Source organism: Leptonotus elevatus, chromosome 15 (assembly GCF_054856555.1).
Source record: "Leptonotus elevatus isolate MCC_2025b chromosome 15, RoL_Lele_1.0, whole genome shotgun sequence".
Taxonomy (NCBI): domain Eukaryota; kingdom Metazoa; phylum Chordata; class Actinopteri; order Syngnathiformes; family Syngnathidae; genus Leptonotus; species Leptonotus elevatus.
Genome location: NC_141253.1, coordinates 6,404,866 through 6,510,217, shown reverse-complemented (window position 1 = coordinate 6,510,217; position 105,352 = coordinate 6,404,866). Strand labels below are relative to the sequence as shown.

The 105,352-nt window shown below is 39.2% G+C and overlaps 2 protein-coding genes across 11 annotated transcripts; both read right to left on the bottom strand.

Annotated features, from left to right (window-relative positions):
• Positions 1-321: 321 nt before the first annotated feature.
• Positions 322-32,602, bottom strand: LOC147161781 (transmembrane protein 132D-like). Its single transcript, XM_086097297.1, has 10 exons — positions 32,313-32,602; positions 30,039-30,912; positions 22,986-23,132; positions 17,526-17,697; positions 12,051-12,194; positions 8,727-8,935; positions 7,696-7,870; positions 6,536-6,649; positions 6,256-6,447; positions 322-3,429 (listed from the first exon to the last, which is right to left on the bottom strand). The coding sequence occupies exons 1-10, from the start codon at positions 32,380-32,382 to the stop codon at positions 1,978-1,980; spliced, it is 3,549 nt and encodes a 1,182-aa protein (XP_085953423.1). The 5' UTR covers positions 32,383-32,602; the 3' UTR covers positions 322-1,977.
• An 8,815-nt stretch (positions 32,603-41,417) lies between these two features.
• On the bottom strand, positions 41,418-104,233 carry rimbp2a (RIMS binding protein 2a). 10 transcript variants are annotated; one of them, XM_086097165.1, is made up of 25 exons: positions 104,097-104,233; positions 102,842-102,985; positions 97,986-98,123; positions 76,494-76,583; positions 73,241-73,363; positions 69,084-69,170; positions 67,019-67,069; positions 65,638-65,842; positions 62,106-62,263; positions 61,909-61,994; positions 61,416-61,525; positions 58,655-59,455; positions 57,412-57,435; positions 56,630-56,781; positions 54,797-55,543; positions 53,873-54,028; positions 53,519-53,665; positions 51,866-51,968; positions 50,859-50,987; positions 48,916-49,079; positions 47,250-47,418; positions 47,073-47,173; positions 46,687-46,758; positions 45,830-45,994; positions 41,418-43,324 (listed from the first exon to the last, which is right to left on the bottom strand). In XM_086097165.1, exons 2-25 carry the CDS (start codon positions 102,980-102,982, stop codon positions 43,100-43,102), a joined length of 4,344 nt encoding a protein of 1,447 aa, XP_085953291.1. In that variant the 5' UTR covers positions 102,983-102,985; positions 104,097-104,233; the 3' UTR covers positions 41,418-43,099. The 10 variants fall into 10 exon arrangements, 9 of the variants coding, with proteins under 9 accessions (XP_085953291.1, XP_085953292.1, XP_085953295.1 ...); XM_086097166.1 differs by having other exon boundaries at positions 61,909-61,988; XM_086097169.1 differs by lacking the exon at positions 50,859-50,987.
• Positions 104,234-105,352: the final 1,119 nt, after the last annotated feature.

The following is a 105,352-nucleotide window of genomic DNA, read 5'->3' as shown; positions in this document are numbered from 1 at the left end:
GCGAATAAAAAGGGGTATCCATGGTTTAAGGTGTAAAAAGCCCTTGCGATGCAGCACCTCTAATTGTTTCCTTCAGTCTCCCTACGTCTACGTACAGCATTAAACCGGAGCGGATTTAATATTGGCAAAGTCCATTTCCCGCCGAATTATGACATCATCCTTAAATCCCATTCGATAGTAATTAAATAATCAAATCCGACTGATTCATCGCAGAGCCTTTAGCTGATAATCCAAATCATTCACGACGCGGCTTTCACGCGAATGACTCCACCAAAGCTTTTAAATCAATGACGGAATGAAATCAAATTTCACTTAAATAAATACTGTACACATATTTGTCATTTATTGGTAAGATCTCCTCGGAAGCATTTTTCTTTTTCAAAAATAATTGAGACGCTAGGTACAAAAGGCATCGTGATACATTTATAATGTACATATAAAATCTGTTGAATATGCATTATATTCTAGAGAAGAAGAAGAAGGTGAGACAATAACCATTACCTACGATATCATCGGCGCCGCCAGGGACAAAAACCGTGGGGGAATTATAAAATAAAAAAAAACCTTATCCCCAAACTAATTACAAAACTTGGCAAAGATTATATTTGCATCACATACTTTCATTAATCATAAATATTTGCTGCATGTCGCTGTGACAGATTGCTACAATTAACATAACAACTGTTGCATATTCTATGACCAATTGCAGAAGGTCCGCAGGCGTACTATAAAATCTAAAAACAAGGCTAAAAAATGATTATAAATGACTTACAAACAGTAATCTTACTAACAAACAGTGTGTTACAAAGTAGGAGAAAGATTCTGGGCTGTAAAATGTAGAATAAATCGCAGTTTTTGTATTTACAGACTCTCGTTAAAGGTGTATTCAAGGATCTTTTGTCGCCGCGTCTTCCGGGTGGATCATCTTAACGATTGCTTCTCTATCCCGTCAATCAATATGCCGTAACGGCGTCGTGCGTGCTCGTGCCTAGCTTCGCATGCGCACTTCGAGTGTTTGTAGCATGTAGCCGCTAAGCTTCGGATTCAGCCATTCATCGTTATAGCTCTGCCGATCTCACCGCATACTTTGAAAATGATAGCCGCAAAAAGACGTCTGTCTATGAAGTGAGGCCGGCTGCAGAGACTGATGAAGACGAAGATGAGCTTGCACGTTCCCGACACGTTCCGTTTCCCCCGGACAAACAGCAGAGCTAGTAGGGCGGTCTTCGGCATGCGCATTTAAAAAAAAAAAGTGACAAACGGACGTTTAACTTCTACTTTTTGAGAAGATCCTTGAATACACCTTTAAAGGGGTATAAGCAGTCATGGTTGTATTTAGTTTTAGATTTGAATGTCTATATGTGTGTTAGAATAAACGTGCATAAATTATCTCATATTTACTCTTAAAGTACTGCAAAGCATTTATGTAAAGCATGTATTCAGCGGGATGACCTTGTTTTGAATCATGTGAGTTGGAGTTATTTGTGAAGAGAGCAACGCTTCGTGGAATACTGTGCCTTACCACAAGATGGCCGCTAAAACACTTTGCGGGATGAGCTCTTGAACTTTTACTGCTGAAACCCTCAACACGTCTGTATTATTATCTCCAAAATGACTCATATCCGTGATGGTTGCTGCTGTGTCTCCCCCTTCCCTTTAGAACAGCAAACGCTATGTAACTAGTGAATACCCAATAAAAAGAGGAGTCCCGGTAAGTCTCGGAGCAGATAGGAGATTGTAACGGAGTACATCTCGGTCCGTTTCTCCTCGTGAGTAAAATAAATTTAAATCTCTTGCCTTCCTTCCTTCCTTCCTTGTCTATTGTTTGTTAAAGGTTCTAGGTTGACCGAACCTGACAATGTGCCCAGTGATTGACGAGCAACCAGTTCAGGGAGCATTCTGTCTCTCACCCAAAGTCAGCTGGGATAGGCTCTACACTAAACACTTCTGTGAATTTGGTCTGAACACCTCAAAAACTTACTGGGGCTCTCCAAGGGGTTTGACGACAGGCCATGGCATATCAGGTAGTGGCATTTGTGGCTCAGCAGAGGGCGCCTGCTGCTGTAGCTGCTGCTGCTGCTGCTGCTGCTGCTGCTGCTGCTGCTGGTTGATCCAGTTAAAGTCCGTGCCGTTCTTCTTCAGCGCAGCCAAGTGTTTGATGTCCAGCGTGGTGAAGGTGGTGAACTGGACCTGGTTCCTCTTACTGGTGGGTGAGTGGAGGGGCTCGTTGCGGTGAGGCTTGGCCAGCAAGGTGGCCGAACGGTTCGCCATGGGGTCGATGACTTTTCTGTGAAGCTGCTGCTGGGAGCCGGTTCTGCTGCGCCCCAGGGTGGCAGTTCTTTCGGGAATGCTGGCGATGGCAGGGCCCACGGCAGGCAGAGGGTTCTGGCCCTTGGCGTCGGAGGAACGACGAGTCAGCGTTGACACTTTGGCAGGGGCGCTCGAAGCTGCAGGTTGCGGATTGTTGCTCCCGAGCCATACCCAGTCATGTTTATGATCCTTCGGGTCCCCGCTAGGTGTCGGAGCCGCTTGTATAGGGGTCTTGTGATTACGAAAACAGAGTCTATATGAAGCACAGTTAAGTAAAAATCCTAAAATAGCTATACACAACACCGCCACTAAGGAATATATGCCAATTTCCAAGTCAGACATGGAGCGGAATGTACGTATTAGGTCACTCTCAATAACTTTTGGGGGTTTGGTTTTGGGAGGCTCTTGCTTTGGTGAAACATCCTCTTTAGGGACGTCTTTGTTTGGGGGTGAATTTGGATTTTCGAGCATGTTGCCAAAGCCTCTCTTCTGTCCTTCTTTATCCAAAACACCAGCTGTAATATCGGCAGGTCTGGCAGTGCTTGGGGAGATCTGTAGACTAGCAGTGGAAGTGGGAGTGACCATAAACTGAGGACTTTGTGTAGCCTTGCTGGTTGCCGAAGTCCAAGCAACACGTGACTGCACGGTTCTGGTTAACAGTGTGGTCATGGTGCTGGTTTCTGGTACTGTCCCAAAGATTGTTTTATCCACATCTGTGACTAAACGCTGCGATGTAACTGTTGTTTTGAGATCTCCTGCCATTTCTGAAGCTCCCCCATTATAATCACTATTTTTCTCATTACCAAGCCCGTCCTTTTCTCCAAAAGCTCGTCCGCCACCCTGGAAGTTCATCCGTAGGAGCCCTGTGCCGACCACCAGCTTGCTTTTCCTCTTCGACTTCTGGCATTCTTCGCAGATCCTCAGCTCCACTCTGACCAGCGCCCCTTGGCCCTGGGCTTCGCTTTGCGCCACCACAAACGTGGACTGCGGCGTGCGGCGAACAGTTCCCACAGCCTGGTTTGGGGTGGAGACTGTTAAGGAGTAGATACTGCGGTCGAAGATCGCCAGGGGAACGACAGCACCGTCGCTGAATTGGACCCAGCAACTGACGGCGGCTTCCTGGAAATAAGAAAGCAAGGTCAGAATACTCAGTCAAGACATGTGCATGCTCCAGGCCTTGTGACACACATGTTTTTGTCATACCAGAACTACAACTACTTCCTGCTTCTGTATCTAAGAATCATGGGAAATGTAGTCCTAGTATCCCAATGCTGCGGTTGTCAGATCCAACCTAAGATAAGTTTTTCTGGCGGCATATTTCCAGTGTAATAAGGTGGGACCAGTGTGACGTAAACGGTACAGCCAGCTTCCAATAGCGGCCGGGTTCGAGTAAAAAAGGTTCGATAATGGTGAGTGCATTGAATTTTTTAGCGCTGTTAGAATTAAATTATTCATATTAAATTAATAAATGTAATTAAATTAATTTAAGTAATTAATTAATTCATTTTATTATTATTATTATTATTTGCATTATTATTGAATAGTTCCTGATGACAATTTATAATTTTCAAAGAAATTGTAGCGTTTATTTTTGCTAATCTGATCACCCTACTGTATGTTTGACCCAAGTGATTTATAGTTCTACGTAAGATGTGTTTTTTTTTTAATGTAGAAGGAAACTTGGTTTATTGGAAATTTGCTTGCATAAGCCAAGCAAAGGTCTGAGCAGAGATTTGAACCCATAGCCTTTGACTGTGAGACAGGCATTGCCTCCGTATACTAAATAGCCAATCCTAAAGTCTCTCGGGAGTGCTATAGCCCCATAAAGATATGTAATTGTGCCAATGACAATACACCTGCTTCACAAAATCTACAGTAACAAGAGAGGAATCAGTCACTCTGATCGCATCAACACACAATGGCCTCTTTCCTGTAGCTCATATGAGCCACTAGGGAGACCCAGAAATAACCTATATTTTGGATTTGAATACATTACGAGTCGCCGTGAGCACGTCGTTAACAGCTCCCCATCGTAGACACGGTTGGCTGGTCGTCTGCGCCTGTGCGTTTGTAACAGTTTATTATCGACGCGGGCAGAGGGGAGAGGATAGCTCGGACCTGCCACAGAGCCGTCGCTCCTGCGGCTATAGACTGCCTAATTGCTGCCCACGACCGCATCACGAGCCCGTTTTGGCAACGGGCAAGCAGCCACGGCTCGATGTGCGAGTGAGCTTTTAAACAGAACAGCTGTGCGCGCCGTTGTCGTCCGCCGCCGCCATGCTGAGCATGCTCGCCGCGGATGAACGTCGTGACTGCCAACTTGCCGCGTTCACATTCCGACAGATGAAAGAAGAACATAAGTGATTTGACATCCCCCAAAGGACATCGTCACCACAGGCTACACGGCGGTGTTTTACGCTCAATTCTTGATTTTAGAGGACCTTAATAACAGTGTTGGAAAATGTGAATAATGCATGACAGGTTTACAGTAAAAGTGTTTGGAATGATACGTTCATAATTCTTCTGCCGTCTGTGCAGGAGCCCCGGCTGGAGACGACTTAAATGATTATAGCTATTACTGAAAATAGGGTCGTTTCTTTTCATTTTTGCATTTGACTTACGGACCTTGAAATGTTGGCAAAAGCTTTGCTATGACCTTCAGAGACCATAAAACTGCAGTGCCTTGGTCAAAAACTTCTGGTCTCAATGTGACTCCACAAGTTGATTGGTCCCACGCTGTCAATAGCTAGCACTTATTTATTTTATTTTTTTATTTTTATTTTTTTTTACAAGCAACACACTGAGGCGGAGGAGTATCATCTGGACTAGATTTTCTATCGTGATGGTGCAGTTGGAGCTTGTCCTTGTGACATTGGGCAAGAGGCTGGGTATACTCTGGAGTGGTCGCCCGCCAATATAGACAAACAACCGTTCACTCTCACATTCGCCCCTAAGGACAACTTAGTCTTCCATGCTACTCTCTTCTGGACCTCGTGAAATTCTCAATTTACTGATTGAATAATCCCAGTCATTAGTGTGACGGCCCAAGGCCATCATGCGGTTCAATCGATGACTAATTGAACCGTGTATTCAGTAGGGATGTAACTATAACGGTGATATCGTGCCACAATATCCTCCGTCGTTATGTCACAATATTAAAAGCAAAACATCCATTAAAAAGGTGAGGTTGTATTCATTTCTTGCAGTTCTAGCACCCCCTGGTGGTTACTTCATTAGTGCAGTTTAATTTTAAACAGGAACGTAGGTAACGTTTTTCAATATCTACTATTACTTTTGCCTTAGCCTTACTTAGCCAAGACAACAATTTGAGCTTTTTTCTTTTCTTTTTTTAAAATTTTATTTAATTGTATTTTTTTTTTTCCCAATATTGTGAGTTTTTACACATTGTCGGCTTTTTAATATCGCCAACCTTCCCACAATATGGCGATAATTATCGTATTGTGAGGTTCATATCGTGATATTTATCGTACCGTGATATTCGGATATCGTTACATCCCGAGTATTCAGTGGTAGGACATTTCTTTCGGTTCCAGGACCATGACAAAGTGCAACATGTCACGCATTAATTATTCAAATCAATTATTTGGACTTGCTTGCAAAGATGACATTGAATTTGATAGATTGAATAAAATAGGAATCCATCCACCCTTTAACTTTCTCTACAGTCCTCTTCAGGGTCACAGGCAAGCTAGGTGTACACCCTGGATTATTCACCTGTCAATCACAAAATGGACACATAGAAAGAGTCAACCACTCACACTTATGAGCGAGAACATGTTTTTGGGACTGCTGCTCAGAAAAGCCCGTGGACAGCCCACCCAAGCACGCAGAGAACATGCAAACTCCACACTGAAAGGTGCGAGCTGGGAATTCAAACTGAGATCAATTTTATGCTCCAAGCGTCAGAATTTTCCAGTTCCTTGCCTGTTTGAGCTGCGTGATTGTCTCGCGGGTAGTTGCCATGGCAACAATGGCGCTGTTGCTCCCTGGGCCGGGCTGCAGGGACAGCGAGAGTCCAGACACCAACTGTACCCCTAACTCCATCACGCTGACTTTATCATCCACCACTGAGACGGCCGTCTCGGCTAGGACTGACGAAGTGAGTGGGGAGAGCACCTGCGGAGAGTCGCATCTCATTAAATTTGTCTGAAGACATGACTGCAATGTATGTTATGGATTGGTTACATAAAGGCATGTGTCTTACTTGAACGGCAGTAGTGCCCACAGCTCGCCCCTGCAGCACCTCGCCATCCTGGATCCTGGCCACATCTGGGTCTACCACTTTTAGAGAGTAACGCACTAGATTGGTCACGTCCACCTATTGATCAAATCAGAGGAAAGATCCGAGATATTTAGAAAGCGTGTTTGGATCCTTTTTAAATGATATCACAGTTTCGCAGCAGGTTTAAGAAAGAAACAATGTGCAATCCAACCATTTACTGCTACGGATGAATATCTTCAAGTACATTTTTCAACAGGTAGGTGTGACACCCAGCTTGTCGTGAAATTCAAGTTTGTAAACCACCCTATTAATGACTAATTATTTGAATTGCTTTGTTAAGGTGCATTTGATGAGCGAAGTCAGAAAGTTGTATTAAGCGCCGACCAGTATTTTTATTTCATTTATTTTATTTTTAAAATGAGGCTCAAGACTGTCTTGAGCCTTCTTTTAAAATATATATATATATATTTATTTTATTTTATTTATTTTTCAAAAAGGAGGCTCAAGACTGTCTTAAGCCTCCTTTTAAACATATGTTTTTATTTTATTTTGTTTATTTTTAAAATGAGGCTCAAGACTGTGTTGAGCTTCCTTTTAAAATATATGTATATATATTTATTTTATTTATTTTCAAAAAGGAGGCTCAAGACTGTCTTCAGCCTCCTTTTAAAATATATATTTATTTTATTTTTAAAAGGAGGCTCAAGACTGTCTTCAGCCTCCTTTTAAACATATGTTTTTATTTTATTTTATTTATTTTTCAAATGAGGCTCAAGACTGTCTTGAGCCTCCTTTTCAAATATATGTATATATATTTATTTATTTATTTTTTTCAAAAAGGTGGCTCAAGACCGTCTTCAGCCTCCTTTTAAAAAATATATATTTTTTTTATTTATTTTTTTTTTTTAAAGGAGGCTAAAGACTGTCTTCAGCCTCCTTTTAAAAATGGTGGTTATATAATAGGTCATAAAAGATCCGCCAAAATGCTCCAGAATGGCTTGCAAATATTGGGAACTCAACAAATGCATGTGCCGTATCATTTTCAAAGATCCATTAATTATCATGATGCATCACTGCAATAGAGGAATAAACGACCACGATCTTATGTGGCAACTTCTCTACTAACAGGCCGACATCTTTACCTGCCAATCAGGACCCAGGAAATAATCAACAGGCTTCGCCCCAGTTAGCAAGTCTGGCAGCGCATCCGAGTCGGCCTCGAAGGGTGTAAGCACCCTGAGCGTGGAGTGCTGATACTGTAGCATGCAACCCCTGCCCTTCCGCATCTCCTCCTCCTCTTCGCTATTCCAGGCGGGTCTGAAACACACAAACAGTCGCACGCTAGCATCGGACAACATGCAAACTCCACACAAGAGGGCCTGAACCGAGATTCATACCCTAGAAATCACAAACAGTTTATACTTCACCATGCTGCGTAATAGCTCAAACTGAACCAAACACAGTTCAAAGTGGAAGGAAAAACATGAACTTCAGTCACACCTGCATCTGGCATGCAGAGATGGACCAAAAGCCAAAAACAGGTCTGGGCCATTTTTTTGGTCACTTCCCATATGCAAACTTTTCCATTTCTGACCTGGTTGTGCCTGCTGCAAACTATCGAGCGATTCAGGAAGTGAAAACTAACCAAAATATTCAATTCTTTACACTGTAGAAAGCAAACGGGTCATCAGACACCCGTCGTCATTCGTATTGAGTGAAAAATAATGACTATACTGTACAGCATTGGGCAAAAAAAAAAAAAAATCCACTAACCTCTATCTCCGGGGCATATGTACTTCCTACATCCTGACCACTAATGCACCGCACGCACATTTTTGTGACTACTTACGACAAGTAGACAGGAGATAAAACCATTATTAACTAAAAGGTCAGATCAATTTTACACATAGCTGATTTGTGCTAATTGTTTTTTTTAAATCGAATGAATACAAAGATTTAACTCTTCCTGCATTTAGTATTTTATCAAATATGTCATAATGGGAGTTACATATAGACAATAGAACAAGGTTAAGCACAGTAGCAAAAGTTCCCAAGCAAGAGAACACCCTGGAAGCAGACCGTTTGATCTGCATGACTCGCCATGACCATGAAAACGAAGCGAATCTTGATGAAGGAAATGGATGAAAGTCCCAATCTACAGAAATGATCTTACTTTCGGTTGCTGGTGGTAATGGGGACTCTCCAGCCCTTGATTTGGTTGAGCTCAGGGTCGGCCACGTCGATGCGCAGCGGCAGGCGGGGCATCCACACGCTCATCTCCAACTGCGCGCTCAGGAAACCGTAAGTGAAGGTGATCGTCACCCGGGTTTTGCCTCTTGACTCCTTGCCGGTGACGAACACGAAGTCGCAGCGCTCGGACACCTGCAGGAAAACAAACAGGAGGAAGCTAAAATCATGTTTTGAAGATATTTTGGACGGTTCCACTTTGGGAACAGTTTGGGGGAAGACCTTTCGTTGTTCCGGTTTACTGGATCACAGGTCCCTTTCATGCAACTGTTCTTCAGGATGAATGAGCAAATTTTTATTGAAGAGTAGTGAAGACCAACTTGCAATGGGAATCACAGAGTACCTTTCAATGATACAATGTTATGATAATATTTTACGAAGGATAACAATAGAATCACTGTCCAGTAATCCAGGGGCTGTTAGGTATAAAATGATTTTATTTATTTTATTTGTTTATTTTTATTAATTTTTATTAATTTTTATTATTTTTTATTAATTTTTATTAATTTTTATTAATTTTTATTAATTTTTATTAATTTTTATTAATATTTTCTATTATTTTTTATTAATTTTTATTAATTTTTATAAATGTTTATTATTTTTTATAAATTTGTATTAATTTTTATTTATTTATTTTTATTATTAAAAAAATCAGGCTGTTTTCCATGTGTGCAGTTCCAGCACCCTCTGGTGGTTAGTTTATGAGTGCAGTTTAATTTTAATTAGGCATGTTTTGGCTAAAACGTTTAAAATCATGCTAATCGCCAGATGAAGGGTAATGTAAATCCACAATTTGTCTCGATTCATAATGTGTGCGCGCATTAGCAAGTAAGTGCCGCATTAAGTGTTATTAGTGATTAATAGGTCATAGGGCAGGGTTATAAAAAAAATGTAATAATCAATATTGAATCGATTTCCTTTACAAGCCTGATATCGACTCATAAAACCATGAATCGTTTATTTTAATATCGCTTTTTCCCATAGTTTTAATTTGGAATTTAATGTGTGTGGAGTTTTTACCATGTCCTTGATATTTAGGAAGACTTGATGTGCCATAATTAATTAATATCGGATTGAAGTGAAGTGAATTGAATTTAATCGGGAAAAAAATTGAATTCAACTAAACTCTTGTGAATCAAAATCGAATCGATTGAGGAAATTAGAACTGACACCCAAGCCCTACCCGGCCATTTATGAACATAGAAGTAAATTTTCCGAGCAAATCTTTTTCAATGACCTTCTCCTTCCATTCATCCGGGGTCAAAAAGGTACGGACCTGTTCTCAAGTCGTAAAATCCAAGTGTCTGGTTTACCAAGTTATAGACACTGTAAAGATACAATGGTTTTTATTTGTTTGAACCGAAGGCACGCGCGTACTCCGTCTATCTCCATGTTGCTCTCTATAACGTAAGAAGTCACCGCGGAGTCTTGATTAAACTGTGACTGAATGTAAATCAGCTCTGTCTTACGACCGCACCTTTAGTGCCGTACTCTAGGTGGGAGCATTGCCGTGGCGGCCATTAAGCGCAATGAGGTGAGACACAGCAGTTGGTGTGTTTTATTTAAGATTGGAGGCCTATCTCCGCCGCCGCCGCCGCCGCCTCACTTATCTTAACAAACCAGTGGCTCCACAGAGGTAATTGGGAGAGCACTAGACTGGAGAATAGGGTGTAGCGCCAGAAGAGAGGGAAGATAAAAGAGGCAGGTGGAATAAAAATGCGAGGAAACGGCAGAGGGAGGAATGACTTTCGAGGTAAGTCAACTTGAATCCCGGTGGAAATGCTGTGGAAGGCTGCCCAGGAAACCTTTTCCCCAAACGTGTCAAATTACTAACGCCAAGGAAAGCTCTGGTGCTCGTCGGTATTTTCTGATTTCCAATTTATTGGCTTCTCCGAGAGGAAATAAAACACGTGACATGGCGCGCAGGCCCACAGACGGGGAGCGGCAACACGCTTTTTGCAAGTCTTGTACGATTCACCTTAAGCAATTGCCTGCCAGCGCTTTGCAAATTCTTCCCGGAATATTCGCTTTCCGCCTTACGTCAGCCTCGGGTTTCCATCGGAATAAAGTCAAGTCGAGAAAGTAAAACAATTTCAACTGCGACAATTTTGTATTGTAGTAGCTTGAATTCAGTTACAGTATGGACGGTATTGTTGCCTTTAGTAAGCCTCACTCATTTCATTGTATTTCACTGAGATCAAAAGGGCGCTAAAAAAATTTTTTTTTAAATATGATTATCATAAAAATAATAAAAATATGAAATATGATTTTCAAAAAATAAGTAAATATTTTTATGAGAGACATAAAAAAAAACTATATATTCCAATATATAATTTTTCTTAAAATTGCATGAAATCTAATTTCTAGTGCCGCAAGAGGGTGGCTGATACTGGTATTGATCACCATTGCGAGTACCGATACCTTAAAATATAATAAAATAAAATGAAATAAAGCCCCCTGCTTTTGTGCCCCCATTGTTGTATAGCCTATTACAGTAAATTTGATAGTCGGGATGGGTGAGTACTGGCACCAGGTATCGTATCGGGCCGGTACCTGTACCTGGCGTTATTTCAAGGTATCAATACCCACGACGGCGCCCTCTTGTGTCCGTTTTAGGATCACGAACTAGAAATTAGAATAGAAAATTTACATTAATTTCATGCAATTTTAAGGAAAAATTCTATATTGGGATATGGAGAAATTTGACGTATCCAAAGGACCAGCGATATCAGCCCTTGGTATCTGTATCGGTAACTACTCGAGTACTCGTACTCATATTGGTCTGAAAAAAAAGTGGTATTGAATGAACATCTCTATTCGATAGCTCGACTCTTTTGTTTGCCAAATAACGCTGACTGGATTATTATGAGCAGTATAGCCTTTAGAAAAAACAAAATAATAATCATTATGAACACGCTGACTTTCAGCAAAACGACAGCAAAAGAAGACCGTAAAGGTCCTCCTTTTTTCTGTCTCTCTCACTTTTTTTTTTCCTCTGCTTCTGCTGTCCTAGTAACATGGAGCCATTATATAAAGGTCAACCCACTGCGCTTATGGACCGAGGCCCGGGATGAGCACTCCATAATGCCTCGTGTGTAGGAGGTCCCTTTCGTGCATCGCCCATTAAGAGTGGAACGAGTTCTCGGTGAGTGTCATTTTTGTACTTGAAGTGAAGTCGGTTGAACATCTCAATATATCAAGTCCTAAAAATTTCTAGGACTCGTATTTTGTTTGTGAAAACGTTGCTTACCTTGAGCGCCTCTTTGTCAGTGGACCTGCAACTCGTTAGGCTGCTTACGTCGGTGACGGAGCCGTTGGCCTCCACAGCCAAAGTTTTCACTGGCACTTTCACCACTTTGCCTGTCAACACGGCAGTATTCAACATATCCGTGCTCTGAATGAGAAAAAAATAAATAAATAAATAAACAGGATGGAGAGCAGGTTAGGCATGTGGATTAGTATAATCATTTGATGAAAAAAGGCAGATTAATTACTGTACTGTGAATAATGCGAGCGCCTGAATGCACTGCATGAGATCAATAAAGCTACTTAACACAAGGTCAATCGCTTTTTTGCAAAAAACCTTCACTAACTTCCCGGCAACAGTTTCGTGGTAGCACAGAGGCCGCGGCAAGAGATAAAAGGTGAGGGCCGAGCGGTAATGAAGAGCTATGACTATCATCTCAAATGTTTCCCTCAATACACGGGGAGGGTGCATTGCGCAACCTTGGAAGGATGAGCAAACATCCTGCGTTGACATCTTTTAAATCAGAGCAAAGTAAAAAAAAAAAAAATCTGCATTCAGAATTGTGAAGAAGTAGCAGCGTATTGTCGTGCTCCTTAGATATGATTTGAATGAACGGGCCGCCGATGGGCAATATAAGATTTCACGGGTTTTGCGGCGACTCAAAATGAATCGCGGCTGCGCGATGTGGCAAATCATAGCCAATCAAAAATGCACGGAAGCGTTCACGGAAGCGGAGCTTATGCCACTAAGCTCTGGAAAACGCAAGGTAACTCAGATATTTTCAAAACAGGCTAAAAAGCAATAGAAATATTGTGTTTTGCAAGCGATACTTAACCATATTTGTAATTCCATATGTTACCCGTGGCATGAAATAGTCAAGCTTGTGGTAAAAATACACGCGAGTGTACGTACCACACCGGTTATATTTACTACTATAAACGCTCCAGAGTATAAAGTTGCACGAGGCCAAAAATACATAATTAGGTAGAAAACATAGATAAGTCGCATTTTTTTTTTGCGGGTAATTTATCTTACATACAACTTGACCAAAAAAAAGACATCTTGAAAGGCAAGTTATAACATTAATAAAATAAGAATATGCAGAATATGATTTTCTTTTGTGGGGCATTTGTGTTCAGTCGTTCTCAGTTTTCTTTGTAGGCTAACGTTTACCGTTTCAAGATTGAATTGTTAAGGAGTAGGAGATATCGGTGCGTAAGATTAGAGTGCCCTCTTGTGGGTGTCTGTGAAATTATATACCCCCGGTATATTTTTAAGTCGCAGGAACAGCCAACATATGAAAAAAAGTATGACTTACAGTTCTGGAAAATACGGTAAATTAATGTGAGTAAGCCCCGCCTTTCAATCCCGATGATATTGTCTTTTATTCCCGCGTCCTCTTTCTTTCACAACCTATGTCAAAGTCATGCGGTGCAACATATCGAATGAGGAGCCTCAGGAATGCGATACGGGCTCTCATAGTTCGCGTCGCAAAGAGTTAACCGTCATTTTTTTGCGATAGTCTGGTCCGAGTGGTGTTGGGAAAAAAGAAGCACGTGCACCTGATTACGAACCAGGTGTAAAATGTGGTGTTATCTGCAGATGCACTTTTTCAATGCCAATAATAAAACTTAAACCTGATTACATTTTTAATCTCCTGAACCTTGTGCCGCCTGAAGTGTATCAATGCTTATCAGCAGCTGCACCCTCTAAGTTGCCATCAAGAAAAGTCTGATCTGGCTTTATTTTCAAACTTTATAACCAAGTCCCTCAACTTGGATTTGCGGCTGCTTTCCAGTTAATAAGATCTCTGCCGTTTTAATTTATTTAAGACGCTACGTCTAAGACGCTAAGGCTGATCAGCATTTTTTATTTATCTATTTATCCCCCCCCCCCCCCCCCCCTTCTGTAGGCTGAAGTATCAGGCAGCGCTCGGCAGATGTTGCCCGCCTGCTTCACAATCTGAGCTCGGTCGGCTTGACAGCTGCTGACCGCAATTTCAAAAAAGACATGCTCTATTAGAGCCGGCGACGCTAACCCAAACATAAGCCAGAGTGGATCAGGGCGAGGACAAAAATCAGTAAAGCAACGTCAACTCTGCAGGCCACGTCACGTTTACAGACTACAATCTGTTGTCAACTCATTTGCATATGTTGTATTACATTTTCCACCATGTGCGCTTGGATCCCCGTTTCTTTAACTTTATCCCCTCGTTGTGTGTCAGGAAGACGAGCTCAGCAAAGAAACAAAAAAAAAACTTCCCACTCACCATCCTTATTTTCTTGCTGTCTTTGTTTGCATGGTAGCGATCCAAGTACCAAGACTGAGCCTGAGGTTCTGGTCCCTCCACTGCTTTAAATCCTCCGACTTTCCGACATGTGCACCCACTCACAGTAATTTCTTCTGAAAGGCACCCCCTTGACCATCTGTCTACTTTTTGAAAGCCTCTTCAGCTACCCTTTCATTTCCGCCGCAGCGCTACCTCTTTCCACCCACCTGAGCAATCCCTTCGTCTCCCCAGAGATAAAAAAAAAAAAAATCACTTCAACGCTCAAAGGCCTCAAGACCAAAACTAAAAAAACATATAGAGTTCTTTATTATTTGTTGTCCCATAGAAAAATGCTGCTCTGGAGTTTGTTGTATTTTTATTTTCATTTAGTATACTATTTTTCCGCGCAGCTATTTGCAAAATAGTCTGCAGATTCTACAGAGTGTCCAACAGGCTTTGAACGGACCACAGCAGCAAAACTGAGATGCAGAGTGGAACACTCTAATGTCCAAAGGTTTTGGAAGACACTGTAGGGCCCATTTAGATGCAGCCCAAAAGTTTGTTTTTGAAAATAATATGTGTAAGTGGTTAAGAAAATGGATGGATGGATGTTTTATGCATCCCCACTAGTCTACAGTATTTTGGTTAATGTTGCGTTAGTAGAATATGTGTTAAGTCCACCAGTTTTTTTACCAATATCAGAAGGCGGCCATTTTGCCACTTGCTGTCGACTGACGATGACATCAAAGTTGCTCAGGCAACGACCAACCACAGCTTACCTTGTTTTCTGAAGCTGAGCTGTGATTGGTCGTTGCTTAAGCCCTGAGCAACTTTGATGTCATCTTCAGTCGACAGCAAGTGGCAAAATGGCCGCCCCTTGAGATGGATAAAAACGGCTGGATTTTGCTTCATAACTCATATTCCGCAAATGTAATATTAACCATAATATCATATTTAGACTCGTGAGGTCACATATAACATTATTGTCAAGAAATATTTAAGGTTGACTTCTTCTTTAAACTTTCAGTAGACATAACATATAAAATATATATTTAGTACACTATTATTAAACATGCAATATTATTATATAATCCATGTTTTTCCATTCAAGTGAATTGACATCGCTTCCGAGGAAGAGAATAATGTCTCTGTTATTAGCCGCACGCTGAGAGAATTTATCTTTTGCTTTAAGTGCTTGATTTTGTAAGTGGCTCTCCACTGAGCGGCCAATAAACAATTGCATCGTTTTTTATCTATAAGTGCAAAACACCCCGTGTCTGATATTTTTTCAAAAACAAATTCTATCACACTCTGATTTCAGTTTAAATTGGAAAAACTAAAGAAAAGCAATCATCCAAGTGATCATTCAAGCCTTCTTAGCGAGAGGCTAATAAAAGACGCATTACATGCGCCGATAAAGCGCTAAGCTAATAAACATCACATGAGAGGTTATGGACGGCCCCCTCCCAGATTTGCTCATCTCTCCACGCCCTCTTACCTAAGCAGCTACATACATAGACCAATATCAAACCCCATATTCATTAGTAAGGTACTTGAGAAAATAGTATCAGTACCCCAAAAAAAAAGCTTCCTAAAAGAAAATGATATCCTGGAGGAATTTTAATCCAGTTCCAGAAAGAGCTCCTGTTAAAGTCATCGCCAAGGAACATGACAACTTTCATGGAGTTCCACAGGGCAGCTGTCTTGGTCCTGTATTATTCTCAATATACTGTACACGCACCAAAACGACACTGCAGCGATGAATTCCATGAATTTCACGCAAAAGAAGAAAAAGAAGAAATTCTATTCGCTGACACCAAAATCAAAAGAACAAAGCCATCCAGCAATATATGGGAAAGTTAGCCTCATTGATTAAATCCGAGGTGTTATTCATAAATAAGGCGATAAAGACATCGTCCTTCCACCTCACAGAACTAAAGTGGAACCACTTATAAATCAAAAAGATTCCGACAAATTAATAAATGCCTCCAAGCAAACTTGACTACTGCAGTGTACTTTTTATTAGCCTCCCCGAAAGTACCACTGAGCTAGCTAGCGCCCGAGCAGGTAAACGAGCAACATGGGAGCTAGCTAGGAGCATTTTATTATCGTTTCAATTTGTTTATTAAATCTGCAGTCCTTGTATAAAATGTGCGATCATTTTTTTTTAAAGTTTATTATTATCAGCAACATCATTATCATCATTATTATTATTATGTCAGAATTGTGCAATAATGGCTTTGGCCTTTTCCTGTCCATGTTTTTTTGTGATTTCAGTCGGTGTCCAAGCTACGGCCCGGTGGCCATTTGTGGCCCGCTATACATTTTTAAGCGCCTCGCTGGTTATACTAAAAACTTCTACTAATAAATGTGTTTTATATACTGTACAGTTTTTTCTAAATATAAAAATGTGAAATTTTAAGTTCATCTTCAAAATAGTCATGTTATGACGGATTGCTGCTATTTTGGATGTAGTGTAGAGACTGATGGGTAACAGGGTCTCGACTAACCCAAAATCTTTACACACAAAAATTATATATATATATATATATATATATATATATACATATGTATGATTTGCCTTATCGAAAGCTGTTCAATTAGCAGTTTTTTAAAAACAGATTTTGGTGTTCTTGATCAATTCAAGTAAAAAAAAAAAAAATCAAAGGGGCTTTTGCATCCTTCACTTTTCTGTTTGTGGCCCTTGGAAGAAAAAGTTTGGACACCCCTGTGTTAATTGCTATGAAAATTCCCATCATTCACTATTCGCCTTGCCCACCCCTGGATCTTTTATATTACTCATATTAAGTGGCAGCGATTGGCATACCTTGATGTAAATACAAAGCATTTCACGTAGCATATTTTAGCATTTAGAAATGCCGCCCTGTGCATTCCGGAAAGTACCGCCATCTCCATAGGAGCATATACTGGTAGTTAAACTCACGTTATGGACTCAGCTCGCTTGTAAAACTGGCTTCCAGGTACTGAAACTTTGTAGTATTGTATATTGAAACAGTAGTACAACGTAGCAAAGCTGTCTAACTGTATAACACCATCCGTTTTGCATTCAACCGCAATAGCCTCACAGGCTCCATATAACAAAAACAAGGGCGCGTGTGCCAGGCCTTTTTACGGCAATCCCACCTGAGACTTAAATGTACCGTGTAATGTGCCAGTGACTCACACAATGGCGTGTATTATCTTCTTACCATGACCAGAGGGGCCAGTCCCTCATAGTCTCGCTGGGTTGTGTAGATCCGCATCTGGCCGACATCCCTGACGTTCCCCGGCTGATCCAATCTCCAGAAGATGGTGTGAGTCTCAACCAGCTCTGAGACATCTTTTGGAACAAAGTCCAATTGGAGAACTTCAAGAAGACCTCTGTTGGAGAGACTCGTGTTCAAATTGATGCTATAGTGGGTGCATCTCAGTATTTCGGTGGTTTAGGACAAAAAAGTGAAACTCTTCTAATGGACATAGGTCAAGATTTTGTGATGTTAAAACATGAGATCAAGGTCAATCATTTCAACATTTTTTTCCACGTTGCTCATCATCAAAACCACCTATTACTGGATCCTTAGATATTATAGAAGGAATTATAAACAGTTCAAAAATAGCAGTCAGTGTTAACGCAAAACATTTAGGCTTTATGTCAAAAACAAAATAAGAAAGGAAAAAAAGACAGGTACAGCCTACTAGAATTAATCAGAACCATTTTGGTGGCAGCTGCTCCAATTTAACCTGAGCTTCATTGTGCTTGGCTTATTCTGCCATTATAAAAGAGTATGCACGCCTGTGCAACCACAATAATTCACTTGTTTCTTTTTCCGTTCCCGCTCAAAAACACGGTCAATTTAGTTGTACAGGTTGGAAGTTTTAAAAACAGCGAGGTCAAAAAATAACTCAAATTGGCTCAACAAGTGACCAAGCCATATTTTTGGATCAACTGAATAATCACTATATATATATATATTCATTTCAGTTTGTTACTAATCTGTAGTGTTTGTTGCTAAGAAAAGTTTTTGGAGCTTTTTGGAGTTTTTCCAAAAATGATCATAAATTGGGGCACGATAACCTTATGACCTTAGAAGAATGAGGGCATTGACACTGCTATCTTTGGATTCGGTAGAATAAATAATAACAACAACAAAAAACAAAATATTAGTTAGCTCCAAGCACAGCATCACACACACACACCTGAGACCTTTCTTCAGTCTTGTTTTCCTCGACATTTAAAATGCAAGTAAAAAGGTTCAAAAGAGATTTGAACGACTCTATTTACTGGGCTCAGAGACAAGAAAATATTGCAACTAAAAGAACTGCGAATGACAAAAACAAACTTATGAGCAAGCAAGAGTGCCATAAAAAATAAAAAATCCTACATTGGGGAGGGAGGTGAGCGCGAGGAGAGATGATTTAGTCAGCTGGTCTGGCCTCGGAAAAAGTAAGCATCTGGATGGAAATGTTTGAAACTGAAACGTAAGGTGACAAAAACTCTCTGCGTGGTCACAAATTGGGATTTTAGTTGCAACAAAGGACAACAAAAAAACAGTATTTAATGTTGCCACCAGCTCGTCACAAACTTATTTTGGGCCTCGGCAGCGGAATCCAAATCATCTACGCTCATTAGAATTCAAACACAAAGTGTGTGAGCGCTAAAAGTTTTCTGTCCAACTCCTCACTGAATTTCCCTCGCCTCTCCACAGTGAGCCACACTCCCTTCTTGTCAGCACATTATTTTCTTTTTGTCCAACGCCTGATCATTTTGCTTTTAGGAAGGCACGTGGATAGTGGTTAGCAAGCTTGTCCCACAGTTATGAAGTACAAGGGTTTGAATCTGAGCTCTGACCTTTCTTACCACATTACGTGAGTAGTCAGAGGTCAAGGCAAGCTCGATGCTACTTGCGCCGCACCAGCTAGCTAGCAACAAACTTCGGTCGGCTAGCGAGTGCGACACGAGTCGGTGATGATCGTCTTCATGGCTGTGAATACGATTCTGACAAGTATCACTAGTCACGAAGGGATGGCAAGGAAAGACGGAGAAGTAATGCTAATTGCTAAGCTAACCTAACAGTGGAAATAAGTGCCCGGATGATCGCGTAAACTTTTACAGAAGACTGGCTGAAACTGCGCCAAAGGGGAGAATTCCAACTTTGAACAGCAAAATACACAAGAAATGTTCTCAAAATCAGATTACAGTAGATCTTATCGTTTATTTAAATCAATTTAGCTTTGCTAATTATACGATAACAATCCATTCTGAAATACTACTGAGATTTATATTTGTTTGATATTGCACAACTGACAGTTTGTAGACAAGAAAATATAGTTTGCTGCTATACGTAATATAATTAAAACAGTTGACTCTATTAACTCATTCACTGCCATTGACGGCTATAGATGTCAAAAATTCATTTGAACTATTTCTATTAGTTTAACTTTTTTTTCCCACTTTTGTTAACAACAGTATGAAAACCTAGAAGAAAATTATTGTACATTTAGAACAGATATTTGTGATTAATCGTGAGTTAACTAACTAACTATTGTAAAGTCATGCAATTAATTACAATTACAAATTTTGATATTCGCCTGACGCCGCTAATTTTTATTAATCTTTTCTTAAAAAAGAAAAAAATATATTTAAAAAAATTTTTTAGGTTTTCATACTCTTAAAATGTTGAACTAATAGAAAAAGTTCAAATTAATTTTTGACGTTTATAGCCATCAATGGCGGTGAATGAGTTGAAAACAATTGTTCTTTCGCTATATTGTCCTATTTTTATTGTTTAATAAAACACTTGCCTCAGGTGTCTGGGATTAGTTTTTGATTTTTAATATATTTTTTTTTTTGAGTGTGTCATTTTAGAAACTGATGTTTGAGTTCCAAGGCAGATGAGGGTTTGATGGCCTTCACTGATTACAAACTGCGAACGGGATGCGCCCCAGCTGCTGATACGTTGTATGGCTAGTAGCTATTTGAAGGGGTATTGAAAAAAAAAGAGAAATGAATAAAGAGGCTGTGTTTTTTACGAAACATTTTTGAGAAAGCAGGGAGTGAACTGTCTTGCTATGATCCCATATCCTAAGTCTGGCATTTTTAAAGCATTGTATCAACGAATGTGCATTTTTTGATCAGGTGAGCTCTCAGAAAGACTGTGTGTCATCGGATCCACATTGCAGACAGCGTCTGAATGGATGTGGCAGAGATCAAAGGTCAAAAGCCGCAGAGCAACAGTCTTCTCGTCCTGTGCCTAAGAAAAACATGATGTTCAAATTCCTCAATGCCCAGTGACTGTGTATACGCCTCATTCTAGTGACTTCTCCCCTATGGCTGTTTTGCATCCAGAGGAAATCTAAATGCCTGCTCTGAACATTGCTGCCACAACAGCCGCCATGCTGGCCAGGACTGAACATTGACAACAGCTGCCGTCCTGCCTTTTGCTGGGGGTCTGGACTGAGAAAGTTGGTGGTCGGAATGAGATGTGATCCATTCAGTAAAATGCTACATAGTGATATGCAGGGCATTTTTAATGTGTTGAGTGGGGAACTGTGATCTATAGCAAGATATTTCAGAAAATTGAAAACGACATATGTAAATTTGAAATGAGGGATTGAGAAAATTTATTTCAATCTATAGCCTACTAAATTTGCATATATTTTTGGGAGAATCAGTTTTTGAATTGGTATAATGGGAATTTTATTAATATGTTATGATATGATATATTTTTATTTTCCCCGTGAGGAACTTTTTTGGACTTCGTCCAGCTGCAGCTATAGTATAAAATAAATAATAGAATAGAATGAGTAGTAACGAGTAAAAGACTAACTAAGAGTTTGATGGCTAAGTTTGATTTTTTTTTTTTTTTAACAGCACTGTGATTTATAAATCCCAGAAATATTTTGTGTGCTGTGTTTTTTATGAGCCACATTTGAACAGAGACATCGCTTGGATGGTTTGTCTATGTGGACCAGAAGCTTCTGGTAATTAAAACCTTTGCAAAGGAACTTCTTCAACAGAATCTCACCATTCAGTTAATTGAACACGCAAAGAGTACAATACTTAATATTGTCTTCTCTAACACTACCGTGCAAAAAAAAAAAAAAAAAATCACTGAAATGCAGTTTTATCATATTCTGTTTTTGCGCAGGGTAGATTAAAAGAAGGTAAACAGAAATTGAAATGGTTTCAGTATAGGGTCCTGCATAACAAAAAATGTGAAACATCAAAGAGGGGCAGAAGTCTTTTACATGAAAGCAGATGAAAAACACCACACACAAAAAGCAAAGTAAATATTGTACAAATACTCATGCAGACTATAAATAATTTAACGATATAATCACAAACCATACCCTATCAAACAAATAACTGAAGTAAAAACATTTTCTTTCTATATTCCAAAACTTGAGAAACACGAGTACGCTCTTGTCCTCATTAGGGTCCCTGTTGACAGGAGACTTGTCCGCAATTAATCTAACATACGCAAATTCCACACTCAGCCAAGATTCGAACCCCCAACCTCAGAACTGTCTGTGGGAACAGATGTACCAACTATTTTGGTCCCCATGCTTGCCCTTGTGCAAGATGTTAAAATATGAGTTCTATTCCTAACCAGCTTTTAACATCATTGCCAACGCGTTCTACAAAGATAACCCAAAACTGTAAATCCGCTGATGTTGATGGATGAGGTTAAACAAGTCAACATCTGTGACAGTTTTAGAACCACTCAAAGTGAAATATGTGTGACATGAAAGCTGTTGGTGGCATTCCACATTCATCACTAAAACCACATCATATGTTAAAAAGCTTTTTAACGTATTCGCTGCCAGCGACGACTATAGACGTCAAGCATCCATTTTAACTGGGCTGGCAGCGAATGAGCTTTTTGTAAGGTGAGATGTATTTTCCGAAATAATTGAAACGGAGTCAGGTCGATTTAGCTGCTTTGCTGAAACTGGCCGGACTGTCTGGTTTTGCCCCATTTTCCTGGAAATCCTTCTATTTGGGGGCGGGGATGTTAAACCGTCCGACATATCACTTCAGACTCAAGTGTGTGTGTGGGGGGGGGGGGGGGTGATGTGATGGGATGGGATGGGAGGGAGTGTTGTCCTGATGAGCCCAACACATGGGACACAACTTGGAAATATCTCTCCTTTCTAATCCTCCCCTTCTGAACGTGCAAGCGCTTAAGCCTGGATAACGGAGCCGTGATTATGGATGATTACAGATAAGTGGGTCGGGCCGGACGATGGGTGGTCGGTCGGCCGCTCGCTCGCTCGCTTGTTCGGTCTGCGTGGGCGGGAGGTTGCTGGGCAGAGATGCGCACTGTGACGCTTGCGACACTAATGTGAGCATATATTATGATGTAAATCGTCATTAAATGTAAAGCTAATGCAATTAGAGGCACTTCAGCAGCACGCCACTGTGAGGGTTATGGCGTAATCATGACGACGTCAATAATTGCCTGTCAACGTGTACATAATAAATGGTAAAGGGTCTCAAGGGGTGCAAAAACTGACGGCTGCAAAAAAAAACTGATAAGAATGTAGCGATCCGATTCCTTGTCGATTCTGTGTGTAAACGACTTTGCCCAAGGAGAAAATAATCAAACAGGTGTTTATCAAATCTGTTAGCTTTGTGTGTCAATGTAATCCAAATGTCGTGCGCTGACCTCTTCGCTGTGACCGCAACCTTTCTCTGGCAAACAACAATGACCGTGTTCGGGATGACGACTCTGCCGGGCTCTGCCTTGACGTCCCACAGCGTCGGGTCACTGGGCCGCACGGTGCTGAACGACAATCCCGGCTTGACTGTTGCCCTACAGTAAACACATAGACATGAAACATGGAATGGGAAAGTAGTTGTTTTCTCATCTTAAAGGCTGCAAATGTCAGCCTTGACATTTGATCAACATTTGGAGAATAAACAACACTGAATGCCTTCCTTCTGTCACGTCAAACTGGTGTTGTTATAATCAGAGGTGGGCATTCCATCAATATTGGCGGAAGGTCCGTCAATACATCAATGATGGGCGTCCATTTTGTTGACGAATGATGGGAAACTTCTAAATAAATTGACGAACTTAGCAATGATGGAAGTGGGTTTTTGTCTGTCAATGTAATCATCAATCCGTCAATGACGGAAGTCCCATTTCGTTGACGGAACATTGACTAATGCCGACTTCAAATGACGAAAACATTGACGGACGCTCCTTTTGCTGAGCAATCGGCGAATGACAGATTGACGGTTCGGCTTGAAATCTTGAAGGACTGACGATGATGGAAGTGCGTCCCCGACTGTTGACGATTGCCGAATGACGGACGTTCAAAATTCACTGACGCGCCCACCTCTGGTTATAATACGCACACTCTGGGTCCAAAGAAAATTATTTAAAAATCATAGAGTGGCATTAATGTCCGGATTTGTATCAGCATTTCCTAATTGCACTTCTGGCAGTCCACACAAGTCAAACCAGTAAAGCACCTTTGCATTCAAGACATGTCGGAATGCTCGTGTTCAAAGAAAAAACATTCCGTCGCCAGTTTTTCTTGAAACTGGCTGTTTTTGTCACCAACCTTTCTCTTCGTGGCAGGTTTTGAAAAAGTACGAATGTGTGACAATTCAGAATTACATTTCACAGAAAGCTATCATGAGCCTGAGCTATAATAGCCAATAAGTGATTTTAAAAAAAAATGGCGGTCACACTAACATTATACTTCAATGTCAAGTAGGGGGCTATATGTGGGCCGCAAATGGCCCCCAGGCAGCAAGTTTGAGAACCCTGGTATAAATTGTAGCCACGCTCATGACCCAATGTTAATTGTTAGCTGTTAGCTGCTAATTGGTTAAGTCATATTGTTGTTCAACATCACCACACGATAAAGCTGTAGGCTACGATTGTTTATGTCTTTCCACGCTTTTTGTGTAAACTCGTTGCTGTCACATTTTGTCAGATGGTTTTGCTGACCAACAATAATTTTATGAATATGCCACCGCTCCATGTCGTTGGTGCATGAAAGTTCATATGTTTGCCAAATTGATCCAAACAAGACTGAGCCGAGGTTTGACCGCAAACAGACCCAGATCACCTTCTCATGTAAATGTTGGATTTTGTCTGAGAAGCCCCGTTTTGTTGGAATCCCAAAACTAGTAACGTTTTCCAGACTGAGTTTATTTGTTTTTGAATTTTATTTAGATTGTGTGATGATACGTTTCTTTGTGAGATACCTCAGTTACTATTTAATTTATTTCATGATGGAATAGTTTTGAGGCCTGAGTGTGAGCAGTGAAATTCAACTCAGCTTTCAAACAATTAGTTTCTCGCAAACGGACAGTTAGGTTTTTTGTTTTTTTTCTCCAGCTTGATGTGGCGAGTAACCAACAAACAGATGATTTGCAAGCTGCGGGCAGACTGAGAATTAGCATTAATTAGCATTCATTTTTTGCTGGCCCCAGGAGAAGTAGGAGTTAATCACATTCAGGCACATGATGCAGCACCGACAACGCTTACGATGACGAATGTGAACGGAAGCAAGCGTCCCGGGAGGGTTCCAACAGACACCTGAGTTTATAGAGCAATCAAGCTTCTGTCTTGCTCTTACATCAGAACAGTCCTGATGCATTTTGGGAATACATCATTGCGCGGGCCATTGAGCCATATGCGCTGAAGTGATTTGGGAGACATGAAATGATTCCGACCCAAAGTTATAATGTGTGGAGTCGCGTGTCATTTTGTCTCCAAAAAAAAAGCCAATTTCCTCATGGCGAGGATCCAGGGAAGAGCTGGAAATGTTCCACAGGGAGTCGAGAGCAGCCCACTCAAGCTTCGGCACGTCTGTTTGAATTGTTTGGGGAAACATCGAGGCCAGCGAACAACTGTATAGTCTGTAATGTCTGTTTCCCAAACATTCTTTAATTCACAATCACTTTTTCTCTCGCTCTGTCAAACATTTATTAGCTGTCAGAAGAGGGTTTTTTTCGCTCCATCTTTTTGTAGCGGCCTGAGAGTGCACCATATTCTCATTTTCTAAAACAACAGACAACACTTGTGTTGGACTGAAATGAGAATTTTTGGGAACAGAAACAAATGAGTAGACTCAGTTCCACCAAGTAAAGGGAGGACATGTCTGCGTCATTGTTTTGTTTCTAAAGGAAAAAAAAATGGGCTCAGGTTGACCTCTTAATAATTGCCTGCTGTTAAACCTTTTTGGAATCAAGTCACATGCTGAGTTCCATTTGTTTTTGGGTCCATTTTGACTCAGCTCATATCACATGTTTATTTATTTATTTATTTATTTATGTATTTATTTATCTGAACTCAAATGCTTTTAACTGTCATTGATGTCCAAAATAAAATTTTAAAAATTTAACTCATTCACTACCATTGACGGCTATAGACGTAAAAAAAATTCATTTGAACAATTTTTATTAGTTTAACATTTTTTCCAACTGTTGTTTGATTATTAAAAATGAGGGCCGTATTTTTTCCCCGTAATTAATCGTATGATTTCGCTAGTTAACTCACAATTAATCACACATTTTATATATCTGTTCTAAATGTACAATATTTTGTTCTAGGTTTTCATACTCTTGTTAACAAAAGTGGGGAAAAAATGCTAAACTAATATAAATAGCTCAAATTAATTTTTGACATCTATAGCCGTCAATGGCAGTGAAGGGAGTTAAGCGTATGGATGCCATCCAACTGTTTTCTGCATTAGAGTTGTGGGTGAGCTGGAGCCTAACCCTTGGCCAGTTGCAGGTCCCATATAGAGAAACATAACATAACACATTTCTGCTCCTCTCCATCCCTTATCTTGCTGCCCCCGTCTCTTCAACCTCATGTTTTCTTGTTTTTCATCTAAGAAACCCAGGTTGCTAATTTAGCGAACTGCCGGGCATTTCAATCTGTCTCCATCTGTTAATCATTGCAATATTTCTTGTGTGTTTTTACATACTTGGCCAATACATCTGATGTTGTGTTGTTGTTTTTTTCAAAATTGGAATTTAATAAACTATCCACATTTGTAGCATTGTCCTCAAAATAAGAACAGCGACAAGCAAGTGTGCACTGTATAACCGACACGCATTCACGCACCAAAAAACGTACATCTTTTTTTTTTTACAATCAAACAGTCCCAAGCAGAACAATCAATTAGTAAAGCGGCTGGGTCAAGGTCACAGACAAACTATAGCAAGTAAGCAGTGAAATGGACGGACGTCCAAACGCTGACATTTCATCCCACGCCGGACGAGGGCTGACATCAATTTGTGGATCAATAGGCAGTGCAGCCACATGGGAAAAAGCTCTTGACAAATGGCAAGTATATACTGCATAAACTGCTTTAATCAAACACATCGAGCAGACAGATTACCAATACATTACATTTTACAAATGTGTAGTTGTTTTTTTTAATCAGCTGATCAATGTAAGGAAAATATCAAATTTTTTAATTGCCTTTTTAAATAAGTTTTTTGGGAGCGGTGACTCCGTATGTTTTGGTCATGAAAGTTTTGTCACGTCTCCAAAACTTCTCAAACTCTTTCACGAGTCACTTTTCTAATGTAATGCCCGAAGGAGTGTGTGTCCGGTGTGCAAGCCCTCACTGTTTTATGAGATTAAAATTATGACTTGGAGTCTGTTTGCCTGTTTGTCAACTGGAGCTCATAAAAAGTATGTTGAGGAAGTACTACTTTTTTCCCGCCAAGGTTTTTACCGGTGTGTATTCACTTTCATTTGAAATGTTTTATAATGACCCTTTGTCATGATTGGAATCTCCTTTTTCCACTCCAAATGAGTGTTTCGCTACTTTTATTGCACTGCAGCATCCAGCAGGAAGTAGCTCTAATTACGGTATGACGAAAACATGCCTACTAGCGTGAATGTGAAAATAAATATGAATTTAACTGTTAAATAGTTTTATTGTTATGATTCGCTATGACAACTGTCTGATTGACATACACATGACCCAAACGACTTGCTTTCTGACAAGACTAATAAAAAAAAATTAAAAAAATGGTATGCTGGACGAGACCTGCCTAAAAATGGGACAAAACAATGGGCTGGCGAAATTTGCCGGCATCGGGGGACACAAGGCTCAAAATGGGGACTACCCGTGTTATCGGGACAGTCCCGGTTAAATGCGACGTCTGGTCACCTAAGGTTTATACAAACATTGCATAAAACTTTTATATTATACTGTAGATCGCTAGGTTGGGTGATTTGGGGTCGCCATGCCTAGACGGAGCTTGTATGATTACTCGTACCAGTAAATTCTGTAAAACAAATTGGACTCTATTTAGAGTGGGACCAAATAGACTCAGTTTTAGACTAATATTTACACTTGGAAGAGAGTAAAATAAAGAATTGGGGGGGGGGGGGGGGGGGAAAGTCCCTCAAGGGTTGACGAACAAACTCACGACCTTCAGCTCCTGCGGTGTGATCGTATATTGCTTGTGTCAGCTGGAATCTTCGGAACTCCGAGACCAAAAATGATGTTGGTCATTGGTGTCTTGGCGATAAGCAAACAGTAGGAGGGGCATAGCTAAGGTGGTAGTGCGGCAGTTTCCCAAACTGAAGGTCGTGAGTTCGACTTTTATTTATTATTTTGTATATTATATTCTTTACTTTACTCTCTTCCAAGTGTAAATATTAGCCTATTCTAAAATCGAGTCTATTCGGTCCCGCTCTAAATCCAGTCAAATTTACTCTACAGAATTTACTGTGTAGCTAAATTCCACATGATTTCTTTCAAACCCATGCTAACAAAGTGATTGCTGTCCAATCAGGTGTCCAGTAGATAACGCATGCGCCTGATGTTAATATTTTAAAAAAAATTGACGTGCATACCCGTATTGTGCAATGCCTAACAGGTGGACATGAACATGCATGAATTCGCACATGTAGCACACACGCAGATGCACCCGCTTAATCCTCACAGCCGGCTCAAATCATCTCTACCCTTAAGGGTTAACCTCTTGATTCATTTTCAATCAGGGCCACAGATAATCTGGCCAAGTCCCGCTTGGAGGGGACTCAATCTTCAGCCAAAGACATGAAGTGGAGCAGGGATTTCTCCCAGGACCTATCAATCACTTTGCCAAGCTCCTCAGAGCGAGCCTTCACTCGGATTTAAGTGTGGAACTGTGGGCCAATCTCATTCTGGATGTGGCACTGGGTCAGACATACAAGGACTTGAAAGCACTGACCCGAACGGAGGAACTTCACTTGTACAGTCAATAAGTAGGATTTTCAGGAGGGGTGGGGGGGATTTCAGAATCCAAAGAAATAATCCAAATAGTCCTCAGCGGGGGAAAAAAAAAGGCAGATTTAGTTTGGGGGTTCAGCGTTCGTGTCATTTAATGACGGACGCTGAGCTGCATCAGGTCACTGGGTCAGTGTGTTTGTGCTGATGGTCAGTGGGACGGACACAAGTGCAGGTTTAACTTGGTTTCCATGGATTAATACACATATCTTCGCATGTCTTTCCATTTTCCCGCAGATTATGTTTGCGGCGCGATATCACGGATTAGATTATATATAGATACAGTTGAGCGAATAGAAAAGCCAGAAAAGCATGATGTGAAGCATTCTAATGAGAATTCCACAAGTCCACACAGTGATGTGCATCAGGAGGCAGCCGGGAGAATCTTGGAACAGATTGCACTTCTGGTGTTTTTTATTCTATATTACCTTCACTTTTACCCAAAGGATCAGGAAAGATGTTTGTTTTCGTGCTCCGTGAAACGAGATACATTATTCATGGGTTCAAATACCCAGAGAAATCGCTGGGATGTTGGCGGGATGTCGAGATATGAAAACCAGTGAATCATTTGCCAATTATGTCCCTGCTTATGGAAGAGCGCCCTCAAGAACTCTAACTGAGACGTTAGACAGGATCAAACATGTCAGTAATTTATGAAGGCGGTGCAACTGGCAGGCAGCGGCAGGCTTGGTGGCACTCGTGTCAAGCCCCATCAGCATTTAAATGCCTTAAGTAACCATTTAAATGCACGGAGTCCATCGCTCACGATGTTGCTCACAACGTCCCGCCGATTCAACATGAATTCTTTTCACATCGTATCGGGCTTGGAAAACACTACGGGACAAGTCCCTGTTGCCTAATTGTTTTTATTATTAGGTTATATAAGTCTCTTAGCGTTTTTTTTTTTTTTCACTGTTTTGTGCACACATCTAAAGAGTCGATTCAAAGAGTTGTAGGAAAGGCAGAGGTCAACTCTTACATCCTAAATCTTTATAGACGAAACTTTTCGCCAGATAATCTACAAGGCCAAGGTAAGAAGTGGTTTGGTAGCAGGCAGGCGACTTCCTGGTTGATTTTTGTGAGCTGTTACCAAATTCTACAATGACCGTTCTGGACTGGATCACAACCAGTATTTCATGTTCTTTCTCAGGGCATGTCCTTTTATGATCCCGAGGACTGACAGACAGAGAGGTGGGCATTCCGTCAGTCCGTCAAAACGGACGTACAGATTCTTGTCATTCGTGGGAAAAACAGACAGTCGTTACTTAAGTTAAGTTAGTTTGAGTTCTAACTATTCTTGGGTAAGTTCACCGTCGCGTTCTGGCCATACGCAACTGCAAAAAAATCGTCTCCATTTTGTCTCACCCATTTCTCTCGTACGCACGGTTCCAATTACCAATCGGATAAAGATGAGAGCAAGTTAGTTTTTTTAAAGAATGTGAATAAAATATCCTTCTTACCTAAGTGTGAAACTCTCCAAGGTTGAGGTACTTGCCAGGAAGACGTAAAAAGTCAGAACGTCATCAGACTTCAGGGGCTTGGAGGAAGTCTGGATGACCAAGCCCCCCCCAAATCTCAGACGAAAAAAGGTCACATTCCCAGGCGGAGTTTTAAGCAGGTTTACACTTCCTATCCTTCTCAAGGGTGTTCCCAACCCTTCCTGGACACCCGCCCGTCCAACTCCGACTCGTTGCAGGCTATCCTGTGGCGTACACTGTCCTGTCAGGTCCATCCGACTCTGAAAGTAGACCTCCACAAGATTGCCCTGAAGCCCCTTTGCGGCTTCTGTTCGCCCCGCCTCTTTGCTGGAGCCACCAGGTTGAGTCGACGAGCTGAACCAGGCTGGTTCGGGTTTCAGCTGCGCCACGCAGAACCTCTCTGGTGATACCAGGCATGCCCCACGGACTTCCCTCGTCCCCCAGAAGGCGTAAGCTGTCACACAATGAGCTCCATCCTCCGTCTTTTCCTGAGTTCCACCAACTTCACGAGGCATGTGGAAGAGGATCTTGACGACCGGGGATGAGGAGCGAACCTGCCGGCCTAAAATGACTGGCACGATCCTGCGCCCATTGAGGAGCAGCTCTGGAGGAACGGGCGCGTCCACACTGAGTGGCCCATATGAGGCATTAACAGCTGGCCGGAGTAAACCAGGACCTGGATCCGTGATGAGGAAAGTTTGTGTGTGAGCCTTCAGGCTGGAGTTCCCTTGTGGCGCAATACTGTCCTGTCTCAGAACCACATGATCGGCATTGAGGACCTGAAATCGGACTGCAGGATAAACCGGTAGTGGAATAGAAATCTTAGTGTCTTTTGGAATCTCCTGGCTCTCAACATCTGGAAGAAAAAGAGTAGAAAAGATACATTCATCGGACTTTGGTACAGGCAGCGTGGTTTTAGTTCCCATTTGACGTGACGGTGTAAACGTAAGAGTGAATGGTTGTCTGTCTCTATATGTGTCCAGTTTCGGGTGTAATCTGCCCCAAATCGGATGGGATAGGCTCCAGCTCACCTGGAGACTCTGAATTGGATAAGCAGAATACAAAATGGATGGAAAGAAGATTTTAACCAAAGGTGGGCAATTTAAAAAAAATTCCAGTCCATCATCGTCAGTCCGTCATTTTTTCAAGCCGAACCAAACTGTAATCGTCAGTCCATCATTTGTCAACAAAACGGGCGTCTAGTGACGGACTGAAAGGTCCGCAGATTCTAGACCCGGTTAATGACGATTCCACTGACAGATGAAAACCCTCTTCTGTCAGTGCTTAGTCCATCTTTTTTTTTTATGTTTCTTGTCATTTGTCAGAAAAACAGGTGTCCATCAGCGACGGACTGACGTAATGCCCACCTCTGATTTCAACAATGAACATTTTGGCAGAAAATAAGTCTTTAGTGAGGAGGCTGAAAAGGTGGAACTTTGTTGGAAATGGTGACTGCATGTGCGTGAAGTGGGTGTCGAAATGATGCAGGTGATTAGGTCATGCTGCTCATCTGAGACTAAAGCGCAATGACAATCCCTCATGTCGTCCCTGCATTGGAAAATGTGAAGAAAATAACACTCGAGATGGAAAAGTGAGACAAACAGGAAATGGAGTACTTAGAAAAAAGTAGAACCAGGAAATTAGATGAACCTTTGTCCTGAATGTGATGTTAAAAAAAAAATGGCACAACAACAAAAGTGATATGACAGCTCAGAAAGTAGAACCACTCTCATTTCAATAAGAACAAAAGATGTTCTCTTTTCAAGTCAGACTTCATTGAGGTAATGACTTTTTTTTCCTCTACTTAACATGACACCTCCTTGACTTTTGACATCAGATGAAGACCACTACTTCCTACTTGACTCGCCATGATTCTTTGAGCCATTTATTGACAGTGGTGGTTTTTGGGCATGGAACATGGCGAAGCGCCCAGCTTGGCATTCTTTCAAGGCGTCGAATTAACTTATGACAAATAAACGGCATCCTCCACTGGACAAGACTTTTCAAACCAGTACCTTGTGTCTCTTTACACAAACGCCGTGATGCCACTTCCAGTATTTGTGACGGCAAGAATGCACACAAATACAGAATAATAGTGGTGCCTTGACTTACAAATCGATTTTAGTCCGTGACTCTGCTTGAAAATCAAAACACTCTCAAATCATGTAAAATATCAATGAAAATGCCATTAATCCATCACAGCGCCACAAAAAAAAAAAAAGTATGGCAAATAGAATTCACATATAAATGACTTACCCTTTGTTACAGCAGTAAGCACGGCAATTGTCACCACTGGAGACATGAAACGGAAGAGAAAGTTAAGCATCTTGTCAAGACGAGAGAATCCTTGGTATCATGCAGTGATAAAAATAAATAAAAACAACTGAAAAACAGCGTTATGTATACTAGTAGTTTCCTTTCATAGTGACAAAAAAATCCAGAAAAATCATTCTCTTGTTGAATGGTGGGTTAAAAAAAAAAAGTACGGAAGAGAGAAGTGAAGTTGCCCGAGCCCGGCTGGCACGGCAGGACAGCACCAGGCACGACTATTCCCATGGCCGAAATCAGTAAACATGTGCAGTGTGTCAGATTAACGGCGGCCACGTGGGTGGAGGAAGAGCTGCGAGCAAATTAAATGCACACGAGGTCAAAGGGATCAGTGGTTTCTCTGTGAGTCACTTTAAATTTGATCTAACAAATGATGGACATGATTCCGCGCCAGGGGTTGAATTCACATTATACCATTATTGCTTTGACTCTTTTTTATTACTATGTTATTACATTCCTCACATATTATACAGTCATATAAAATTACAATGGCCCCCATTAGGGTGCTGTGATCCCCTAAGGAAGGCCTGACAATTACTATGCTTGAATTTTGACAATGGCTTTGACTCCTTTATTACTATTTTATTACTGTGTTATTACATTTCTCACATGTTACACAGTCATATAAAGCTGCACGGCCCTCAATAGGGTACTGTGCTGCCCTAAGGCCTGACAATTACTATGCTTGAAATTTGCCATCATAACAAATGTATTATATGCTATGAAATGACTACGACAAAGTACTGTAGTTATTTCGTCACCAACAAAACCACTTCCTCCATTCAGTCATTGTTACACGGGCATTTTTTTTATTTTTTTTCGCCAGATGTCATCCACAGATCCTCATGCTGCAGCGGCGTCGCAGGGGATCATGTCTGATGCTGCAGAACAGAGCAGATGGGCGCAGGTATAAGCTTAAGCCTCGATGATATGACGACACACATTTGGCAGCAATTGCAGATGAGAGAAAAATAATAGTTGGAAGTCATGTGACACTGTTTTCTTTAGATTCGTGTTCTGCAGAGTATCTTCTATACACTTCTTTTATACAAAATTATCAGGTCACCTGACCAAATTAAAATGGAAATAAATAAAAAAAGAGATACATTTTTAGGTTGTTTTTGGACCCGCGACTCAGCCTGGTTTAGAATCTCCCTTAAAAATCGTATCCCGGAGGTGCTGTAGACAGGTAAAATAACAGTACACATAGGCATATATGCTTTATCCTCTGAAAAGAACGACTGTGACTAATTGAGGAGCTGAGACCATCTCCTTGCACTGTTATAGCGTTGTGTTTTTATTATACTGCCCCCATGTGGCCAAGGTGTGCACACAGGAAGGAGCAATATAAAGTGCTGTAATAATAATAATAATAATAATGTGTGATCTGTCAGTTTTTTTTTTAATCGGTTAAGATGTAAAAAATAAATATATATATAATAATATTAATAAAAATTGTCAATCATTACATCTATGTGTTTAATCTGCCTTAATTAGAAACAAACAATTATCCAAAATGTACCGCTGGTCCAGTTTGCTTGCTCAAATTTCATAGTTCATTCCCACAGTCGAATGTTGTTGTTTTTTTTGTTTTTTTATGTGATAGCAACTGCTGCGCCAAGTCTAGCTTCCTGCACTTGCTAAAGGGACACTTTTATAACAAGGTGCCAGGAGCCCATGCAGACATTATTGGTAAATAAAGACTTCTTTGTCTCACTGCAGAGGTTGTCGGGGAATATATACAGTGTGTACCTTGGAGAAAACATTCCAAGGACTCCAAATTACTTCTAGTTTGAAACGTGAATGCAGTCTATAAAATGTTTGTTTACTGTGCTGTGCTTCTTCAGTTTATATAATGGAGGTTTTCTTTGAGAAGTGTCATTATCAAAAATCATGCTCAGCGTACTTTCAGTCATCACAACAGACTCTGAGTTATTTTTCACTTGTTGATTAGTCCTTGAAGGTGTTCAACTTAACAGTGCTGCCTTTCTCCATTGCAGTAGCTTACTTTTGATAGCTGGGTCTTCAGTGAGGACTAAATCCCTCTTAATACCATCACATCGAAATTAGAAAAAAACATCAATGCTGTACTAGGGGTCAACCCAATCATTTTCTTTACAATAATATGTTGTACGCAGCCCCACAAGTCCAAACACCAAATTCTGATTAATATTGCTTTTGTGGAAGATGTAGTTTTGCTATATTGATTTATGTTGACTTTTAGAACCCTCTAGTGTTGAAAAAGCCCATGTGAACGTTTGTGGGAATGTAGCTAAAAACGGTTAGCATCCGTTAGCATCTTATGCTAGCCGACCTGAGTTTTGCTAACTTAGCTAACTATGTTAGCGTACTTTTTTTGTGTGTTAACTACTTTAATTCAGAACGCATGTTTTATAATGTAATTCATGTTGTAAACAATGTATTTTTTTTAAAGCACTCTATGGTGTAATAATTTGTTTATAATAATAGTTTATGTCTTTACATTTTGGGACTGGTGAATGCTATTGTGGCTAGAAAACCAGATATTTCCAACACAGTACTAATGTACTGTATTTCTTTTTTCTTTTTTTTTGCTTATTCCAGTTTTACAAAACAGAAAGAAGCAATAAATTGACTCTCAAGGCCATAACAAAATATCGGGTCTGTTAACTGTCTGACTAGCTAGCTAGCTGCATTGTAAATGTGGGTCAGTGCTACAGGATAGCATGCCTTCTATGCTGGCCTTGACATCTTAAAACTGCTCAAGCCTGAAGCAGAGCAGACAGAGAAATGTCTATTTTAAAGAAAAAATGGGAAGCTATTTCTGTTGGCTCACTGTTTGACTGTGAGGTGAATAGCGCAATCAAAATCGACGCAATTGAGTACCTATGCCGATTTTAAATTCAAGTGCTGCAATGAAAACAAAGTTCACCTTTTTGTGCACGCGCTCTTTTTTTTTTTATTATTATTATTATTCTAGCATAATTTTCCCAAAATGCAGAATCTGCATAGTTGTTGCACCATTCATCATCAAACCAAAGATGAATACAGCAGGAGGAGCAAATTAGAAGACCAAAGCAAAACTAAAAGTTCAGCAGTATCAAAAGTTTTTTTTTCTTCCTGAACGACATTTACGATTAACTGTTTAGGAACTTTAGCGAACGAAGAAAGTTTGAAACTAAACAGCAGCCACAGTCTCCTTCTCTTCCCAAACTACATATTACAATTGTTTTTTACAAACGATTTTTTATATATTTTTTCTCTATACTGTCCGATGACATCCCAAATCAATTCCAGAGCAGAAGCCACAAGGGTCATGTTTAAAGAATCCTCTCTCTCACTGCACATCAACCTGACTTATTTATGTAAGCGGTCAAATTCACCTACAAAGGTTCCAATAAATCCACAGAGGAGTTTTTCACTTTCCCCGTCTGACACCTGCACAGTTCACAGACAGGTCACACTGTATGATTAACCACTCTATTAACCTTTACTGACAGTAATCCAGATGAGAAATTACTGTTGAACTGGGAGGGCGGTATCAGCATTGTTTACCTTTCACAACAACAACAAGGATTTGCTGGATTATCCTGTTCATGCTGCCAAACTATAGAATAAAAATAATAGCAAATCGACATCCAAGCATGCAATATTGCAATTAAATGTAATATGGTATGTCTATATTCTCAATATGTCAATATAAACAAAAACAAAATGTGACATTACTCATAAACACATCTTATTTCTAAAATTCGATCTCGCACAACTAAATAGAGAAACTGAAAAAAATAAAAGTAAAATTGTTTGGGGGTACAAACGCAAACTTAAAATACTAAAAATAAGAAAAATAATTTTTAAAATAGTATTTTATTGAGAAAAATCACCCTCAGGAAATAAAATTTACAAACAAAGACTTTCAGTTCACTTTTGTCAAACTTTTAGAGAAAAATTACTTTTTTTAATACACAATTCATAAAAAAAATAATAAAATAAAAAACTCCAGTATATAATTGTATCTCAAATAAGGTTTAAAAATAATATAATATAATATAATATAATATAATATAATATAATATAATATAATGGTTGAGCACTGACACGGACAAATGACGGCCGCCGATACCAGTATCTGTCCCACTCTTGGGACCGTTTTACGATCAGGAACTAAAAATTAGCAGAGTAGAAAATTGCCAATAATTTCATGCCATTTTTACAGGAAAATTATATTTTTTTTCGGGGAAATTTCATACAAGAAAAGTAGGCCACAAGTTGTAGCTTCAGAGTTGGTATCGGTCCCAAAAATAAAAAAAGTGGTATTGAACATCCCTGATATAATATATGATATGATACAATATAACCTTTTATATATTCCATATGGTTATTTTATTTCAACTCAGATATATCATGTGCAACTCTATTATTATTATTATTAATAATAATAATAATAATAAAAATAATGACGATAAAGACACTTTATACTCGCCTAAATCAGTGATCCATGAAAATATGGAAAATAAGCATTAACATGTATAAATGCGTTCCTGGCATCCCCGTTGTTTGTCTTATGTACGCTGGAGAGTTGCCAAGATTCCGTCTGCTTTACAGTAGCTGGAATGAAACAATATAATGAATGTGTAGGCTCTCACTGCACTAGAAGGTCAAAAAAGAATGCGCACAGCAGGCACATAATGCAAGAAAAGCAGTGAACGTGGGACACGGGTCAGCAGTGGCCCAAAAGGTTATTTTTACCCTGGGGCCTTTAAAATGAAATATATGCACTGGAGGAAAAAGGTAACATACATTATGCAAGCAAACAGTCATTAAAATATGCAAAGCAAGTGCGGCGTTTAAGGACTGCTGCCGCTCGGCCTCATAACGTCGCTTTTAATGCGAGGCTGTGCCACTTAAGCAAACAAATAAGTCCAACTTTCAAGAGAACCATCACACTTGCTAAAGTCTGATGGCGTATCAAAATCAAATTAGAGGACGCCGTTGCTGTGATAGGCCCCAAACGAGCGTTTCGGAGTTGTTATGAAATATTCAGAAAGGGCATGGGGAAGATGGATGTCTTGGTGTGTCCCCCCCTTGTGTTGGTGGGGTAGCTGGCAGGTGAGTGATGGAGAGCTTACAGCTGGCAAGAATTTTAAACTTGACCCTCGGGGGACACGAGGACGGACGGGGTGAATGAAAGAGCCAGCAGGTATGAGGATGAAGTAGTGGTGCAGCCAGTACGGATGAAGAAAGTAACCGCACTATTACATGGTTCAACTTAGAAAGAGCGAGAGGGGGGGGGTCGTAGTTTTTTCCATAATGACGCAGGATGACTTATTTTACATCAGAGAATATGTATTATAATCAAGTGGGTCTTGAAGCCTTCCAAAAGGGAAAACACTGCTGCCCTCTTGAGGTTCATGATGTAACTGCACAGGAAAAAGACTCATGAATATAGTAGACACCCGCGATAAAACGGTGAATAATGGGGATCCACGAAAAACAAATAATAATATATATTACGGAAGCGTTTTGCATTCACTTGAAAAAAAAGAAAACAACTTCTGAGTAATTTTTTTTGGGGGGGAGCTTTGTTTTTCTGAGTATTTTTTTTAATTGTCAGTTTTTCTGAATATTTTTTTCTATTTTCCTGATTTTTTTTTTCGGTCAAAAAAATATTTCGAAGAACAGGCTGAAAAAATGTATTCAGAAAAACAGGAAGAAAAATTACTCAGAAAAAAATTATTCCAACAAACAGAAAAAAATATATAGGAAAAAAAACTGGAAAATAAATTATTCAGAAAAAACCGAGCTGTGTTCTGTTTTTTGGAGGGGTTTTTTTCTTCTTTTTTTTTTTACCTCTGAACTCCAAGTGACTTGTTGCAGACTCGCTAATAGCGGAAGCGGACACTTTCCCGCATACCTCCATATGCAATAAGATGGTCATGTTTACTTACTCCCTCTCAGTAAAGGAATGAATGTGTCTATACTGTATTGTGGTTTGTTCTCTAATCTCTGAGGGAAAACCCTTTTTAAAAAGAAATATTCAGAAAAACAGAAAATATATTATTTTATAAAACAAGAAAAAAAAATACTCAGAAAAACAGAAAAATAATATTCAGATAAAAAAAAGGGGATTTTTTTTTCCAGAAAAAAATTACTAAAAAAACAGGGAAAAAATATTAAATAAAACAGAAAAAAATACAAAAAAAAGCTCCAACAAAAAAATTGTCAGAAAAACAGGACTTTTTTTTTCCAAGTGAATGCAATACGTTTCCGCAATATATGTTAAAAACAAATATTGAAAAAAAATCTAGAGCTAAATTAGACAATAATCAACTTTATTAAATACTTTCTGCATAATGAGTTTGAAACAAGTGCAAGTGTCTACTTCATAGTTTACTTTAATTGTGACAAAGCAATAATCGTATATTACATTATATATATTATTGGCCATAGCACAAAACAGTAAATAGATTAGTTATTCCGGGAGTAATGGAGGATCAGTTAGTTACTGTAAAAAAAATAAAAGTCTGCAAATGTTGGAATCTGGAATACATGCATTTTATTATTATTTTATATTGCTATAGACCATTTTTACACTCGAATTTTAAATTATCTCTAATGATATAATCTAATTAAATAGAATGTAAATAATTAAAACATTGATTTCCTTTTTCTTGGCCGAATCCATTCATACAACATAATAAGGCCCAGATTTCACAATAAGTGCATTTGTGAGAAAATTATGTGATATGATCATAATTTCTATGTATATACGTTTTTATTTGACTCTTTTATTTTACTTCATGGCATATTCGTTTGGTGATGTACTGTTTCTAATGTGACTCAGTAAAGGTTGCCAGGCGAGTTCTTGAAATATGTGAAAATGCAGTATATAGTGCCCTCAGGTGGTGGAATTAAAAACGACACTTTTTACAGGCAAACTCCTAGAGTTGTTTATTTTAATTGTATTTAATTTTATTTTTTTGTTAATGTAAAAAAAGACCTGAGTATTTAGATTCCAGTTATTCTTATCAGGATGGAGCAGTAAGTTGACCTTTCATAAAGGCACTTTATTTTATTTAAAAAATAATAATAATTTAAAAACACTCTTGAGATCCAACTAAAATGACATGGATGCTATTTTCCTTTGTTGAGGGAGCACTTTATCATCAAGATGGCAAAAAAAAAAAAAAACATCAGTGTGTGGCACATGCAGGGAGCCAGGGTTAAAATATTTGGGCTTTTTAGTTACTTTTTATTCTGTTTTTTAATTCAGTTTTAATTAGTTTTTAGAGGAGGTTTGTTAGTTTTTAATATTTTGAAAATGCGTCATTTTGGTTTAGTTTCATATTAGTGGATATATATAAAAAGCTCATGTATGATATTAATTGAAAAAGATGACAACAAAGGATATATAGTATTGTAAAAAAAAAAAAAAAAGAAGTTATAGTTAGTATACAAAATGTTAACAAAAATGTATTTTCAATTTTAGTTTCATTAGTTTTCGTTGCATGGAACACATCCCAGCCACGTCTACAACGACTAGCAAAAGCTAACAATGCTAGCATGACCAAGCAATGTATATACCATCCATCAAAAAGTCAATTTTCCAGTTCAGTAAATACAGCTTACACAAAAAAATGCAAACTTTGTACAAAATATCAAATTTATTCAGGTTATAAAAGTCAGCTTTTTTTTTCACATGCACACCCACACAATCACCATAAATACTGCTCAATAATTTCTTCTTCTTTTTTTCTCTCCGCAACTTCACAAAGATAGCACATATGGTGGACTTTACATCTGATTTCCAAAGACACTATGAGAATGTTTGCCATTTTTTTTCTTTTAGTCAACTCAGTGCACTGATAAAAGGCGGTCATAAAATCAAGTAGAAACATTTTAAAATGATCTACAAATGGATCTGAGTACAAAACAACAACAGCGTTCACACCAAAACACCCATTCATAAGTGAATTATTATAATAACTATTATTGTTTATACTTTGTGGGTCACTGAATGGGAAACAAACAGCTGTGGAACAAATCAATACAGGTGTAGTCATTAGTAAATTAATATTTCACTATGAATTGATCTGTTTGGAGTTTGAGATACCTACACTTGAATGTATGTTGCACTAAATTATTTTTGACTGATAAAACATCTTCTTTTCTTTGTTTTTAATCATTATTACATGGCAATGATCTTGAATGATGAATCAATTAATTGATTGGCATATTGTTTATGATTGGCAACTTTTTTTTTTAAACGTACAGTAACTTCTGAGTTATGTTATGGCAGATTAATCCATTTAAAATTCGTAAATATTGAATTAAGAAAAAAAATATTTCAAAATTTTCACTCAGTACTAGTGTGAAAATTGAAGTTTGTTTTCAGTATAGAAAAATGATTTAAACAACAAAAAGTAACAGTTTGAATTTTGCTGTTTACCTTCACATCAATGTGTGAACACAAATCCAATGACGTCACATTACCAGAAGCTTGTGAAGCGAAGGCAATGGATGGATGTGCTAAATGTTTTAGCATCATGTATTGAAATAAGCACGCTAAAACAACACTTGAGATGTCCACTAAAGTTCACCATGGCAATGGCTAGTATTAATATTAGAAAGCCGTGAACCGTCCAAATTAAATTGATTTTAAGGTCAAACTGCACTTTATGATCACTGGAATAAAGAAAATGTTGCGTAAGTCCAAATGTGTAAGTACAAACATACACGATCAGTACATATCGTAAATATCAGCTAGAAAAATGTCACTTGTGTAAAAGAAGTGATTTTTTTTTTTTTTTTACTAACACAACAACCAACCATTTTGATTTGTCCTTTTAACGTGGCCTTTTGCTTATATGATATATTTTGCTAATATTATGACAATGTGAGTGTATGATTGCTATATCACATGACAACGTGAGTGCTCTATTTTAAAGGAGAATTAAAATCAAACATTATTATTCTTTACAATAATGTTATATGCTTCCCCCCCCCCCCCCCCCCACTAGTCTAAACACAGCATTTCTATTAATATTGCTTGCGTTTGTGGAATATGAATAAAGCAGCAAATAAGTTTTGATCCATCTCTAGGGGCGGCCATTTTGCCACATGCTGTCGACTGAAAATCACATCAGAGTTGCTCAGGGCTGAGGTAACGACCAATCACAACTCACCTGTTTTCTGACTTTGGTTACGTGACATTCGCAAGCTGAGCTGTGATTGGTCATTACCTAAGCCCTTAGCAACTGTGACGTCATTTTCGGTCCAGTGACAAAATGGCCGCCACCTGATATGGATACAAACAAGTGAATTTTGCAGCCTAATTTATATTCCACAAACACAACATTAATAAGTGTTAAGACGAGTTGGGCCGCATAGAACATATTGTAAAGAATTGTTTTGACTTGACTTTGCCTTTAAGCATGAAAACAAAAAAAGAAAGGTGAAAGACATGAGTGCATCACATAAAACAAATATTAACAAAGTTTGGTCCAAAAATATTTTCTAAAATCAATTGGCCTTCATTATCCACAAAACTGGATTTGAAAGTAAACAGGATGTGATTACATTTTGATTTTAAGTTGACTCCATTTATATTATGACCATTTTTAATAGGTAGGAATTGGATTTGGATGAAAGTGATGGATGCCAAAATCAGGTAACGAAACACAAACAAATCAACAAAATAAAACATCACAAGTAGACGTTACAGCCACCTAATCGGTTATATCGGATTGGCCGATATGTTGCATTTTATGCAGTTTGTGATTGGTTGTAATGTCTTAATTCACCGATCCGATCAATGACGTCGTTAAGACTTATCACAATGTAAACAATGACTGGCAACATTCCAAATAAATAAATAAATAAATGTCTCTTATCTTTAGTCAAATGAAACAAAGGTCAACTTGTCTCAGGATGATGGGAAAGTCAAGTGAATGTACTGTGATAGTGTACTCAGGCCAAAAGATGAAAACGATGCCATAATTATGGACGCAACTGCTAAGATTTGATGAAAAATGAACTCAAACGAGTCACATCACACTTATGCTGTTTTTGGGGGGAAAAAAGGCCACTGAGAGGCTCGCCCGGTGCTCCAAAAGCTCTTTTTGCATGAATGCGTCATGATTTCAACCCATTTCGAAGAAATGTTCCACACCACAATCGCTGCCACCTGCATACAATATTGCACTAAATAAAGCCGTTGGGCTCTATTTTCGTAGACAGCGCATCCTGATTTTTGTATCAAAAATCCGTTCATGGAACACATTATTAATGTTATTATTCTATTTTCTGGATCATCCCACTGGTCGACGCAGATATGGGGTCCACGCACATTGCGGAACTCGCACACCCGCCGCGCTGAATTTTTACGCCAGTCACAAAAATAGAGCCCTTTTGTGTTAGCAGCTTACATCGCTCCAAGTCTTGTTCTTTTTCCGAAACATACCGCACACAGTATGTAACCATGACCGGGTACCCTGCATGAAAGAATGTAATCGTTTCTACAACAACAACAAAAAGATTCAAATACACGTCATGAAAACAATCTCTTGATTTAAAATACAGCACAGTAATGTTTTTCTCTTTTTTTGTGGTCGCTTCTCTCGTGATTTTGGCACTATACAAGAACATCGTTATTTGGATTAACAGAAGAACTGAACGATAATCAGTCCTGGAGAAAACATCAGAATGTCGAGTGGCTACACTGTACATGTCGGATTTTATTTGGCGGGGGAGAGTCGCTTGAGTAACTTCTTTCCCTTGGAGAGGAGTCCTTTCTTCTTCTTGTTTGCGAAATCTTGAGGGTCGCGCAGGTTCAGAGGCAGGCTGGGGGGTACCCGGGTCGGGCTGAGGGCTCTCATGGTGCCCGGCAGCAGCGGGCGGACGATGGGGGACGGAGCGCGGACGGGTGTGATGTCGTTATCGACGAGGGTTTCCGTGGTGATCTGAAGGAGAGGGGCGATGGGGAGGGAAGCAAGGAAGTAGAATGTTGTCTACTTGGGAACGCAACTTGGTTTCTTATATGTAGTCATTGTTTGAAGCGATGTTTTCCATATTTTAAGATATCAACGTATACAAAGTCATCAGGTCAGGCTTGACATGCCCATAACACTTCCAATTGTGTGTATATTTATAACTTTGGGTCACGGGTGAGTTGGGGCCTATCCCAGCTGACTCAAAAATAACCCAAATTGGGTCCAAAAAAGAGACCCAACTGTTTGTAGTGTTTGAGCAAGAGGTGGGGTACACACACTTCCACATGTGCTAATCTGTGTGCCGTGCTCTGTAAAATCAGCTGAACCCAAATTGTGTCAAGAATGGAGCGATCCAAGTTGGGTCAAAATCGAATTTATAACCACAAAGCAACCTATTTTTTGGGTTGTTGTGTTGGTTTATTCATTTGACCCAACTTTTGGTGTTTACTGAATAATTCAATTGAATTGGGTCAGAAAAGAACTGACCGACTCTTGAGTTATTTAACCCCAAAATACCAAAAATTATTTATTTAACCCCACAAGTTGGGTCAAATTAAATGAATAGCCCACAAAACAACCCAATTTTGGAGTCGTTTTGTGGGTTATTCATTTGAACCAACTTTTTGGGTCAATTGGATAACCCAAAAGTTGGGTCAGTCCCTTTTTAACCCAATTTGGGTTATTTTTGACCCAACAGTTTGTGTGTGTTAATGTGTGCCTGGTTGCTGGGCCCTCCCCCCAATCAAAACTTAGCCTGAGGTTGTTGTTTCCTCCCCCACCCCCCCCCTCCCCTCTGTTATATTTTCATCTGTGAAAACGGGGCATTGTAAAAGGTAACATGGCAAACTCCTGTTCTGTACCCCCCCCCCCCTTTTTTTTATTTTTTTATTTTTATTTATTGGTCATGTCTCTTGGACAGGTTGTGTATGTTCCATTTTGTAACACAAGGACACTCAAGCTATTCTGATTCCTGTGATATATAATATAATATAATATTGTAATTCGAGACACACCCGTATGTAGTGATGGACAAATAAAAAAATAAAAATTAAACATCACAAGCGCTTCATGAAGCTTCATGAAGTGCTTCATGAAGCTTCATGAAGCACTTGTGATGTTTTTTGACTCCTTTAGATGACACTCTTGTAATGTAAATGTAATCAATTTCCATTGCTCCTTTAAACCAAGAGCACCATGTAGAGGAATAAAAAAAAATGATATCACAAGTGCTTCATGAAGCTTCATTTTCCCATCACGACCGTACGCTTGAACAACAGGACAATGTGCAAATGTGGTAGAAGTCCACCACCAATCGGCCAAGAGGAAACAAACAGTAAGAGAGTAGAGTCTTATCAAGTACAACAACCAGGGACACAACTGTAGATACCAGGCTTGTATTCTAATGCGTTAGCTTGATGCACTCTTCGTTTGCACTATTCTTAAATGGACATTATTATACATTATTTGAAGAAAAAGAAGAAAAAAAAACTCAAGCTGGAGTGCATTAGAGCTGCTAGTTTGGTATCTCAAGTTGTTGACTTACTGTACAGGGGGGCAAATGGTGTGAGATGAACAATTTCCCTCCGTTTTTTTGTTATTGTTGGACAAGCGGGGTGAGAGGGGGGTGGGGGGGGGGTCAAAACAAAAAGGAAAGAAAATGTAGCAGCGTAAGTCACCATCAGAAAGAACCCACAGACCACAATGAAAACATTGACACACACAACAACACAGAGAGCGCCAAAAGAAGGTTTTTAATATCCAATTTTTTTTTCTCCTTCTCATTTCTTTTATTGTTCCTTTGTAACAATACAGTTCGGATGTCTCAGTGCCGCTGTTAATTTTGGCCTCAAACAGAGCTGAAAAATAGATTGATGTGTGTGCAACATACATAAAGAAACAAAGCCTCTTTTCGGGAAACACAACAGTCAAGAGTCATTAGAAAATGGATCCATTATGAAAAAAGGCATGCTTTTTTTTTTTTTTTGTCCTCCAATGTTTTTTTTTTTCAGTGTAGCAGTTAGGGTGTTATTAAAGCACTTGTCATTATTGTTGCCGTACACAATAACCACAATGAGATTTTTGTGTTTCAATGCAAAGAGGTCCAAATGGAAGGAATGAGTTGAGCCTCCTCTCAATGCATGCAAGAACACCCGCTCCCCTTCCCCGCAGAGTCTATCCTCTCTCTGTCCATGTCAGGCTTTGCTTCTTCCTTTCTCTGAGACTCAGAAAGGTGTTACACGCGACTGTTTTTCGTTTTTTGGTCGCCCCCTAATTCCCGACGGTGACGGAGCAGGGGGGCGGGGGGGGAGGAGTTGTTAGTCGGTCACCAAAGCCACCACACGGACGAAAAAACACACACAATGGAGAGCACACACACGCCGACGTGGAGCAAGCGAAATCAAGAGAAAGAGAGGAGACGGAGGAATGGATGAACACAGGGCCTTAGCGCTGAGAGCGGCGATGGTGATGATGTACCCGTTTGGCCTCCGGGACGCTGGCGGCAGAGTTGGCGGGGAGCCGGTTGGCGGGCTCCTCGGGGGGGAAGTGGGAGGGCGTATCGGTCAGATACACCTCCACGTCGTCAGGCACTTCTTCCAGGAAGTTGGAGGGGACCAGACCACGGTGACCGTTGATCTCACCCTGCGGAGAAGACGGACGCGTCAGAATGGCCAGGATCGCCATCGACTTTCAGATTCACGTGCGATTTTGGAGTTCCTTGGCAAAAATGGCTGCCACCGAGGTGCAATTGGCGTCTCATTGAAGAAGTGCTTGCTAATTCAGCTAATTGAAGCCCCTCTGGGACTCACAGGCTAAAAAAAACCCGAGGCCCGACCGCAAGGCTGTCTCCACAGCAACGAGACCATATGCCCAGCGCATCTGCAGGTGACACTGACATGCGCACACATCCACAATAACCGTTAATCTCACCCTGCGGAGAAGACGGAATAGATCAGAACGGCCATGTTTCAAGTCATATACTATCAAGTCATATGTTTCTTCGTTGGGAGAGAAAAGCTGCCGGCCTTTCTGGATTTTGGGCTTCCTTGGCAAAATGGCTGCCACCGAGGTGCAATTGGCGTCTCATTGAAGGAGTGCTAGCTAATTCAGCTAATTAAAGCCCCGCTGAGACTCTCAGGCTAAAGACCGAGGTCAGATAGAATTGTTGTCAGTCTATTCACAAAACAGTTATCTAGAGTTTTTCCCTGGATGAAAACTCGAAAAAAATCGACATTGAAATGTAGACATATAAATACGTGATGTTAACAATGCTAATATTTAGCCTATGTTCCAAAGCTGACCACATGAATATGATTACTAACGAGGACACTCACATAATAGAAGCCATCCTCATCAATATCACCAAACACTGCCATGATGTCACCGGTGCAGAAGGTTAGCTCAGCCTATCAGAGAAGGAAGAGAGTTACACACAAGCAAGACGTGTTTTTTGTTTTGTTTTTTTGTCATTCCAGAATTGGAAGACATGTCCAGAATTTGTATTCATTCATGCAAAGTAGCTCCTCCTAAAACAGCTTATTTTTCTTCTTCCTCCCTCTTGATGGCCAATTTGCATATGAAATTTAACAGATACATTGAATTTAAAACCTGGTTGTCCAGTAATTTTTTTTTTTTTATTGATTTAACTTCCTTGTCATTGTTAAACTGCCTTAATTGTCCTCCAGTTCTGGAATGCCATGCAAAAACAAATTTGTGATACCTCAACATCAACATTAGGCGAGCTCTCTCGGGGGTCATAGTCGTACAGCGCCACCATCCTCCTGGAGGCCTCACCTCGACGGAGGCCTCTTCTGTTCTGCTCTGAAAGGGATGATCGTTGACTTTTGATCATCCATCATGCAGTCAGTCGCATCACAATCGTCTTATGTTTTAGTACCTAATCTGTCCACCGGGGTGCTGAGAGGCAGGAAGCCTTGTTTGATGAGCTGATCCATGGTTTCGTCATCCTCCGCTCGTATCTCGGACACCATGTTACACGGGATCAGCCCCATCCTGCCTCTCACTTCTCCTCTGTAGAACCCGTCGGTATCTTTATCACCATATATCTGGTGAAGGAGAGGCAATAATACAGTGCACGTGTAAAGTTAAATGTATAGTGTGCGTGTTTTTGAAGAAGAAACAGATCTGACAAAACAAGCGGGGAAACCATCGACACGTTGGTGTAGCACTTTATACCAAATCTAGATCCACAAGCGAATAAAGTAAAAATATTCCAAGAATAAAGTTGCAAAGTACAAAAACGAGGACATATTTTTATTAACTATATATTAATTTTGAAAAAAAAATCATAGTAGGATTAAGAATCAATTTGAGAATAAAATGTTAATATTGCCTTTAGTTCATTTCATAAAATCACACATTCTAAGATATAAAATGGAATATTTTCTTAATATGACTGTTTTATTATTGTCAAACAAATTATGCGAGTGATTTGCTAACACCTAATTTTTTTGGACAAACTTAAACAATTTTAATGTGTGCGTTCATCCACAGATTTTATCTGGATTTTAGTTATTGCAATTTTTTCTTTCTTGTTTCCTAGAGAAAAATCTACAAGGGGTATGATTCTTGCATGGGGTACGAGACGTCCTGGGTTCGGATCCCGGACGAGCCCCCAATATGTTATGACCAACTTTAGTGCACTTTTCTCCACAACAAATAAGGTTGTCACTGTTGTTTGAACATTTTAGTTTAACGTTAAATAGTCAATATATTTACATGATCTCATTGCACTTTAACATGAAATATTCTTATTAAAAATGTAATTATTTAAAATGTTTACCTTTCAATTGACTTGTCTTTTCTTTTGACTCGAAAAGTAAGAATTATTGGGAATAATTTAAACATAATTATTAGGGATGTGCCAAAAAAATCGATTCTCATTTAGTACAATTTAGAATTCATTTTAAATGTCCCGAAATCGATTTCATTTAAATTATTTTATTACAAAATAATTTAAATAAAAACGAGGGCAAGGTAGTATAAAATGTGTGTGCGTTTATTGGTAGCGATGTTCATGTTGTACACAGCTTGGCCACTTAGGGGCAGTGTGGTTCCGCATATATTCTGATACACTGTTAAATTGTAGCCACATTAGAGAGTAGAAGAAAAAAGTCACAATCAAGTTATTCCAATAAAAGTTGTTGGGTTTTTTTGCAGCGTAGGAATAGCATATGCCGGTGAATAATGTTAAGATGCTTTTCTGTATACATTCCTGAAGTGTTTTGTATGAATAGCCGCTCTTTTGAGTTATAAAAGTGCCCCAAGTAGCGCGCTAATTAGCATTAGCAAGTCAGACCGGAGTAGATCATGACAAATCTTTGTACATCTATAAATTGAAGCATAAATCATTGTCAATCAAATCATTTTGAATCAGAAATCGATTCTGAATCAAAAATCGATTCTGAATCAACTCGCAGACCCAAAAATCAGAATCTAATCGTGTCGTGTGATAGTCAAAGATTCCCATTCCTAATAATTATATTGAAGGTGAAATTGACTGTCATCTTAAAGCAGTCAGTGTGTGAATCTGGAACTCTCACCCTGATGATTTGTCCCTCTTTGAAGGGCAACTCCTCATCGGCTGCGTCTGGGTTAGGGGACATGGACAGAGGGTCGTAGTCAAAGAGCGCCACAAATACCCGAAAGGCCTCCTCTGGCTCCGACTCGTCAAAGTAGGTGGGAGAATGACGATCAATGTAGCCATCTTGAACACACAAATAAGAAATAAAAGTGTGGCTCCAGACACTGATGAGATGGAGTAAAGTTGACAGCATTTGGGGGGGAGGGAGTTTGGGGGGGGGGGGGGGGGCATTTTCAGAAGAAATAAAAGTGCAGTAATTTGTTTGCAAATCAGAAAAACTATTGGAAATCATTTGGGGCTTAAAAACACACACACAAACACATTTCCACTTTCTCTAATGAACTATCGCGTGACAACTTGTCAGAATGCTCCAAATTGCTGTTACCAAAGTACAAGAACAGACTAAAACACACATTTATCATATGTTTTGTGGTGCAACAGACAAACAAAGAGCAATACAAACAGACTATGGTGCAACACACAAGAAATGACACACAGACAAGACACAACATCAACAACACGCATGGCTGTGACATGCACGTAACATACGTACAACGACCATATCTCAAAATCGACACGACATTCTATTGCGTAAAACTTCAGCAAGATAGTCCACGCAGACCTTATCAAGTCATTCATTGGCTGTGAATCCCTTAGCATCATGTTTAATCACTAAAAACTGAACACTGCAAAAAAATTACATTTATTATTTTTTTACCCTGTCAACAGAACCCCAAATGTCCAACCAAACTGAAAAGTTCATGCTAAAATGCTTCCAAAAGTGTCACTTGTGCTAATAACGCAAAGAGGGGAGGGTCTCAGCAGGCATCTGGAGCTCAGTGCAGTGAGGGATAACTGCGGATCGCTTGAGGGCTGGCTCCGCAAATCTGTGCAGTGCAATCATGCCGTTCAACTGTGTGCGGAAGAATCAAAGAGAAATGGCCGCTTGCAGGTAGGGTTGCAAAATTAGGGAATTTTCAAAGTTGGAAACTTTATACCGGAATTAAGGTAGCGTCTTTTGTGACTGGTGGGTGTTTATTTACTCAAGTCGGGAAGTTTGAAAGGCACCTTATGGTGATATTGACGCTAATAAATAATACTTAATTAAAATAATTAGGGATGGGCGAAAATTAATAACTGGCATCGGTAATGGGCCAATACCAGGCCTCATTTTAAAGTATTGGTACTTGCGATGTGGCCGTTTGATAATCAGAAACTAGAAATTAGAGAATAGAAAATTGCCATTAATTTTAAGAAATAATGCTATACTGGTATATATACGTATTTTTTAAATTATCTGTCGGTGTTGTTGTTCTTTTAATTTAATGTATCTCAAGTACTTAATGACATCAGTACTTGGTATCGGTGTTGGGGACTACTTGACTCGTTGAGTACTAGTAAAAAAAAAAAAAAGTGGTAACGAACATCCCTAAAAATAATACAGCTTACTAAACAAGTGCATTACAATATATACTGCAAATTTTATTCAGCATGTTTAGTAAAATAAAAATATCGAAGTTATATTTTCAATCAAATCAGTAGTAAAACCTTTATTGCTTGCAAAAAAAAAAGATTTTTTTATTTATTTACCGTTGCTATCCAATATACACGGTATATATATATATATATATATATATATATATATATATATTTATAACTCCATATGGTCTCTTCAATAATTTCCCAATGAAAAGTTTCCAACTTGGAAAATTTCAAAAATGACCCGTCAAAACGTGACATTTATCGGAAAACTTCCCCAAAAGTCACAGTAAATTTTCCGGCCCTTTGCAACTCGACTCGCAAGTGTCTCCAGCTCCTCCTTGCCATTTGCAAACAGGCTAAAGGCGTTGTGGTTGGCGTGCTGTGACGGCATCAAACAGGTCAGCAGGCTGCAGCACATACCATGGGGAGACCTGGTGCCGCCCCCGTGCCTGCGGGTAGACCTGGTCTTGAACCGAGCTACTCTGCCATAGTTATTCTCCTCGGTGATGGGGGACATGTTTCCCTCACTGTTATTCTCAGAGGTTACCTCTACAGGAAATACCAATTAGAAGGTGCCGGGGTTACAATGTCAACATAATTCCATCCAAAAGGTTAACTGTTCATGAATGTAGGAAGACAGTATGATGTGAAAAATAGAAAGACATTTAGAAAGTTCAGATAGCCGGTCAAGGTTATGAGGAGATGTTACACATCACAGAACGAGGATTAGATGCAATAAAATTGAAGTATGTGTATTGAAAAAGTGCAAATTCAAAAAATGAAGAAACTTAGTTTTTGTTAAGGTTTCAAGATCATTTAAATAAAACCAACTCTTTACTTTTAACAGTTCATATTGGCTATCAACAATAGCAGCTGCAAATCTCCCCCTGTACACAAAAATATTTTTGTCATCTTCAAAAGCACCATTTTTAAAATATTACACTTTTCATATATAATTAAAAAATAAATAGCTTGAGTCCCAAGTTGGACCCCTGCGGTACACCACAGGTAATATTCAAGCACATATTACATATACACCTATTTAGACAAATGTCTCAGGTTCCCGATTTTGCCAATTTTCTTCCACTTGCTCCATGAGAGCCATGGAAGTAGATCTAGATTATCTAAAAAAAAATAATAATAATAAAAAAATAAAATTCTGTAGTATCTTTGAGAATACTGACAGCAAGTATATATTATAGAACCCTTTAGTTTCATGGAAGGCGCCTGTTTTAAATGATGAAGGAGCTGACCTCATGTCAAAAGGTTGTATTTACACGTTGGATGGCGTCATTAAGCGTTTTTTATTTCAATTAAGACTAGAGGAATTGACGGCATGAAACATCACCCAAAAAAATAACAATGATGTTCAGAATCTCATGCGTGCAACCTTTGTGGCAACATAAATGAACCCAGGCTGTACTGACCGATGGCAGGGACCATCAAAGGTCGTCTCTGAGGCTGCGAGCCGCTGGGATGAATCCGTCGCCCGCTCTCCCGGTCATGACGGCCTCTAGAGGGAGTGTTTAACTACAATGCAGAATACAGGAACTATTCACATTCCGTCCACAGACAAGTGAGCTAGCTCACTTTCCTACAGTAGTGTTAAATTTTGAACAAAATACCGTAATGTGCATTGACATACTCCAACAAATTGTATGTAAACAAACTCATGCAGCGCTCGCAGACAGGCACACTGAAACACAGACACACTGACGCACACAAACAAGCCCACGAGAATTCTAAATTTTGATAGTAAAGTAGGAGTTGTGAAATAAAAGAAGGCTTTGTTAAGTGCCTCCTTTTACGTTAGCCGCTAATTTTCTTTGCTTTTTCTTTTTTTAACCCTCACTTATGCCTGATACAGTGGAACATCCAAAGTCGAACGGACCCCCCACCCCCCAAAAAAAATAAACTAAATAAAAATAAATAACAGAGCAAAGGTTAAAAAAAAAATAACAAAAAAACTGTCAAATGCCATGCCAGTCATCAAACCTTCAGACCTCCCAACCACTAGATGGCAGCAGCAACCTTTACAACATATGGCCACCATCAATTCACATTGGTTTCCTTTTTCTTACCACCAAACCCAGAAGAACAAGTAAGGGCCGTATTTGCAGTTTATGTGGAGCTCAAATGTTGTTACTTAAAAAACTACAGGTTCTAGAAACTATTTCTTGTGTTTTTAGGGGGATGGAACGGGTTATTTGCATCTCTATTTGTTTAAATGGAGAATGATGATTTGCGGAAAAAATGAGTACCAGTACTGTAATCATGGAACAAATTTAACTTTTTAAGGGACTACTGTTACTTGTCTGTCTGTATTTTTTAGTTTATGCTAGTTTTATTTAAAAATAACGTCAACCCAAAACTGTTCATTACAATAATATGTTGTATGTGCTTCCATTAGTCAAAACAAATTCTGAGTAATATCGTGTTTGTGGAATACAAATGTGAAAATCCACACGTTTTTATTCATTTTAGGGGGCGGCCATTTTGCCACTTGCTATTGACTGAAAATGACATCACAGTTGCTCATGGCTCAGATAACAACCAATCACGATTCAGCTTAGAAAAAACTGGTTAGCTGTGATTGGTCATTACCTGAGCCCTGAGAAACTGTGATGTCATTATAAGTGGACGGTAACTGGCAAAATGGCCGCCCACTGACATGGATAAAAACGGGTAGATTTCATATTTCACAAACGCAATATTAATCAGAATACTTTGTTTAGACTAGTGGGGCGGCATATAATATATTATTGTAAAAAAAAAAAGTATTACTTGACTTAAAAAAAAGAAGAAGATTGAATTGTCTTTATATACTACTTGTATGACAGTTAAGAATGCTAAAATATAACATTCTTAAATGTCATGTACTTCTCGTCGCAAAACAATTTGTGTTTGACTTTGGAGGTTCCACTGTACTTAATCTAAACTCAGCACACACGCTAACAACACATATCAAATGCAAGAAAGGCAGCAGTGAAGGATCTGTGCCTGTGCAGTTCACTAAAACCAACAGTAAATTTGGATGCTCATGAGTCTGGTTTAAGTACAGTAAGTGCAAAGAACTGCACCTTGGGTGTGTTGTGCGAGTTGCGTCGGCGTCCCTCGTCCAGCTGCATCTCTGAGTACAGCTCCTCCTCATCCTCTTCCATGATGTCAGACAGGTCAGAGCCGCGGCTGCTCTCGCTGTGATAATCTTCATTGTGACTATAGTGAGGCTTTTGAACAGTCACACACAAACACACAGACCCGCTTGTTTAAGTCCACATACACACAGACGTGCACACACCAAACACGCATGACGAATGAACGCACACACAGTGACGCCGGCACGGTCGTGTTTGCGTGCAATCAGATTTGCACTCGCGCTCGTGTGATGGACTTCGTCTAAGGTCCGTCTATTCAAACGGACGCGTTTCACATACCGGCCTTCCGAGCTCAGAGCCTCGGAGGAACTCGTCGACCGAAGGTCCTCTTCGTCGCCGACGGGTGAACCCTTCCTCGTCTTCCTCTTCCTCATCAGAGTGATGCTGGTGAAAGGACTGACCCTGTTCGCCGTAGCTAACAGGTCTTCTGTCTCCCTGAAATAAGAGACGGAAGGGAGCTGGTGAAGTGTTGCCATGACAACCATGAGTCTTTACTGTAGGGGACCAAAACGGACAAAATTTAAAATAAAAAAAATACTAAATAAATGAGAAAAGGCGAAAATAAAAACGGATGTAAAAAATAAATTTTAAAAATTAAATACAAAAAAAATAACCTATATATATATATATATATATATATATATATATATATATATATATATATATATATATATATATACATATAAACTTAAAAAATAAAAAATAAACTATACAAATAAATGTTGAAATAAATACAAAAATAAAATATATAAATATAATTAAATATAAATCAATAAATAAAAATGCTCTGCTCTCACATTTATTTATTTCATGCTGAGAGACACTCAGATGTTATTCAAATGAGGGGGTATGAGGGGGCCCAACCCAAGGCACGCTTAGGGCCGCCCCCTCATTTGAATAGCATTTAGACCTGACAGAGTGTCTGCAGCATGAAATAAATAAATGTGAGAGCAGAGCATTTTTATTTATTGATTGATACTTATTTATATTTATATATTTATTTTTGTGTTTATTTTTTTAGGGATATATATATTTTTAGTTGTTTTTATTTCCATTTATATATATATTTTTATAAAATTTTTGTCATTATATTTTTTATATCCGTTTTTATTTTCACTTCATTTATTCTTTTATTTAGTCATTTATTTAAAATTTAAATTTTGGCAGTTTTGGTCCTCCATACTTTACATGGTTTGGTCGGACCTTGCCACTCTCTGCCGCCACCCTCTGCGCCGCTTCCCGGGCGATGGCTTTGGCGACATTATCTGGGATGAGAGTGCCTCTCGGCTGCGGGAGAATCCTCTGAGGGGAGGGGGAACGCGGATTGCCAAGGGGAGGTGGCTCAAGGGTGTGGCCCTGTTGGGACGACGGGGAGCGTGCAAGGTCCCAGCCGGGCGGGACGGCGACCCCGTGGTGGGCGGCTTGCTCTTTGGCATCCAGGTCTCTGGCACTTACTGGTCTCTGAGGTACAGGGTGGGGATGAGCGTGGGGCTGCAGAGGCAGTCGGTGCTGGGGCCTGGGACCTTGATGGAGGCGCAGGGGCTGCGGGTGAGGATGCGGCGGTCGACTCTGGTTCGGCTGGGGCCCGCCTGGGTGAGGGAGTCTCGGGTGGGGTTGAGGGTGTGGAGGATGGGGATGGGGATGGGGATGGGGATGGGGTGGGAGCGGTTGTCCGTGGACTTGAGGCGGGGCAGGAAGCTGCGGGATGGCATGAGGGTGGTGAGGGGATGTAAGGTGAGGCTGGCCGTGGGGATGGGGGTGCATCGGCGCCGGCAGAGGAAGCGGAGGTAGAGGCACGAGCAGGTTGTTTGGAATGAGGGCCACGTGGGAGTCCTGGGACTCCCCCTGTGCGGACAGCGTCCTGACTATGACCTCCCTGGCCTCCAGGCACTGTATCCTCGTCAGCTCCACCGTTACATAGTCCGCCATTGGGAACATCACCTCTGCGATCTGGTTTCAAGACAGAAACAAGCGATTGTGAACGGCAAAGAACATTTGTGATTGTCGGACAGCTGTAAAAGATAATCATGAGCGATTATTCTGTGGTGTGGGGTGTGCTAAGAGTCATTTTCCTTCCCTATCTGTTCATAAAATGGTCAGGCCGACAATTGTAAATGTTAAAGCTGTTCAATGTATCACAAATCCTTAAATCCAGAGATCACAACTGAGCCATAGACTCCAGGTCTGGGATTTTTTTTTAACTCATTTACTGCAAATGACGGCTATAAACGTCAAAAATTTATTTCAACTATTTCTATTAGTTTTAAAAAAAATTCTATTTTTCTTAACAAGAATATGAAAACCTAGATTTTTTTTTATTGTACATTTAGAAAGATATTAAATTTGTGATTAATCGCGAGTTAACTAGTGAAGTCATAAGATTAAAAACTTTAATCGCCTGATGCCCCAAATTTTTTGTAATATTTTCTTTCCTTTTTTTTAAATTCATTCACTGCCGTTGATGGCTATAAACATTAAAAAAATAAAAATAAATTGTAATTGTACATTTAGAACAGATATAAAATGTGTGATTAAGCGTGAGCTAACTAATAAAGTAATTCGATTAATTACAATAAAAAAAATTAAAAAACGCCTCTTGCCCCTCATTTTTAACAATATTTTTTTTAAATGAATTTATGGCAGTGAATGTGTTAATTTATTTATTTTTAGCTTCTTTTCTAATCAGCTGACTGAAGGGATCTGAAAGACACAATGGACAAAAGAAGACAGACTAGTAGTCAAGCAACAAACTAAATAAATAAAAGCCTTTTTCAAGTAAAAGGTTGACTCAGTCTTGTCGTCACCAGAGGGCAGAAAAGGCTTTACCAAGTAAAGAGACCTATCCTACACTACTGAATCATAAATGTTACACTGAAAAGCAGTGTTTGTATTGTATGCACATTACGGATAAAAATAGCAAATAAAGCCATAAATCACCCACAGATTTTTTGTAAACCCAAATCCTCTGCTCACTTTAATCAAGATATTCTATCAGAGGGTCATGATATGACTTTTAAAAAAAAAAAAACACCTCACCTTCTGTCCTTTAGTGCAGACAGCGTAGCCAAGGACATTGGCACCATTGGACGTGCCCGTGGGAGACATTAGCGGGGGCTTCCAGCGGACCTGTAGGACCCCGGGTGCTTGCCCACAGAGCACCTGTACATCTTGCGGAGGCAGGGGAGGACCTGGGAAGTAAGAGAGGAGATGTGACATTCTTCCACATTCAATATAGTTGACATACAAACAAGGAAAATGGGTCTAAAGCATTCCCCAAATGCACTAACATGCACAGGAAGGGTGGTGATGTGCTTGTGGAAGTCTCAAAAGAACTAAATGGGCCCATTTATAACTGCATGCTGCATAATAAATGTGCAATATTGTGATAATGTGACACCACTGGTGGGCTACGTTCACATTAAAACGCTGGTGTGCGATACTAAATATACTATATGTCAAAATAAGTTGTACAGTAGTTTTATTTGACATGCATTTACACTGAAACAAATGCATACTCATACCAAACTGCCATTTCAGTGAGTAGTGGAGTGCCACTGTTTTAAATGACATAATAGTTAAGCCTGGCTATGCTATAGGCGAGGAAAATGACTCATCGGGATAATAAGTGATCATATCTTGTGGTGCTTGGCTTAGTACTACTAATTAATACTAATGTGCCGCAAGGAGAGCTGAGCAAAATTGCTTTTTATTTGGTTTCAAATAACACAGGGGTTTCATTAATGAATAGAAATGCCGTAGATCATTCAGGAGTGAGACGTATGAGAAATCCACGCCGGGATTTGATATTTGATTCTGACCTGTTCTGCAATAGGGAGTTGGACCTAGACAAACAATACACAACAATGGCACAGTAAGGAAATGTTGGACCTGTACTCATCTGCAATATAGTGCAGTCCACTCACCAGTCACAACATCGCTCGCACGTTTACTTTTATGAGCTCTAGTGTGCAATGTCTTTTTTTTATTTTTTTTTATCCTCCTTTAGGAAGACAAACAGTAGTCAGTTAAGTGCAGGTGTCCAACAAGGCCAAACACCTGCAAAACCCCAGCTTAATGAGCCGGTGCTTTTCAAAGTGCGAGACAGTGAACCTAGACACAAGAAACATAAAACAGCTGGGCCCCCCTAGCTTAAGGAAATAAAAAGGCGACCAGTCCAGGGTGTTGTCTACCGTTTGCCCGGAGCTCATTGCAATTCTCAACAGGATCATTAGTAGAAAAAAAATAGATCAGTCCTCTATTGTTCTTAAACTGCGGCACCTCCTTGCTCTGGTGCTCCCTTTGGAAGGCATGCCTCACACTAAACCACCCAAAATAAATAAAATAAAATAAAATAAAATAAAACAAATAAAATAAATAAAATAAATAAAATAAATAAAATTAATAAAATTAATAAAATTAAAATAAATAAATGACTAAATGACAAAGTAAAAATAAAAATGGATCGAAAAAAATAAATAAAAATTATATATCTATATATATATATATATAGATATATAATTTTAACAGGAACTAAAAAAAGGGTTCTCCTATGAGGACAAAGCGGGGAACCTAAAAATGTTCTAACAAGCACTTTTACTTCTAAGAGTGTACTATTTAGACCTGGTTTTACAGAGTCTAAAATCTCGTCTATTTTTTGTGACCAAATTGGTGACGCGCCCTTGGCAGCTGGGTGCGCCGTAACGCCTATGGAGGCGTAGAGAAACTAACAAATTCACAAACAAGATGACACTTTTCCCAACACTAAAATTAAGATGCACACGTTTTTAGGCCGAGCCCAGTTGAGGTGTACCCCGAGTGCACGTACGTATGGCTATGAAAATAGAGCCCTTAGTTTGTGATGATTTACCTAATGTTGTGACTGGTAAGCGTACACACACTTTATTATCGTATCAAAACTTGATAGTAAACAGAAATATGCATACACAGCCATCTACTGTATCCATCTTTTCTAAATCCTAAGTAGTAATATTGACATAGTCTACTGGGGACTATGAAGCTATGCATACATTATTGATACTGTCTCCATGATGTAGTGCTGACCTGCAGCCTGAGTGCAGAATTCCACTCCCGCTTCCTTCCTCTCCCTCTGCTCCAGAGGCAGTTGCCATGGCACCTGGTGAGGCTGTGCCGCCACCGTCACTTTATACACCGTCAGCGGCTTTAGGTTGAAGAAGCGTAGTCTATACCTCCCCGGCTTCAACACTGCGTGCTCGACTCCGTCCAAGAAAACGGTGTGACCATAGTTACTGTTACTAGGCAACCAGGAGAGCTCGGCTGTGTCCCGCTGGATGTCATCCACCCGGAGGCCGCAAGGCGCCACCACCACGTTGGCTCCGACCAAAAGGGTGCATCGGAGCTCGTCCGACAAGCCCCTGTCGGTAACGCTCTGAACCGACACGCGGTGAACGCATCCGTCCAGGTCCAGTTTCTCCAGCAAGCATTTGGTACGCCCGCCGAATTGTATGCTAGCTCGTAGCTCGCCATCCGCCAACACGTTGTAGCCAGAGACGTTCCCCCAGCCCAAAGGCACAACCGGAGGCTCCCAAGCCACGATGACGCTCCGCGCCAGCTGCTTGATCAGAGTGATCTTTCGAGGATAAGGCACAACGTCTTCAGCCAGGTCCTCCGGGTCCAGGGGCCCCGCGGTGCCGTTGCTACAGGGTACCAAGGCGAGACCATCTTGGCCGGCACCTCCGTCCACGGGCATCAAGGCTAGGGGTGTATGTTCGACTTGACCAAGATCTTCTCCGTCTCCAGCTTGAATGGACAACTTCTCCTTGTCCTGGACAAACTCTACGAAGTTTGATGGGACAAGTCCTCGCTGGCCATCCAGCAGCTCACCTGTGACAAGTAGCGAGTGACAGTAGAATGTTTATTGAATAATTGACCATCCATCCAATTTCCACTTGTAAAGAAGACGCGGTTGTTGTAGAGGGGCGCGGCAACCACACGGGGAGAGGCGGGGTTTTAATGAACCGGGCGTTTTACTACCGCATTAGAAAAATAGCCAGCAAAATACCTAATATTTCATCAAAAATTCAAAGGTAAGATTTAATCATGATATGCCTATAGTTAACTGTGGAAGGGCTTAAAATGACATGATGGAAAAACAGGAAGCGACTGCGCTGTGCGACGTCCTCCAAACAAACCTTACTTTATCGTCCAACATTGCTTTGTGCAGTGCTTTGTGTGTACAACGTGCGTGTGACGTAATATCCGATCAAAACGTCTCCGATCAAAACGTCGCCGATCAAGTCGTTTTGACAGAAAGTTGGGTCAAATTGACTCAAAAATCGGCTCACTCCCTTTTTGACCCTAACTGGATTTATTTTTTTAACGAAATCCATACTACTACCAATTGGAAATCCATCCGATTTCTTTAGAGGCCTGAAGCTGATCCCAAGTGACTGAGGGCAAAACCACACCTTGGAACGACCAAGAGTAATTAGGTCGGTTGGTGATTTGTCCTACATCAGCTGCAAAAACGTCAGCTCTCTGAATCACTACACCAAGGGTGGCAAAGATCGGTCCTCGAGAGCTATTATCCAGCCTGTTTCTCTCCACTAACACACCTGAATCATGATCAGGATCATTATCAGGCTTCTGCAAAGCTTGCTGATGAGCTGATCATTAGATTCAGCTGCGCTGAAGGAGGGAGACATAGAAAACAGGCTGGATAGTGGCCCAAGGACCGAACTTGGCCACCCCTGCAGTACATCTTAAATTGCCCCTCTTCAACAGAAAATGTTAATTATACGGAACCAGGTAGGTACCTCTTTGTTTTGTCGAGACACGAGTAGCATGGTCAGGGTCAGGGCTGGACTGGCACACAAAAAATCGGCTGTAGCATTTTGACCACCAGACCGGCCCGACACGACTCCTGCCCACCCCGCTTAACACATCGTCCTGCCACTGATATTGACTGATGTTGGTTTAGTTTGCTGTAGTGTCAATATTCGAAATGGATTAATGGACTAGTCTCTCTAAATTGTGGGTCAGTCTCTAGGGGTAGGAGGAAAATAATTGAAAAGCACTGCATCGGCCCTAAAAGACGCCGGCCTACTGGGCATCTGTCCTGTAAGCCAGATGGACAGTCCAGCCCTGGTCAGGGGTAATATTTTCTTCAATTGTACTTCTTATAGGTGTGCTGATACTTTGACTTAATGTGTAGCCGTTTGCATCCAATTACACACTGAACTGGACATTCAGTTCACAGCTTATTCAAGGAACACCTCTTAGTGACATTTTTTTTTTGTCATTGGAAAAAGCTCCCTATCATCTTTTTTTCCTCAATGGAACCCTGCCACTGCATCGTTAAGATTGTGTGTGTCTGTGTGTGTGTGCGTGTGCCAGGATGTGCGTGTTTTGATGATTAAGGCGAGCCCAGCTGGATTAGTCATCAAACTAAAAGGGACCAAGGTCCCATCTTGACAACAGCTTGGTCTGCTGCCTGAGTCTCTCTCTTTCATGGTAAACACACGCCTCCTCCACGCCGCCACGCAATCTCACCCCCCCCCCCCCTTCCAGCTTTAATGAGTCAGTGCAGCTGAGCGCGACAGCGTCTGCGTCGGCATCCTGGGCTGGCCCCGGAGGCTTGCTCGCGATTGGGGATTGGTATTGCATCTGATTGAGAAAGCCGTCATAATGCTTTGGAGATTTGATGGCAAATCTCTCCAGTCAGTTGTAAAGAGAGTAAAACGATGGATGGATGGATGGATGGATGGATGGATGGATGGATGGATGGATGGATGGATGGATGGATGGATGGATGGATGGATATTCTGTTGATTTTATATCTCACCTTCATAAAATCCGTCGTCGTCCATGTTGCCATATACATACAAATACTTCCCAGCCACAAGTGGAAGCTCTGCTTCAGGATGTTCGTTTGGTCCATCATAGGGATTATAACTACAAGAAAAAAATCGCAGCTTGGATTGCAAACAAATAAATCAGTGGTAGCAAATCCAGGTTCAGAAAGTAAAAAACCCTGCCACAGGTTGGCTTTAGAGCCTGGTGCTAGCTAGCTAGCTCCTGAGCGCCCATTGTGCTCGTTTACCTGCTCGGGAGCTAGTTAGCTAGGAGCTAAAGAAAAACTGTAGCAGGGTTTTTACTTTCTGGACCTGGATTTGCCACCTTTGATTTGTAGCAGGTAAACGAGCACAATGGGAGCTAGCTAGGGAGCTAGCTCGCTAGCTAGCACCTGGGGCTAAAGCCAAACTGTGGCAGGGTTTTTATTTTCTGGACCTAGATTTGCCACCTCTTAAACAAATGAATAAGCTAAGGCTCCTCACCTGTATCGGGCAGTGCAAAGGCGGACCTGGCCTGTGTAGCGAGGCTTGGACCTGGGTGATGAGCTTGGTTCATCCTCCATCTGTTTCTTGACAACAAATAAAAAATAAAAAATAAGTCACCAGTAACTTCACCTTGACATACTTCCTTGACACCAACTGTGCGTAACAAGGCTTGATCCCAAAGTTTGAAGACTCACCGCTGATGGGGTCAGCCGCTGAGTGCAGCTGGCGCGTTCCGTTATTACGGTGCGAGACTTGACAGACGGCCAATCTGGGCTTTCCCTGTCTCCAGTCCGCTGTGGGCACTGCAAGAACTGGGAGATCAGTGGCGCTGCGTTTGGCACGCTCTCATCGCCTGGGAGAAATTGATTTCCATCACAATTAAAGAGCAACTGTCATTCCTCCTGCAAGCCATTTGCGTCTCATTGCACACCTATTGATCTCCTGTTAAAGTGAGTGAGCAGGCAAACACCCTTCACGGGCGAGGCCGGTTCGGCCCCATCAACAAGCGCGTGCAGCGCATTTGTCCTTAAATACCGTCAATGTCCTCCGGGTTAAACACATGAAAAATGCAGGGAACACAAATTGTAGTGTAAGAATTCAGACGGATGAATGGCTGGAGGAAATTTGAGCTGGTTGACGCCACTGTATCACTGAGCTCTTGTGGTCTAAATGTGTGACTAAGAGGATGCATTTAGACGAGCGAGTATAACCGCAGCGGGGACCAAACTACAGCTGGGCCATTTGCAACCCACTGTCAGTGGCCCGCAACATATTCTAAAATTACGAAAATACTCTAAACACTGTGTGTGACGCTCAATGACAACTATTACTACATCGGTGACTGGATTAACAAATTGAATTAATTTTGTGACCACATTTGTACTTCAAAGCACTCAAATCACAAACCATCATTGAAATGAATGGAAACACTATTAATTAGTTCCATGTTCCCCATAAAAAAACATTTTAAACTTTTTTCTGGTATTTTTTTTCAATTAAATAGAATGTACGTAATTAAACAGTTTATGCCTCAGGATTAATTAATTGTGGGTCCCTCTGGCTTATGCGACTTGGCCATCGGGGGCAGTGTAATGCACAAACAAACATGGCCTGAGGTGGTCTGTATCATTTTTACTGGCACTAAGCAACTTTGAGCAGGGTGGTAGGAACACTGCCACACAAAAAACTACAAATGTGCTGAATGTTTTATGGTGTACGTCACTTCCCCCTTTCCCCATTCGTTAGAAAAACGGAAGTCAATTTGAATGTCAATGCACAATTACTGCTTTCCTGGTAGAATCTGCAAAACAACTGAAAAGTTTTGTCTAAGGGATCAAAAAAGAAAAAAGACTAAGGGAAGCTACACGGATAAAAGGACAGTCAAGGTTCATTATTGGCCCGGCTTTCACTCCCTGGTGTGAGCTAAAAAAAAAAATTACGCAATGCGCTTGTCCTCATGGTCTTCCTTTCAGACATAACAATACCGCTTTTGTCCATATGGTACCGCCGTAATCAACGTAAACTGAAAGTTCCTTAGTGTTGCTTTAAGGCAAGGTCATGTGCTTATTTTAAATACACAATATTTATTTGTCTTTGTTTTATAGTTAGTTTGGAAACAAACTTCAACTGGCATTAACTCATTCACTGCCATTGACGCTTATAAATGTCAAATTTAATTAAATAAATTTTAACTATTTTTATTAGTTTAACATTTGTTTCCACTTTTGTTAACAAGAGTATGAAAACCAAGACATTTCTTTTAATAATCTTTAAAAAAGTCCAAAAAAATAAAAGATTATTAAAAAAATAGGGGCGTAATTGTAATTAATTGCATGACTTCAATAGTGACGATTAATCACACATTGTATATCTGTTCTAAAAGTACAATATTTTTTTCTAGGTTTTCATACTCTTGTTAACAAAAGTGGGGGAAAATGCTTAAATAGTTCAAATGAATTTTTGACGTCTATAGCCGTCGATGGCAGTGAATGAAACAGCTTTATGCCTCTTTTTCGTGATGGAGTAAGGGAAAACTTATACTTTGGCTATCAAACATGTTTTGTGTTTTCTGGAACTTTTTCGACAAACAAATACACATTAAATTTGTGGGGTTTGGCTTTACCTACACCTGATGGACTGGATTTAATACTGTAAATAAATGTAATGTGTAGAATGTCAAAGTGGCCATTTGCTTTTTCTTGGGTGGGAAAAAACGCCATTGACCATAACAATATAAAATTGGATTTTTCAAGATTTAAAAGCCTTTTGCAGTGGGCCAACCATCTTCTGGCACTGCAGGTTCCGCTATGGGTTTTTAGAATACTAATGTGTTTAACCACATTCAGGTCATACATCAGGCCTGTGATCAGTTAGGGTAGATATTGATCTGGCGCATCATGCGTATTTGCATTGATAGCATGCATCTGTCGAGGGAGATGATGGTCAAGTCAAGTGGACATCAAATCACTCATTTTATTTTGTTCATAAACCCTCTGATCTCATTACATATAGGCAATGTGTTTAGAATGCAAATGGACACTGCATCTTAGCATTCAGCTATTAGCATTCAGCTTTCTGCAGAAATTGCACTTAGTCTAGTTAATACATCATATTGACATAAGTATTGGGACACCTGTCCATTATACTGATGGGAATTGAACATTCAGTGATGCTGGATGTACGAAGGCCTAAAGGCTCACAATCGCTGCTCAAATTTATCCCAAAGGTAAAAAAAAAAATGCCACAGCGTTGACAGTATAAAATTGCCTTGCCTCTGATTAAGAGGTGTGTCCCAAGACTTTTGTCAACATAGTAGCAGCATGAGTGTTTAATGTAGACTGGCTGTGATTTCCACATATAATGACAGATTTTTTTTTTTTTTCAAAGATTAGAACTGTGGCCCACTGAGTAGCACTCGCTAAATCTACAATCAGTTTGGTAGATATCCACCATATGCTGTAGTGTAAGGTTGATTACTAGAAACCAATCTTAACTCATTCGCTGCCATTGAAGACTATAGACGTCAATAATTCATGTGAACTATTTCTATTTTTTTTTTTTTAATAATTTAATTTCATTTTTTATGATAACCTAGATTTTATTTATTGTGCATTTATAACAGATATAAAATTATCATGCGATTAATTATGATTAAACGGCCCTTATTTTTAAGGCCTAATTGTAATTAATCACATGACTTCACTAGTTAACTAACGACTAATCACAAATTTTATATCTGTTCTAAATTTACAATATTTTTTTCCCTAGGTTTTCATACTAATGTTAGCAAAAGTGGATTTTTTTTTTTAAATAATAGAAATAGTTTAAATGAAATGTTGACGTCTGTAGCCGTCAATGGCAGTGAATGAGTTAATATCACAAGAATAAAGGCTTAATGCTGTAATCTATAAAAAAAAAATAATAATAATTTGACTCATTATTAAGTTATGATATTATGCTGATAAAGAGGGAATAAAATAACAAATAGGCAAAATTACCAGAAACGCGCTTTAATATTATCAGAATAAAATATCAATCTAATGTGCTTAAAAAAAAAAAAAAAATTCAAATTTAGGAGGAAAAAGTAGCAATATTAGGAAAATAATTTTACTGAATTTTTCAGATTTTTACAAGTAAAAGCTTGCAATTTCACAAGAATAAATCGTTTATTTTTCATCTCATGTCATTTCACTTTTCATCTCTATAACTCTCTGAGATTGGACCTACCTGCCTCTGGCTGGCTTTCAAATCCGACAACGACTTTTGGGAGCTGCTCCTCCTCCGGGAGGAGATTGGAGGATTTGGAGGGGGCTTTACTCAGGAGGATCTCCACAGGATGAGATTGTAAACGGAAATTCAGCAGCTCTTTAGACAGCTGATAGGAGTGTTCACTCTGTGACCGGCATGTCTGCTCCAGGTCACAAATCTGGACCTTTGACAGACAAAAGATAAGAGGAGGGCGTTAAAATGGTTAAGATTAAGCACTTATGCATACATTTGGCATGATTATGCACACAAATGACACATTTGAGCCTTCTAAATAGAAAGATTACTGATCTGCCAATGCCGATCCAACAGAAAAGCAATTAGAGAAATTTCCCTTAAGAGCTGAGAGCAGCATTTTGATTGAAATCCCACCGCAGTCGAATCAACGTACGTGAATGTGTGAAGTCGTCTGCACCGTTGCTCATATACTGGATAATGCAACTTACATAACACCAAGCACCGCAAAGAGGTAACTGGATTATACAAACTATGGACTCAAATAATTCATATAATAAAAGGTACTGTCGGGATAGTGCAATTCTAATTAGGGAAGGGGCGAGTACCAATATTAGGTAAAGATGTGTCATTTATTTATTTATTTGTTTGTTTTTTATGAAAATTTATTTTATTGTACTTTCTATACAAAAAAAATATTATATGAACAAATGGAAACAATATAATAGAAAATTGCCATTCATTTCATGCATGCGGATATATAAGCTTTTCTTTAAAATTATCATTGTTTTGTTTTTTGATTTCAAAATTACGAACTGTATCAGTACTTCGTATCGACGGTGTAAGTATTGGTATGGTGTATCGGTCCGAAAAAAAAAAGTGATATCGAACATCCCTAATTCAAATTTATGGTTTAGTTTTCATCAATGGATCATTTTTGGTATGTTGAAAACTCACACACAGAACTTGAAGGAGGTGTTAAAACTACTCGCAGACGGAAATAAATACCTGAAACATTGTGCCCTGATTGTTCTGTTCAGGAAAAAAAAGAGGGGAGGACACAAACAAAGTAAAGAAAGAAAATGAATTAAAAGAAAAGGATCATGCGGAAAATGAACAGAAATAAATGAAATTGTAGAAAAATAAATGTAGGCTGAAATGAAAGCAAAACATCAGCAAATGTATAACACGGGTACTTTATTCCCATGGGCACGTATGTACTCGACTGCAGATAAGGGAGGCTTCTATTAGCGGGAATTACAACGCCTGTCAAACAAATATTGTCAATCACGTCCCAGAACATCAATTAAAACGATGCACAACATGCAAAATTGCACATTTGAAGTCAGCTGTGTGACTATTTTGCTTTCTGTTACTGTTAGTATACCTCTAACAGTTGCACGGCTTTTTCATGGTCACGGTCAGCTTGAAGCCGGGCCTGCAAGAAGAAGACACACACTGACACGTGACACAATAATCACGATCCGTGGCTTCCAAGAGGACAAGGCATACCTGACATGCTGTCAACACTGTACACTCCACAAGCCTCATCACAGGGACAAGCTTGCCTTGTACTGCTTTAATGAACTGTCACAGATTTGTTGCCAGGCACAGTGGTGAGTATACTAAATTTAAGCAACCCTCCAAAAATAAAAAAAATATTGACAATAATATGTTTTATGCAGACCCACTAGTCTAAATACGGTATTCTGGTTAATTTTTCGTTAGTGGAATATGAGTTAAGCAGCAAAATCCTGCAGTTTTTTTTATCAATATCAGAAGGCGGCCATATTGCCACTTGCTGTAGAGTGAAAATGACGTCATACTTGCTCAGGTCTCAGGCAACAACCAATCACAGCTCAGCTTCAGAAAACACGTGAGCTGTGATTGGTCGGTGCCTGAGCCCTAAACAACTGTGATGTCGTCAGCAAGTGGCAAAATGGCCGCCCATGAGATGTAATAATCAGAATGCCAAGAAATGTTTATTGTTGACTTCCCTTTTATACTAAAATGATTGGTCGTGCTTTTTCTCACTTGGTTTGGGATCAGTTTAAAGTACAAAAGCTTTAATGGACGCTATGTTCTTGCTCCATTTTTAACAGTTAGCGCCACACAAAAGCCACGCAAAACTTGACTGGATTTAGTGTTTGGTATTCACCATCTATTGTGACTTCTTATCAGGGAAGAATAACAATGTGGTGAAGGTTCAACATCTGCTATGGTGTAGGTTTCATCTATGTAGTCAGAGTGCATTATTTGCCGCTTTGGTTACTCATTTGCAATACCTTAGTGAGTCACAACACATCAACAGAACATAATTAACTTAAGTAACTGCACCCTATGATTATACATGTCGTAGGTGGATAAACTGTTCACAGAAGCAGAATCATGTGCTAAAATTTTTAATCCACTTGAACACCGCCAAATTAAAACTCATTTACTGCCATTGACGGCTATAGACGTCAAAAATTCATTTGAACTATTTCTATTAGTTTAACTTTTTTTTTTCACAAGAGTATGAAAACCTAGGGAAAAATATTGTACATTTAGAACAGATATAAAATGTGTGATTATTGGTGAGTGAACTAGTGAAGTCATGCAATTAATTACAATTAAAAAATGTGACGCCCCTAATTTTTAATAATCTTTTCTTTTCTTTTTTTTATCGCGTCAGGCGATTAAAATTTTTAATTGTAATTAATCACATGATTTCAATAGTTAAGTCATGATTAATTACACATTTTGTTTAAAATGTAGAATTTTTTTTCTAGTTTTTTATGTTCTTGTTAACAAAAGTGGGAAAAAATTTAAACTAATCGAAATAGTTCAAATTAATTTTTGACGTCTATAGCCGTCAATGGCAGTGAATGAGTTAAAGTGTGATTCACAAAGTGTTTTTATCTGTCTGAGGCTTAAAAAAAAAAAAGCAATAGTGAATAATGTAGAGCTAAGAAATCAATATTCTGAGATCAATCAATAATCAATCAGTAATCAATATTTTATACTAAATGCTGTTCATTTCACAATCAATGATCACGAGGAGGATTCGGTTCATTGAGGACACCGTGTTCAAAGAAATCAGACAACAAACCTCTTAAAGAAATAAATAAATAAGTGTGTAAGGCTGCTGGGAAAAGAGCTTAAAAAGAAAGTAAATTTAACAACAAAAGGACATTTTTAGCAACTGAAGAAGCAAGCGTGATGCTTGTATTTTCCATCCGGGATCAACAGTGACTCAGCACAATCATCACAGTTCCAACGAGAACAGCACTTCATGTAATGGAGATCACCACCAAGGCCCATCAGCCCTAATTAGGAGGACCATTGTAATGAAACATAACCTGGTGGATGTAATGCGGCATTAAATGAAAACGGTCAGTGGAAATTCTAACATCAAATCTATAGCAGCACTATGATTGCACTATAATTCAAAATGTGTTCATTTTCCATACCTTTTGCAATTGATGGATCGCCTTCTGCTTGGCCTGCTCATGCTCTGTCTGCGGCCGCTGCTTCACCTCGACAGTCTCGTGCATATGCTGTCGAGACACACGCAGAGCTAAACTGTGATGCACTCGCACCCGTCGACAACTTAAGAGACACCAATGAACCGAACGTGTTACCAGGTTATCAGTATACAGGAGCTATGGTTATAAATAAAACAAATTCATTACCAGCAGTTTTTACACCGGATGTCCTTCCTGACACAACCCACCCATTATCCATGAGTAGGCCAATCCGCCTTGACCAGGATTTGAACCTCAATCTCCAGCAAAAGGCAGCAGTGTTACCCACAGAGCCATAACTAAACAGCTCTCTAAAAAATACTTTCTAAATTTACTTCAACTTCAGAACACAAATCTACCAGCTTCAACTCTTCAGCTCGCCAAAATCCGAATCTTCAACCCAATCTGCCGGGTCCAAAAAAATCTGCTCAAAATCCACATCTACCCAGTGAGTGGGTTCGGCAAACAACTCGGCTTTTTTTTTTTGTCTGTGTATTGTGGAATAAGTTAGCAAAACATCTGGCGAGTTTGATATTGAAAGTAAACATAAACAAATACTGTACAATAAATTAGATCGGTATCAGTGACTCCTCAAGATTTCAGTACTCGTACTGGAATCAGTCTATGAAAAAATAAAGTGGCATTGAACATCCCTAGAATAAATAATACAGAATAGTTTTACGGTATTTATTTGTTTGTTTGTTTAGTTTCTTCTTTTTTTTCCAAAAATACACACTGCAAACAAACTGCTATGGAAAAAAACAAAAAACTAATTTGGGTCAAAAATTGCACCGACCAGCTAACTTGGGTCAATTTTACCCAACGTAGTGTTTTTTGGGTTAAAATTGGTTTTGTACATCAACCCAGAACACGAAACAATTCGCTAACCCAATTGTTTGTGTTGAAAATTGGGTTGTTTTGTACACAAAAATCCAGAAAGTTGGGTAGAATTGACCCAAGTTAGTGGGTCGATCCAATTTCTGTTCCAATTTTGGGGTTGAAAATTGAGACGTTTTGTACACAATAACCCAGAACTCAAAATGAACTACAAACCCAATTTGGGGGGTTGTTTTGTACACAACAACCCATAAAGTTGGATAGATTTGAACCAAATTACTAGGTTGGTTCAATTAACGGTCCAAATTTGGGTTGTTTTGTACACAACAACCCCATTTTTAGGGTTGAAAATTGGGTTGTTTTGTACATAAAAAAACAAACAAAAGTTGGGTTCTTGTTAGTCCAATTTTTGACCCAACATTTTTAAGGGTGCATGCCAAATAAACTATTTATTGTTAATTATTTTAGATAATTTATGAAGAAAAATTAGATTTGTTTTTAAAAAGTATGATAAAATACACAGTTGAAGTGTAGAGCGTACCAGGCTTTATTTTGAAGGTGTCGAATTGAGAGGTCTCGTACATGTATGAATGCATGTGGAATTTTGGAAATATTTAAATGAGTTCGGCTACAAAGGAATAACACAAACACAATCAAGGATTTAGGTTTGAACACTCTGTTGCATTTATAGTATTTCAATCATTTCCAAAATCAGTCATGCAAATCACATGGACCACACATGCTCATATCTTTCCTTTTTCCAGCTAGCAGAGACTTCGCAGTATTGGCCCACTTGCTAGTCATAACAGTAAAGTGTTTCTTTCTACTTAAAAATGGAGAAAAAAAGCAACGGAAGCCGTATTGTTCATCTTTTTCTTTTCTTTTTCACTCTCTCTCCAAAAGCCTTTTTCGCTCTGAGAGCGGCTCGGAGGTGCCCTAAACTGGCAGCAGCCGCTTTGCATAATCACAGAGAAGCTCGAAGCTACAGAGCGCTGGGTCTGCTGAGGTCCTGTCTACAAAGCCTTAGAGAAAACTTTGATTATTTTTTATTTTTTTTTATCCTATATGATCTCAGCATATTCCTCTCTCTGTATATTCTGGTGTAATACAACAGAAGCAGCTGCTTGGTTCATCGATTGACGTGATCGTCGTGAGACGGATGCTTTTGTGTCTGCTGTTTGATTGAAAGCAGCAGCTTTTCCTGTCACTGACGTTTGCGAGCAGGACGGGATGTAACGCAAACAAAGAGCAAAGTAAATCACATTTGACCTAATGTGGGAAAATTGTGTTTGAAAGGTCTTTCTGGTTCAGTAAATGGAACAACATATGATTATTGGACTGCCAGGAAGGCAACGCAGCTGTGACAATGCAGAACTGTCCAATTCAAGAAGAATTAGCGTGATTACGAGTGCTTGAGTTTCCTTCTTTACAAGAGAGGAAAAAATGTCCATGGCACTTAACTCATTCACTCCCAGCCATTTACACTGAAGCAACCCCCTTTGCTCCCGGCTGTTTTACTGGATTTTGACTGATTTTGCAAGGTCCACAGAATATTCTGTTCTATTGCTATAAAAACATGGAACCTATCAAAAGAAAGATTAGAGTCTCTTCTTTCATCAGGAAAAAAAAGTATATTTCTATCCGTTTCCATTTTGCAGCAATGGGGTATATGCCACGGAGGAGGCGGGACTTCCGACTTTCACACATCAGCGCTGTTTGCGGTTGCTGTTTGCGAGGTGTGGGCCGCGTCCCAGTGCTTGCGCTTCCGCCCTTGTGCCCCTCGGTTGCGCGTTCCCGTTGACGTGTGCGAGCGTGTCTGTCTCAGTTGTCTGAAGTATTTCGGAGAGCTGAGCCGCCCTCCCGCTCCCGCCGCAGGGGTGGGCTCGCGAGTGTTGGAACGCGGCCAGCAGTGGCCGGTAACAGCACTGATGTGTGAAACCCGGAAGTCGGAAGTCCATGGCATCTACCCCATTAGCATTAGAATATAGCTAAGTTTCATCATTATTCACAAATCTGTTTAGAACTGTGGGTAAATGAGCTTTTTTGAACATTGATCGCTTTTGCTCTGCTGCCACCTACTGGTCGTTTTTGTAATAACTACTATTTCTTCAACCTCTGCAGTTGAGAGGCTGCATCAAAGCCTTATGTATGCTCTAGCATTTAAATAAAACATAAACAACGTATAAATACGTCTTTGGGACACATATAACATTTAAAACAGAACATATTTATACGTTTTTGGGAGCAAATGAGTTTTAATTGCATTGTTGTTTCTTACGCAATCAAGAGCAAAATGTCAGGTTCATTTGGGGCGTGAGAGCTGTTATTTGAGTTTTTCCACACATTTCTAAAATAATTGTAAACCGCAGTTTTCTTACTGCTACACTTCATCCATGAGTCATTTTAGAAAATCAATCATGTCATGTTTCCTTTGTTTCTCCATCCTCATCATCCACAGCTGTTTCCTCTAAACAGTTAGTTTGTCATTAAAATCAATACACAATGAGAAAGTGACAAAGCTTCTTCTTTTTTTTTTTACCCTAAAATGGAGTACGTGAGGTTTTTTTGTTTGTTTGTTTTCCTCGAAAGGACACATTGTTCTCTATAATATCCTGGTAACAGACAATCGATATGTGTCGCAGGAAGGCAAGAGTTTGCAATGAAGCCGATTCTCATAGCATTGTGAAGAATTTTCTTACTAATTACAGCCTGGAGAAACAGGCTTGCCATTAAAACCAGTGTCAACTCATGGCCTGATATACATAATGATAATCCACCGTGGTGGGATGGACCAGTGTTGTTAATTTTGTCGATGAGCGGCTGCTGTGGGAGTGTTTACAACCAATTTAAGTCGCCATCAATCAAAGCGGCTCCTCTCATGTCCTTTAAAAATGGCGCAACAAACAGACTCTGACATCTGTGTGCGGAAGAGACGATGTAAGCAGTTCACTAAAATCGCGTTAGACCAGCTGCGCCCGTATTTAGACGTGGTCTGAGCAGGCCTAACTTCGGACTGATTTTCTGCCACTAAATTGTCTCTTTGCTGAAGCATCAGCAGACACACCCTCACCGTGCCAGAACGCCCAGCATCAAATGCTTAATGACGTTTTTTGGTCATAAGTCTGACGATGAAATATGTGGCCCCCCTCTCTGTGGCCCCCGTACCTCCATGACTTAAGTTGCCCATTCCACATCTCTGATCTACTGTGGTGTACTAAAGAACCCAAGTTACAACATTTGTGACGTGAATTAGAGAAACGTGTCACCTTTAGAACCTGTTCCAGGTTCTCGACTTTGCCTTGAAGTTGGCTGCGCTGCCCTTGGGCCGCGTCTCTCTCTCGGCTCACCACGGCAAGCGTCTCTTTCAGCTGATCGAAGTCGGACTGTACCTACATCGTGAAAATGGTGATACACAAGAATATGACTTTTTTTTTTCTTTCGTAGGCTCCTATTTACATTGAAAATTGTATCACTCTGCAGTAAGTGTAGTGTACTCTTGTAAATAATTTAAAAATAGGTTATAGACTAGATAACTCATTCACTGCCATTGACGGCTATAGACGTCAAAAATTAATTTGAACTATTTCTATTAGTTTCACATTTTTTCCCACCTTTGTTAACAAGAGTATAAAAACCTAGATTTTTTTTATTGTACATTTAGAACATATATAACATTTTTGATTAATCGTGAGTTAACTATTGAAGTAATGCGATTAATTAAAATTTAAATAAAAATTATCGTCTGACGCCCCTCATTTTTAATCTTTTATTTTATTTTTTAATTAGAGGCATCAGGCGATTAATTATTTTATTGTAATTAATCGCATGACTTCACTAGTTAACTCCTGATTAATGACACATTTTATATCTGTTCTAAATGTACAATAAAACAATTCTTGGTTTTCATACTCTTGTCAACAAAAGTGGGAAAAAAATGTGAAACTAATAGAAATAGTTCAAATGAATTTTTGACGTCTATAGCCGTCAATGGCAGTAAATGAGTTAATAATGAGACCACTTTTAGTAGAAATTGTTTAATAAAGAGATGACTAATGACATCAATAATGGTATCACATTACAGTATGGGCACCCCTGATAAAGTATTTGTATTTTTTGTATTTGTATTTGTATTTGTATTTACTACAGTAATTTTTTTTAAATCGAATGACATTTTAACAGTGAACTAAGATAATTGATGGCAATTAATAACCATCATGAAACCAATGAGGGTACCCTTAATGAAGTGATACTGAAATAATGAACTTGAAATCATTTCAATTTGATCATTTCTGTTCCTCGTTGCATAATTCACCTCTCTTGTGTGTTATTGATTAAATGAGAACTAGCATGTGACTAATACAGTGTCTGTCCCCGCCGAAGATCCACTTGTTCCAATTATTAAGGTAGGAAACGGCGTTAACTTTTGACGGCAGGGTTGATTGGGGGGTTCACAGTCGGAGCAGGAATTCATCAGCACATTTCCATTTAGCCTTGATGAGAACACGCTGCTGATGTAAGCATTAAGTCTGCCTCCCTCCCTTCATCACGCCTTAAGCCACAAAGTTTTCTATAAATGCGGACTCGCAGGATCCGTCCCGACGCTGTCTGCCAATCATCTCATTAATTAAACGAGTGCATGAGCCCACAAAAGATAACGCCGTGTACTTGAAGTGCACAAAACTTGCAGGGAGAATTTGCTCATTGACTCTTTAAAGTTATCTCATAATAATTATGGAAAATTATTTAAATGGGCATAATGAAACAGCTGTAATTATTTGAGCTGTTAAACTAATTAGACACACAACCCACATAATACCAATTTGCAGACCTTACCAATATTTTACAGTAGGTAAGTAATAAAAAAATAATAATAATTATATAAGGTTGTCAAAATTAGTGTGTTAATTTTTAGTTAATTTAAATTTCCTTTAATGCCACAAATTTTTTTAGCGCGCGATTAATGATCGCCCCTTACTTGGAAAGCCTGTACAGGGGGAATTCCAGTCGCAACGGAGCAGACCACGTCAGAATTTAGCAGTAATAAATGTAATAATAATGCATATTTTTGTGGATACTGGGATCAACTTGTATTTTACAATTTAAAAAATTTCACAAGTAACTACAAATGCAATTGTGCCATCTAGTGGCAGAAAAATGACCTCAACACAAATCAATATCACACTCGTTTTTTACAGTACAGTACATCTTTTTAATTTGAACTCAATTTTATGGATTATTATGAATTGACTGTAGTCTGCAGTCATATTTTTATTAGTTTAATAGTTTAATATTTTTTCCAAGAGTATGAAAACATAGGAAAAAAATTGTATTGTACATTTTATTGTACATTTAGAGCAGATAAAATTTGCGAGTTAACTATTGAAGTCATGCATATATATATATATATATATACATATATATATATTTATTTATTTATATATATATATAACACCTAATTAATAGAACAATTAATTAATCACAATCGCATTTTTCTACTTCTACCATTTTCTACAAAGCTTGTAATAAATATTTAGTTGAGTAAAATCTTGTAATTCATGCAAACTCATCAAATAGAGAAAGTATATTTAGTTTCTTTCTTTGATACTTGAATGCAGTTTTTATTCTGTAAAATACAACAAACTTACTCAACTTTACACCCATGTTTCTAATATTCTTCTCATAGAACTATTGGGCTCTTTGTACAAATCCACTACTTCCTGAACTCAATACCACTCCTTCATTTCCTGTCTTTCATGAATGGACGAGTTGATTAATCCAGGTGTGCCTGGCCTCAGTAACCACGACGACAATGGCCAGACACACCTGGATTAATTAGTTTGTCCAATCATGAAAGACAGGAAACAAAGGAGTAGGTGTAACGTTCAGGTAAGTAGAAGTCGAGCTGTGCAAAGAGCCCATTCTCAAAACTCATGTGAGATACTGTTTACATCTTTAGGTGCTGCTGTTTCCATTAGCAGCAGACTTCAAACAGGCTCAGCAACTAGAATTGTTACTACATTTGCTTTTTTGTGTTTAGCAGCATGTTGCTTTTTCTGGTTAGCACATCTGCCTCACAGCTCTGAGATTCTGGGTTTGAATTTCAGCTTTTTCCTTGTGTGGAGTTTGCATGTTGTTCCTATGCTCGCACCATAGCAACAGATTAACGGCAACTGTGGAAGACCGTGATGCAAAGCTTCCCTTCCCTTCTAAACTTAGCTTAGCTTTCGCCTAATTGCTATGCTAAATGTGCCTATTATTTTTTTTGCCAAGGGTCAGAGGGATTTTCCGCACTCTCCAGTCATGCAATCTGTCAGTTTGGCAGGGCGTCGACCCAGCTTTCTTTTCATGTGTGCGTGTCCACCTGGTTTGTGCACAGATGGAACCTTTTTGCGGAACAAACATGCGAGCCCTTGGATGGATGTCAAGTGCGACAACTTTGCGAAACACACCGCGGTAGCTGATCACAGACCATCACAGGTGGTCACCGGCTCGTCTTGAATATAAATAATCATTCATCACCTGGTCATATTTGGATGCCTTCAGGTGACGGCCAATCAGCTCGAGGTTGAGACGATTTTTCTCCTGCAAAGCAGCGTGGAGCTTTGCTCTCTATGGAGGAGCAAAAAAAGTGTGCTGTCAGCATTGAACGTCCAACGACATACTGCAAGTTGTTCATAATGACGAGTCGACTAAATCACGAGCGCTCGCCACGCTGTGCGGCTGTCTTGAAATGTATTATGTAAGCGGCAGATGAGACTCAGGTTCTTTCTACAGGCGAGCGCGCCTAAGCTTTTCTTTCAAATGACGACAAAATCCATGACTGTTATGGAAAGAGGGAGCGAGAGGGAAACGATGGGGCGGGAAAAGTGGTGAGGAGAGTGAGGGATGGTGGGTGAAGAGATTTGGTTGCTTGGATGTTTTTAAGAGAAATTGGAAAACTTGGAAAGGATTATAAAACAAGAAGAGCTCAAGAGATAAATGACATAGGCTACTGAGGAAAGAGTATTAGGGCATAAAATGTAAAGTCAGGAGAGAGAAAAAAGTCATAAAGTCCAAGGGTTACATTATGAATTTGTATTATTCTGAGAGAAAAAAGTCACGGCAAGAGAATACGTTTTTAAAAAGTATGATGACTATTTTTTGTCATAATATTGGATTTTATCCTTTTAATATTAACATAATTTTAAATATTCAAGTGTATTGTCATGTGCGAAATTTAAAAACAAATAAATTCTTAATTGAATGCTTTCTTTCATAAAAACAGAAAATGAAGAAATTAGAGAAAGAAAAAAAATTCTATTAAATTAGAAATGTATTCTCATAGAGCAATGATGACATGTCAAATCGGTGAAATTACCGAATGAACAATACTGAGCTCTTAGAAAGAAGAAAAAAAAGAAAAAGAAAAAAAGAAAAGGAAAAAAAAGAAAAAGAAAAAAAAATATTCTCATGATTAGGGATGTTCGATAACACTTTTTTCAGTAGTCAACGATACCAGTACCGATACCACTAGTACATACCCGCAAAAACAATGACAGATCATTAAAAAAAAGAGACCAATACATCCCAATATAGTATTTTCCTCAAAATTGCATGAAATTAATGTCAATTTCCTATTCTTCTAATTTCTCATTTTTAGTTCCTGATCGTAAAACGGCCACAAGAATGCAAAACTGGTATCGGCAGCTGTCTCGATTACGATACCTTGAAATAAGGCCTGGTATCGTCCCAATACCGCCCATCCCTACTAATATTATTACATCTATTTTTTAACATTATTGTTGTATACGTGAATTATAAGGTAAATTAAAAGTACAAATGAGTATTTTGATATTTGGTTTGATTCCTTTCTGTCTTCGCTCTGCACTGCTAACATTCATAGCCACAAGTTGTCATGCCGCTGGTGCTGCAGGTACTCAAGCATTACATAATTACGCCAGACTCAAACTAGGGCAATGCTCTCCTCCCGTCACAGCTCGGAGCACCGCAGAGTGATTTCAATGTGACTGTCCGGTCATGTCCCGGCGCGGTAATACGACTTCATGCAGGTTAAACAGACTACAAAAACGACGACTCGCCACGCCAATAGGAAAAATAGTCCTTGGCTAACACGATGGTTCCTGACACATAATTAAAATGCTTAATAATGCATTTGCTTCCAGAATTAGCTTTGTGAAACACGGGGACAACGGGGGAGACAGAAACTCATCTGCATGTGAAGAATAAAGAGTGTGGCACAAGGTGATTCATAAACGGTGTCCTCTAAATATGAAACGTGTTACATTTCATGGACGTTTCTCAGCTTCTGTACACACGTAAAAAAAACAATAATCAATATAAACAGCAGCCTTCTAAAAAAATAAATGAGATATAGGAACGGCCAAAGTGAGGCTCATCCATCTCTCAGCGTGTAGGGCAGCGAGACGACCAGAAAGCGGACAAGGACAGCAAGACATGCTGAGCGACTTCGCTTCTCTTATTGTGCAACGCCCGCCCGCCCGCACGAAATCTCTGCCGAGTAAAAGCAAAGCACGCCGATACCACACCTCACTCTAACAGCAGCCAATATTGCTCTTGTTCATTTAGCCGCTAATTAGGCGATCTCTGCTAATGTCCCAAGACGTATGGGGAACCTTGATGCAGTCAGATGGGATGTAAAGATAATAAAACGGAAGAAAGAAAGGAAGGGCTTCTTTTTATAGGCCTCGGGAATAGCGTATGTCTGTCCTCTCGTTCCCATTTCCAGTGAATCACACATTCACAGCTCGGCTTAACACCCCAGAACATCTTGTAAACACATCACTGCGCTGCAAAGCTGAAGGACATACACTGGACAAAATGCCAGTTGGAGCTATAATTAAAACACAGACGCACAAATAAACAGAATCATGTGGTTTGCATGTATTAAATAGCTGATAGTGGCTTCAAGCACTTAGTAATTAACTCATTCACTGCCATAAATTCATTTAAAAAAAAGATGATTAAAAATTAGGGGCAAGAGGCGGTTATCTTTCTTTATTGTAATTAATCGCATGACTTCATTAGTTAACTCACGATTAATCACCAATTGTATATCTGTTCTAAATGTACAATAGAAAAATTCTAGGTTTTCATACTCTTGTTAACAAAAGTGGAAACAAAATGTTAAACTAAGAGAAATAGTTAAAAATTATTTTTTGACGTTTATAGCCGTCAACGGTAGTGAATGAATACAAAAAAAAAAGGAAAGAAAATATTATTACAAATTTGGGGCGTCAGGCGATTAAAGTTTTTAATCGGAATTAATCTCATGACTTCACTAGTTAACTCGCGATTAATCACAAATTTCATATCTGTTCTAAATGTACAATAAAAAAAAAATCTAGGTTTTCATATTCTTGTTAACAAAAGTAGTAGAAATAGTTAATCATATTTATAAACGTTTATAGCCATCATTTAGCAGTAAATGAGTTCATTTAGTTTGACAAGGGTTTTTATTCTTGCTTCATCTATTGGCCTGTCACCTCGACAACACACATTTTCTCAACCCACGCCGAGTATCATTTTCTTGCTAAACAAATTCATTTGGCCTCTGGCCTGAAATCTGTTCACAGTAGCCGGCATCTCAGCAGGTGTGTGAAGTTCACTCAGGATAGATTTGGCTTAATTTAGGTTTATGTAATACTTGGAGACAAGGGTCCACGACCATCGGTGGCTCAGACTTAAAAAAATTGATTCCAGTTATCATTAAAGTCTGAAATTAGGCTGACATTGACGTCGCAATGTGGTAGAATTTCAAATCTCAAAGGGTTAAAAGAATTTAGACTAGCTAAAACCAGGTCTAAGTTGTGGCACAGGTGGTGGATGATTTGATCAAAGTGCAGGCAGACAAAGAATCTGAGCTCCACCTCTTTTCTGAGTTGGGTCAATTGACGTGATCGGTCGTTACCGGAGCAACAAATGACAAAATGGCCGTACCGTAAGATGAGAAGACGGGTGGAATCTGCTCCTTAATTCCTTAAGAATGTCATGTTTCGAATAGTGGGGACGCTTAGAACAAAATACTGTAGATACCATTTTTTATTAGATTTTAAACAACAATAATTGACGTGAAGTGTCTTTCATATTCCATTGACGGTTATAGACGTCAAATATTCATTTGAACTATTTCTATTAGTTTAAATTTTGTTTCCATTTTTGTTAACAAGAGTATAAAAAAAACTATAATTTTTTAATGTACATTTAGAACACATATAAAAAAAATTGATTAATCAGGAGTTAACTCGTGAAGTCATGCAATTAATTACGTTTAAAAAATGTAATCGCCTGACGCTCCTAATTTTTTTATAATCTTTTATTTTCTTTAATCACGTCAGGCGATAACATTTTTTAATTGTAATTAATCGCATGACTTCAATAGTTAACTCACGATTAATCGTACATTTTATATCTGTTCTAAATGTACAATAAAAAAAATCTAGGTTTTCATACTCTTGTTAACAAAAGTGGAAAACATGTTAAACTAATAGAAATAGTCAATAGCCGTCAGTGGCAGTGAATGAGTTAATTATTAGTAATGAATTATTTAATAATTAATTGTTTCATTTCAATTTGCATAAATCTAACCATTAAGACCAAAAAAATTCTGTGTAAGTAATTTGATAGTTTAATACATATTATTACTTCTGGGGTTTTGTTTTTGTCTTAATTTGATTAAACGTGTAAAGGAAAAGGAACTGTAGATCGATCCCACGCTCAATACTAACTAAATCTGAAACCCCTGCCGCGCAGAAAACTCTCAGGGAAGCTCAGCATGAAAACATCTTTATCCAGCATCCTCCAACCAGTCATTACTCTGACACTTGCATACTACATGTAGAATTGAGTCGACACCCTATTCTTTGCTGTCGGCATGACTTGATTTATTTACGGACTAATTAATGTTTTCACACTGCGGCTGTGAAACTAAAGGGAATTAATTGCAACATTTGAATGAACAAGATCATGGATTCGTGTAAATTGGAAACCAGTGAGTGTAATTACAACATAACCAAAACAATAACCGAGTAAGTACATCCAGGAATAAAATAACGTGAAGTATAAACCACAGCCACCAAATGGAGAAATGTCATTTGGTATCCATCCCACAAGGCAAAATAGATTGAAATGTCAATTAAGACATAAGTAGACATACACAAACGGAGGCCATATTGCTTGTAATTGCTTCCACCAATGTACCTATGTTCATGGCGTGCACTTATGTGGTTGCAGATGGAGCCAGAACCATAACTCAGCCCTAATCACTGCAGCAGCATCGTCTTCACTCGTTTCTAATGACGCTATGGCGCATAATGTGACAACTCTGGAAGCCATTATTCCCAACGAGCTGCGTAAAGCCAGTCAGACACTTAAGACGCAAAAAAAAGCACCAAGCGGTTGGGTTGAGTTTGCAACAGTAAACCTTGATCTGTCTTGCGTACGGCTTTTCTTGCTGTCGTTTATCAGTCATGATTTTTGATCAATACCTGACATTAAACTTCAGCTCTGTAGTTGCTGTTAGTTTATACATGAAGCGCCTATTTATTTAGAACCCTGTATAGCAAACCGGCATCGCTTACTCACAAGGTTGAAACTTCAAGGTAAAAGCAGGCACCCCCATAATATCTCAGCATGCAAAAACAAGCAATGTTTGTGATTTTATCATTTGAAATTGCAACGTGATCAATTATTAATTTGCTATCTCAATGGCTTAATGTGATCTGCATTGTGAAATCAATTCATCTTGATGGTTTAAACACAGTCTTAATGGAGGTGTTGACTGCAACCCCTCGCGTTGCACCACATGGTGGATTTTTAAACCGGATCTATCTGCGCGCCAACACCATAATGTCACGGATAGATAATTCATCAATGGTGATTTTACTTGAGCCTATACCACTAATGTGTCTCTACAGGTGCTCATGAATTAAACATTAATGAGGGGTTAATCCGTCTTGGAATATGCAGCACAAGGGATTGTGTGTGTGCAAGTGTAAATAAACAGAATTTGTGTGAAAATAAATACTACGTATGTTTAACGTTTACATATATGCTAAGGGTGTCGGGCGATTGTAATCGTAATTAATCGCATGACTTCATTAGTTAACTCACAATTAATCGCAAATTGAATGTACAATAAAATATATATTTTCGACGTTTTCATCCTCTTGTTAATGTAAAAGTAGGGGGAAAAAATTAACTAATAGAAATATGGATGCATCTTTTAGTCATCGATACAATAATTTCATAATTCAAAAATTGAGTTAAAAAATGCACTGCACTGTAAAAAACGAGTGTGATATTGATTTGTGTTGGTCATTTTTCTGCCACTAGACGGCATAATTGCATTTGTAAGACATTGATGACAGCGCAGTGCATTTTTTCTTTTCACATTTAAAGCTATCTCATCTTTAACATGACGTAACTTGTGAAATTCTGCACCTTTTTTAAATTGTAAAATACAACTTGACCCCAGTCTCCACAAATATATGCATTATTTTTAAATGTATTACTGTTAAATTTGGAAGTGGACGCGTCTGCTGCGTTGCGACTGGAATTCTCCCAGTACAGGTTTTCCAAGTAAGAGCGGTCATTAATTGCGCGTTAAAATAATTGTGGTGTTAAAGAAACTTTAAATTAACTTAAATTATATTATACATATATATAAAAAACTTTTGAAATGAAAAATTAAATGAACTCAAAAATCAACGCACTAATATTGACACCCCTAATATATATATATATATACAAATACGTGTATACTTGTACTGTGTATATACACATACACAAAACTGCTGGGTCAAAAATAACCCAAAATCGGTCAAAAATGGAGCAAAATAATAATAATTGAGCCGACACGCTACGTAAAATATTTTCTTCTTCCTAAACAAAATGATTGAGAAGCACTGATACTGTATATACATAAATGCATATATAAGCACACACATTAGTTACTGACTGTCTCAAGACATACTGTATTGCAAAGACGCAGATGGCAGCGAGTAACGTCATTACAGTGAGGCGTGGATTGTACGTGTGTGTGTGTGTGTGTGTGTGTGTGCATGTTGCATAACAATCATCTGCTGGCATTAATTTGCCTTGAGCTCTTTTGTGTACACTTGCAGAAACACACAAACACTCTAACAAGTATATTATCATACAGTACATACTGTCTCATGCACTTATGGAAGAAGCAAGGGAAGCAGATGAAGGGTGCAGGGGCATAGGCCTCATTTTAGAAGCGGAGGGGGCGGAGCAAATTGTTCAGTTGTTCTTTCGCAATTAACTGCTCCGCTGTATAGAGGTCAAGCAACCAAATAACCAAACTGTCTATCTCGTTTAACGGAGTTGTTCCACTCTATATCTCAATAATGTTGTCCATATATAGCGTTCCTATTTCCATTTGCCTTTTGTGTGAAATCCCTTAAACATAATCCATATGAGATCAAAACAGGAGTAAAAATCCCAAGACGCCTTTGGGATATTTATTTTTGCAGTCGCACTTGCTTTGCATGCTCTTCTTTTGTACACGTCAGCGAGCGTGCGAAATGCGAATCTGAGACAAATCAGTTATATGGGTTAAAAGGTGACGGAGGAGTGGCAGCGAGAGGCCGGGGCGCCGGCGTCAAGAGAGATTAACTTCTCCGCCACGTCGTCATTCGCCTCACTCTTCTTCAGCATCCCCAGTGAGTCATCCCCAGCTCACTTCCTGGAACATTTGTCAGTGCGCTATTCATTTTTTCCTTTAATCCTTCGCTGCTATGGTCACATGATTAGATTTTCTCCTGTTTGGCATTTCATTCTCTTGATTCTCTTTTACGCTTATTGTTTTTAATCTAATGACAAATTTCAGCAATTCCTTTGCTGGAGCATCGCGGTGATTAATTGTGGCTTCTTCTGGTGTGTGAAACGAGACCACCGCGGGGCAGTATTAGACGAATTTACAGCTACTGTAAGGAACAGCTTAGTGTGGCAATACTAGTTTTTCCACAGAGGATAAAGAATTTACGCATGTGAGTATTGCTATATTGTCTGTCTAAATGTTTAACCCTGGAGAACCCACAGGGTCAAATTTGGCCCCTATAAATTCTGCTACTCAAATAACAAAGACTTTTTTTTTTTTTTTTTACAAATTTAACTTCAAAAGTCCAGAGTGCCACTTCTGATGGGGTCATCTAGTGGATGAATATTGCACTTACTTGAGCCAGAGTGGTGGTGACAAGATGGCTGGCAACATGCCAATTTTGTTGAGCTGGAAATCAATCCAAACAAAACCATCTTCTCAGCAAACCATCAGATGGTAAAATTGTGGTTTTTTTTGTTAATCTATTTCATATCATGTTGCAGAATGCCTAGGAGTATGTTTTATATATATATTTTGATAAATTAGCAACTCTGAGCTAGTTAAAAAAAAAAGGGTTAAAATTTAAAAAAACTGATATTTTGGAGTTCAGTGAACTTATAGCAGTCATTTAATGTATAATTCATAATTTTCCAAAGAAGAAAAGGGTTCTTGGGTTCTCCAGGGTTAAATATTTGTTTCTTAAAGTCTTATAGTACACCACATAGGTGCTATTCGTTAGCAAAGAGTTTTGAATTGCAGTAGTCCCTCTCGGTTCACTTATTGCGGATTCACTCTTTTTGATGAAAATAAGCATTAATATTCACACTCGTATACAGAAAGTATAATAAAACGGAATTTACAGCATTCCTGCCTGATAATTCAACGTGGATGGCAATGTAGCATTTCCATACATTCAGTGAAGGCGGTGTTATTTTGTCGCTAACGCTCACAAACCGGAAGTACGTTGGCGGAAACCGGAAGTACGTAATCAAAGAGAAGTATGTTTAGAGTAATTTACTTTTCCTTTAAAAATACATAAAATTAGTAATTATCCATCCAAACAATTAGTAAACTTTTTTTAATGACAAAGAAATATTTTTAACCGGATTATTTAAAGCCTTATTCATATTGAAAAATCCTTAAACTGTACAGTATGGCCTTAAAAAAAGGGGGGGGGGTGCATTATGCATAACAAACCCACCTTTCTAAACACTTAACTTTGTAAATTTAATAAGAAAAAAAAAAAGCAAATTTTTTTTTCGTTTTTTTGATTGCTTTTTTCTTTTTGTAACGTTTTACGTTTCCCAAAGACGTATTTATACGTTTTAATGTTGTTGGGTTTTTTTTATGCTAGAGCTTTGATGCAGCCTCTCAACTGCAGAGAACTGTTGAAGAAATGGTAGTGATTACAAAAACGGTCAGCGGGTGGCAACAGAGCAAAAGATATCAACCAGGCCATGTTGAAAAATGCTCATTTACCCACAGTTCTAAGCTATGTTCTAATGCTAATTGCTGCAACGCTTCTTTCCTCATGAAAGAAGAGACTCTAAACATTCTGTTGGTAGGTTCCATGTTTTTATAGCAATAGAACGCAATATTCCGAGGTCCTTGCTAAATTAGTCCAAATCCAGCAAAACAGCCGGGAGCGAAGGGGGTTGCTTCAGTGAAAATGGCTGGGAGTGAATGAGTTAAGCTAAGGTGTATAGTTTGACAGTAAACCAGCATTATTTGGTTGAAGCCTCATTATTGACAAACTGCTCACCATTAGTCGCAGATCACGTGTAAAGAGGCCATGAAACGCGTACATAATAACTGAGCCTACACGCGACATGTATATACGCCGCAGCTAAACTGCATGTGGAGCAACTTGGGGCTAAAACGTCGACCTCTCGAGAATACAAATGCCTCCCGGGACTATGAGGGCACAGAAGTATGTATATTGACGCGCGTGTGATGTATGTAATGGATGAAGTCTATGGAAGCAGTCAATGTGTGTGAAAGAGCGACGCAAAAGCCTCCGGTCACATTGATGACAAAACACTTTTGATGTGAACAGGACCTCGCGTTCCCCTGAGCCGCACAAAGCACATCACAGGGCGGGGGAAATAAGTTGGGAGGAAGATCAGTGCGATGCTAATGAGGAGCCCAAAAGCTGGTTAGGGATTACACGTGCTTGGATGGACCTTCATGCGTGCTGAAAGAACGCTTGGATGACTCGGTTGGGCTCCCACGCTCAGTGCGCACACACCGACAGACGCTTGCAATCCGGCATCTCAATGATCGAGCGCGCACGAAAATCTGGAGGCCACCTTACACAAGACTGTGCGGGTTCACATAGAGAGCCACGATCTACAAACACACTCGCATGACCCCAATTTTCTGCAAAACATACAAGTATTCACAGGCGCTAAATAATTTACGGCTGACCCCGTTGCACAGTTGCTAAAATGCACAGCCTGCTCGAAATGCACACAAAGCATCCGAGCATGTTTTTTTTTTGTTTTTTTTCAATGCTTTCCTGCAATCTGGATCCACACAGGCGAGTTTATTTATCTTAGACAGCAGCCGTTTGTATATCAGCAGACAAGAACAAACAGAAACACGTCTGTAATACTAAGCAGAAGAAATTTCAATTCTTGCTTTCAAATAGGGTCCCACCGATATGGCGGCTTTTTGCAGAATAAAGTTCTGATAAGCGATTAATCGGACGATTCATTGAAAAATATGGATATTGAATAAGCTAAATTATTTTTTATACTACACAATTGTAGGCAGAAGATTTGGCTTTTTTACATTACCCTACTTTGCTTGAGTAAAAATCGGCAAAAAACGGCCGAAACCTAGAAAAAAGTTTTTATTGTACATTTAGAACAGATTTTTTTCACAAAATTTTGATTAATCGTGAGTTAACTATTGAAGTCATGTGATTAATTACAAATGTAAAAAAATAATCGCCTGATGATCTCATTTTTCATAATCTTCTTTTTTTGAAAACCTTTTTTCAAAAAAAGAAAAATATATAAAAAATTAGGGCGTCGTGCGATTACAATTTTAATCGCCTGACCTAATTTTTAATAATCTTTTCTTTTCTTTTTTTAAATAATATTTTTTCAAATTTTATATCTGGTATAAATGTTTTTTTTTCCACTAGGTTTTCATACCCTTGTTAAAAAAACTAACTAATAGAAATAGTTCAAATGAATTTTTGACGTCTATAGCCGTCAATGGCAGTGAATGAGTTAATGAGTTGTAATCACACAGATGCAATTTGTGTCGTTATGGGCAAAGAATTTTGTTTTTTTATGTTAGGCATTATAAAGCTTGAAGCCTCTTTTTTTTTTTTTGTAAAAAAAAAAAAGTTCACTATTCTGTTGTCTGAAATTTTGTTTGACTTTATTTTTGACAGAAAAAAATATATAAACAAAGATGTTGGCAAAAGGCTGCGACACAAAATGTGGATAAGACATCATCCAGGCAGGCTCAGGTGTTGAAGTCCCAGCGGCTCAGAGCAAATAGGTGAGAGTTACAGCAGAACAAGAGCTGTCATGTCACCTGAGCAGACTGCTCCGTGTGACTTTGTGAACCTTCCCTCAATAGACGCCCTTTCAGCGCTGTTCACGCCACTAAAGCCTCCCGACTGCAGATGCTATCAAGAAAGGCCGAGCGGCAAGACAAGTAAGAGTGAAACAAAAGCGCCTGTGAAGAAACAGCAAAGTGGGAGAAAAAATTTAATTACCAGGGGACACCCGATTAGTGATGTGGAATTAACAGATCTTCTATCAGCATGTGTCTTCCCTAAAGGGCTCCTCTCGCCTGGCGTGGGGAGATTATGTAGCAAAACAAAAACAAGAAAAGTTAGACGAGGGCACTTTGAGCTGTGGCAGGATGCTGTGCCAAAAGCTGTAAGAGATCAAATAACTTCAGGCTCGCTGAGGCTTTGAGTGATCCGCAGGAGTGTCCTCACTTTGAATTGATTCTTTGTAAGATGACGAGGCTGTACGTCCAGAGAATCCGTGACATTTGTAGCCATCCGTTTTATATAGTGCCTGTCCTAATTAGGGTCGCAGGTGAACTGGAGCCAATCCCAGAGGCGGGCGGGGTGCACCCTGGACCGGTCGCCGAGCTAAACATATGGAACATAAACCAAGTTGAGGTGTTGAGTACTACTTATGGTACGCCAAAGAATCATTGAATTAAAATGAAATAAAATTAAGTCCTGGTCCACATCTGACTTTTTTTTTTGTCTCCTCCTCGCTCTTCCGCCTTTCTCTCCGTAACGTGTGTGAACTCACGGCTGATTATGAGGCGCTCTAAAGCGGCCACGCCAACGCAGAGTCCGGATCCACAGCATTGGTTATAGTTAATGAAAACTAGAGCAATAACTACACCAATTACAACGTAATTAACTTAACTGGGGGAACTTTATTTAACTAACTTTCGTTAATGAAATAAAATAAAAACGAAACTGTTTTTTTAACAAAATAAAAAACGAAAACTGAAACATTTTACCTTTATACTAAATATAAATATAGTATAAAAAAAAAATGTCCTTCATTTTGGTCTTTGTCAATTTCATACACAAGCTTCCAGGTTATATATTGGAGGGATGGATGGATGGATACAGTAGATTAAATCAAATGAAACTTTATTTATAAAGCACCTTTAAACAACAATTAAAACATAGGTGTCAAACTCCGGTCCTCGAGGGCCAGAGACCTGCAGGTTTTGGATGTTTCCCTTCTCCAACACAGCTGATATATGATCAGCTCATCAGCAAGCTCTGCATAAGCCTGATAACGATCCTGCTGATTGGAATCAGCTTGTGTTGGAAGAGGGAAACCGCCAAAACTTGCACGACTGCAGCCCTCGAGGACCGGAGTTTGACACCTATGAATTAAAACGTTCATAGTACAATAAAGATAGATAGATAGATAGATAGATAGATAGATAGATAGATAGATAGATAGATAGATAGATAGATAGATAGATAGATAGATAGATAGATAGATAGATAGATAGATAGATAGATAGATAGATAGATAGATAGATAGATAGATAGATAGATAGATAGATAGATAGATAGATAGATAGATAGATAGACATACAGACAGACAGACAATGGAAGCTAATAAAAACTCAAAACTAATAAAAACTATATTTATAACTATAAACTGAATTATTTTCTAAAAATCTATTTAAAAAACTAACAATAGTGAGAAACCCAAAACTATTAAAAACCCTTTCTCTCTGTGATGTGTGCATACACACAGCCGGCAACGAGGCGCTCTAAACTAGCCACGGACGATTAATTTTTAAGGTGTCGATATAGCTAGCTAGCTAGCTAGCTAAATACACCGTGCTGCCAGTTACATTTATGAAGGACATTATGTGATCTGAGTTCAAGTGGATCACCTGCATATCAAGCACACTGCCCCATTTCAATTTTATTACCGACTTTCATCCGACATCCACTCTCTTTCGGCCCCGCCCGCTTCCGTTTTCCTCCCGCAGTGCTCCATCTCCCCTTTAAATATGTCTTGTGTGCATGTTGAAAAGCTGCCAGGAAACACGAGGAGGAAAAGTTGCTTCAATTTCATTCCCATCCGTGCTCTTCCCGTCGGCTAAATGGCGTCGACACTTATGGCGTGTACGCTCGCAATCAATACGGCGCTCGCTCGTCTTCGGGCTCAACTACGGGAGCTTCACATGTTGCATGAACGCACACGCAAAAGAGGGGTTGGGTAAGGGGAGGGCGAGGTGAAGGGGTTGCTATAGAGACGGTTCTCTTGCAGCGATCTGGATGACAGAAAGCAACATTTAACAAATCTGATGCTCTTTTTTTGTGGTCCAAATTCCAGCATTCCACAAATTGCCTGCTCATGATACGGTTCCATTCCAGTCCTGTTGGTGTCATTACAAAATGCTAACTAGTGCTAACTGCGTTATTTCACCACAGGTGCATCTGTTGAAGCAGGCGGATCATTGCGCCACTTGGAACCAATCCAGCAGAATATAAAATATTTAAAAAATTCCTCACAGATTAGTTAATGTACGTTAATACTAAACTCTTGGCTGTCAGTAGGGGTGTATAAAAAAAATCGATTCGGCAATATATCGCGATTGTCGTATCGATTTGTATTGTTTGTTAAATAAAAGGGCTCAGTTATAAAACTGAAAAGTACATTTTCATACAAATCTTACATGTGTACATGTACACGTTGACTGATTAGTATTTTCTAAATTTGAGGGGGGGTTTTTATCGCAATAATCGATTTATAGTTTCCAATCGGGATTAATCGGTATTGAATCGTGACACAGATGGAATCGCAAGCTACTGGGCAATTCACACCCCAAGATGTCAGTATAAATAACCCAACATGGTTCAAAAAGGTGCCAACACAACTTTTTGGGTTCAATTTTGCCCCAAATTGGGTTATTTTGACCCAACTGTTTTTAGAGTAATTCTCATACTGATTTGCTAATCGAGGTTCTAGCTATTCGGCATCATAAAGGGACATTATAACGCTGAATTGTCTTTCCTATAGATCGACTGTTGCAGACAAAAAAGAAGAAGAAGCCATGAGCGAAGTATTTGTTATTCCCACGAATATGCAGTGAGAGCATACAGTAAAAGTGTGCATGTGTGTAAATAATAGAGTGAAAATGTGTGGGTGTGTGTATGAAAAAAAGACGGAATGTGGAATGTTGCTTATGTGTGCTACCACAACTGCAACTGGACTGCTGTTTGAAGGTAACACGTTTTTCAAATCTATCATATTCTCTCCTTTGAGCCTTCTGGCCAACCACTTTTTGATGACAAACCACAAGGCGAAGAAAAAATGACGCAAGAGGAACCTTGGGAAGTTACAGAGTATAAAGAAATGTCGTGGATAAAAAGCAGAAAGAGGTGGCATTACTCATGCAAAATAAAAAAATAGCGAAATATGAGAAATCGGCATAGCTGTCAGCTCAAGGTTTCTTTCTCACTTTCCTGACATATTTCTTGTTTGGCCTCTCACCCGCCCACGCAACCATCAAGCATATGCAAGTGTTTGAACTCTATGCGTGCTTACCAAATACTCATCAATAAGTCTCTTTTTAGCTGCGGACGTACATTGCATCCATCCATTTCCTATTTCGCTTTTCTTCGTGTATCTAAGATGACTTTGGAAAGGCTCGTCAACCAAATGCAGGGCCCATGCAGTATAGGCAGAGAAGCAACGCCACACAGCCCTGACCTGGGATTCAGATTCAGAACCTCAGAACTGTGAAGCGAACGTGTCAACCACTTATCCGCCGTGCTGCTGCGTTCCTTACAAAAATTCATCATGGCAAGTCTAAAATGTTGACGTGTCGTGTAGCCGTTTCTAATAAATTGACAGAAACGAAACGAAACAGTACTGTGATGGAAGGAGGTGACTGAGAGATACAAGGTTATAGTATATAGTTGACGAAATAATAAAAGAGTAATAAAAAAAAAAAAACTTTGGGACCTTTCTTTTCAGAGGTATTAGAGTCGTTTGGGAATGATAGTTTACTTTTACAAAATAATTAGTGGCCTTTTTCATATTGAGCCCAACAAATACTTAATAAATAAAAAAAACTATAACTAATACAAACTAAAATAATGCAATTTCAAAAAAAAAAACCTAATAGACCCGCTCATTAAAACTAACCGAATTTAAAAAAAGAAAAGAAAAAATGAATAAAAACTCATCTAAAATTAAGCATTTTCCCAAAAAATATCGATAGACAGCTCTAAAACTGCTTAAACTAACTGAATTAAAAAAAAATAGAAGTTAAAAATGAAATGAAAACTAATACTAAAACATGTTAAAAAATAAACTAAATTGAAGCATTTAAAAAATATATAAAAAATAATTTTAAAAAAATCAAAAACTGATAAACCAGCTCTAAAACTCATTAAAACTAACCAAATTTGGAAGTAAAAACTAATAAAAACTAATAAAAACTCAACTTAAAGCATTTTGTGTGTGTGTGTAGACTAGCTCTAAAACTCATTAAAACTAACCCCCCCCAAAAAAAAAAAAATAGTAAAAGCGAAATAAAAACAAACCATAACGAAAAATCCCAAACTATCATAACCCTTGGGAGAGAGACAACACCTGGCAACCTCGCCACATGCAAGAACCAGGAAAAGCTCAGGTTACCAAAGACAGATCATGTCAACACACACACACACACACACACACAAGAGAGATCAATTTGTTTGACAAAGCGGCCGCCCATTTGACTTTCCCCCTGCATGCTTGTGAACATGTGTACCATAACGTCACTCGCTGTGCATGCACACAATAGAAGACATAATATGATTAAAGCTACACAGAAACCCCACCCCCTCGCCTTAAACACACACACACACCCACACATCTCCAAACAGGTGGCTCAGCTTTAAGTCAAGAAAACACAGATGCCGGATATTTTCCCCTACAGATGTCAAATTCTCCATCTTTCCCTCTATTGGACGTCTCTTCCTTCCTTCCTGCAGTCAGGTTGCTCCCGTGCAGCTGCCCCGGCTATGCTAACCCTTCAGCACTATATATAGGAGGCGGCAAGATGAAACACTTGAGAACAATGATGCGGAGCAGCAGTGAGAAGACAAGCGGAGAGAGCGAGGTTGATAGTTACCACGTGAGGTTAGCGGCGGCACATGTTGACGGAGGTGTCGCTTCCGTCCCCGACCCCTTTCCTCTGCTTTCCTTCTCTGGGTGGGGAATTGTCAAACGGCTGCAGCATCAGCAGCAGCAGCATCAGTGGCAGCTCCAGGGCCTGCGTCTTTCTCCCTCCCTCTCTCTCACGCTCTCTCTCTCTCTCTTATCTCCGCCCCCTTGTCCACACCCCCCCTCCTTCCCCTCGCCAGCACCACCAAGACCCTCCTCCGTCATTTCTCCCCCTTCACTCTTCCTCTGTGCTCAATTTCCTCTCCCCTGCACAAATTCACGCTGTTGAATGATAATCAGCCAGGCACACCCGCGGGTTTCTCTTTGGATGTATCGGCAATATGCAGCAAATAAGGAGGACCCGACTCTCCCTAAGGTCTCATTAGCTTTGGAGCCTTTCGCCATGACACTAACTGAGCATCATTTAGATTACACTGATGACTCTCCGTGGTATTATTAATAGAAAGGAGATCCAAGCCACGCTCTAGATTTTTAGAGAGGAGGCAGATTTGTGACGCTGTATATTTACTCGTAATTGACTGTGAAATATGAACACAGACTCTCATAATAATCAAATACAGGCGTCAATATAAAAACTTCAAACAGATGCAATGAGGCTCAATATTATAACCCTGTAAATGCAGAATTATTGAGTAATAACAAGGCATTGAAATGAAACATTACTTAGAGGGGAAGTCAACCCCAAAATTTCTTTATGTTCTATGCAGCTCCGATAAGTCTAAACGCGGCATTCTGATTGAAATTGTGTTTGTGGAATATGAATTAAGCAAGAAAATCCGCGTGTTTTTATCCATTTCATCGTTATTGCTCAGGGTTCGAATAATGACCAATCGCGGCTCATCTTGCAAACTCAGAAAGCAGGTAAGGAACAAGTGGCTGTGGTCAAGGCCACAACGGCGCAAAAAAAAAAACTTTTTGAAAATATCACACTGTGCCTGCAAAAAAACCTCAACTTAGTCTAGCAAGCCCCTGCGCAGATTTAGACCACGCTTTGTGCCACACTTGCACTAGACACGAAAATAAGCCCATTAAACTTTTTTTCCCACCATTTTGGTTGCTGATTTTTAGATGGCCGTGGCTAAAACAGAGCACAGCGACAAATTTGTCCGATATAAGTTGCCCCTCAAGTAACACCTCAAAAAATATTTGGTTCTCCAATCCACTCAGAGGAAGGGAGAGAAAAAAAGTACATTAATAATGTTTAACTCATTCACTGCCATTGACAGCAATAGACGTCAAAAATGAATTTGAACTATTTCTATTATACATTTTTTTCCATTTTTGTTAACAAGAGTATGAAAGCCTAGAATTGTTTCTTTGTACATTTAGAACAGATATTAAATTTGTGATTAATCGTGAGTGGTGAAGTCATGCGATTAATTGCGATGACAAATTTGAATCCCCTAATTTGTAATAATCTTTTCTTAAAACATTTTTTAATTATTTTTTTTTTTTTTTAAAGAAAAGATTATAAAAAATTTGGGGTGTCAGGCGATTACAATTTTTAATCTTAATTAATCGCATGACTGCACTAGTTAACTCACGATTAATCACAAATTTCATATCTGTTCTAATACAATTTAAAAAAAAATCTTGGTATTCATACTCTTATTAACAAAAGTGGGAAAAATGTTAAACTAATAGAAATAGTTCAAATGAATTTTTGACGTCTATAGCCGTCAATGGCAGTGAATGAGTTAATAATAATAAATAAATATATATATATATATATATATATATATAATTAAAAAAGGTTTAATAAAAGTAATAATAAAAAAGATTGAAGATAATTTAACATTATACACAGTTTGAACATTTAATTCAGTGACTGTTAAGCATACCACTGTAGCAGCTTGATTAAGCTTTGGTGGCCTAAATTCAGGCTCAAGTGCAACCCAGTGTGATGACTTTTGTTTGCTCCAATGTTAATCCTCACAGTTTAACAGTTTGGAGCCCTCAACGACAACACAGAGGACACTTGCTATCACACTGCCTACGCCGCCTTGTCATAATGACTAATTACATCATATTGACATCAGTTTGTGTGTGTGGGGGGGGGGGGGGGCTCATAGATGTTTATGGAAGCGTGGATAGATCATGTTTGGTCCCTAAAATGATTTAATCCAGTTAATAGGATTTCACATTAATCCAAGAGGGCCTCATTTATTGTTGGCCTTATTTGAATGTATACAATATTTCCTTCAGACTCACTCATATTCATCTTTCGAATCTGAAACCGAAATGTCTTCAGTATACAACAAAAACAATGGAATTGACCTTGCCGTTCGGATGCTTTTGGAGGGGACCATATTTCGTAATCAATAATATATTAGAGACTGATGAAAAAGTTCCATTCCATTTTATTCTATTCCGTCTGCACTTTAGCCACAGCCATGCTGCAACAGAAAAGTGCCCTCCTGATTCATTCATTAACCAAAGCATGCCCATTTAGCACATTTCCTGACTAATAAAAACAACAGCGGACGCTTATATAATACTGACATTTAAAGAAGAGCCTTTCACTCCATCAGGATGAAAAGCAGCGTTGCTGAGCAATCGCAAAACCAATATCAAGATTAACCGGCCAGAAGATGCCCAGGCTATAATTTCAGACTGGCAGGATTCTGTCTGATTTACATCACATCAAGTTAGGTTCTAGCAGGCATGAAGCTGCACAGGACTCGCCAGTGACCTCAGACCACCCCCTTTATCTGAATACAGGAAGCAAGAGGAGGGAGGGTAGTCCAAATAGGCATGAAAAGTGCTGTAAATACATGGGAGCGAGAGGGCAGGAAGGGAAGTACAGTGAACCATCTATTGGGCACAAACGTTATATTTGTAAGATAATTGGGTGTTCAAAATGTGTAGTGCACACAAGCAGTGCCAACTTGCGCACTACGGTGTCTCAGAGGGACCACACTTTGCAAGTTAAGAGTGGCTAGCAAGAACTCGCCGGAGTGGCTAGGAAGAGCAGCTAGCAAGAACTAGCTGGAGCGGCTAGCGGGAGAAGGTCGATCATTGGGTCCGGCGATAGGTCGGAAGTCCGTGGAATTTACCCCATACTTTTTAAAAATGTACGTTGAAGTGATAGAACATATTTTTTGGGCATATTATTGAAATTAACAGTGGAGTTTTAAAATGAATGAATTATTAGTTCACCACTAGATGGCACTAAATACTACACACAGTCTTTAAGGAGTATAATTGTGTCAATATTTATATATAATATTAAAACAAAAAAAGTCATAAAAGTCTTATGAAGACCAGTGAAAAGTTGACATTTTAAAACGAAAATGTTCATTATTTGTAAGTATATTCACTTGTTTGGATTTAGGTTAGGGTTAGTCACTTTCTTTTTACTATTTATGTTCAATGGGTGCTTACTAGAATAAGTCTATTTTCACTTTAGTGGAAGAAAACTGTCAAATGATTTCGATTAACAAAAGAATAGTCCAATAAAACATGTGAATTTTTACGAATAGTCTGTGGGTGGCGACAATAGCGCTGGTGGCATTTTTGTGATGTGTGATGCAATTGGAAGCGAAGGACTATTATTAAACCTGAAAATCTGTTCAAAGCATATATTAGTTAAAGCACATATTACTTGGTGCGCTGAGGGAAAACAACACAGCCATTTAGGATTATTGACTAGACTGTCATTCCAATTTACTGCGGAACAACCTATAAGATCCCGAGGTTTACCGTCAACTGTATACAACCGTTGCCATGGAAACGTCGTCCAGGCTGACAGCTGTGGCCTTTTCAGCAGCGGCCACACAAAACGCAGGTCACCTGATACAACAAGGGTACCTTTCGCCAACTGTCTATCATTGATTGTTTCCAGGCAACCAGTGAACAGATTCTGTTTTCTTTCCGAGAAACGGTCTCTTTTATATGCTTTGTTGACATTTACAACAAGATAGTACATTGATTTGAACAAGCGCAGATACAAAAAAAAAAATCTAATTGCTTAGGTCAAGCTGGCCTGCAAGCCATGTTTAGTGGTGAATCTTTTCTCTGGGGAGTGTTCATTGCATGAACTGTACACACGGGGTTCTCAAACTATTTTTTGAAATTCGGAGACTAAATATTTATGGCCAGTTTTTATGGCGCAAGTCGAGTGCAAAGTGCAGTCTAACTGTGCACATGAATGGACTTTTCTTCCTTTTGGTATTTTGCAGATAGAATAGGGCGTTTTGCGCCATTGCGGGATGGAACACAGCTGACTCCCGGCCAAAGGAAAACGCTCCCCTCATTCCCATTAGAATCAGAGTGGTGGAGGTGGTGCAGACCGTGCTTGACATTGCGCAAGCAGAAATGGACTTGCGGGGTCCATGCATGAGATTTGTTGGGCGCAAATGCGTCTATGCAGGTAAACTGACCAGTTTGATCAACTCGGCTTACCCTGGCACAAAAATAAAGACGCGCCCGTTTTAACGTCGAGCGCACGGGCACCTGTCTACGAAAATAGGGCCCATGTTGTCTTACTTGGAAAGTTTGTACAGGGGGAATTTCAGTCGCAACGCAGCAGACACGTCCATGTCAAAATTTTGCAGTAATAAATTGAATAATAATGTGTATATTTGTGGTATTTTACAATTGTAAAAATGTGCAGAATTTCACAAGTTCCTTCATGTTAAAGATTAGCTGGCTCTTAATATGAAAAGAAAAATGCACTGAGCTGTCACCATCTTACAAATGCAATTATGCCATCTAGTGGCAGAAAATGACCAACACAAATCAATATCACACAGTACAGTAGATCTTCTTTTTTTTTTAACTCAATTTTATGAATTATTATGAAATTACTGTAACTATTACTTTAACAAGAGGATGAAAACTTGGAGAAAAAAAATATTATACATTTTATTGTACATTTAGAACATATATAAATTTTGTGATGTGTTGCAGTATATTCCCAGTCCCACCTACTCACAAAACGCAAACATTTAAAAAAATCTTTAACTGAAATATTAACAAATATAAGCAATAGTGCTAAAAAGACACAGTGTCTGTTACCCAGATATACGTGTATGATTAAGATATAGAAAACCGGATATTACTAGGTCAGCTTTTGCATCAGTGTCGGCCATCAAGCTGTCACTTCCCCTCCGCCATCCAGTGTGCGCTCCAATGGGCGTGTTGCCAGGGCGACCGTTCACACGCCTTGCCATGCAAGACCACCTGGGACAGGCCTCCACATGCACCAATGCGCGCATGAACGTCGTGCAGTATACTAACAAACGCCAATGCGACCGCACACAGATGTGCACAATAGCCACTCTACCACATTACCATATCCATATCTATAAATAGGCACAAGCGAGCAGATATAGCAGGCATTATGTTGATTGTTGGTGACAAAGTGAAACATCCTAAAATGTTGAATACCAAAGTGAGTCGTCAATACAAAAAAAAAAATCATATTAACTGATAACAGTAACTTACCAATTTGCGGTAGTGCTGCTTCTCTTGACGGAGACCAGCCACTTCTTGTCTCAAAACCAGATTTCTCTCTTCCAGGAGGCGAAAGCGACTCACATTTTGAAACGAATGGCCGAGCTGGGACGAAACCTCTGACTTTGACTGAAAGACAAGAAATAACAAAAAGGAAAATGTCAAATATGTATTATGATAATAATAATAATAATAATAATAATCCATTGGAAAGTTGCATTATGTAGTTCCCAATTGTTTCATCCACGTTGGTGGCCTCATCAGTCTACCAAAGTAAACAAGCAAAGCTCTTCTGACAGGACTTGCGGCAACAATGACGTGCTCGTTCTCTTTGCGGTCATCATGGGCACTGACGAAGCTTAAACAGAGTAGGGGGCCTTGCAAACACTTTATCATTGACTTTATTTGCATCCAAATGTGTACGTGATATGATGCTGAGAAATGCTAATGTTGCAAGAATTGTCTTCTTTCAATCATAAATAAATATGTCAATTAAAACTAAAAGATATTCCTCCAAGCTACAAAAAATAAAAAAATTAATGAATAGAAAATAAAAAATAAAATAAAATAAATAACTGTAAATGGGTTTGTTTATGATGGCAGATATTGAAAAGATTATTATAGAGACATGTTAAAAGTGTTCTCTCAAAATTTCACAAAGGCAATGCCATTTTAAACCAGGTGTTAAAATTTATTTTAATCTTAATGATGTTTGTTTAGTGTAACATTTTCAATCAGTCAACTTTAAATAAATAATACATTTATGTTTACAAAAACGATGTCATTCACACACCTGAAAATCTGAACAAAAATAGTTTATTTTATTTTATTTACCATTTATTTAACCAGGTAAAATGTTGCAAAATGTCAAATGAAAAGAATAAAGTCAGAATGTTAGGAGAAAAAGGAATTCTCACCAGAAATAAAAAAAAGTTGTAATATTAGAAAAAGAAAGTCATAATGCAAAAATAGTATGAGAATGAAATAATGGGGTAGATGCCACGGACTTCCGACTTCGGAGTTTCACACATCAGCGTCGTTTCCGGCCATCAGATGGCCGCGTTCCAACACTCGTAGCCCCACCCCTGTGGGCGGAAGCGCGCGGGGGCATCTCAACTCTCTGAAATGCTTCGGACAACTGAGACAGACATACTACACTCTCGCACCCGTCGACGGGAAGGAAGGAAGTAAGTTGGAAATCCGAGGCATATACCCCATTAGGAAACCAAAATTTTATGTTATAAAATTAAATTGTAATAAAACATGTGTGGAGGGAGACACAATGTTACCAGAATAAATTATAAGGATTATTTTTTAGTATTTTCCACACACCAACATTATTTGTATGCATGATTTTGATAACGATATTACTATTGTTTATTTTAAGGAATGGATTAACGATTAAGCTCAATCTTAGATGTATCGGATCTATCAGGTGCCAAGTTAAGTGGTTTGCGGATTTGACGCATGGTCATTGTGGTTGCGGCTTGTCAGGCGTCCCCTGCGGTAATCTCATTCTTGACTGGGAGTCATTTAAATAGATTGTCATATCGCCATCTGGTGAGTGAGTGATACACTTACTCGCGTCACTGCTGCACCGAGGCCGAGCACATTCAGGCAAAGGCGAGCGAGAGCGTTCAATGAATCAAAGCCGTAAAGGCTTGACATTCTAAGAACATCCTCACTCTGAAATCATTCCTCTTGCTTTTCCCTCCCCTCTCGTGGGTGCTGCTCCTCTTTTAGCCACAGACACAAAAGCATCCAGTGCATGAAGACAATCCTCGTTGCATCCTGAATGAGGTAGTGGTGCATAATGTGATGCTTCTGCTGATGCAATGCCTACCTTGCAGGCCGCGGTGCCGCCCTCCGTCACAAAAATGATTCGCTTTTTCCTTTGCCGTCAAGTCCAAATCTGGCACATAATGGAGATCTGTGTGTGTTTGTGTTGTTACGAGCTTCTCTAATCTGCAGCTTTAATAGCGTGCCGAGTGTGTGCAAAGCTGTAGCTGGCTGAGAGTCAGTGTGAGCAAAGACACTTGCAGTGGCTCCATGTCACTGTCACACACGCAGACATTCCCTCAACCCCGTCCCGTCCCTGCGTGAGTAGTTTGTTCACAGTTGTTGTTCCTTCGTTGGCAAGCTCTTGCATATAGTTGACATGAAAACAGCAAAAAGTCGAGTGTTAAAATGACTCCTAACACTTTTTCCAGGTTTATATACCGGGAGCTCTACACGCTACGGAGTTGAATTAACACTTTCGAAATAGTTACCCATTTTGCACTGTGCCAGAGTTACTTAACAATAATATGGGAGTAGCGAGATAATACTGCTGAGATATATTTAACAACCTGGTTAGTGTTAATTTCACTCCCAGAAGTGCTAAAATAATACAATTGATTAGATCAGTTTGTTTTATGAAATGCGAGAATACCCACTACAGAAATTTGCTTTAATGTCCTTTATTAGCTTTGATTAATTCTCTGTAGAGTTGTTTTAACACTAAATAAACCAACTCTGTCAAATAAATCCAACACTGACCTCCATTTAAATCAGACAGTGTTAAAAATACACTTTGGGGGTTGAAATACACTCTCAAACATTTAACACCAGTGATGGGCAAATGAAGCTTCATGATGCTTCATGAAGCAAGTGCACTTTTTTTTTTTGTCTTCTAGATTTTGCCAACACTGATCTCCATTCAAATCAGACAGTGTTAAAAATACACTTCAGGGGTTGAAATACACTCTCAAACATTTAACACCACTAGTGATGCGTAAAAGAAGCTTCATGATGCTTCTGCACTATTTGTTTTAGTCCTCTAGGTGGTGCTCTTGGTTTAAATATAAAGGCTTGTGAAATGAAAGCTTAATTTACACTGCAACTTTAAACCAAGATTGCCATCGAAAGGAGTCAAAAAATATCACAACTGCTTCATGAATTTTCAAGTCTTTTCCCACTTTTCCTAACTCGGTGTGAAATCACTGACAGATAATTTTGAAGAAAGATGTATATATATCCCAATAAAGCATTTTTCATAAAATGTTCATGAAATTAATGGCAATTTTCTATTCTACTAATTTCTAGTTCCTGGTCGTAAAATGGCCACAGGAGGGCAGCCAATACTGCTATCTGATACCAGCTAATAATAATAATAATAATAACAATAATAATAGTAGTAGATAGATAGATAATACATGTATGTATATTATCACTGTTATTTAGATAACAGCTGCAAAATTTGCCTTTTTTGGCTGTTTTTAGTTCATTGAAATGAAAACAAATACTATTTATCACTTTCTAGCCAAAAAAAAGTAATGTGTTTTAATGAGAAAAATAGCACTGTATAAACTTGCACTCCCAGCACGAGTTGCTGTTTTGTCAGTAGTCCTTCACGGGACCAAGAAAGGACAGAGGGGAGGAGACGCTACAGCGTGCGTGAGTGAGAAGAGAAAGCAGGAGCGTACGCGCTGTTCCACTCTGTTACCTAGCAACGCTCGCCGGGCCGCCTGTTCCCTTCCTTGCTCCAGACGCATTATCTTCAGGCATGACACGGAGCCGTGTAGATGGAGAGCTGGATTGGACGGGAAATACGCCGTGAACCCCTGGAAGTCGGCAAAATGCCAAGGGCCAGGAGTCATTTAACCGCGTCAGGCTGGTACATTAGCCTCAAGTGTTGACCTGCACCCTCATTCAGCTTTGATTTTAACACTTGTCAATTGAATTGTATCCCTCTGAGTCATTCAACAGGAGAATTAAGTAAAGCCTCCCTCTTGCAAAAATAAAAAATAAAAAATCAATAGGCAGGATATTATAATCCTCGTGAAGAGAATTTTCTGGTGGGCGTTAAAGATGTTAGACTAAATGTGTCCATTTTGGCTTGATTAAATAATGGAAAAGTTGACATGGGTATTTACGCTTACCTATTTTAGCATGTGTCTTAGCAACAAGCAATGACTTGCCTGTGATGTGACCTATTTACAATCTAATTAACAGAGCAGTTATTCTAGATATGACCTATTTTTGGACAGCCAATCAGAAACGGGTTGTAGGGGTGGGGAATCTTTGAATGTCTCACGATTCGATTCGATTCCGATTTTTGGGTCTGCGATTGGATTCAGAATCGATTTTCGATTAAGAACGCTTTTTGATTCAAAACTATTTGATTGACAATGATTTTTGCTTCAATCTATAGATGTGCAAGGAATTGTAATGATCTACTCCAGTCTGACTCGCTAATGCTAATTAGCGCGCTGCACTTTTATCACTCAAAAGAACGGCTCCACACTGCAAAAAGATTACTTTTATTAGAATAACTTGATCGTGACTTTATCCTTCTACTCTCTAATGTGGCTACAACTTAACAGTGTATTAGACCGTGTGGAACCACACTGCCCCTCAGTGGCCAAACCGGGTACAACATGAACAGCGCTCCAAATAAAGGCACACGCAGACAAAGGCAAGACAGTATAAAATAATTTAAATAAAATCGATTTGGGGACATTTAAGATCGATTCTGAATCGTACTAAATAAGAATCGTGATTCTTATAAGAATCTATTTTTTGGTCACACCCCCAACGGTTTGTAATACACATTATATGTCTAAGTTGTCATCAAAGCAAATAAGTGTTGTAGAATACGGCACAATTAATTCTTCAACTTCCAAGCCTTGCTAAAGAGGCTGAGGGTAAGGATGACGGACTGGTCAAGCCTGTAAATTTGTATAATTAAATATCTGCAGAAATGTAAGGGGTGCATTCACTTTTGTGATATACTGTACAAATGCAAAGATGACTCCCTCTAAATGATATCTTTTGCAGAGATGGCAGCATTAAGATCCGTTCAGTACCTTTGCCATGGAGTGCACGTGATGACGGCGTGTGTTCCTGGCAGCGATCATGGCCAGTTGTCTCCGGATCCACTGTAACTCCATCTGAGAGTGCCTCAGCAGCTCCTCCACATTAACACCGGATGTGTGATCCCGCATCATCACCTGCACAACACCACCAAAAATACACACACGTGAGCCACCATGCACAAGCTGGCATCGCACCCCCACGTAAGCACATGGTCGATTATGTAAAGCATGCGTATGCATATTCTCTTTACAGCCAGGTTGTTTGTTTACACGATATGTGCCCCACAAATATACCAAACATGCTTCTTTTTTGTGTGTGTGTGTGTGTGTGTGTGTGTGTGTGTGTGTGTGTGTGTGAGGAAGCTGAAATGTATTGTTAAATATCAACTTTTCCCCATTCATTTTTAATGGGACACATATTAAAAAAAAATAAAAAAATAAAAAAGTCCCACTTTTCACAACCATTTCCATACATTACCACCTGATACGCAGTTGGGAAAGTACATTGTCCAGTAATCCAGAGGTTGCGGGTTCGAATCCCACGTTCGACTGTACATTGCAAATGCTAAGTGATAACATGTATACCAACTGACTATCATATCAAGAAATGCATTATAATTTCACTGACATGATTAAATTCATGCTAGATTTCAGCATTAGATAACACTGTAAAAAAAAAAATACGCCATTAGCCGTGATCTCAAATAAGTCATGTTAGCTTAAAGGTTAGAGCAATTGCCTTCCACTACGGAGTACCTGGGTCCAAACCCAGCTTGGACCTAATTTTAGTACATTCGATGGTTCAAATCCAAGTGACTATCAGATCAGGAAAGGGATTATATTTTCACTGGAATGATTAAATGCATGCTAGCTTTCAGCATCAGATGACATTTTTCAAAAATAAATACGCTATTAGCCATAATTTCGAACAAGTCAAGTTAGCTCACTGGTTAGAGCAATTACCTTCCTGGGTATCTGGGTTCAAACCCCACTTGCACCACATTTCAGTACTTTAGCAATTTATCTTTCAATTTACTTCATGCACATACATTAAAAATCTTAGCATTCCGCTAACAGCATTCCCACACCATTTCTGCAGAAATTGCACTTTGCCTAGTTGAATACAAAACTGTTCTTATATTGGAGCTACAATAATGTACACATTTAATGATAAAACGTTTGTATACACAAAATGTAGAAAAAATAAATCAATTTGGTATTAAGCAAGCATATCCTCGTCACTTACTGTGTAATTCCCGCATCTTCTTTTACTAAAACCACATAACTTGCTCTATTTCAGCATCCGTGACAGGTTTGATCACTTCTCCATTATATATGACTGTCAGTTCACCAGTGTGCATTTGTAGAAGCTTGACTGATGTGATTGATACAATGCACCAACAACATGTATGTGTTCGGGGAGAGGCCGAGCTCCACTCCACGATTATGTAAGAGAGATTACAGTAACTCTTTCAACACAATTACAATAACATTTATATGCTGCTGCTAAATCCCGGTTTATGTCATCCTTCTTTTTACGTCTGCACGCACATTTACTTAGACTTGGAGACCAGCCGTAGCCAGAAAAGAAAGAAAATGTGCAGGAATTTAAAAATATTATTTAAATATATTTAAAAAAAATACTTTTAATATATATATATATATATATATATATATATATAAAGTATTTTCTTTATTTTTTAGGACGATGAAAGAATCTTAAAATGATATGCAAATTAGGTTCAATAGCACTTTTTTTGTCGTTCAAAAAATAAAACCTACACATTCATTAAACATGGGAAAATATTTGTCATTCCTACTTCATTTCAATAGTAATTCCGATTGCTTGTGTAATATTTTAATATCTTGAGACATTTGATTTTAAAATAAATTTACAAAGGTTTTTTTTTCAAGTTTTACAAGCTACTGAAATAAATCAGGTTTTTCGCATATTCAAATTTGATTGAAAGATGTTTCAGTATATTTTTGTTTGTATTTATGCATAGTATGCAAATGATTCAAGCTGTTAAAGTGTCACAAGGAAGCGGTATAACATGAGCAACTTCACACGTTAGAAGATTGAAACTAGAGCTGTCAAAATTAATCGACAGGTGAAATCGATTATAAAATTAGTCTATAACTATTTTAATAATCGAGTAATCGTTTGGAGCCCCTTTTTTTTTATTGTCCAAATCCTCCCATTTCAGCATATCAACAGCAATTGTTGAAACTTTTATGTACTTACAATTTCAAATGATCTTCTTTGGTTAACTGCATCACCTCGGTAGCAATGCTGAATTCTTCTGGCACCTCAGCCTCTTTGGATCCTTGCACGTGACCATCTTCTATTCCTCATTGCGCATAACAAATATTAAAAAGCGATATAACCACAACGATGACGCACGCCTTGTGCTGCTGCTGCCGCCAAAGCATGACTAGCAATGTGTGCAGCCCGCGAGCAGTTGACTTGCTCTTTTGAGACCCAAGTCCCGAATTGTCTTG

What these genes read in the sequence shown, in the direction of transcription:
- LOC147161781 (XM_086097297.1), bottom strand. Translation starts at nt 32,382, where the DNA reads ATGCTTAACTTTCTCTTCCGTTTCATGTCTCCAGTGGTGACAATTGCC. An exon ending in GTTGCGGTCACAGCGAAGAG is followed by an intron (nt 17,698 to 22,985) that starts GTCAGCGCACGA and finishes TCTCTCCAACAG; the next exon opens with AGGTCTTCTTGAAGTTCTCC. An exon ending in TGGGCACTACTGCCGTTCAA is followed by an intron (nt 6,448 to 6,535) that starts GTAAGACACATG and finishes GACTCTCCGCAG; the next exon opens with GTGCTCTCCCCACTCACTTC.
- rimbp2a (XM_086097165.1), bottom strand. Translation starts at nt 102,982, where the DNA reads ATGATGCGGGATCACACATCCGGTGTTAATGTGGAGGAGCTGCTGAGG. An exon ending in CTTTGCACTGCCCGATACAG is followed by an intron (nt 61,526 to 61,908) that starts GTGAGGAGCCTT and finishes TTTTTCTTGTAG; the next exon opens with TTATAATCCCTATGATGGAC. An exon ending in TTTGATGGTCCCTGCCATCG is followed by an intron (nt 50,988 to 51,865) that starts GTCAGTACAGCC and finishes TATTTCCTGTAG; the next exon opens with AGGTAACCTCTGAGAATAAC.